The following is a 144,179-nucleotide window of genomic DNA, read 5'->3' on the forward strand; positions in this document are numbered from 1 at the left end:
GGAAGCTAGGATCTGTAAGTGTGGAAAAGTACTTATGATTCTCTTAGGGAAAATAATCACTCCAATCCTATTGAATCGTATCTTGAAGTCTTGTATTAATCTTGGATGCCGTGGTCTCTAGAAGATATATTGACTTACTGAAAGTGGGACGATTTTCTAATAGATACTTGACCTTGTGTGGATAATGTTTATGAGAGACATAATAGGCACACAATAAACTAGAGGATTTATAAATAAAAGTCAAAAGCTTGAAGAATTCTAGTCGCGCATTTATCGAGTTTCGTACTCATATTACACTCTTGAGTCGAGTATTTCTAAAGAAAAATCTCTTATTGGGGTAAATAAGACGTACTTTAAACCTAATAATACTGCTGTTCGTTTGTGCGTCCGTCTTCTGACTGTGCTGTTTCTATGTGTCAATTAATACGATGAAGTAGTGAAACTGCTTTAGGCGCATGAGAGTAAAATTTAAAAAAAACGTCACGAAGACGTGCAGCGTTTTTTCGAAGAAAAGGGAGAGAGCGATTGAGACCGACCTTTTTTTTTTTTATTATCGAAGAATAAATAAATATTTTTTTGTTATTAATATTTGTATTAATTTTTGACACTTTTAATATTTTAATGACAATTAAATTCATTAAATTCCTAACAAATCTTCCTTTTTCCCTCCCTTTAAGTCTCGTAAAAATAAAGATTTAGATTTGTATAAATATGAACAAGAGTTAGAAATTAGTTTGTCAAAGAAGTTTCATTTCTGACATGTGTACTTTGTACGCACGCACTCGTTTATTTAAGTCACACACAGGTTGACCACCTATTTGCTTCAGGAGGAGGAAAGATGGAGAACACTTAATCCAACCTAAAGCGCGGATCCTCCTAGTCTAACCAGTGGCCCCAAGGCAGTGTTTTTTTTAAATGGAATCTCGCTGTTGGGCTTAAGGGCCTTTACAGCTCAGCTCGGGCTGATTTAGTGCGCTTAGCTCGGCTGGAATGGGCGTTTTTCCCGCGATAAGCGCATGGGCGACAAAAGCCAAAAGCCAAAAATCTTTTCTTCATGTAGGTAACACAATGTACACTTATGAACGTAAAAAAAGAAATATATACATTGAATGCTTCTAATTTTACATTTACTGCCAGTTCTCAAGTCAAGGGCGTGAACGGACGAGAAGAACTGGCAATAAACTCTCCATTGCCCTCTTCAATCGTCAAGTTTTTTGTTTTACACATCGTTTGTAAGGAGCTGCAACCATTACAACCATGTTCCACATGACATCTTAAGTAATAAATAGTAATGAAATAAATTAAAAACAAAGATTCGTCCTCTATCAGCAGGAGGCATGGTGAAATAGGAGCACGCACTTACATTCTCGTGGTAACAACAGGCAAATATATAGTCGAAATAACTAACATCACCGCATACACGAATTCGTCCGACCAGTCACCACAAGTAGCACCCGTTCACGAGTAAGAGGCATGGCCGTCTCCTGCGAGACTCGAACCTCGGCTTGGGCCGTCACGGGATGTTCAATCCTGAAGGGCAGGACGGACCTGTCGGCGTACCTGTCCCAAATCAGTGGCTATGGAGGAGAACATAAAACCTTATCGGCCTATAGTAGCCGTAGAATATAGGTGTCGCTACAAGGTCACATGGAATTCAATATCATCGTTTTGAGGTCCACAAAAAGAGTTTCATAGAATAGAAAAGAAAATTATTGCGAGGCGTTAAAGAATGTAAGTAAAGAATATTTTCTTCGCTTTGAATTTAGAAATAGAAAATCCCATTATATCCCTCCGTTAGCTGATACAAGTTAATGATCATTTATCATACTTCATTTCTTTTTATAATAACGACTTAAGATAAAGCTTTGCAAGCGTTTCACGTTCAAAAGATGAACTTTGTTATAGATAAGTTATCGTTTCTAATGAAAAAAAACGAGTGTGTACTTATGTACAGGCGTTAGAAGTGATACTTCTTACGTATTAATTTTCTTCGAGCACTTTAGAGGGACGTTTCCCTCTTAGAATTGTATTTTTCTTGTCCATTTTAATGGTCACTTCCAATCAAAGCGATATAACATGTACTAATCATGATATTTTACAATAACCACTATATTTTTTGTCACATTGGATCGGGTTTTCTCGTATAGAAATCATTATTTTGGTTTAAATAAACACGACTCTGAAAAACACTAGGCCATGACAGACAATGCAACTTGTCGATAAAACAAAGCAAGCGCCAATTAGCGGCTCAGACTGTTTTACCGACGTTTGAACAGATATTCAGGGTGTCGGTTTTTTGTGACGGTGTACGCGCGCATTCTAAAAATTTACTCTCATCATTTTTCCCTAACGCGCCAAAAGAAGTATAACTACAAAAACGCTTTGTTATTAAGTAAATAGGTAGTCATGGAACATTTAGGAATTAAATCTATGATATATAAATTAATCTCCCAGTACTATTTATGTTGATGTTAAGAAGCTTTACTAAATGCCCTAAACTATGCTCTAAAAATTAAATAGATATGGGCAAGGCATGTACCAAGACTGTCAGATGAAAGGCTCTATTGGGAAACGATACAGAGGAAGACCGTTCACTTGGGCGGATGACATTATCAAAACGGCTGGCTTGAGCTGGATGCAGCTTGCTCATGACAGAGATACCTGGAGGATCCTTGGTTGAGGCCTTCATCTGCGGCCTTTTCTTCCAAACTAATTATCAAAAATTGGTGTAATATTTTCTCTTCTTATATTGGGATTAATTTTACTTTGATTTTGCAATAAATAAAATGCTTTTTTGAAATGTTTGACGATCCGTAGCCGCCTTATGTGGCACCGGCCGTATCAGATTAATTATTTTAAGACAATTCCTGCCTTTTATTTAACAGAAGTAATTATAAATTTGAAATGCATTTTCAAAATTGTATTAATGTGAAACATTTTACGGTCTTTATAAGGAAATGTTTGCCCGAATGTCTGATAACCTCAAAATAACAAAGAGCACAATTTAACTAACAGATTTCTATACCTCAAATATCTCTTTTAATTGCTATGAGTCGTTGATTTATCAAATTTACTTAATTTAAACAATTGACAACTGTTTTTTTAATTTCTTGCAAAAACTTGTTTACAATCACGAAGTTCGTTTTTTGTGGATGTTTTGTTACGATAATTAACATTTTTTACATTAATTATTTTCATAATAAACGCAACACTTGAATATAATTCCCAAGCGTAAAAGTTTCGCAATCCTGATACTAAAACGCCCACAGGAAATAATAGTTCAAATAAATTCCCACAGGTATAGAAATTTGTTTGAAATCCTTTTACCCTATATTGAGAAAGTTTTCATATTAAATAACTCTAAATTACATTTTAACCGCCTCAGTGAAATCGTCAGTTTAATGGGAAAAGTACATCACAACGATTATAAGCAAAAGAGGTAATAACATTGACAAAGAGACATGATAATACGTTAGCAATTGTATTTAATCGATTATTCTAAGTATGAATTGTTAAACAAAGCGAACAAAAGCAAAGGATAGACTCTGTGTAGAAGTCATTACCTTTTCTATCTATCTATATATATGAAAATGAATCCCTATTTCCCTTGATCACGGCATCACGCGTGAACGGCTTTACCGCAACATCACTATGTGGAATCATCTAATTCGACTTAAGGTCCTTCAAGAAAAGAGGGTACCAATTCTTAAAAGGCTGGCAACGCACTTGCGAGCCCTTTGCCAATCACTTAACATCAGAAAAGCCCGTTTGCCCCCAGTTCTATAGAAAATATCTGATGCTATCTGTATAGTTTGATAAAGTTAAAACCTGTATTTGGTATTCAAAAACATTATTTATTCAGGTGAATAAATTAACGTATATATTTTTCACATTATTCACATTCAGAGTCTAAAAACGAACAGCATAAAAATTTATATTATTTCAAGGTACTTTTAGAGCGAAATTTACAGATCAATTAGTTAATACAGACCTATAACACCAAGCGTATGCCAACCATGATTCGTGCGTTGCTGGTCTTTTAAGAATTGGTACGCTTTTTCTTTAAGAACCATGAGTCTAATTAGTTCGAAAATACAGTGGGCAGCTGGTTCCACATAGTGGTGGTGCGTGGAAAAAAAATGCAATAAGAAACGCTCAGTTCTGGAACGACGCACGTCGAGGTGATACGGGTGGAATTTCGTATTCTGCCTCGACGTCCGATGATGAAACTCAGCTGCACTGTGAAGTGACAGAACGTAACTAACTACTTTAAAGAGATTCCATCGGCATATGTTCTATTTACTGTTACGACTCGCTTATCTGCTTAGTTAGTTGAGCTTGTTACTTATTTTATGACTCCGAAAAAGTTACTTGTGAGGGTTTGGTGGAATAGTGCCGGGGTCATGCACTATAACTTTCTTAAATCTAGCCAGACGATTACGGCTGATGTATACAGTCAGCAACTGCAAACCATGATGGAAAAGCTAGCTGCTAAACAACCAAGGCTGGTCAATCGCTCTAGGCCACTGCTGCTTCACGACAACGCTAGAGCACACACTGCACAACAGACTGCTACCAAATTAGAGGAGCTTCAATTGGAAAGTCTTAGACAATCCACCGTGCTCGCCGGACCTTGCTGCTATAGATTACCATTTTTTCGAAATTTGGATAACTTCTTGCAAGGTAAAAAATTCATGTTGGGGCAGTCGAAACCGCCTTCAAAGAGTTTATTGGTTCCCGTCCGAATGGTTTTTGTAGTAAAAAGATCAATGAACTACTTTTAACATGGCAAAAGTGTATAGATAGCAATGGTACATACTTTGATTCATTAAATAATATAAAAATAAAAATGTCTTCATTAATTTTAAGTAGATATGCATTACAATGTGTAAGATTTGGGAACCCTTATAAGTAAGCAATACCTGTGTCAGGGTTCCCAGCTCTTCCATAACAAACTTAAGTATAAATTCCTTAAAATATATTTATATATATAATTACCTACATCGTTTATTTAATTTACTTTTCAACTGTTATCAACACGCCTGAGTGCATGAGTGAGTGTGTAGGTGCAAATGTGTGAGTGTGTGAGTCAGTCAGTGAATGAAAAAGGTAATTAAATAAAAAACAATTACTGAAAAACTATTTTAAAAAAATCTTCTTTTTGTTCCTCCCATACAAAACGCCAAATTCATATTTTACCTAATTGTTAACTATAGAACAATTTACTTTAATTGTTCTATATATAAAAAAAGTGCGTGCGTACAAAGTACACATGACAGAAGTGAAACTTCTTTGGCAAACTAATATTTAACTCTTGTTCATATTTATTACAAATCTAAAACTTTAGTTATCCGAGACTTATAGGGAGAGAAAAAGGAAGATATGTTAGTAATTTAATAAATTTTATTGTCATTAAAATATTAAGTGTCGGAAATTAATACAAATTATAAATTAATTTTTTTTAATTTATTTCTTCTTTGGATTTTAATTTACAATTCGTCATTTGAGATTTCAATAAATTATTTTCTCTCTCCCTTTTCTTCGACAAAAACGCTGCACATCTTCGTGACGCAAAAAGAAAATTTACGAAGTATTGTAGACCACATAAACCAGGGGGAACTCCAGTTTTATTATATCTATTTAAAAAAATAAAACCTTGAAGTTTATTGAAAACACAGATACACTATCATATTGACGCCGAGCACACGTCACGCACTTAATTACAAATATGTTTAGAACTCTAATAAAATTAATATTAATCAAATTCGCTGTAGGAGTTTTAGTGCAAGTTAAAAACGGAAAACTCAAAGGGATATTGGGAAAGAGTGTTAATGGAAGGGAATATGCGAGTTTCCAAGGAATACCTTACGCCGCGCCGCCAACTGGAAAATATAGATTTGTGGTAAGAAAATACTGTTTTTACGGATCATTTTAATATTATGATGTTTGCTAATTATTCCAACATACAAATATACAGTATTCAAAACATTCTAAACCTCAATAGTAATAATTAAAAAATACTAAATAGAAAATTAAAACAAATTTAAAAAGTTTGGTCGCTGCAAGTGTGTGGTGTGAATGACCTCTGGGACTGATGATCTCTCATGATGGTCTCTTTCCACAGTATGTAGGAATGAGTTGAGTGAGAACACTTCGTTGCATTACAATATAAAAATTTAACATAATTAAATGAAAAGGAGGGCAACTGGCGGCCTTATCCCTTTCGAGCGATCTCTTCCAGGCAACTTCTGTGAGAGAAAAATGTATTAACTAGAACTTTTTAACCTAATGTAGTATATTGTATTCATTTGTCATATGTTTTTGTGAATTGGCAGCAAATCTGAAACTCTTGTTACACGTGAAAATGAACCTAACGCCAGAAAGTTTGCAGTCAATAATTTATTATGACTTTCGTTGTGGGCTTACTCAACAACAAAGCTATGATAGGCTGCGATAAGCAATGAAGCCCCATCTTGTGCCACTATTTACTATTGGTTTAACGAGTTCAAGCGTGGACGTAGCAATCTCAATGATGATCCGCGTGAGGGACATCCTTTAACAGCGTCTACTGAAGATAACATCAGTGCTGTGCGACGAATGATTGAGGAAGATAAGAGAGTGACTTTTTACCAGGTGGATTTCCCATACTTTAACCGATGACCAGAAACACCTTCGCAAGGACTGTTTTTTCGTTTGTAATAAATGTTATGTCTATGTCTATGTCTATGTCTATGTCTATGTCTATGTCTATGTCTATGTCTATGTCTATGTCTATGTCTATGTCTATGTCTATGTCTATGTCTATGTCTATGTCTATGTCTATGTCTATGTCTATGTCTATGTCTATGTCTATGTCTATGTCTATGTCTATGTCTATGTCTATGTCTATGTCTATGTCTATGTCTATGTCTATGTCTATGTCTATGTCTATGTCTATGTCTATGTCTATGTCTATGTCTATGTCTATGTCTATGTCTATGTCTATGTCTATGTCTATGTCTATGTCTATGTCTATGTCTATGTCTATGTCTATGTCTATGTCTATGTCTATGTCTATGTCTATGTCTATGTCTATGTCTATGTCTATGTCTATGTCTATGTCTATGTCTATGTCTATGTCTATGTCTATGTCTATGTCTATGTCTATGTCTATGTCTATGTCTATGTCTATGTCTATGTCTATGTCTATGTCTATGTCTATGTCTATGTCTATGTCTATGTCTATGTCTATGTCTATGTCTATGTCTATGTCTATGTCTATGTCTATGTCTATGTCTATGTCTATGTCTATGTCTATGTCTATGTCTATGTCTATGTCTATGTCTATGTCTATGTCTATGTCTATGTCTATGTCTATGTCTATGTCTATGTCTATGTCTATGTCTATGTCTATGTCTATGTCTATGTCTATGTCTATGTCTATGTCTATGTCTATGTCTATGTCTATGTCTATGTCTATGTCTATGTCTATGTCTATGTCTATGTCTATGTCTATGTCTATGTCTATGTCTATGTCTATGTCTATGTCTATGTCTATGTCTATGTCTATGTCTATGTCTATGTCTATGTCTATGTCTATGTCTATGTCTATGTCTATGTCTATGTCTATGTCTATGTCTATGTCTATGTCTATGTCTATGTCTATGTCTATGTCTATGTCTATGTCTATGTCTATGTCTATGTCTATGTCTATGTCTATGTCTATGTCTATGTCTATGTCTATGTCTATGTCTATGTCTATGTCTATGTCTATGTCTATGTCTATGTCTATGTCTATGTCTATGTCTATGTCTATGTCTATGTCTATGTCTATGTCTATGTCTATGTCTATGTCTATGTCTATGTCTATGTCTATGTCTATGTCTATGTCTATGTCTATGTCTATGTCTATGTCTATGTCTATGTCTATGTCTATGTCTATGTCTATGTCTATGTCTAATGTCTATGTCTATGTCTATGTATATATACGACGTCACAGGTGATAAAAGCTGGATATATTGTGTTTATTTTTAATAGGAAGCGACCGAAATGCCACCATGGACTGGAGTTTGGAATGCAGACAAGCCCCTGTCTCCGTGTTTGCAGTATGATCCATACACGGGATCCGTAACAGGTACAATAATATTTCAATTTCAAAGTGTTTATCTCTACTAAATACAAGAGAAAGTTTACAAAAATATATATGTTTAAAAAAAAGTTCTTAAGAAGGTTTTGTTGCACAGCTGTCCTCTTGTACAGCTTGCCTTTGTGGCACAAAGGCCTCCTCCAGCTGTATCCAGTGCTTCCTATCCCTGGCAAGTCTTTGCCACAGAGGACCGGTGGCTTTTTTAAAGTTTTCTGCCCACCGCGCTCATGGTCTTCCTCTCCTCTGCTTGGTGTTGTAGCGAGGTGTCTATTGAGTGACTTTTTTCGACGATTTGCTCTCTGGCCTCTGAGCAGGTGTCCTGTCCATTTATGCCTTTTGGCTCTGGTCATTGCGTCTTCCCAGGTGGTGATAATTTGAAGATCTGCGGGTCTTTTCCTTTAATCCCGTGTATAATCCAGTATGCTGAATATACAATAATATTAAAAGGAAATATTTATGATAATGGATGAACTCTAAAATTACTAAATTCTTACACTAATACAAAATTAAATAATTAGCTAGTATCTGAATCCACGCTTTACTACCGTATCAGTTACTTGAGCAAGGAAATATTTTATGCTATATATATATAGAGCAGTGTTGGCAAAGTGGCTGCAAATTGTGCCACTCATCTGGAGTCGTAATTGTACCAATGGTTAAGCCAAAAACCATTGGTACAATTACGAATTACGAATTGGTACATTCAACTCACGATAACGAAACAGATACAGGAATCTGAGGCACAGACCTAAAAGGTTGTACTGCCACTGCTTTCTTTTCATAGCACTACCCTAATAGTATATAATTAAATAAAAGAGGATTGTGAATCCACCAACGAATTCTCTTTCGACTCCAAACCTTGAAAGCTACATTCGTCCATTAGTCTTGACTTCAGACTGCGCCTGACAAACGTAGATTTTATGATCTAGCCAAAACGGTACGGACTTAGAGTTGAGTACTCTCCGACGCCCAGGCTCTCCAAGACCAAACACTGAGAGATACGACCTCCAACTGTTCAAAATTCGAGTGTACTCCTTCCACAAAGGCCGGCAACTCACCCACTAAAAATGGGTGTCTATGGGCAACGATGACTGCCCTTTTTAGGCGACCCGTAGGCTCGTAACTAAGCTTGTAACTCATTAAAAAAATTCTTTCAGGAAGTGAGGATTGCCTATTTTTAAACGTTTACACACCATCTTTAAAAAGATCTGCGAAGTTACCAGTTTTAGTGTTCATTCATGGCGGTGCTTTCATGTTTGGCACCGGGAATATTTATGGTCCTCAAAGAATTATGGATTGGAATATCGTAGTTGTTACTATTAACTATAGATTAGGACCTTTAGGTAAGAATTGTTAAGTTGTTAAGTCTTACTTAACTGATACACTTACATAATTCAATGTCGTGAAGACATGTTTAGGAAATAAATAATTTTAATAGAAAATGTTTTTCAGGATTCTTAAGTACAGGTGACAATGTAGTACTTGGTAATGCTGGGTTAAAAGACCAGAACCTTGCTTTGATCTGGGTGAAAAACAATATACGCTACTTCGGAGGGAATCCTGATAACGTTGTTCTTTTTGGGAACTCCGCCGGTTCTTCGTCTGTCCATTATCACCTTTTATCCCGACGGTCACATGGTAACTATTATAATATCAGTGCTACAGGATTAAATAAACAAAATACGAATTCAAGACTATAAACTTCGTCTCTCAATGGAAGGCGTACCACATTCTAGTATTGGTTTCTAGTAAATACGCGTATGGAAAATATAGTTAGATGAAGTATTAGCTGTGACAAAATAGTGTCACAATAATCAAATACAACACTTAAATAGCGTAACGTACGAAGTAATAGTTATCTTTCTATTTAGGTTAACTGCATATAATGCATCTACGAGTATATTAGGTATTGCTAATAATTTATCATGTATTAATAAACTATGTCAATATTGTTATACTCTATAGCGGCTAGCATTGCTATGATAACTCTAAGGCAAACAATATGTTATTCTATTTGTCAATAACTTGAAAAATCGTTATACATTTAAAGACACTTTTTTATCTGAGGTGGAAATGCATCTGTGCATCCCCTTCCCCCGAAAGTAGGAGGGGTATATGGGACTCGATCCACACCTTATTGACTGCTATTCAGAGACTGGGTGAGCAATACCCACTAAAACCACCTCGGGTAGTTCTTAACAACGCCGCGTTAGAGAGGCTCTGGGGTCGCACTCGAATTCTACCAGGGAACATTTGTAGACCCAATAATGAGGCACGGGCACGAATATTCCAACTATTTTTAGCTGCGTATCGTAACTCTCACCATTTTAAATTTAGAACAGAGCACAATGTTCAACAACGTAAAAGAAAAATGCAATGTTTTAGACAAATTCCACCGTGGCATAATGTCGAGTGGATCAGCGCTGGCTCCATGGGCGCAGCAGACGAAGCCAGAAAAAAATGCCAGAACCTTAGCTGATCTTGTGGGATGTCCCAACGATAATAACCAGGAAATGGTCAAATGCTTCCGCACCAGACCTGCAGATGTCATCGTCAGCGCCCAAGGCGATATGTTGGTAAGCAATGTATTACGTATTTGTTCTTCAGTATTTAAAATAAAACGCTTAAAGTAAAAATAGACAAATTATCAAATATATATAAATTTAAATAATATACTGATTAATTAACTTATAACAAAAAAAAACAATAACTAAAATATATTATTAAAAGGATTAGGCATGGTACCGAAGATACTGGCAGCGTTCCCCCTTTAAATATCTAGGCTAAATTTTTGTTCGAGGTATCTGCCAGCTCTCGGTCTCCTGTGATGTCGACTAACCTTTAAACGATATTTGTTATAACTTAATAATTACATTACAATAATGAGGTAGTTTCATGATCGTTAATTAGTAAATGATACGTAACAAGACGCTCTATTAAAATTTAAAAAAAACATGATTTTGAAAGGTATGTGAACACAAACACATCATTCTTATAATGATTACAAATTATAGATTAAACATGCATCCGAAATGACCCGGTGAATGATGAATGAAAGTTAAAAGCAATCATTCTTTCAGGGTTGGCGAGCACAACTATTCACTCCGTTTACTCCAGTAGTGGAACCGGAGTGTCCTTCTGCATTTATTGACACACACCCGTACCTCGGTACACTTGAAGGATCGTTTAAAAAAGTACCACTTCTTATAACAACGACATCCGAGGAGGGACTATATCCGGCTGCATGTAAGAACATTTCAGTTTTTATATAACAAATAATTCATAAGATCAGATTCCTTCAGAAGGGGTTGAAAAAGTTTTTGGGTGAGAAAGTGTCGGAGGTGAGGGCGTTGACAGTACCTTACGACGTTGGAGACATATATGTCAAATTGTATTTATTTGTTACCAGCTATAAACATGTATTAACAGTTATTCCACCAATTGAATAAACAAAAGAAAAGTAATAGGCATATTATGCTACATAGTTAATTATACATCTTAATATATATAAATTACGTGTCACGTGGTTTGTCCGCTATGGATCCTAAACTACCGAACCGATATCAATCAAATTTGCACACCGTGTGTAGTTTGATCCAACTTAAAAGGATAGCTTACATCTCAATTTATACCCGCAATATTATTTTATTGCAAAATATTTGTTTATTATTTGATAGTCACAATTCTAACAGATGGCGCTGTGTTGAAAGTACCAACGTGTCACATAAGCTACAATTAAATGGCATAACCACAAAAAAAGGATGAATTTGAATAGTTTGCTGCTATGTAATATAACAAAAACCTTAGCCACAGCAACACTTGGCCGGTCTGCTAGTAATTTATATATCGTAACATTATAACATGTTCATGATTTTTGGTATTGGTTGATTTGATGTTCATGAAGGAAAATAATATATTTACCTTTCCCTCGCAATATATTTATGTAAATAGTATGTATGTATACAAAAATAGTGATAAGTTTACTAGAATAGAACATTCGCACAATGTTAAACAAACAAAAATCATTTATTCGTGTAGGTAACACAATGTACACTTATAAACGTCAAAAAAAAATACATTAAATGCTCTCAAACTCAAAACTCAAACTAACTTTCCGAGTTCTCAAATGAATACTCGGAAACTTAGTAATTCTTTTTTTGGGAAAAGGGATAATCTTCTTTAATAAAATCCCAGAGGCTCTTTTATCTCTGCCTTTTAATAAATTTAAGAAATGTATTAAAGAAAAGCTGTGTAAAAAGGCTTACTATAAAGTTAACGATTATCTAGTTGATAAAAGGGCCTGGGACTAGTGCTTGACAGGCTACTTCTAATTAATATGCGATATTTGTTTTAATATAAGTGTTGTTTGTTGATTTTGCTATTTTAAAAGAGTACCTAGAGTTTTTTACTCCGGCTTTTTCTTTCAGCCTACACCCTCTGTCTTCTTTGCCGATGAGTAGCGATTAATAATTTAATGATGTGGAATAAATGATACCTGTATTTTATGTTCCATAATAAACATTTTTTATTTATTTTATTGACTCAAGGTAAATTTCGGACAAACACGCGCAAACTACGACTCCCGAATGTCGAAATCTAATCCATTTTTGAGTCGCTAACCTTCGAATTAAATCTTACCCTTTCTGCTCCAATTCTATCTTGAAGACACAGAAGCATCTGGCTTATTGCTTTCGTGATATATGGTGATAAATAAATGGATTGTTGTTCACGGCACGTAAGCGGGAAATAGTCGTTAGATGCGCAGAAGTACTTTTTTCTTAATAAAAGTAAATGCGCAAACTCAGTTCCACAATAAAAATCTTGCGAAGGTATGGGGTGAAACGGATAAAATAATAAAGCCTTTTTATTACGATTTCCTTAATTTCCTTTCCAAATGTTGTTAGTAATTACTTATATGTAAGCCGCCTGAGGATATGGACTTGGTTGAAGGCCCCTCCAACCCCTTCCAGATCTCTATCTTTCTATCTTTGCCAATAGTCTGCCAAAGTATTTCCAAACCAATTCGACTGCGTACCAATTATTAAAAAACCGGCAACGCACTTGCAATCCTGCAAACCTTCCTCACATCAGGTGAGCCTCCTGCCCGTTTGCCTCCTAATAAAAAATCTATTCACAAATCCGCAGACAGCAGTTTTTGTCTGTTCATCTCATACAGGACTATAAAGAAACAGCAATCACTTGCGATAAGCGTTTCCGCTCAAGTAATAGATAAATATAATTGAAGGGTATTTGTCAGAATTTCTTACTAAAACCAATGTCGCTTTTAACTTTTACAATACACATATAGGCGACATCTATAAAGTACTAGCAAACCCGGCGAACTCCGTTTCGCCACCAGATGGCTTCGTTTTATGTAACATTTCGTTTGGTGACCCCGCTTTTCTGTTGAAATTTTTCCTGAATTTTCTTTGCTATAAACCTCACGGAGCCCTTTCCAACGAATGTAAAACCGTGGAAATCGGTTCGTGCGTTCTGGAGTTATAGCGTCAGGAAGGAAAACCCGACTTATTTTTATATAGTAGATGATTGTTTACGGCACTATCAACCCGAGATAAAATTGTATTTTACCAAGTAGGCCCGAAACCCAAACAGCATAACTTAATAAACAAACATTATATGAATGACATAAGCAAACTTTAACATTTGTTTCACCATCAAATAATTCAACAGCTAACGTATTTTTACAGTTTTCCAATCAAATGCAACTCTGCTACCAGAACTGGAAGCCAGGTGGACAGAACTATCGTCCATTATCTTCAACTACTATGATACATTACCTAAACGTCGCCGAGATGAGGTGGCTTCGAAAATCAAGGAATTCTATCTAAACAATCAAGCTGTTAATCAAAAAACATACCAACAATTAGTAAAGGTAAGCATCTTTATATAGTATCCATCCATATCACCTCGAAGTCCGTCACGTCGTTCCACAACTGAGCGTTTCTCAAGGCAGTTTTTGCCGTACACCACCACTATATTGAACCAGCTGCCCACTGAAGTATTTCCGAACCAATTCCACTTAGAGTCCTTCAAGAACGTACCAATTCTTAAAAGGCCAGCAACGCACTTGCGAGCCTTCTTGCAATGTAGTGTCTACGGGCGGTGGTATCACTTTACATCTGTACGCCTGCCCATATTTTGCCCCCTTAAAAATAGTATTAAAATTGGCTTTCCACCTATGCTTAGATCTCTGAAACAACTGATTTTAATACACTTATCAATAGACACAGTGATTCAAGAGAAAGGTTTATATCTAATAAGGGTTTTCTTTCTTTACCTTAGATCTCATATACGTTTTTATAACGCAACCCCTTCGTTGTAGACATCCCCAGTTGCCACACTGTAAGATTTTGTTCTTCGCTTCTTAAAAAACAGTCAAGGAATGGAACTCCTTCCCCTTCCACCCAAGACAGAATGATATGGGTTCATTTAAGCGGCGGTTGAGCAGGCGTACCTTCTAATAGGCCACGTCTCACCTTACATCAGTCGGGATTGTGGCGAAACGTCTGTCCAGTTCTGTATAAAAAAGAATAAAATTGCGCGGGCTATAGTTACATCTGTTTCACCAATTTTCACTTATCATTTATTTGCGTAACCTAAATAATAGTACTACTACAATAACAAAACACTGACTTACTTATTTCATTTATTAATCATCACACAACATAAAATCCATGGTACCATTGTATTTTTAATAAATTTGTGGCTATTTAGTTATAAATGAGACGCAACGTTTCGCGCCCTTTATGTGTAGCATGGGTCTTTTGACTGAATTTCTTGCACATTACAAAAACTATTATACACAAATATATAGTATTAACATTATTCTTAACCAACATAGTAATAATAATTATGAAAAATTTATACTAGAAAATTAAAACACCTACCTACAGCGAGGATATGTATTACGATACAGAGGAAAGGACCAGCTCTGGGGTCACCTGGGGTACTATCTATCAGACGCCAACTTAAATCTTCAGCGCCTGTTCACTTTAACCCCCACGGTCCAAGAGTCTTTCTCCAATAATTATAATTATTATACATATTTTTTTACAGGCGTTAACCGATCGTAACTTCTACGCAGATATAGGAGAATTTACGCGATTATTTGTCTTAAAAAGTACTCAGAAAGCTTATATGTACCGATACAGCTTTCGAGGTGAAAAAAGCCTTTCCGACCTGATTGGAAAAACTAATGTCAATTACGGTAAGTAACTATAACAGAATTGTTTATATCATATACGAGTACACAACTTTCTGAATTGACTAAATGAATCTTAATCAATTTTGTATGGACGTTCGATATTCGTTGTGGGTATATGTTAATGAATTAAAAACATAAATGATTTATAATATTCATAAGGTCCGAATAATATATTATTTTAGCTAAATTAGCTAGCTTTAATTACGTATAATAAATTTGGAACTAATTAGACAATTGTCATAAAATTATAAATAATAATTTATGTAAAGCACAGATACAATGATGCCAGTTATTTATGTAAATACCTTATTTCTTTGTTTTAAGGTACCAGCCACTCGGACGATCTCATTCGTATATTTTTTATGAAAAACTTTGTTCTCAATAGATCCGACGATATCGAAATAATACAGACTTTACTTAAAATTATTTATTCGTTTTCAACGACTGGGTAAGTCTTTTAATATACTATATTTGTTTAAATGGTCATAATATTTTTTTCCATAAAACAATAATTTAAGCACAATTGGAATTTTTTGTCCGATTCCGTGGCATTGTGGTTAATGGTCCTGTGAATGTATGAACAAAAAGTCCTGGCTTTGTTCCCACAAATCTAATGAGCTTCAAAAAAATTAAGATGTTTATAAATACATAAATGTTATTCCAAATGACCGATTTAGTAAAAATAATGTAAATATTTTTTCAAAACAATTATTTTTCAGAGTTCCTACTGTAGATAACTCTCAATGGAACCCAGTCACTCCAGGACCAAAAATTAATCTTTTAGATATCTTGGCACCTGACAACATGAAAATGTCACATTATGCTAATTTTGGGAACAAGACATTTTGGGACAGTCTCGGATTTAATGAAAACGAACGAATTTTACGATATTAGAATTATTAAATTTTCAACATCAAGCGATCGATTTCTATTAGATGCTGAAATTTAATTCGATAATGCTTTATTAAGGTACGATTGCACCAAAATAGCGTACGGCACATTTGTTTACAAAACAATAGAGGAATACGTTCTAAGCGCGTATCGCGTTTGGCTTCTGTCTCCACCGGCAACGCTGTGAGTAACTTTTGTGCGCGCACAGTGTTTTGTACACATGTTCACGAACATGTTCACTGAGAAGATTTTCTGCCGACTGCTAATTTGAACGGGCTGAAAAACGCACAAAAAATGTGTTCGCTTTGGTAGCGGAAGCAAGACTAAGTTCGCGAACAACGAGTGTGTGCTCGTCGACACGAGTCCTATACTTGTACCGTGTTCGCGCACAAAAGTTTGCTAAAGTATTCGCGCACAATTTCTTATCTAAGTTTGTTCGCTGGAGTGCGACGATCAAAACAAACATTTGTGCCGTACGCTGTGCTGCTGTGCCACACAGTTCAGCACACTGGTGAAACCGTACCTTTACGTAATTAAACACCAAAAAACGACCGAAAATCCTTCATTAACATATTTCATATTCTGTGTGATATTTTGTCTAGTATAAAGCCTCCTTCCTCCTAAATATGGCACTTAGGACATGTATTTATGTGTTTCGTTTTAAAAAATATATGATATATATATTCTATGTATAAAAAATAAATAAATAATAATAAAAATATTATATACATATCTTATTTTATTTAATAATTAAGTAATCTTATAGCTAAACATATACATATTATAAAAGAAAACACTTAGACAATATGCATAGCCAAAACAGATTACATTATCAATTATATATATATATATATTATAAACAAACTACAACTTAATATTTTAAAGGAAAAAGAAATTGTCACTACTGCTAAATAAAGTCAAAGACTTTTTGTGTCCCAAAATATTTCCTCACACTTTGAGGTGGAAAAAGTCTACATCTTCATAAATTGTATTGTAGTTAGCGAAAACCCGAAACATATGCAAATAACGGAGATAATTCGTGTTCGTACGAGATAAAAGGAACAATTGGCAAAAAAAACATATTTATTCGACACATTTCAAAATACCCAAAATAAATTCCCACAGGTATTGAAATTTGTTTGAAATCCTTTTATTCCATATTGGAAAAGTTTTCGTAAGTAAGCAAACGAAGTAATAAATTTGACAGAGACATGAAAATTCGTAAGAAATTTTATTTAATCGATTATTGTAAGTATACATTGTTAATTATACAATTCAGACCCGTATCACCTCGACGTCCGTCGTTCCACAACTGAACGTTTTAAAGGCAGATTTTTAAGTACACCACCACTATGTGGAATCAGCTAACCACTGAAGTATTCTCGAACCAATTCAACTAAGGATCCAAGAAAAGAGGGTACCAACTCTTAAAAGGCCGGCAACACACTTGCGAGCCCTCTGCCAATCACTTAACATCAGATGAGCCTCCTCCCCGTTTGCCCCTAGTTCTATAAAAAAAACAGCCAAAAATATCTGAGGTTATCGTTATAGTTCGATAAAGCAAAAACCTGTATTTGGTATTTAAACTCATTATTTATTCAGGTGAATAAATTAATGATTATATTTTTCAAATTATTCCCATTTAGATACTTAAAAATTATATCGAGGTAGTTTAATACTGATACTTACAGATTAGTTGGTTACTACAGACCTATGAAACCAAGCTCGGTTTATTCAATTTTATAAATCACTAGCTGGCCTGGCGAACATCGTACCGTCTAACAGTCGATTCTTTTTTTTTAAATACTTATTCTGCTATTCGGGACACCGGTCTAGCTAGTAAGATTGATAATACAACAAAGAATGTTGATAATACAACAAATACATTATGTCAAAAAATAAAAATTTACTTCCCGGAACCCCTCCACTAACACTTGAACTTTATTATATGGTATTAAAGTTCAAATTGCCTTTAAATATTATTACGAATATTTTCTATGGGAATATAGAAAAGTGTTGATTTTAGACTTTTTCGCTCAATTTTTTTTAATTTTTCTCTCCGTAAGAACCATCCTCGTACTTCAAGGAATATTATAAAAAAGAATCAGACAAATCGGTCTAGCCGTTTTCATGTTATCTCGTGACAACGGAAAACGGGTTTCATTTTTATATATATAGATTTTATACTAGAATTTATGTTTATCAAAATAATAAAAAAATATTCAGGAGAGCATTAATGACCAATTATTGTCATCTATTTTAATACAATACACTAAACCTAGTAAAAAACAAAAGACAATAATTAAGTATATAATGAGTGGGGTATTTCTGACTAATTAGTATATACATAGAATAATATTGTAACTCATATATGTACTGATAGTTATACACTTCGTATAAGTCGAATTGTATATTTTGACAATCTGTTTTAGACATACCTACGAAAGTAATACTACTAAGAAGAAAAGAATTTCGTTAAGTATTATATGAATTCCAGAGCAGTGGCCTGGTGGTTTCAGCGTGCGACTATCATCCCTGAGGTCGTAGGTTCGATACCCAACTATGGACTTTTTTTTATGAATGTCCTGTATCAGGCGCAGGACGCTGACCATTTACATAGGCAATATAAGATTTACAAACAGATAGAGAAATCTGAGGCCCAGATCTGAAAATTGACCTGATTTATTTATTTATATGTACTGACAATATTTAAATAAAACTTCTTTTATTTTAATTGTACAGTACTAGAGGTACAATATTTACTGTACTAAGAAGTATTTACATCGTAAAATACACACATAAAAAAGAAAATTCACAAAGTATTGTAGACATAGACCAATGAGACAAGCTTTTGATACCAATATAATCAGTGACCAGATAAACCAGGGTGGGACACCAGTTTTGTTATATCTATTTAAAAAAATAAAACCTTGAAGTTTATTGAAAACGCAGAAACGCTGGATCATATTGACGACGAGCACACGTCGCGCACTCAATTACAAATATGTTTAGAACTCTGATAAAATTAATATTAATAAATTTCGCTGTAGGAGTTATAGTGCAAGTGAAAAACGGAAAACTCAAAGGGAGATTCGGAAAGAGTGTTAATGGAAGGGAATATGCGAGTTTCCAAGGAATACCTTACGCCGCGCCGCCAACTGGAAAATATAGATTTGTGGTAAGAAAATACTGATATTTACGGACCATTTTAATATGATGTATGATATTTATTCCAACATACAGTATTTAACATATTCTTAACCGAAATCGTAATAATTAAAAAATAATAAAAAGAAAATTAAAACAAATTTAAAAAGTATGGTCGCAGTGTGTTTTATGATTGATATGCGGATTCCTCTAATGATGGTCTCATTTCACAGTATGTAGGAAATAGTAGAGACGAAAACGTCATATTATATTTCAACCAATAAGAAGAAGGCAATGATAAAAGTAGGTTAATTTTCAATTCAAGTAAGAGTTATATAAAAATAAGAACTATTCAATAAATAAATTACTATAGAGTCATACAGTATGTTACCTCAAGCCAAGTGCTACTGGGCGAATTAATGAAACTTATATTGGCGGCTGGTCCATGACGGACGGTGACGCGTCGGTCAGGACAGAACAGTGGACCAATCACACTTAAACGCAACGCACAATCGTTTTGTTTCTTTCTCACACACTAAGTAATTAAAAGGAACCTAATTTATCTTTCAAGCTTGTTATGTATATCATTAACACAGAAAGTGATTAAAATTGTAATTATCTAATACGTACAAAAAAATGTTTGTATCAGAAAAAGTATCGTAGATAGAAATTTTTGCCTTCTTTTTTGGTTTGTCTAGTGTATGAGAAAAAGCTCATACAGTTTGAAGTCGAACTAAAGCCGGGTAGAGACTTCACACACGTGGGGTAATTTACTGGCCAAAGGCCATGATAGCATAATCAGACCTATCAATACTTCATTATCGATATAATTTACGTACAAACTGAACTACATCTATGAACTCTAGCTCCTTTATACAAAATATCAGTTATATAGTTTTATATGTCTGTCCCTTTCTGTCGATATGGTCACACCGAAGAGACATATGATGAAATTAGACCAGTGCAATGCTTTGGACTGCTATAGTACCAACCCAGAAATATCCGCTTATATGCGTTACTAGTTTATTATCAAAAACTTCTGTTTAACCAATCAACGTGTTGTGTTATAATTATAAGTGTGGTGTCATAAGATTTAACTTCGCTGTAAAATGGTCCTATTGATCGGTTCCATCTACCTCAGAGAATGTTCAGAGGAGTTGTTCGGATAAATGCACTTGAGTCTGCATCATCGGACGTCGAGACAGAATAAGAAAATCCACAGTCACCTCGACGTCCCCCGTTCCACCAATGAGCGTTTTTTAAGGCAGTTCCTGCCGCGCACCACCACTATGTAAAACCAGCTGCCCACTGAAGTATTTCGGAACCAATTCGACTTAGAACCCTTCAAGAAAAGAACGTACAACCGTACATAATATACAACCTCATAGTATCCTATACCAATGATATATATAATCGGTTGAGCATTTGTCAGTTATATTATCTGAAGGAATACTGTCATAGACAAGTAGGTGATTAACTCTTCACCTCACCTCATTATGAATTAATATTTAATTTTAAAGGAAGCGACCGAAATGCCACCGTGGACTGGAGTTTGGAATGCCGACAAGCCCCTGTCTCAATGTTTGCAGTTTGAGCCCATCATGGGGTCCGTAACAGGTACAATTTTTACACGCTTTATATTAGCTTCACCTGTATGTGTATGTATGTATGTATGTAACCGACTCGATTTTGACCCACTTTTAACGGACAGATTTAATTCAAACTTTGCGCACCTGTCAAAGATCGATGACAATGCAATAATCCGAAAAAAAATGAAAAAATAAAAAAAAATTAACTAAAAAATTAAAAATTTATAATAGTTTAAAAAAACTAGAACACGCTTTTTAATGTTTAAAGAACTTTATTTCTCATTACAAAAATTATTTTTTATTTACATGAGAAATTTAATATTATAGCCCAATTTTAGTCTAATGGGCTCATTCTGATGTGTATCTTTAATGCTCTTTTGAACTGATCAATCACGCTAATGTTACGAACCTTAGACGGCAACCGATTAAACAATTGCACACCCTCATACCTAATAGATCTCTTTAAATAATTTGTGCGCGGCTTTGGCAAGATAAGCAAGATAAGCTTTTTAAGCACATCAAACTAAAAAGTGCCATATTTTTCGTCTATCGTCGTCGTTTGATGTGCTTTAAAAGCGTGTTCTAGTTTTTTTAAAGTATTATTTATTTATTTTCAAGTACTGACCGATGCCCAGGCTGTCAAACACCCAAAAACACAACCAAATATATTAAAATATATTGTATCTATCTAAGCTTGTAAATCATTCAAAAAATGTTCTTCCAGGAAGTGAGGATTGCCTATTTTTAAACGTTTACACACCATCTTTAAATAGATCTGCGAAGTTACCAGTTTTAGTGTTCATTCATGGCGGTGCTTTCATGTTTGGGACCGGGAATATTTATGGTCCCCAAAGAATTATGGATTGGAATATGGTGGTTGTTACTATTAATTATAGATTGGGACCTTTAGGTAAGAAATGTTAAGTTGTTAAGACTTACTTAACTGATACACTTACATAATTCAATAAAAAATGTTTTTCAGGATTCTTAAGTACAGGTGACAATGTAGTACCTGGTAATGCTGGGTTAAAAGACCAGAACCTTGCTTTGATCTGGGTGAAAAACAATATACGCTACTTCGGAGGGAATCCTGATAACGTTGTTCTTTTTGGGAACTCCGCCGGTTCTTCGTCTGTCCATTATCACCTTTTATCCCGACGTTCACATGGTAACTATACATTGCAGTACTATTAAATATTAGTGCTATAGGATTCAATAAATAAAATATGAATTGTTAAAAAAATCCAAAAATCCTCGTGTCTCAACAACGACCCATGGAAGGCGTACCACATTCTTGTATTGGTTTCAAGTGAATACGCGCATGGAAAATAAATGACAGTAAGATGTAGTATTGGCTGTGTCAAAATAGAATTACAATAGGTAACCAAATACAACACTTAAATAGCGTAACCTACGAAGTAACAGTTATCTTTATATATAGGTTAACTGCGATTAATGCATATAAGATATTGCTAATAATTTATCACGTATTAATAAACTATGTCAATATTGTTATACTCGATAGCGGCTAGCATTGCTATGATAATTCTAAGGCAAACAATATGATGTTCTGTTTGTTAATAACTTGAAAAATTGTGACACTTTTTTTATCCAAATTTATCCGAATTATCTAGCATTAATTATCTAGCAGCGCATTAGCGTTATAATAACTTTCAATGTATTAAATATCTTTTTTCTATTGTTAGTGTGGTTTCTTCTACAAACGTAGAAAAAGGCGAAAGATTTTTATCTTGTTACGCCAAAGAAGTATAGCTTCTAACGCGTGTACATGTTCACACATGTTCTTTTTTTTTGCTGCGAATCGCATCTGTCACCATCTTAAATTCAGACCAGAGCACAATGTTCAATAAAGTAAAAGAAAAATGCAACGTTTTAGACAAATTCCACCGTGGCATAATGTCGAGTGGATCAGCGCTGGCTCCATGGGCCCAGCAGACGAAGCCAGAAAAAAATGCCAGAACCTTAGCAGATCTTGTGGGATGTCCCAGCGATAATAACCAGGAAATGGTCGAATGCTTCCGCACCAGACCTGCAGATGTCATCGTAAGCGCCCAAGCCGATATGTTGGTAAGCAATGTATTATATTTTTCTTCAGTATTTAAAATTAATCGCAATTATTCTTAAATTAAACACAGACATATTGAAGAATATATAATTATATATATTTAAATAATATACTAATTAATTCATAAAAAAACAATAACTAACCTTAAACTATAATATTTATAAAAACTTATCACTTATTAAACAAAACTTTTGTTAATATTTCATCTGAAATTTTATTCTACCATCCATTATATGAATTGTGATCAATACCATGATTTTGAAATTTATTTAATAGAAATTATTATAACAGAAGGAACAACACAAAAAAAGAAAATAATAAAAACAATAATTAACCTTAAAATATAAAAAAATAACTAAAATATATAATTAATAGGAGTCCATTTCGGCAAGGCCCGAAGATACTGGCAGCGTTTCCCCTTTGAATTTCTAGACTAATTATTTGGCCAAGGTAGCTGCCAGCTCTTCGGTCTCCTGTGATGTCGACTAACATTTAAACGCTATTTGTAATAACTTAAGAATTACAATAATGAGGTAGTTTCATGATTGTTAATTGCGGAGTAGTTCCAACTCAAATATTTAACTCAAAAACTCGACTTGAGTTAAATATTTGTGATAATTTTTATGGATCGATTAATTTACTTAACCAAAGCGTTTGACATTACTACATTACATGTCTCACATTGGGTTTAGTGGTTGACGTCGCACACGTCACTGCGAGGTCTTGGATCTTGATCCCGAACGAACGAATTAAAACTCTATCGCGAATAACAATACAGATACGTAACAAAACTGACGCTCTTTTGAAATTTAAAAAATTAAATTGATTTCGAAAGTTACATGAACATCAACACATCATTCTTATAATGATTACAAATTATAGATTTAAACGAGTAATATTTTATTTTATTTTTTATATATTTCTTTATTTTACAAAATAATATAATATAATCACAATTTGTTACATTAAAAAAATCGCTGTGGTTTGTATTAATGTAACCATAGCAGTCTTGTTTAGGAGCGCGACAAATGCATATAAAAGTAGTTTTTTAATTTACTCTTTATGTTGGGTTTAACTTTGTAATTAATTTGTAACTTTGGGATTTACTATGTAATATCTAACTATGTAGACCTGATTTATTAGCCGCGGTAATACTAACGTTCTCTCGCCGCATAAGTTGCTTGCTCTCGATGTACAGAGCCGAGCTTGCGTTACCGCTCGAATCTGTTCGTCATGCTCCACTCGTTTTTTTATGTCACCTCGAAAAAAACTACAGACCTCCACATCATGCATCCGAAATGACCCGGTGAATGATGAATGAAAGTTAAAATCAATCATTCTTTCAGGGTTGGCGAGCACAACTATTCACTCCGTTTACTCCAGTAGTGGAACCGGAGTGTCCTCATGCATTTATTGATACACACCCCTACCTCAGTACTCTTGAAGGATCGTTTAAAAAAGTACCACTTCTTATAACCACGACATCCGAGGAGGGACTATATCCAGCTGCAAGTAAGAACATTTAAGTAATTATATAACAAATAATTCATAAAATCAGAAGGGGTTTAATGCCGGCGGAATCAAAATAAAAGGTTGTTGGGTGAAAAAGGGTCGGAGGTGAGGGGGAGTGACCTTACGACGTTGGAGACACCGACTACATGTGAAAATTTATTTATTTTTTTACAGCTATAAACATGTTTTAACAGTTATTACCACCAATTGAAAAAATAATAGGCATATGCTACATACTTATAATAATAATAATAAAAGCCTTTATTGCAGTAATTACTTTACTTTCTAATTTGTCATCACTTTAGTCTTTGAGATATACATTGATAGTCAAAATAGTGTTTTATTTAAATGAGTTATGTTAATCAAAGACAATACTATGTTAATTCCCTTTTTTCCCAGTATATGTTTCTGAATATCATTTCAAGAACGGTTGTAAAACTGGTGATATAGGATCTCCTTGCCTTACACTTCGAGCTATTGAAATGAAATGCTAATGCTATTGCTATGAAAAATGGGTCCAGATTTTTCTAGTCTTATTTCTGCTGTGCTGCCTGAGTATACTTTATTTATCAGTGTAATATATTTTTTGTGGACACCTTGCTTTTTTGGTGCTGACCAAATAAATCCGTGACCTAGATTATCAAATGCCTTACTATATGTCAATGAATGCCTGATAGTATATTTTGTTATGTTCATGATACTTCTGTATAATTTGCTTCACTACATGGATGTGGTCTACAGTTGTGAACTTGCTTCTGAAAGCTGCTTGTTCTTTTGCTTGGTTTTCTTGGCTACATACTTAATTATACATAATTTATATACCGTAACATAGAACATTAAAGGTACATGCTCATGATTGACTCAAGGTAAATTTCGGAAAAAATTACGCGCAAACTACGATTGCCGTATGTCAAAATCCAATTTGTTTTTGAGTCTAGCCACCTGGTTTAAACCTTCGAGTAAAATCTTCCCCTTCCGCTCCAATTCTATCTGGAAGAAACAGAAGCATCTGGCTTATTGCTTTCGTGATATATGGTGATAAATAAATTGATTGTTGTTCACGGCACGTAAGCGAGAAATAGTCGTTACATGCGCAGAAGTACGTTTTTTCCAAATAAAAGTAAATGCGCGAACTTTGTTCCACAATATCTTGTGAAGGTATGGGCTGAAACCTATAAAATAATAAAACCTTTTTACTACGATTACCTTAATTTCCTTTCCAAATGTTGTTAGTAATAACTTATAGCATATATGTATATATGTAAGTCGCCTGAGGATATGGGTAAAGGTCTCCTCCAACCATTTCCGGTTCTCTCTTAGTTTGGTAAACATATATATTAAAACATAGAGAGTAGTATTTTTGTATCAATTACATTTTTTCTAACGAATTGATTGAGAAGTCTCCTTAAAAGATTCACAAATTCGCAGACATTAGTGTTTCATCTGTTTTCATACTTGCCTGTAAAGAACTGTCAAAAGACGTAGAAATGTCTACGCTACATGGGTAACGAGAGTTTATACAAGATTTACATATATCAGCATTCATGTGCGATAAGTGTTTCCGCTCACGTAATAGATAAATATAATTGAAATTTGGAAGGTTTTTTGTTGGTTTTTTTTACAAAAACCAATGTCGCTTTGAACTTATACAATTATCAGGCAAAATCTATAAAGTATGATTGATTAACCATGCAGCACCGAGGTACTAGGTCCACAAACTAACAAAACCGAGATAAAATTGTTTACCAAGGACGCCCACAGACGAACCCAAACTACATTAAAATCACTACATAAACAAAATTTTTATAGATTAAACATAAAAGTCAAAAATCTTTTATTCATGTAGGTAACAATGAACACGTATGAACGTCAGAAAAGAAATATACATTAAATGATTCTAATTTTACATTTACTAATAAGTTTACTTTAATTTTTGTTTCACCGTCAAATAATTCAACAGCAAACGTATTTTCACAGTTTTCCAATCAAATGCAACTCTGCTACCAGAATTGGAAGCCAGGTGGACAGAACTATCGTCAATTATCTTCAACTACTATGATACATTACCTAAACGTCGCCGAGATGACGTGGCTTCGAAAATTAAGGATTTCTATTTAAACAATCGAGCTGTTAATCAAGAAACATACCAACAATTAGTAAAGGTAAGTGCATGTTTATATACTCATAGTATCCACTCGTACCACCTCGACGTCCGTCGTTCCACAACTGAGATTGCGATATATATTACGACACAGGGTGGTAAGGACCAGCTCTGGGGTCACCGGTACTATCTACCAGACGCCAACTTAAATCTTTAGTTAGCGCCTGTGCACTTTAACTCCACGGTACAAGAGTCTCTTACCCAATAATTATTATAGATGTATTTTTTTACAGGCGTTAACCGATCGTAACTTCTACGTAGATATAGGAGAATTCACGCGATTATTTGTCTTAAAAAGTACTCAGAAAGCTTACATGTACCGATACAGCTTTCGAGGTGAAAAAAGCCTTTCCGACATGATTGGAAAAACTAATGTCAATTACGGTAAGAAACTCAAACAGAATTGTATATATTTATTATAGTATACACAACTTTGTGGAATGAAAATTTTAATCTATGCATCTTAATCAATTTTGTATGGACTAGCAGGCCCTCTATTCAAATATACCCTATAACTTCGTTTTGGGGGGTCGTATGTAAATGATATTTTATAGAACAGGGGGCAAACGGGCAAGAGGCTCACCTGATGTTAAGTGATACTGCCGCCCATGGACACTCTCAATGCCAGAGGACTCGCGAGTGCGTTGCCGGCCTTTTAAGATTTGGTACGCTCATGAAGGACCCTCAGTTGAATTGGTTTGGAAATACTTCAGTGGGCAGATGGTTTTACATAGTGGTGGTGCGCGGCAAAAACTGCAAATTAAAAACATAAATTATAAACGATTTATATAATTGATACGGTCAGAATATTAGCTAATTACTTGATAACTTAAGACAAAATGTGCCTATAATAGGGAAGAAACTAATATTAAATTAAATAAATTTGTCACTAATTAGACATAGGTCGTAAACTGAAGTCTTTTTCCGTATAAAATAATAAATTACTCCATTAAAACACAGTAAAAACGATGCCAGTCATTTATGTAAATACTTTCTTTCTTTGTTTTAAGGTGCGAGCCACTCGGATGATCTATTTCGTATATTTGTTCTGCCAAACTTTGATCTTAATAGGTCCGACGATATCGAAATAATACAGACATTAATTAAAATTATTTATTCGTTTTCAACGACTGGGTAAGTCTTTTAATATTACTAGATTTGTTTAAATGGTCATAATATTAATTTCCATAAAACAAAAATTTAAGCACAATTTATGTTGTCTCATTATTTTCTTATTCTTTCGTGGCATTGTGGTTAATGGTCCTGTGAATGTATGAACAAAAAGTCCTGGGTTTGTTCCCGCGACTCTAATCTAAAGAGCTTCAAAAAAAAATTTAAGATGTTTCTAAATACATAAATACTATTGGAAATGACCGTAGTCAAAATAATGTAAATATTTCTTCAAAATAAGTTTTATTTTCAGAGTGCCTACTGTAGATAACTCCCAATGGAACCCAGTCACTCCAGGACCAGAAATTAATCTATTGGATATCTTGGCACCTGACAACATGAAAATGTCGCATTATGCTAATTTTGGGAACAAGACATTTTGGGACAGTCTCGGATTTAATGAAAACGAACGAATTTTACGATATTAGAATTATTAAATTTTCAACATCAAGCGATCTATTTCTATTTGATGCTGAAATTTAATTTTATAATGCTTCATTACGTAATTAAACACCGAAAATCCTTCATTAAAACATTTCATATTCTACTTTGTCTAGTATAAAGCCTGCTTACTGCTAAGTACAGGATTTAAAACATTTCTCGTTTTAAAAAATGTTATAGTAAGCTTTTTTTTTAATAATAAAAATAATTTATTTATAGCAAGAATGTGGTACAAAAATGTGTAAGGTGGTACAATCATAAGTTCGCATATTCTGCCACACACAATGGCGCGCAAATTTGTCTTTAAAGGAATTTTACATAATTAATGATATGAATTTGTCAACTCTTATATTCTTTGTATCGTACATATCATATCATACTTTATTAAATGTATATCAACTACTATAGTACATTTTTTCCAAAAGTAAAACACCAAGTCGCTATTTAAAGACTCTAGTCGGAAGATCTTTTATTTCTTTTGGCAATTTATTGTAAACTTTAATTGCCATACAAAAGGTGTTTTTCCTAAACAGTTCCAGATTGATTTTTGGCACAGCCAATTTCTCCCCATGTCTATTTATTACTTCGACTTCTATATTCGACTTAAAAATATGTATGTTTCTGTGCACGAATAAGGATATTTCTAAAATATAAATACAGGCAAGATATAAAATTTTGAGCTTCTTAAATAAAAGTACGCAACTATCAAGACAGTTTGCTCCACAAATTGCTCTAATACATTTCTTTTGAGCCTTAAATACCCTATTTACTTCGACTGAATTTCCCCAAACTATAATTCCATATCTAATTATACATGAAACATGCATGATAAGCAGCTAATACCGTTTCATGTTTAACAGTTTCCCTTAGTCGTTTTAACACAAAAACGAAGCTGTCTATTTTGTTCTGTAATTTTTCAATATGTGCTTTCCAACTACAAAATTTATCTAGCGTAAAACCTAAAAATACACACTCGTTTATTATGTCTAGTTTATTGCTTTTATATTGTACCTAAGTCTATTTATGTTTTAATATGTCTGAAAATGGATTATGTTAGTTTTATGGATTGAAATGGATTATGTCATGTTTATTTGTAGATTATTTGAATTCATCCAGTTGATGGCGTCGTTAGAGATTTAATTAAGTTGTTTTTTAAATCTTGTTAGTTTTTACTTTTTATTATAAGTGTAGTGTCATCAGCAAATAGTATACAGTTTTGGTATCTGGGAGGTCATTTATGTATGTTAGAAAATGTAGTGGGGCTAAAATACTGCCTTGAGGTGTTCCGTATTAATTTTTCTTAAAATTGGAGGTTTCTTGTTCTAGTTTACAAATCTTGGTAATTTCCACACATTGCATTCTATTTTCAAGGTAACTTTTCACCCTATAAGCATTACCTCTTATTCCGTAGAAATCTAATTTTTTTAAAGTCATTTCATGGCATACAAAGTCAAAAGCCTTTGTCATATCTAGAAAGATGCAACCTATAAGCATTTTATCATTTAAGCATTCAGTAATTTGTTTGACTAGGGAAAAGCACGCAAGGGTGGTAGATCAATTTTTCTGAAACCAAATTGTTCTTTTTTTTAAATATCGTATGATAAAAGGAAATTCTCTATTTTGTTATACAACTTTTTCGAAAATTTTAGATAATATAGGAATTAAAGCTTTTGGTCTATAATTAGTAATTTTTGTTTTTACTCCTTCTTTATGTAGTGGTTTGATAATTGATATTTATGATTTAATTGCTTTGTTATCAAAAAAAAAGAAATATATATGTATACCAGCTGACCCGGCAATCGTTTGTTTTGCCATGTATTTTATTTCTAGGAAACATTTGTTTCGTTCAATAAAAATAACTATCTACAATAATAAAAAATAGGGCTTGATCTTAGAGGGGTGAAAATTAAGGGTTATAAAAAAAAGACAAACAATTTTTTCTAAAAAAATTAAATTTTGGGGTGGCCGATTCTCAGACTTACTTAATATGCATAAAAAAAATTATAAGAATCGGTCGAGCCTTTCGAAGGAGTATGGGAACGAACATTACACGATATATTAGAAGATACACAATATGTCTATTGTGAACTCACCATGCGAACATATAGAAATGTCGATAGTGTCGGAGACAGCATTCAGAAAGTCTTTGTTAACTGGGATCTGGGGGCCTACCATGAACCCTTATTGCGAGCCTATTGACAACCTACAACTGAGATGCATCGCTAATTCGTACCATGACATCGAAAAAACGAGACAGTTTAGGTTCCCACGTGACCTTAGCGATTATCAGATTTCGTTCGTTCAATTTGTATGAAAATCCGTACCATGACCGCTCGGCTGAACCGAAATTTGACAGTTGCGCCTTCCAACTATGACAGAATAAGCGATTCTAAAAAAGTTACTTTTTGTTCAACTTTTTTGTATCGAAATGTCCAAATAATAGTTTAGAACCTATAAAATTCAATATTTGTATTAAAACTTGTTAATAAAGTTAAAATAATAAGATTTATCTACTATGGCTAATATATGAAAAAAAATTTTTTTTTTATATTTTGGGATATTTTGAGTTTAGAGAGTGATAATAAATAAATTATTAAAATATCGACGGAGATGAGAAACAAGACGGTAATGCCCTTCTACCGACTTCGTAGATATTGAGTTTATAATTTATTATAGATTAACTACTTTGACTCATTGAAGATTTCAGTGTACCTACAAATAATTGCAGATGGTTCAATAATATTCAATTAATTATTTAGGCATGTCTAACAAAAACATAATTTCCCAATATATCATATTTACAATAAATAATAATGCCATATCACTAGTAGATATTTATTATAATTAAATTTTTCCTCATTATGTTCATGAATTGTATTATTCTCCTCTGCTTTTTCTTCAAGAAAACAGAGGTGTTTCTCAAATTTATAATTTGTAAATAATAAGCCATTTGAAAGTATTATAATAACAGTATTTATTTCGTTAGGATGACTCCATCAAGATAGAAAAAGATGTCTTGTCTTGTCTTGTCTTGTCTTGAATCAGGCAATGTTCAATTGGATATAAACATATATTCATTTATATATTTCATTCTCTCAATTCAGCGAGTTTGTCAGGTTTAAGCTGTAAAGAAAATATAATTATTTATATTATATGAATTAGTTAACGTATAAACTGAATTTGTACAATTTTAAGGGATCAATTTTTATCATTATTTACTTATGATTTTCGAGTTGATTGTAATATCTTATGCAAAGAGTTTAATATCAGGAATTCATTTCGATATAGATATTTATTTTTAATAAACCAATTTTTTAACAATACTTACCCCATCATATTATTTTATAAGTTAAACAATTTGTAAAACTATATTTATTAAACCGAAATTTTGTAAATTCACCAAAATATTGAAAGCTCCTATCAAAATTTGAAGGAAACGTTTAAAAATAATAAGTGTCAACTGCACAGCACCAGAAAACTTTACATTTAAAATATATCAAAAGAATAGTTTTATATTAAATAAATATATATATTAAGACATAAAAGCTTATTGTAATTGATGAAATATTTAAAATAATTTTATATTTTATTTATTTTTATAGAAACATCTGTCGAAGTAAGTTTGACAGTTAAATTTCTAAACTTACATAGAAACCACAAACAAAATTATCGTTCTTTCATTCGGTCTTGCGATGCTAATACGTTTCAGCTTATAGGCGGTCATGGTACGAAAAAATGCTATTGACTTTAGGTACCTAAACTCAACTGCATCTCAACTGGATTGTTTTAAGAAAGTTCATGGTAGGCCCCCTGAGAAACAGACTGGTTCTTGCCCTTTTTATGTTTTCTATTAAATGTTTTTATTTTTCCGTAAAATACTTAAAATCATAATCATCAATTAATTCATCAAAAACAATCTTTGCAATCCGGAATTTGAATGTGCATATAATAAATTAATTATCCAAGTAGTTATTTCAGACGGTGGCACTTCTTTAACATTATTTATACTGATAGCGGTCAGTTGTGCGCGGAGTGAGTGTTGAGACGCACGCGCATGATGGCGGTTTTCAAGTTATCTATATTTTTGTCGCTCGTCGCGATAGTTTTAGGTCAGGGACCGAATCCGATAGTACGAGTCCATCATGGTTTGCTTCAGGGGGCATGGAAAAAGTCTACTAATGGTCGTACATATGCAAGTTTTCAGGGTATCCCATATGCAAGACCGCCAGTTGGAAAATACCGATTCCGGGTAAGAAACTTATCTATTAAATTCCAAAAAACTAAAGCTGATTTCATTTTAAAACCAAGACTTTGCAAGAATAAAAAATGAAGTAAATCAGCTAATAACCTCTTGAAGTCCAAAAAACGTATTATACCATGATTTTGTAGGTACAGAAGAATTAAACACCTGAGTGACCTCTAATATCTTAGTTGTAATCGACAAACGAATATTTTGGGATGTTATCACTTATATTTCTTTACACTTTGACATAATATAGATAATTGAGGCTTATAGTTTACAAAGTAATTCTCAGATGTGTACTAATTAATTTCTTGCAAATACATTGAATGATAATGATTGATTATATATTCTAGAGGTATGAAAATTGGGTAAGATTTATTAAAACAGAAAGTGCTACTAAGCGACAATTTTTAGGATAAGAACGCAGTTGAATAGGTGATTAAGAAATGTTTATTTCTATAAAAACATTGATTTTATCAATCTACATATCAATGTATACTAATATTATAAAGAGGAAAGATTTGATTTTTTGAAATGAATAGGCTCCGAAACTACTGGACCGATTTCAAAAATTCTTTCACCGTTGGCAAGCTACACTATTCCCGAGTGACATAGGCTATGTTTCATTTTAAAAAAAAATTGGGATGCTTACTAAAACTTGAATAATCTAACCCAAGGTGTAAAAAAATAAACAAAAAACTTCCTTCAATCGCGTGCGCTGCGAAAACTATTAATGATAGAACAAAATGATGTATTTCAATTTTTCAGGACACATCACTATCTATAAAAAATGTCACGGCAGCATGTCTCTATCTTTTATAGTTACGTCTCAAAAAGCGTCCTTTTATTAATTTTTTTCATTAAAATACCACCGCTAGAAAACACTCATTATTCGTACCTATATATCCTTATCCTTATCAAAATAAATACCAACGTTTCACATAAGCATACAATTTAATGGCAAAAAAGCATGGTGGATTGGTGTTCTCCTGCCATTTCTCTTGAATAGTTTACTACTATGTAATATAACAAAAATCTTAGCCACAACAACGCTTGGCTGAGTCTACTAGTATTAAAATAATTAATAAAATTAAAATTAAAACAAATTAAAAAAGTATGGTCCCTGTGGCAGTATACTTTTAACGCTGGTAGCATTTTCTCGCTGTATTGCGATATTATTCGTTGATCGAGGCCACCAGCTCTGGGTTCATCGGTACTATCTACCAGAGGCCAACTTAAATCTTTAAATAGCACCTGTGCACTTGAACCCCACGGCCTACGAGACTCTACTCCAAATGGAACAAAATCGAAGTTTTTGTTTTTGTTCGCCTATCTTGTATATCTCGCCTACGACCTACTTATCTTTTGAAAAAAAAAACAATTTTGTTTTGGCACCATTGTTTTTATAACATCTATTTATCAGTATTAATTTTTTATGCATGTATTTAATAGTAATGCCCATGGGCACGAGTTTTAGCTTTTACACTTCAACAGGTGCACCAATGTTTCTTTCTAAGCGTACTATTAACATTTGTCATTGTACCATTAAAGGAAACACAAGTGAAAACTCTTAGACGATAAATGATTCAAATTGTGAAATATCATATAAGTATGGATTTCACAATGTGACGAAATGGTATCCATAAAACTGACGCATCAATCCGCACCATCCCTCTTTGTGGTTATTCAAGTTATAAAGTCGACATTCTATTACGATGCACACCATACTAAACCGGAAAAAATAACGTAAAGGGTACAACGGAAATCTATATACAATATTTTTGTCTCGGAACATAACTAGATCTTGGATAGTAGGGAAAAGTACGCACGATACTTTTTTAAACACTTTGTCGAGAATTATTTTGTGTACTGCGTAGAAGAATCAAGTTATGTCCGAGTTTTTCTTACAAACTTATTAACCAACAAGTAATATACCCACTCCAAAACTTTCGCAAGTGAAAATATTAATATTAATGTGCAATTAATTAAATGGTTATTTAATTGGTAATTGGCTTCAGTAATGTATCGGTAAAGCTATTAAACCGTGATTAACAAATATTGTATTTTGATTGAACTGTGCAATTATCGCTAATAGTTATAATACCAGAATACAATTACTTTTTAAACAATATGTCCGCTTATGGGACAGGAGACAAACAGGGAGGAACTTAAACACCTGCAAGACCTAGAGGTTTGCGTAGAGGTCATGCAGCATAACAGGCACACCTCTTAATCATTTATCTATTTATTTATTGACACTTCGTTACCCTATACAAAAACATACATATAAAAAGCAGGTTAAAAAAGTTATTAGGCAACGGGCGGCCTTATCGCTAACATGAGATTTCTTCCAGGCAACCTTAATATTATGGAACAATAAAAAAAAGAAAGACCTACAGAGGGTAAAGTACAAGAAGTGCAGAAGTAATTAACAAAAAAAACTCATAACTAAAATAAAATAAAATCTAAAGAAAAAATAAAAATAATATGTATAAACAAAAATGTTAAAGCTAATCCATAGGTTAATTGAGTCACAATTAATATTTATAAGTAGTAGCTACTTACGTGGCAGAAGAGAAATGATCATAAATATCATTTATATTTCATAAAATGAGTCAACAATTCCAGAACATTCTTGTTATACTCATCGAATATTAAAAATTATCAATATAGTCATAGTTATCAAATCAATGTATGCAAAGTATTTTAAAAGAGTTGGCGTTTCTTGCCCATTCTTATGAAACTATCTTTTGGAAGGGGCGACTAGTAAATTTTTTTAACTTGTAATTTTGACATTCAAAAGTGCCTTTTTATTAGGCCTAATTGAAATAAATGACTTTGACTTTGAATTGTGTGGGTGAATTTTCGGTTGAAAAGTTTTATCAGAATCGGTTTTGGTTGTTTAAGGATTAACCATTGGTAATTGCTACGGGTTGTAGATTGAAGATTTATGCGATAGCGTTTCAAAATCATGGTAATGATAACAATTCATACATATAATGGATGGTAGACAAAAATTTCAGATGTAATATTAACAAAACTTTTATTTAATAAGTGATAAGTTTTGAGTTAAAACATAACGCATACCCAGTAGACATAAGCGTATAAAGAGAAGGGTAGATAATCCATGCACACCCCAAGATTTGCGAATTTGGGATCCTAGGCCCTGAAAAATACCATATACCAATACCATTAAACTCAAAATAACTTTATACATATAGTAAACCAGTACACTTATGAACGTGAGAAAAGAAGGTAAATTAATTGTAAATTTACATTTAGTACCAGTTCACAAGTCAAGGGCGTAGAGCGGGCAAGAAGAACTGGCAAGAAACTTGCCGCCACTCCTTTTAATCTGTCTGTTCTTTTTAGGAACCTCAGGCCATGAAGCCATGGACTGGCACCTGGGATGCCACTCGTCCTCTCTCAGACTGTTTACAATATGAACCTCTCCATGAGAAAATTATTGGTGAGTCGAGTCAATAAATAAATAAGATGAAAGGCTAAGAATTATTATACCATCTTTTAGTATTGATAATAATAATAATGAGCAGTGTTGGCCTAGTGGCTTTAGCGTGCGACTCTCATCCCTGAGGTCGTAGGTTTGATCCCCGGCTGTTCACCAATGGACTTTCTTTCTATGTGCGCATTTAACATTCGCTCGAACGGTGAAGGAAAACATCATGAGGAAACCGACATGTCTTAGATCCAAAAAGTCGACGGTGTGTGTCAGGCACTGGAGGCTGATCACCTACTTGCCTATTAGATTGAAAAATTATCATGCAACAGATTCAGAAATCTGAGGCCCAGACCTAAAAGAGGTTGTAATGCTACTGATTTATTTAATTTATATATTACTAATAAAAACTTTATTTGTGACAAAAGGATTTTGAAATTCATATATCGCTAGTCCCCACACTAGGGAGTCCCTCTGTTACAACTATGTGTTATAAGTATGAGTGAAAATGTGTTTGTGTGAATGGGTGTGTATGCGCATGTATTTGAGAGTGTAGCTGATTGTAATCGTGCGCTGTGTCTGTGTTAGTTTTTGGAACCTCAAAGTTATGCCAAGATAAGTATTAAGGGCTGTGTAGAATCTAAATACAATTCCAGGCGTAATTTTTATGTGATTTGCGAGTTTGTATCTGGATAGTTTTACTATCTCGGAATTCATAGGTTAGGAAATATTTATTATTTGTCTACTCTTAATGTATTAGTTTAGTTCATTTTTGTTCTCGGGACATTCGAAAAATAATAAATTCACGTTATTATTCGTTATTTTAATTTATTCTTTGCTTTTGTTTTCCTTTAAAGATTTCATTAAAACGGTCCATTAACCTAATATTTTTAAGTCAGATTGAAGAAATGAAGTTACATAAATAAATGCCATCACAAATATTAATTTGTCTTTATTCCACGTGATTAAATGCGAGTTCGTATAACTCTTTTGTGTGTTCTGAATTTTTGCAGTTCTACCTTTAGTAGTTTCGTTTCAACATTTAATGATATTATTCTCAAATGAAATCGATATTATCCTTTATTCAATACAGTTGAGGAAAGAATATAGTAAATATATTTATTATAACTAATTGCTGGTATTTATGGATCATTTACCTGTGGTTACGCATAATTAACATATGGTACTTGTATATTTACATAAACGATCAAAGGTCAATTCTTTATAAAATGATAATTATTGTTCAATACCATTTAATGTTCTGTTTAAGTATTCTTAGTATTATAATTAGTCCTAAGTGAGCAGTGCTTCAGCGTGCGACTCTCATACCTGAGGTCGTAGGTTTGATCCCCGTCTGTGCACCAATGTGCGCGTTTAACATTCGCTCGAACGGTGAAGGAAAACATCGTTTCCACCACGCAAAACCTGGCCAAAGTCGACAATGTCCTACTATATATATATCTTCCTAATAATATTAACCTATAATCTCCCTAATAATATTCCTAATAATATAAACGCGAAAGTTTGTACGTATAGATGGATGTTTGTTACTCTTTCACTTTTCTGAATGGACTTTAATTAAACTTTACTTATATAGATTATACATCAAAATAACACATAGGCTACACTTTATAAAGATGTTGTGTGTATTTTAATCCTGTACAGACGAAGTCGCGGGCAACAGCTAATATATAAAATTCTCGTGTCGCGGTGTTTGTAGTTAAACTCCTCCGAAACGGCTTGACCGATTCTCATGAAATTTTGTGTGCATATTGGGTATGTCTAAGAATCGGACAACATCTATTTTTCATCCCCCTAAATGTTAAGGGTAGTCCACCCCTAAATAATTTTTTTTTATTTTTAGATATTTTTTTCTGTTTTTATTTTTTTATGATACAACATTAAAAAATACATACAACCTCTAACTTTCACCCCTCTACGATCAACCCCTATATTTTATTATAAATGATATACACGGCAAAACGACGTTTGCCGGTTCAGCTAGTATAGTATGAGTTATTTATGTCACCGTAAAATTGTAAAAACCGTTAGATTGTAATCTATCTCGCGAGATTGTAAACTGTCGAAAGATTGTCAACTCAACATACTGCTTGCAATTTAACGTATTATTATTCGGTAGTTATATGAAATTGTTGGGAAGTAAAATTTATCTGTAATTGACCAAAGAAGTTTGAATGATAACTAAGTTAGTGTAGTACAATCTACCGAATACCGATAACCGATAACCGATAGATTACAATCTAACGGTTTTTACAATTTTACGTTAACATTTATATAATCTATTGTTACAGGCGATGAAAACTGTTTATTTTTGAACGTGTACACACCAAAAACAAATGCTGGCGCTAACTTACCTGTGGTAGTGTTCATACACGGCGGAGCCTTCATGTATGGTGGAGGTGTGCTTTATGGTCCTGAAAACTTCATGGATCGGGATGTCGTTGTTGTAACCATTAGTTATAGATTGGGACCACTTGGTAAGTACACCAACGTCAATTATACAGATGTTTTTAAGAACAGGGGGCAAACGTACAGGAGGCTAACCTAATGTTAAGTGACACCGCACACATAGAGGGATCGCAAATGCGTTGCCGGCCTTTAGAAACTTATTATTTAGTAGAGAAATACTAAATATTACTGTTCCAGTGTTTCTAGTTAAAAAGCCGACAATATAACCTGTCAGTATGTGGATAAAAAAAATCTCGCTCGTCATTGTTTGTCTAATTCTGTTTACTGTGATGAATACAGCTTAATTTAAATAGCGTTCTTAGATTAATAAATTATTCATATATGGCCATGTTTTCCGCACATGGTTTGAGGAATAATACTTGTAATTTGAATCCTTAAATATATTTATAATGCAGTTCAGAACATTAGAATATTTCCAGCATGGTCACGGGTTGTAAATTGTGATCGTTAAATGTGGTTTAATCCAGTGAAAAGCATTTTCTTTTAAAGAAATTACTTATAGGAACAGACAAATGCCGTAAAAACAGTCATATATTTTTTTTAATTTCACAGGATTCCTTAGTACAGGAGACGAGGTCGCACCTGGTAACAACGGGTTAAAGGACCAGTCATTCGCGCTAGAATGGGTAAAACATAATATTATGATGTTTGGTGGCAACCCTGACAGTGTGACGCTTACTGGATGTTCCGCGGGAGGCGCTAGTGTGCACTACCACTACCTGTCACCCATGTCTAGAGGTAAATATCCTTAAGGGGCCGTTCAAGTATTACGTAATCAATCTCCTTCGCGCCTTCTCCATCTACACGACACTGGCGAAGTACCTTGTGCCCAGTTGGCACAATTAAAACACAAAAAAAAAAATTAAAAAAAAGTATTACGTAAGCACCACCATAGGGAGTATTTGATTTTCTTATTTGGTGATTACGTCAACAGTAATTATTTACTTTACACATATTACCCACACATTGTCTATGCTTGTAAACGAAATGCATTTTCGAGGATTCCTACAAATGAATACGTTTGTGTACTATTATTTTTGAGAGCTTTGCTTACTTTTGCTGACAAGAGGGGGGGGAGGATAAATTGCAGTAAATTTGCTTACGTAATACTTGATGCCTAATGGTTACTTAAGTCAGTGGCTAACTTAGGGGTCTTTCCCCTAAATTTAGGAGGAATTAAGATGTACTGGTTGGTGGTTGGCGGACTCAGTTTCAAAACTAAAGTTTGTGTTTGTTTGAGTTTAGACTCTTACTCGGTCCGTTGTGCGTCGGGGTTTTTTTTTTTTTTTTTATAAAACAGGGGGCAAACGGGCAGGAGGCTCACCTGATGTTAAGTGATACCGCCGCCCATGGACACTCTCAATGCCAGAGGGCTCGCGAGTGCGTTGCCGGCCTTTCAGGAATCGGTACGCTCTTTTCTTGAAGGACCCTAAGTCGAATTGGTTCGGAAATACCTCACTGGGCAGCTGGTTCCACAAAGTGGTGGTGCGCGGCAAAAACTGCCTTGAAAAACGCTCAGTTGTGGAACGGCGGACGTCGAGGTGATACGGGTGGAATTTCGTACTCTGCCTCGACGTCCGATGACGAAACTCAGCTGCAGGTATTAATCCGAACAACTCCTCTGAACACTCTCCATGGTAAATGCGGTAGAAGATGCAGAGAGACCCCACATCTCTACGCAACGCCAAAGGATCAAGCCGCTCGGAAAGGGATTGGTCATCGACGATTCGAACCGCTCTGCGTTGAATACGGTCAAGTGGAAGGAGCTGGTACTGGGGAGCCCCCGCCCAGAGGTGAGAGCAGTACTCCATGTGGGGCCGAATTTGCGCTTTATATAGTTGCATGCGGTGGCCCGGAGTGAAGTACCGTCTCGCCTTGCTGAGCACACCAAGCTTTTTGGAGGCTAATTTAGCCTTTCCCTCCAAGTGACCGCGAAACTGAACGTCGTTCGATATGTCAACGCCAAGTATTCCAATGCTGGCTGTGGCTTTAAGAAGAGTGTTTTCGAAAAGAGGAGTAGCGACAAAGGGTGTTTTTTTAGCGGAAAACGCGCAAACTTGTGTCTTCTTGGGGTTAAATTGGACTAGGTTTAGTCTGCCCCAGTCTGAGACTCCACGTAGAAGAGTTTCGACTTCAGACACAAGTTTGTTCCGGTACTCATCGACAACTGCCCGAGAAATACCTGCCCGGCCAGTGTAAAAAGTATCCCCAGTGCTGTCATCCGCATAGCAATGAATGTTGCTAAGTTGCAACATATCGTTGATATGCAGAAGAAACAGGGTCGGGGATAGAACACAGCCTTGTGGGACCCCCGCGTTATCGGGTTTAAGGTCGGAGCATGCTCCGTCGATGACGACCTTGATGCTCCGATCGGCCAGAAAGCTGGAGATCCAATCGCATAATTTCTCGGGTAGCCCATAGGCTGGAAGCTTCGAGAGCAGTGCTCTGTGCCACACCCGATCGAAGGCTTTCGCTATGTCCAAACTAACCGCCAGCGCCTCCCCCTTGGACTCAATTGCCTCTGCCCATCTATGTGTAAGGTATACAAGAAGGTCACCAGCCGAACGACCACGACGAAAGCCGTACTGATAATCGCTAATCAGCTGGTGGCCCTCTAGATACCTCAAGAGCTGGCAGTTAACAATGGATTCCATTATTTTGGAGAACAAGGAGGTTATGGCTATTGGGCGATAGTTGGACGGATCAGAGCGATCGCCTTTTTTAGGGATCGGATGTATCGAAGCGGTTTTCCAGCACTTCGGGACAGTGCCAAGCGAGTACAGGTACCGGAAAAGGCGCGTTAAGACCGGAGCCAACTCAGGAGCACAAGTACGCAGCACAATTGGGGGGATACCATCCGGCCCGCTCGACTTATGAATGTCCAAGGAAGATAGTGCTCTGCGGACAGCACGTTGCCGGAATGTGATTTCCGGCATCGATGAATCACACCGCGAAATGGTCGGTGGTGATCTTCCTCGGTCATCCAAAGTCGAGTTGGACGCGAAGAGACAGCCTAAAAGGTCGGCCTTCTCCTTCGCAGTGTGGGCCAGCGAGTCATCCTCCCTGTGCAGTGGTGGAATAGCGGGCTGACAAAAATTCCCTTGGACAGCTTTGGCGAGAGACCAGAAGGCTCGAGTCCCTGAAGGGAGTTGGGCCAATCTCTCGCCAAATCTGGCAATGTGCTCTGACTTTGCCTTAGTGATTTCCCGTTTGAAGGACCTGGAGGCTGAGTTATATGCTTTTTTAAGTTCGCTGGTATTGGCATAACGAGATTTCGCCGCTTCCGCCCATGCCTTAAAGCATTCTCGCTTTCGACACGAGGCCGCCTTGCAAGAACGTTTAAACCAGGGCTGAGACTTGCCACCGATCGGCACCGCAGAAAATGGAATAAAGAGTTCCATGCCCTGCAGAACCACTTCGGCGACAGAGGCAGCGACGGAATCTGGAGCTTCCGACGAAAAGCACATAGGCCCCCAAGGGTAGGACGCAAAGAAAGACCGCATCCCGTCCCAATCTGCTGACTTGTAGTGCCAAATACGGCGACAACCCAAAAAGCGGGGCCGTGAAGGGCGCGTAGAAGGCACAATACTCCGGACCACACAATGATCTGATGAACCCAATGGCGGGTCAACAGAGACTTGATAGTTCTCCGGATGTGAAGTCAGCAGAAGATCCAACAAAGAGGGTTTATGACCATCCACATCTGGTATTCGCGTAATCGCAGGGACCATTTGTGTCAGGTCGTAGGCTAAAGCAAAGTCGTGAAAGGATCTTCCCGCGTGATCGGTGGTATCAGAGCCAAGCCAATCGGCATGGTGGGCGTTAAAATCGCCAAGTATCACGATTTCAGCGGTAGGAACCCTTTCGAGCAGGGAATCTGTAGCCATTTGAATGTGCTCGATGAGTCGGTTAGTTTCGTCATTTCCGCTATGGGACCTATACAGACACGCATAGAATCGCGGATGGTCATCGCAGTCTACGCGCAGCCAGAGATTAGATAGGTCCCTTCCTTCAAGCGTCCCGAGGCGACGAGAACAGATATCCTCCCTGACGTATACGCAAACTCCCGCCCGCGGCACAAATGAATGTTCCAATTTGTACCCCGGGTAGGAGAGGTAAGAAGTATCAGCCGGGGAGGATATCTGAATCTCAGTAAGGAAGAATAAGGCCGGCTTCGCAGTTTCTAAGTAAAAGTGAACCGCGTTTAGGTTAGTTTTTAGCCCCCTAACATTTGTAAAGTCCACCGTGAGCGTGGAAGGGGTTGCCTTAGGTAAATGCTTCCGTTTGCCCCGAGACCGAAACCTATTAATGCATAAGTTTTTAGAGCAGTTTTTGCCCCCCCCAGAATACGAAGGGCAGCCTGTGCATCCACCATCGAATACCAATTGTTCCGATGATGGACGCCCAGAAGGGGATTCTCCACAGCGTAAACGTGTGGTACCCCCCTGGGGTAATCTCTGTTTGAACTGCATCTTCATACTTATGGGGGGGGGGGGATTGATGGGCTCCGGGAGTCTCACTCACCGCACGAAACGCGAGTACAATAAGATGAACTTATTGCATCACTTCACGCCGGTTTTCTGTGAGACAGTGGTACTGCCCCGGTCGTGCCTGCCCATTTGGCTGAAGCCCTAAAGCAGCAGCATGGCACTCCCACTAGGAGTTACTTTTTTGTTTCTTTTTGTCTTTAATTAAAATGTGTTTAATTTTTTATAAGTAGATATGCATGTGTAAGATTTGGGAAACCCTTAAAGTAACCTTACCCAAGAATCGACGGTGTGGGTCAAGAATAAAAATTAAGCAAGTGAGTGAAAGAAAAATATATCAAAAAGACTCTAAATCAATCTCATCAGGCAAAGACCAAAATGCTTCTTTTAACTATTTAGTAATCATTTACATAAGTTGATTGGATTGGGAATCGGAAGCTAAAAAGGTTTCTTTACTTCCTGACATCAGTAAATCGGTTATTTTATAGTTGCCACAATATACCCCACAACGCAATCTTACCCTAAAACACCATAACGTTTTATTGGCAATCACGTAACCTAATATCCTAATTATTTAATATTATAAATGAGGTTTATTACGCTTTTATGCTGTAAACCAAATATAAATTTATATTCGAAGATGCACTAACAATTGATTATGTAATCACAATTCAAACAAGGCCTAATTCTCATCATCGTGATATTTCAACAAAAACTTTTTTAGCATAAATCCTTGAGAACAAAGTCTCATTATAATACTACGGCGAATCGTAAACTTTAATCAAACAAGAAATTTACATTCTCTAGACCGCGGCTTAGTAGATATGAACAAGGTAACAAAGCGAGCCACGTGATTTGATAGCCATTCTTCATAGGTGATTTAATTAATTTTGCTATTGCAAATACCAATACCCTCAAAATTATGAATCGATTCCGTCGTATGAACAATATTTATATCAAACACTTAATTATGACAGTTTCGCTGTGTTGTTTGTGAACATTCTACTACTAAAATAATTATAAAAGAACGGCAACGCACTTGCGAGTGTCTACGGCTACGGGCTGCGGTAGAACTTAACATCTAGTGACCCACGTTTGTGCCGTGATAGATATATATATATACGTTCATCGTTTTATGTAAACAGAGGAGAGACGTGAGTGTGTTTAGAATTACCGTAGTGTATTATAGTTTATTGAATCTAAGTTGTCGAAAATATTTTAAGTTTAATTAAATTTGAAAATGTTATGTAAACATAACAATCAAATATACAGTATTTACTATAACCTATATAAGTAGTTATAATAAAAATAATTAAAAATTTATAAAAAGAAGATTAAAACAAATTTCAAAAGTTTGGTCCCTATTATGCTGTAGGTACGATACTTATTCGTTGAGCGAGGTAAGCACCAGCTCTTGGGTCACCGGTACTACCGACCAGGCGCCAATTTAAAACCCCAAGAGTGTCTACTCCAACGGGAAATTATTATTATTACTTTAAATTTGTTTTTATTATGGAGATTATTAACAGTTTAAACATATTATAATGCCACATAAACGGAACGCGTGCAGATTATATAATATGTAGGAAAATAAGGCACGTACCAATTATCCCAAAAAAGAAATGTGAAGGATTATTATTATTAAAATCCTATTGTTAAAGAACAACATAAGAAAATATATAAAACAGTGAAGATATAACCTTGGTTTTGGCCTTAGATTTCTGAAGAACTTTTCTTTGAGGGCGAGTAGCTTTTTGTCAGATTTTTGAAGATGAAACGTGATGGATTTTGTTTGAACAACATTATCTCTAGCCTAACGCCATATAATGCGTCCGACTGATCACAATCAAACGCAGCGTCTTCCCTCTGACTCTTAATAATCTCCAACATGTTTACCGTATGAGTATAACTTTTTTAAGCCGGAACACACAATAACATTGTTTAGAATACCTCGCCTAAACAATTTCATGACAAATATAATGCGTGTTTTAAGAAACGTATAACTCACAGCTATAAGCGAAACGCGTCTTCTACTATTATACAAACAAACGATAAACTTAAGTCTGTAAACATCTCCTGTTTACTTGGTTTTGTTAATCTCCTGTTTCACAATATGCATACGGCCTAGGGGCAGTAAACTTTAGATAGAGGAATTATTGAAGTTTCCTGACTCACTTTAGAATCTGAAGTAGTTTATAATGAATATTCTAAACTTGCCACCTGTCCCGACTTTTATTTGTTCTCTGGACTAAAGTAGTTCCTCTCTTTCTGTCACAAAGCGTATACTCTGCTATGAAAAGAGACAAATGAGTAGATTTTTTAAGGGTCTTTAAGATATTTGTTAAATTTCTATCTAATAAATATTATGGCTGGCCCTTTGGTATCTATTTCGTGATCATTAATTTTTCTTAATAATCATCCTTCTGTTGCTGGCATACGCCATGGATTTATGGTTCTAGGCGTACCTATTTTCTTATGTTTTGCGTCATCATACACGCAAAAATAAAATGCCAATTACAGAAAAAAAAATGTGTGTGTACTTTTATGTACACGCGTTAGAAGTTATACTTCTTTGGCGTAACAAGATAATTTTTTTATCTTTCGCCTTATTCTACGTTTGAAGAAAAAACGACTCTCTCTCTTATCTAGTTAAATAAAGTTTATTTAAATATCACAAAAAAAAATATTTTTACATCATTAAAAAAATGGACATATTTTATTTTTAAATGTTGACCATGCTAACTTCAGGGTGTCGGTTTTTTGTGACGGTGTTCGCGCGCATCGTAAAAATTTACCCTAACGCGCCAAAAGAAGTAACTTCAAAAATCCTTCGGTTGAGAGGCTTACTTTCAATCGACTAGGCCTTCTCTCGTCCGTAGCATTCCTATAATTAAATTAAACCGTTTTAGCCATTACAAACAAAAAGGTCGTTATAATATTAGTACGTTATATATAGACAAGCTCTCTAAGTACACAACAAACAGTACATGACATTCGCCAGTTGCTATGATAATAAGATAATATCTGTTTGGTACATACAAACAAAATTGTTACACAATACTCTTAAAAGTAAATGTCCAATATTGTATTTTACATAAGTATTAATTTAGTAATCTGAGATTTGTTTTTTACATGTAATAATATACAGGTGTATCATTTGTGGTATTTCGTCATGATCGTAGAACAATGTCGGATTTGAAAAAAATCCAAAATCCACTTTTTATCATATTTGGATACTACATTGACATATTACGGCTACACTAAAAGAATCCATGTGTTTTAAATTTCAAATTAATCAGTCGGTAAAGTGACGGATTTGATAGAAACATGTGATTTTTCTAGAAAACTGCGTAATTTAATGTTATTATTTTTATTTTGTTTCAAACCAAACCCTTTTGTTTGCTTGTAGGCCAATTTTCATAATATGTAACAGAATATGAATTAATTTAGTTATGACAAAAACTAACATGATTATGTTATTTTGAAATGGCTGCCCTGTAAAGTTTACTATTTGTCAGATCCGTCACTATTCTACATCTATGACGATTTTATGTATGTACGTTATTAATAACTTTTATTTCCTTAATCTATTTGAAGAACGTTATTATTGCTTTGTATCCTGTGTAAGAAATAATTTATCTTAATCAAATTATGCAAAATTTAAATAAGTTAATTTACGCATAATATTGTCTATTCATCATCAGACAAGTTCAACCGCGGTATAGCCTTCAGCGGGTCAGCTTTCATGTCATGGGCCATCGCCAGGAATCCAGCAGAGAAGGCCAGGGCGTTATCATCCATCGTTGGGTGTCCCACTCAGAACCATAAGGAGATGGTAGACTGTCTCCGATACCGACCAGCAGAAGTCCTCGTCAATGCGCAGATTGAAATGTTTGTAAGTATCTCTTGTCTTGTTTTATTTATAAGTCACCAATATAGAGTATTTGCAATATTCTTACAGAATATTAATAATTAAAACTAGAAAACTAATATAATAAGGTCCCTATGGCAGTGTACCTTTAATGCTGACTTTAATTTCTTTGCTGTATTGCGATACTTATTCGTTGAGCGAGGAAAGCACCAGCTCTGGTGTCTCCGGTACTATCTACTACTACTCTTGTACTTTAAGTACCAAATAGCTATGAGTGGCTAAAATTGATCACAATTAAGAAGAGTAGATTTTTGTTTATGAGGGTAGAATATATTACCTTTACTTTTCGTATCAAAAGTGATGTAGTTAAAAAATGTGTAAATGTTTTTATAAATTGTATAATGACTGCAATTTCCTTGATTATGATGATTGTTCTTGGTGTTAGATAAATTACCATAAATTATTAGGTTTAGGTTTATATTTATTTTAGACCATATATTAAAAATAATTCTTCTGTAATTTATTTTATCGTAACGTTTGGGTGAAAATATATAACTTTAATTATCGTGTACTATCTTAAGAGTCTAAATAAACACATGAACATAATAAGATACAAGAATCAGGAAACATAATGGTCCTCAACGCAACCATAAATCAAAAATTGCATTAAAAAAAGAGGAACAGACATTTTAATACGTAGCTCCATTTCGGACTTTTTTAAATTATTCATGAATGTTGTTGTTGTGCGTGTTTTTGTTATTAAACTGACTGGATGACATATTTTGTGTGTTTAAGTGGATTCGAGAATGGTTTGAATATACAATTAGATTTTTTTGTTATTTAGTCCGCTAGTGACGTATACAGTTAGTTATGCATATGTGTTATTTAAAAGTACAACATTTTTAATACTATATAATCTATACGTGAGAGTAGCTTTAAACAATTGGTTAGTTATCTACGAGATTCTACGAGATTTTGTGTGTATAGCCGGACTATACAGGAAATATAAACGTCTGTGTGCGCGAGGTTTCTCAAGGACATATTCAAAACAACTTTTTACACAGTATAGTTCAATTGTCTTGAATCAAAAAATCAACTTAGACATAACGTCTAGTTCATAAAAAAATTACCACCGATGTAAACATGTAAGTCATGCAAACTATTTAAGACGATGGACTCATTACATTTGTTTTCATTATTTATTAATAACTAGCTGTACCTTGCCACACTTTGCTGTGGCACATTGTGATTGAATGGTTGAGAAATGAGAAACAAATCCAAGATTACATCTTAATATATATAAATAACGTGTCACGTTGTTTGTCCGCTATGGACTCCTAAACTACTTAACCGATTTCAATCAAATTTGCATACCGTGTGCAGTTTGAACTAACTTAAAAGATAGGATAGCTTACATCTTCATTTATACCCGTAATATTATTTTATTGCAAATTATTTTTTTATTATTTGAAAGTCACAATTATAACAGATGGCGCTGTGTTGAAAGTACCAACATTTCACATAAGCTACAATTTAATGGCATAACCACCAAAAAAGCATGGTCCCCATGGGTCCCCATGACTGGTGTTCTCCTACCGTTTCCCTTGAATAGTTTACTACTATGTAATATAACAAAAACTTTAGCCACAGCAAAGCTTGGCCGAGTCTGCTAGTTTCATATAAGTTTAATTTAGCAATACTTGTGGAAAAAAATAGATGAAAACAATGCTTGATGCGGATTATATATCATGCTAAAGTTTCAGCTCGATCGGTGCAGAAATTTTCGAGTTTTTGAAGCGTACAGAACCAACAAAACATATAAAAATATAGATATAACGACCTTGACTTGTTAAAGCTATCGAGGAATATGCTTAAAATAAATATTAACAATATCCATAACGCAAAATCACCTGCATCATGAGCACACCCGCCAAACACAACCTTCACGTACATACCCTCACTTTCACACCATCACACAACACAGCCGAAATAGGTATTACTTAGTTAGATATATTTTATAATGTGTATTGTTTTTTTCCTTTTTTAAATGCTTGAACCTTTTTGTAAATATGATGTTTACCATCATCGGCTATATCTTTAGTATAATTGTTTATTATATATAATTTTTGTTAGCTGTAGGATCTCTCTAGTAAATGTTTCATAATATTTCATAAGTTTTCTCTCGATTCCATATAGTTACAGCTGGGCCAAGAATTGCATCCTGTTTACAATTGACTTTATTAAAAAATATCATGTAATTATATACTCAACCATTACCCGTTATTACTATTTACATACACGCTTATTTTTCTTATAGAAGTAGAAATTATCCTCCATACGTTTTATATAATGTATTCAAAATGTAACGTGTTATTAGAAAAATAATTATGTCTTTAAGGAAATCTTTATATTACTACTCATAAAATTAAAATTATATTACATTTTCTTTGTATACGAGTCTTACAAATTATCCACTTTTATATTTCATTATACTAAATAAGTCTTATTGTAACGAATTCGACTTTCCTTTAAGAAATTTTCTGTTTTCTTGTTCAGACTTATAAGCCCGTACTCGCAAATGTTAGTGTGAGCCGCTGTTTATCACTTAAAATCAGACGAGTCTCCTGTCTATCACTTTCAATATGAACCGTCATTTTGGTTCGTCGAAATATTCCTTGCCCCATTTAATCATTAGGAAAGATAATTTGGGCTTGGGCCAAACAGCGGACGGCAGGTGCGGTCTCCAGTAGGCTACATCTCACTTAAAATTAGGTGGGATAAAGGCGGTTTTGAAACTTCGGTAAACATACATATATAAATTTCGATTGAGATTGGTCATTAACGTAGAAAATCAACTGAACAAATAACTAAAAACTGATCTAAGCTGATTAATTAAAGTCTAGAATCAAGGCTCATCTAAGCATATACTTAATACTTACATAAGTATGTCCTATCCCACTGATTTAAGTTTTTAATATGATTTTATAATTTATACGTTTTAGTCAGTTTCGATGCGCGCATTCCTCGTTTTGAATGCTAAATTTTTTGCTCATACCGTTCAATATTTGACAATGGTATTCTCATACAATTTTGTTATATAGCAAAAAATACTTAATTATTGCGCCTATATACTTCTTATTGGTTTATTTTTCTTACTTTATGCTTAATTGAAAGACGAATATTGTATTACTTACCAGTTGTTTGAATTTAAATCTAATAATTTCAAAATGACTTTTAAATAACGAAAATTTCTATACTGACACAGTAATACAGCGTTGATATTATTTAATTTCCTTAAACTTTTCTACATAAACATTTCCTAATCATATCCTATCCTACTCAATCGTGACTTTTGTAATTCTTGTATCTCTTATTCTTTTGTATTCAAAGTCAAAGTCAAAGTTGCATCGCAATTTATGAATCAGTGAGATTAGCTTTTTAGTTTTTAGTCCATTTTATTTTTAAAAAATTGTATTATTGTAGATTAAGGTTAATTGATTGATTTTGACTTTTTATTTATAAGATTTTTAGTATTTTTCCACACTAGGGTTGCCTGGAAGAGATCGCTTGTTAGCGATAAGGCTGCCCCTAGCATTCCTTATATTTTTTATGTATTATGTTATTTGTTTATCTAGACCTGTAGAAATATTTTTATTCCCGTAGTTGAACCACGTAGAACATAGGATTGTTGAGATTTTAATAAAAATATTTCTTATGTAAAATAGTATCAAGTATCAAGATAATAAACACATGTATGCTAGCTAAATTTATAACAATAAATGTGTACAGAAACAGAATGGCGTAGAGGTCATAGTAGCAATTAAAGGACGAATTAGATTTATAGGTCTACAAACAAGCCACAAGCACCTCACGTAATACGAGACGTGAGTTACAAAGTATTACTTGACGTCATTCATGGAATTGATATACAAATTATAAAAAACAGTTGCGCTAAAACCTTTTTATGTCTGGGCCTCATATTTCTTAACTGTTTCATGATCGTTTGTCAATCTAATAGGCAAGTAGGTGATTAGCGTCCTGCGAATGACACACGTCGTCGACTTTTTGGGTCTAAGGCAAGCCTAACGATGATTTCCTTCACAGTTCGAGCAAATGTTAAATGCGCATATAGAAAGAAAGTCCATTGGTGCACAGCTGGGGAACGAATCTACAACCTAAGGGATGATAGTCGCACGCTGATGCCACTAGCCCAACACTGCTCGAGAATTGATATAATATTTGATTAAATTTTTTTTCTTTGTAGTATTACTACTTAATTGTTAAAAATATACAATTCGACTTATACATTAAACTATTAAATTTTTTGGCGTCAGGCGCTGCAGAAGATTCTATATTAGGGTTAAAGAATTTTGTAATGAACAGAGTTGCTTGCCTTAAAAAACATATATGTATATTTTTAATTTGTAGGAATAAATTATATCTTAATATATATAAATTACGTGTCACGTTGTTTGTCCGCTATGGATTCCTAAACTACTTAACCGATTTCAATTAAATTTGCACAGTGTGCAGTTTGATCTAGCTTAAAAGATAGGTAAGCTAGTATATATATCTTATTCTACTGTACGTGTGTATGTCACTGAATTCCTCTTAAGCGGCTGGACGGATTTGAATGAATTTTTTTTGGGTGGAGCCCTGTATAGTTAAACAAATCAGCCCGGCAGATGGCACTTGAGTCGGTACTTTCATACTTTGTTTAATATCCTAATCGCTTGAAATATCATGCAGGACAACGTCTGGCGGGTCCGCTAGTTATATATAAAATAGCAGAATAATTTATTGACATTAAAAAGAGTTATTGTTTTGTTTTGTGCACTTTGCTGACAAGGCACTAATTTCGTTTTGTCACGCAATGCAAACTTGTTTGCCCTATATTTGTATTTCCCTTACTTTACTAACGTACTACTATTTTATTAAAATGCTCATAGTTTGTAATTTTACGTGTCTACACAAAATATATATAACTAATCACTATTTCAGGATTGGAAGGTGCATATGTTTACCCCATTCACCCCAACAGTCGAGCCTACAGGGACAAAATCTCCATTCTTGACTCAATACCCGTATCATGCTGCTTTATCAGGATCTATTAACAATGTCCCTCTCATTGGATCTGTCACATCAGAGGAAGGCTTATATCCGGCAGCAGGTAATCTTTAATTGTCTACAATACAACTGTTACCATAATAAGTTCCTGACTTTAAATACAAATTATTTTTAGTAAGTACGTTTGGTTAAAAGATGCAGAGCCACATTTGATTAATGCATACATTTTAGCCAATCAAAAACAAAAAAAAACATTCTACATATTATAATTTTATAAAAAAACATACGGTATCATATCATAGAGCCGTGTTGGCCTAGTTGACAGCGTTCGACTCTCATACCTAAGGTCGTAGGTTCGATCCCCGGCTGTGCACCAATGGACTTTCTTTCTATATGCACATTTAACATTTGCTCGAACTGTGACGGAAATCATCGTTAGAAAACCGGCTTGCCTTGGACCCAAAAAGTCGACGGCATGTGTCAGGCACTGTAGGCTGATCACCTACTTGCCTATTAGATTTAAAAATGATCATGAAACAGATTCAGAAATCTGAGGCCAAGACCTAAAAGAAGTTGTAGCGCCACTGATTTTTTTTGTATCATATCTCTTATTGTACCTCCAAATGTTCAGGAACAATTATTCGTGTTCTTAATCAAACTATAAAACCTATATATTCCTTCTAGTCTACCAGCAAGACCCCAGCACCTTGCAGGACCTGGAATCCAGATGGGAGTATCTTGCTAGCAATATCTTCGAGTACAACGACACTTTACCCCAGAATCTACGAGCAGAAGTAGCCGCGAAGATCAAACAGGAGTACCTGGGATCTAAATCTGTCAGCCAGGAAACCTTTGACCAACTAGTTCAGGTAAACATTATATTATTGAGAATACCACGTAACTTTAATAGCGACTTCAGTTTCAATTATGAGTTTACGAATACATTTTTTTTTATTATATGGCAATAGTTTTACAACATTAATTCCTTTGTTTGGATATGCCAAATGCGAGTTATATATCAACTTTTAAACACCAATGATTTAGGGGAGGGAAAATATATATATTTTAAATAGTAACGATTAGTAAACGCTAGTGGACAACTTTTGTGTTGATATATCTTTATGTGTTTGTTAAATACGAAAAGAATCTACTTGGTTTCACAAAAACATATTGATTCAAAAACTCGACTGAAAAAACTCGTTTTTTTTTGTAATATTATTTGGGGGCTCCACTCCTTTGTTGCCCCAAGGCCTCCAGATCTCTAAATCCAACCCTGCTTTTAAGGCAATTATTGACATACGGTGTACAGCTTGCCATCCAGTGGACTGTGAGATGTGTATTTTAATTATATTATATCTGAATAGTATATATAGTGATTGTATTAGCAAGATGCCTAGTGCATCGAGCTAACGAGCAGGTGAGAACTAAGAACCTAACAATTCTACGGATCCCTAAGCTCTACAATATAAATAAGTAGGGGATGTTGGCCCAATAGACTTAAGGACGGAGAGAGTACTCGTAGAGTAGGATCAGAGGAACCTATAGGAGAGGAGGTAAATAAAACAAAATAGAAAATTTTCAGATTAGCAGGGTAGAATATCAGGAAAACTTTGCTTGGTTCGAAACACACAATATATGTAATAATAATAAATCTGTAATTTGACACAATACATACTATTAAATATAGAATATATATGCACTACTAATATATATAAAAAACAAATAATGTAAAATCGAAATATGAAAGAAAATAAGCAAAGTATAACTAAGGACTATTGACGTAATTTAAATTTCACAATTTCCTTTTCCTTTATTTAATTTAAGGTCGGATTACATAATTTAATATTCTAATTCATTCTGATGTCTTAAATGACGCAATACCTTGGACTGAAAATGTATTTTTCATCTGCTCATGTTCTTAAACTTTCGAGTTTTAGTCTAACTTAACAGTAAATAACGTGAATTTATGTTCCATTGTGCTACCAAATAGCATTGGCTACGTGGCTATTCGCCAAACACATGCCTTCGCAGTAAACTTTTGCTACTGACTTTAGTAAACTACTGTTATTCGCTGATAAATATCTATGGGAGACTAGGATAAGGTTTAAGAATTGTTACTGTTGTTGTGACTGTTCAACATGATGATCTCAGAACAACATTTCTTGTACTTATTGGCAGGGTATCGTGAAATATACAAAACTATTTGTTTTGTATATTTATGTTTCACAATGTATGGATAAAGTACCAAAATGTAGCTATGCAACACATAAATTATTTGGACTTCATCGGACTCATAACTTTTGATGGACTTTATGTGACGAATACCGCTATCTGACAGTCGTGAAACGCAACAATAGTGTTTATCCTACCAATTAGTAATAAATAGCTAATTTGGAACTTATCCGTACATTGTGAAACAGACCCTTAGCATTTAGAAATTTTAATTTATTTTGATTAGTGATTGTTTTTTTTTAATGTTTGTTTTGTTTAATAATTGTTTTGATTAATATTTGTATGATCATGTCATGTTTGCCTTTAAGTGCTTGTCACATTAAAAATTGTATTTTGTGGTTGTTTTATCAATGTATCAGTGTGCCGAGCGTTAGCATGCTTTTTGTAATTAAAAAAAAATAAAATGTGTGCGTGTACTATGTGTACACATGTAAGAAGTGAAACTTCTTTATGACCTTATTTTTCGAAAAATGATCTACTATATGCAACTTTACAGAAATTGGTTAAATAAAGTTAAATTAGATAAAGTTTAACAAAAGGCTTTTATTATCATAGACATAAATACAAATACAATTATTTCATTTTAACTTATTACTGTACTACTATGTAGTACTAAGATTATTACAGAATTTCATTAATTGTTTTCAATTATTAGTATTACTATAATTTTTATCGTTATTTTATATTTTTGTTACTAATGGCTTCGAATCTCTTCGGATCAAGAATGGTAGGGACAAGAAAAAGATGCCGCGTAACCGAAAAATGTGACAAATGTGTGTAAATTTTTTCCAACGCCGATAAAGAAGTTTGACTTCAAAAAGCAACATGGCGCGTAACCTGCTACAAAATTTCTCCCATACGTCGATAAAGAAGTTTCACTTGAATAAAATATCTAATGTGATTGTGAACTTGTCTATGGCAATCCAACTTCTTACCAGGAACTAATTAGAATAGTTATCGTTACTCCTCTATTCTTCTTAAATTGTCCATATAATAATTTGTTAAAACACAGTAAATAGTAAATAAAATAAAAGATGTAATTAAATTATATATAAATATATTTTAAGGAATTTATACTTAAGTTATGGAAGAGTTGGGAACCCTGACACAGGTTTTCTTACTTAAAAGGGTTCTCAAATCTTACACATTGTAATGCATATCTACTTAAAATGAATAAACGTATTAAAACACATATAGAAATAATACGGAAAATAGTTAAGTTCTTGCTGGCAAAAGCTGAAATAATCGCACGAATATTTGACGGAGCAATCGTTTAGTTCATGCTAAGATTGCTAAACCTTTGCTATCTTTTGACAGTAATGGATTTGATTTTTACTAAACTTCAATATTATTACTTTATTGACAGGCTCTGAGTGATCGTCTGTTTGTTGTGGACGTCGGTAAAATGGTGGAGATGCACGCAACCCGCACGTCCCAACCTACTTACTTGTACAAGTACGCTTACCGTGGAGATTGGAGTCTGTCACACATGATGGCGCTAAACGAGAATAACTATGGTAAAACAACTTAGGCAATCTGTATATAGTAAGATAGTATATAGAGGAACTCGGCAATAACTACATTGCTTTATATTTTTATTACATTGAGTTATTTCGGTTATTACTATTTCATATAATATAGTGGCGGATTTACCAGCAGGCTGAGTAGGCTAGAGCCGGGGGCCTGGGGTGGAAGATTTTTTTGCTCATAGAAATAAAAAAGATTACTGCATGACGGTTTTCTGATGTTTGACAGATAGAAGCCTGCCACTAATTTTCCCAACCCCCCAACCAGTAATCGATCTTCAGCTCACATTTTGCATGAGTGAAAGGAACGAAATTGCAGAAAGTGTTTTTCCCTCTTCCCCCTATTAACCTATACATGTCAATCTTACTACTGGTGAGAGGCTGCGAACTGGATGGTTTGTGTATAATTTTGTGCCCAAAAATCAAACCCAAAAATTATTTTACGTGACAATTGTAGAGGCAAGGGCGGCAAAAACATCACGGCCTACAGCTTGAAAATCCGCCACTTCTCATATAAGACTTTATAAAATACTAGTAACCATTATTCCCAGATTATATAGCATTATAATGGTGAACTTTAAAGTCGATATACATCATTATGTTACACATACAAGATCATACATTTTCCGACTAATCTGTGAGATCAGAAAATAAAACACATTTTCTAGTTTTGTAAAATTCCATTTAAACGGACCTAGGATATCCTATCTTTGAAATCGCTGCTAAGTAAATATTATAATTGAATTTATTATATCAACTGTTTCTTTTCTGGCCGTCGCTAATATAGACATATTGATTCCCTTTTTGTGTACTCTTTAAAACGTCGTACGACGACGTACATATACACTAGTTTTATTGAAGGTTAAAAGGTTAATAAAAGCCTTAAATATTTTATTTTTCAAATCAGTGGTTAGCTAATCGGGCGTGACAGATGAGTACCCGTCCCTTAATACATTATCATTATTAATCTCCTGTTCATAACGGTTTAATGAATGACTCTGCTGTTAAGTTTTTTCATAAACAAAACCTTTAATAGTTTTTTGCGAAAGATTCACGCAAAAAATCGTCGATGAGACTGTGTGTGTTGTTTTCCGGCTAGCCATTTTCAAGGTCATAGAAACTTTGCCACAATGTTTTAAATTCCGGTTCATACTTGTCTCATGTATATTAATAAAAACAGTGTAATTTTAATGTATTCTTATTTATTAGGCAGGTATCAACGCAAAAGAGTAGTGAATATTATTAACAATTTGCGTGACTTACTTAAGATGTTATAAACTATACAGCACTTATTAAAATTTTCCAATGACTACAATAAATCCGGTCATATAGGTATTGTATAAAATTGAGGTCAAAGATAATTAAAGTATACGATAGTGGATACTATAATTAAACTTTAGCTAGATAAGGCATTGGCATATATGCTATGATGCATCGATTTTCATCGGCGTCATATTTTATATATATGTTAACGTAAAATTGTAAAAACCGTTAGATTGTAATCTATCGGTTATCGGTTATCGGTATTCGGTAGATTGTACTACACTAACTTAGTTATCATTCAAACTTCTTTGGTCAATTACAGATTAATTTTACTTCCCAACAATTTCATATAACTACCGAATAATAATACGTTAATTTGCAAGCAGTAGGTATGTTGAGTTGACAATCTTTCGACAGTTTACAATCTCGCGAGATAGATTACAATCTAACGGTTTTTACAATTTTACGGTGACATATATATTATATATATCATAAGCAATGTATATATAAAATAATGCATGGTATCACGTAACATCATCCCCTGCCCGTATACCCCCTGTATACAAAAAACGGTAATATAAAAGATTGTCCGTAACCTTTTCGAAGTAAAATTATGGCATTAATTATGGGAGAATTTATGTTTTCTAAACATAATATAATTATTATTGAATTTGAGAGAATATTTAAACCATATTAAATAAAAAAACAATAAATTAATTGGTAAATACAGTGTCATTCAATACTCACAACAAAAAATGTATCTTAAATTTTTACATAATTCAAACACTTCAGTCAAACAGACGTAATTGTATTTGTTTTTATCTCCTATATATAGAAACAACGGTTATATATACGTATGTGTAATATTTTTAACGCGAATTTTTCATTATTCAACAAAACTTGAGTTAAGTTTGTTTAAAATTAAAAATGTTCTTACATATATCACGAAGCGACATGTACCTACTAATTTACAATGTAACCAAACCCATAGGTGTCAGTCACGCGGACGACGTATTCCTATTATTCAATTTCGGAGACAACAAAATCTCAACGAAGCCAGAAGATGTAAAGATGAGGGATGCCCTACTGGATATGGTGTACACTTATGCTGCCACCGGGTAAATATGATTTTAAACATTCCCCGCAATAATGTACATTTATTACTTCACTATTCATAAAATCTTGGAAATTATTAAATTTTAACTAATTAGCTTTTGATTGGTACCTACATTGTTTAACACTACGTATGTAAATAACTAAGACTGTTTTGTTAAAGTATCGCTCTAAAAGGGTCTATACACGGCCCTAAAATCAGTGACGATATCGGGATCGGCAGTAGCATACTCTTCACAGTCCCTACTCCCTGCCAAAAAGTAGGGGAGACTGGGTACACTTGATCCCTAGGGGACACTTGGTAATCTTTATTAAAAAATCTACTAAATGCGCAATCTTTTTTTAAACTAGCAACACTTGTTTGTTTATGGCAAGGTTAACTTTCTGTCATAGTTTCGTTGGACAAATATCAGTAGTTTGCAAATGGCCGGCAATCGAAATTTTCTGTGGTGATTTATATAAAATTTGGTAAGTTTTAACACGACATATTTAATAAAGTGTGATGGATTCGCTTTTTTATAATGTGTATAGCTTTTAGAGCATTGTTTTTCCTGTGGTTTGACGCTTGTTGTTATGAAATAAGTAGTAAAGTGTTTAGAGTGATGCATGTTTCATAACCTCAATGTATTTGGGGAGATTTGATCCTCTTCCATAGGGGTGAATTGATCCCAGGGATCATGTGTCCCATAAGAGGATCAAGTCTACCATACATAAAATATTTACTTTTACACTTTTATGGCGCAATTATTTATTGGTATTTAATTTTTAGAATACGATGCCGCGAAAGTATAAAACTAAAGAAGGTTCAAGAAAAAGAAAGCCAATCGATAAAGAAAAACTAAAACTTGCGGTAGCTGCAGTTCTGGCCGGAAATACACTAAAAGGCACTGCAAAACAATATTCGGTACCTCTCATGACTTTGAAAAGATATGCTAGAAAGCAAAAAGAAAATGACGAGGAAATATCATACGAACCCAACTACAAAAAATCGCAGATATTTTCAGACCAAGAAGAAAATGATTTGGAAGAATATTTGGAAACCGCTAGTAAGTTGTATCATGGCCTCTACCCTAAGAAAGTACGTACGCTAGCTTACCAGTTCGCTAGCAAGAATAAAAAGAAGATTCCTATCAGTTGGGAAGTTAAAAAAGAGGCAAGCTACGATTGGTTTTGGGGTTTTATGGAACGCCATAAGAAATTGTCGTTGAGAAAACCCGAGGCTACAAGTCTATCAAGGGCCACTAGTTTCAATCGCCATAACGTGCAGGCATTCTTCGCAAATTTAAAAAGTTTGATGGAAAGATTCAATTTCGATCCTTCGCAAATATTCAACGTGGACGAAACAGGTATAACAACCGTTCATAAGCCCAAAAAAATTGTTGCTTGTCGAGGCCTAAAGCAAGTGTCGAAAGTGACATCTGCCGAAAGAGGAGAACTTGTCACGGTCTGTTCGGCAATTAATGCAATTGGACAAAGTTTGCCACCTTTCATGATATTTCCCAGAAAAAACTGGCAAAACAGAATGCTTAATAATGCTCCTCCTGGAAGCAATGGTTGCCCAAATCCCAGTGGCTGGATGACTGCTGCTACATTCATGCATTTTTAAGTAAAAATTTGAAAATTAAAACTGATTCAAAATTATGTGATTTATATTTTAGCTGCCCTTATAATTAGTTCCCTTTATAAAATTGGATTTCTAGCAAAAAAGAAAATAAAGTAAACTCACGTGATTCATGTGTCCCCTATGTATGGGAGATTTGATCCCCCGGGATCAAAGCTCCCTTATGGTTGGGAACAAGTGTCCCTGATATAAGGGACACATGATACACGTCCATGGTATGAAGTTTTATGAAATTATGACTAAAATTGTAAACAAATCATGCCCTCTTTCGGATTGTTGATAGATATTTATATTCGAAACATAGAAATATAAAAATTTTAGCAATAATGTAGAGAGTAATAAATTTAGAGACCAAAATACAAAGGTGGGATCAACCCTCCCCAGCCTCCCCTACGTAACCGACCGTGCAGCAGACTGCTCGTTGATTGTGATATTCCGCCTACACTCTCAAAGCAGCACACTACACACGAGGCGTTCTAGGGTGCTCCCCACCACATCCCCGATATTGCGTCTGATTTAAGGGCCTTGTCACGTGTGTAGACGCTTTATGATTGACCCTATGACTGCTGAACGTGACACATTTATGGGATTTTGACATAGCATATGGTGCACTGATAAACGAACCTTCACACTATATAATTAGAGTAAAATTCATTGATCAATGGGACCGCGTCTGAGTGCCAGCAACTTGTATAGTACAGTATGTCAAGGCTTAAACTCGGAGTATAAATTTCATAAAGCAAATGTTATTGGTTATAAACAATTTGTAGTTGCAATATTTAAACTCTTAATATCTTTACAGAACACCTAAAGTGCCTAATGCCCCACAATGGAAGCAGGTGAAGCCGAACTCTCCAGAACTCAATTACTTAGAAATACTTAGCCCAGACAAGATTCAGATGAAATCTAGCTTAGACTTTGGAAAGAGAGCTTTCTGGAACAGCCTTGGTTTAATTGAAAATGAAAATTATCAATTAAATCTTAAAGATGAACTGTAATTGAAGTTATTTATTGTTCATTTTTGCTACTATACTTTTCATTCAATAAAATATGATGTCTTAAGTTAAGAAATAAAACATGATCAATTTATAAAATTTTTATTTATAGAACACACCAATTGACCACTCTTAAACATTAACATTATTAAACTCTGACTTTTAAATGTTAATAAATAGACATGTTAAGATAGTAAAGGAATAAAGCAGGTGTAATAAATGCACAAAAACTTCTATTAAAAAAACAGTTTAGATAAATGTCTATTTAGTTGGAACTTGAAGTCCATACATTAGAATTTAATAGTAAATATTTAATAAGCCAGGACCCTTTCATATAAAAATAATACATACCTACCTACACTTTAAATACACACATAAAAAATGACCCAAAACAACATAATCAGACTTTTCAAAGCTATTAAACCTACACGACACCTCACAATTACAAAATAAAGGTAATTAAATATTTTTTAAAGTAATTCCATACTAAAGGCTTGTTCAAGGCTATGAATCACAGGATTACATCATACATTTACAATATTTGTTTTCATGAGAATGATATTTATTATAAAGAGAGAATAATGATTTGTACACTTATTCATCTTTCTTATCTCCACCTGCTACTGTTAGCTTCTTCTGTAATTTACTATATTCCTCAGATAACCTATCATATTCTTTATTCAATGTTTCGGCTTGCGATTTCATTGCTTCTTTATCCTTTTTTTCTTTTGATAGCTCCTTTTCTAGAAGTGTAATTTGACTTCTGATGTCTTCTACTTCTTTCTTGTTTTTCTCATCTCCTTCTCCCTGCTGTGAAAGAAGAGTCCTCGCGGTAGCGCTTGCACTTTTAGCTTGTCGTAAGTTCGCCTCGGACTGCGCGTACAAAGATGCCAGTTCAGAAATCATCTGAACCAATCTCCGAATAACTATAAGAAGGAACAGAGCAAATCCTGAGATGTAAAAGTTTCTTTGAGCACGGAAAAGCCTCATGCTACCTTGCATTTCTGCGTCAAGATGTTGGTGGTCAGTTGATTCGATGTTAGAATACTTTTGCATCTCACGTATAGCATCTAACAGGCATAGCACCAACACACCGATCAGCACCAAAAAGTAAATCGAGGCTTGTCTATAAATAAACGCCAGAAACTTCGATTTGAATAATTTATGCCATCTCGTAGGACTTGCGACAGGCAAAGATAGAAGAAGCACAACCGCTATTTCAACGTATAGGAAAGTAGCAATAATCGTCCACTGCAAACTCATGTTTAATTTGTTAAAGCACAACTAATAGGAAATCAAAAAAAGCTTTATTTTATACTGAAATATCAGGACACGAAATTCAGATGCAATCAAAAATATCAATGACTCATTTTCTGAGTAATGTAATTTTTTAGGATCAGTGACATTTCTTGTTTGACGTTTACCATGACGTGTACCTCAGTTCAGAAAATGTAATAGCCAATAGGTGAATTTTAAATTGTATTACTATTTACATGTATATAAAAAATAACATTGAATCTTCTGAATCTTTCTAGATTTTTACTCTTATAATATATGATTTTTAAGCATCAATATTAGTATCAATAAAAAAGTCAGTAAATATTTCTGGATTTCAAACGAAATATTAAAAGAAGTAACTCTTAAACGGTAGGAGAATTTTTAAATGTGTATTCTGTGTGCTGAGTGCTGACAGTGACACAAAATTCGAAATATAAATTACAAATGCAGTCATAAAATCTGACGTCACTTTTGTCTTTTAGCAAAATCTAAAGAACGGAATGTAAAGAAAATAAAAAACTCTCAGATCAATATTGTTTTAAATAATCTTGTATTTTGTGACTAATTCTTAAACGAGTAATAATGGCAGATCCAAAGTACGAGAACCTTCCTGGAATTGTAAGTAAAATGTTTAAAATGTTGAGAATTATTGATTTATCTAACCTACTTAATGACAAGACAATATTAAATCTTTGTAAATATTTTAGGCCTACGACCAGCCTGATGTGTATGAAACAGTTGATTTGCCGGAAGCTGATCAACAAGATCCGTTTGAGGAAGAAGACAATGAGTGCATTGAGCAATTACATCTCTCTGTTAAGGACTCTTTCAATAAGTTTAAAGGAAAGTTTCTTACTGGAAATGTTGACTTCTCAGATCGATTAAGCAGAAAAAGTAGAATAGGATACAGGTAATAGATTATTGGTAGGTTATAGAAACTGTCTAATGCAATGCAGTTCAAGGAATTCATAAATACAATAATCAGAGCAACATAATACTATATAAGTACAGTTTAGTTTTTATAAGTTGTTTACATATTTAAACACAACAAAACATTCCTATGACATTTTGACATAGTAATTGGGCATGTCTTTGATTTTATGTATAAGCCCAGTCTAAGTCAGAAATTATACCGTTTACATTTGATTGATATATTTTAACCTACTTTCGAATGCATAAAAATAAAACAAATAACTGAATGTCATTTGACATTTTTATTAAATTGTCATCAGACTGATTTGCTATCTATTAATTATTAACTACTATTAGTTAGACATAATTAATAGCCTATGCTAATTTATATTATGAATTTGTATGCATGAAAAATCATTAACATGACAGATCTGGTGACTGGGAGTTGGCTGCCATGGACGAAATAGAGACAGCAATAGAGAAGTATAACCGGCTCAAATGTGAGTTTTCTGATCTTCTTAAGCAAGTTTCTGAACAGCAGAAAAGCGTCTGTGAAAGTGAGAAGGTAATATTTTTTAAATGACATAATATTTACACTTAAAATTGTCAACCTTTGGTCAAAAATGTTTATCATTAATAATTTTGATTAGATGTAGACAACCTTACTTTGTCTCTGCTACTTTTATTTTGAATTCTAAAATATAGAATTGGAGTATATATGTATAAAACATTTTTTAGTTAAAAATATGGTATTTTTTTAGGATGAACATTCAAAGTTAGCTGCACAAATAACAACAACAAAGAAATTACTAGAAGAACTTAAACTAGAGGAAGGAGAACAAGTAGATCCTAAAGCTGAGAAACTTAAGTAAGATACACAAATCATTATAGGCAATATAAGTATTACAAACAATGTAAACTCTATAAAACGACACTCAAGGGAGTGCCTATTTTGATGTTACAATTTGTTCCCATCAAAAGGAAAGAAAAATCTGTATTAGAAAAAGAAAGTTTATTTCGGACCAGTGTTAGTAATTTCATAAAAACAATTCGTATTTTAATGAAATTTCTGTTATTTTTGTACTATACCAGTAGGTAGGTTGTATTTTTTTACTTATTTAATTCATATCTTGCGATATTGAGGCATCTTCGTGATAAAGCACATGCAAGCATGCGCAATTTAAAAAAAACAGATTTCTCGCGCATCTTGTTTGATTTAATTACCTCCAAATTAATGTTTCTAATTATTTCATATTAGTAGTTAGTACTAGTATAAATATTTTATAAGACCTTAGTAATAGTAAATTAGAGTTTGTTAATTTAAAAGATAGTTTTATTATTTAGTATATTGTATGATGTGACATTTTTAGAGAATATTTGTCAATGAGTGGAAAAAAGAAGAATGGTGAATCGGTGACTGCACATCTGAAACTGAAGCCTGAAGTCAATTTAGCACAGACAACAAGAATTGCTCAACTAGAACACAGGTAATATATCTTTTTTCATTTGTGTGGTAAGAATCATTTGATTAGTTACAATAATTACCAACTTGGTATTATATGTAAACTATTAACCTTTCATTTAGTAAGCTATATTAGCAGCAAGTAATAGACTATTTTATTTCAAAAATTAAGAGATACCAATTAATTTTACAAAATGCAATCTAAGGGCGAGATTACTGCCCTTAACAAGATTTTGTCAGTAAACAACATACAACCGGCAAGTTCTATTTATTTCCTGTTTAACTTTAAAAAATTGATTTTTTTAATGAAATATTTAACTGTTGATTTAGAATTGGGGTGAGTAGATTCCTTGTGGTATTTGCTTGTTTTAATTTTATCTTTCTCATTACAGGCTACATAAGTTGGAACAAGTAGCTGGTGTAAGAGATGAAGAAGCATTCCAAAGGCTTCAGACTGTAACTGGTGAGGTAAATGTCAATTTTTATTATGAAATTTACGATACGGAATATTTACTTAACATTCTTATGTATTGCATTGTACTATATTTTTTTTTAATGTTAGAAATATGAATAAAAATTGAGACGTTCTCCGTTAAGCTGTTGTTTTTCAGCAAATAGCATTTGTGATGTTTGTTACTCCCACTCTTATTAGAAGAGGTGCTCTATTGTTATGTGTGAAGGTATATAAATAAAGAAATTACCTTTCTAGGCGACTCTATGTGGCGCTGCAGCGGCGCTAGCAAATCAAGCGAACCTTTTGCGTCCCGCGGAAGTGGCTGCGGCTGAAGCAAGAGTTACCTCACTTTTGTCTAATGTGGAGGCTCTTAAAGCAGCCTGTAAGCCACCGGAGCCCGAACTTCAGTCAAAGGTATACTTTACATTATTTTTATTAAAGGTAGCACATTTTATGGATTAAGAAGCGATGGAAACACGGCCAAATATATAAGTATATTGAAAAAGTATTATGGCAATGCATTGTGGAGTAAATTTTTGATGTAGCCACCGTGTTTAGGGGCATGATCTGTCACAGTATGCCAAAATTAAAAAGACAATGAAATATGCAATCAGCAGTTCTTTAGGGCTTAGAATTTCCTAATAGATTTTAATTTTCAGGTTGATGAGTTACACAAACTATTGAAACAAATAGACGGCATCTCGCACTCCGAAATATTGGAACGAATGGAGGCTCTTGAAGCTTTACATAATCAAGGTATTTACTTAAATTTATAACAACTAGTTTTGCTATTTACTTTGCTTGTAATTTAAATATTAACTCATATATTGTGTTTGTTACTAAGCCTTCGAGTTTTTGATGCAAATCAAAAGATTTAGGCAAAACCTCCTGTGTATTTAAAACCAATCAATTTTTTACTTTTATTTTTAATGTGTGCAAATTTTTTTAAATGTATGTTTAACCAAAAAATTTACACATATTGAAGAGGTTTATTTCCCAACTAAGGGAACAGTCCAAGCTTCATCTTAATTATTTCAGTAGTTTTTGATCATGCTATTAGGCCATCACTGTTCTTACTTTACATGCTCGATTATTGATAAATAAAAATTTCAGCAAGCAACTTTGGCAAATCGCTCACAGAGCTGGAAACTCTACAGAGTACCATAGCGAATGGTGCCCAAAATAATAAACAGCTACTTCAAGGAGTACAAGAAGTTTTTGCACATAACATTGACAGTCTGCAAAAGGAAATCAAGAAACTGGATGAAAGGATTGGCAAACTCTCAGCGTGATGGACATAGACTATAAATTACGAGTTTGATTTTGTATTCTATGCTATCAAAATTGTATAATTCTATTTGACAGTTAATAATAACACACATAATTATGTTGCATCTACCTGTAGCTCTATCACACATTGTATTTGGTATAAAATAGTTGTTCTTATGCTTAAAACTAAACATTTTTAATTTATTTTACATAAAACTTTGTCAAATAAAAGATAGAGCTACTCTTAGTTAAGGCATATATAGTTTTGCGAGTTGCAAATAAAATATATGAATTTATGATTAACATTTTGCGTTTAGCAAAATATGATTACTTTATTATATTTTTAAAAGTTATTTAAAAAAATCATTCAATTTTATAATACTCTTCATAATTCCTGCTTTGTTGAAATGCAGTATTCACAAGCTTAACAATTGCATAGAAGTCTACTGTTTAAAATCATTAGAATTAAGTTTAGACTGCTTATTGGATTAAATAATTTATTTAAAACCATATTATAAAGAAATTATTACATGACCAGCAATGTTTTATTTAAGCATTTATTATTTTTATATTTTTTTAAATATATTAATATTGTAGGACTTAATTAAAAAACCAAACAGCACCCCAGTCCAAACCAAAAACAGATCAACATGTTATGACATACCATTATATTTTAGTGAAAGGTGGGTCAGACATACTTCAAAAGCAATGTAAGTTTCTCATAGCTTTTGTTCAACATGTAAATAGAATCGTTTATTGCTAAGGGTTTTGTTAACATTTGCAAATCAGATGCCCCACCCCACAAAAGAATACCATACAGCTATCCGTGGTAAATAACAAATCTATCTAATACTATTTTGTTCAGACTGACGAGTAATGGTAAATAAAAAAGAGATTGTGTTTTTGCAATTTTATTTAAAGTACACCTTAGAACCTAAGCTTCTGGAAGAACCACTTGTTCTTACCACTCTTGTATCTCTCTTCAAAGCGCACTCTTGTGTTGAAGCGTAGCTTCTTGCGTTTTGCTGGGTCTTTTAAGTCCTTAGCACTGAACTTTTCAAAACTGATGTCTAAGGAGTACCTAGTGGGCATCAGGTGGTTGTAGTTAACGACCTGAAAAAAGTTACATTTTATTATAAATTTGAATTTCTAAACAACATGTCTTATAAAAATATATACATGTTTCCACATAAGTTTTTATAAATTAAATTCAAATCAAGTTATTGTATTTAGAATATTTAACTCTTTCATATTTCAATACAATACAATTTCAATATAAATTGGTAATCTGTAAACTTCATTAAACTTTCCTAAATGCTTATAATATTTATTGAATATATATTTTACACCTGCTGGAAAACATGTGAGTGGCAATAACAGATAAAAATATTCTTTAGTGCAAAAATAATTTGTAATCATCTGTTTTGATTACTATACTATTAGATATAAGAGCCAAAGAGATTACACTTTGTTAGTAACAGTTAAATCTAAATCGTAAGTAATTTCACTAATGTTATAATGATCATTGTAAGCATACATACATTCACTCTTCTCACATGGCTTCAAATCTGATTTACATAAATATAACCTTATGAATAACATCTTCACCCACTGCAATGTATTGCAATGTACGTACCTTGACGAAAGGCTTGACTTTGGAACGCTTGTGGATTTTGTTTTTGCCCATCCTCTTGTGAACTTTCCTGGGGTATCTATCAATACCGGCGAGAAAGGCGTGAGCGTATGGCTTTTCAGCTGTTCCCTCGTCATAGGTCTTAACGACGATAGCTTTACGCCCCGCGTACCGGCCACTCAGGACCAGCACCACTTTACCAGGTTTCATAATCTTACCCATCTTGGATGGATCTGCAAATAAACATAACCTCCTCTATATTTCGAGTAACAAAAACAAACTATTCACTGACGCCCACTTATAGCACTTCTTCTTAGTATTCTTCATAATATTGTATTTTATTTTAATAACGTATTAGTTACAACTTTAGTACTGATACACTAACACCTTGTAAACTTTACAAGTTTTCGTATTATATTGATAAACAAAGATATGTGGAAAATATATTAACCGTGTTGCAGTGGTATTAATAATTGATAATACTAATTAATCGTTCTTTAATTCATCACTTATTTAGTTAGGATTTTCTTGGATTTATTTTAATGAATATACGAAACTCACATTCCTCTAACCCGTCGACAAGAAAAGACCATAGACTAGAAACTTTGATAGCGCAACGACATTGACTTTGACATTTTACTAGTTGTCAATTGTCATTAGTACAATTAATGATACTCAAAAACAATTTGAGTTCGATTGATAATGGCACAGAGTTAATATTAATAGCCTATTAATATTCATTTTACAGCGAAAAATTAATTTCAAATGATTAAATTTAATATTTTTAAATATATATGTGTATATTAAAAAATTGTGTATTTATATATTTATAAATACACAATTTTGTTTTAACAAGCAGCACAATGAGCACTGAAAATATTGACTGCTTACCCCATTCACTACCAAACGAAACTTACCAAAGTTATATTTCTTTCAATAATACTGAAAATATATTATTTCACCAGAAATTGTAAGTATTAAATTTTTTTATATACTTAATAGGAATCAAAGGGGCAGAAGGTTATCTGATGTAAAGTGATACCGCCGCCGATGGACACTCACATTGCCAGAAGGCTCGCAAGTGTGTTGCCACCCTTTTAAGATACCTGATAAGATAAGATATTGGTACGCTCTTTTCTTGAAGGACCCTGGAGTCGAATAGGTTCGGAAATACTTCAGTGGGCTGCTGGTCCCACACGGTAGTGATGCGCGACAAAATCTGCCTTAAGAAAGGCTCAGGGGCCTACCATGAGCTCTTATTGCGAGCCTATTGACAACCTATAACTGAGATGCATCGCTTATTCATACCATGACGTCGAAAAAATCAGCCCGTTTATGTTTCCATGTGACCTTAGCGACAATCAGTTTTCGTTCATTCAATTTATATGAAAATGCGTACCATGACCTCGCGTCTGAACCAAACTTTGGCTGAATAAACGATACTAAAATAGTTACTTTTTGTTTAACTTTTTAGTATGAAAATGTCCAAATTATAGGTTAGAACATATGAAATTCAATATTTTAATTAAAACTAGTTCATAAAGTGAAAATAATATTATTATATATAATACTATTGCACAGTGTGTAAATCTTATTAAGATTTACACACTGTGCAATAGTAGTACTAATGGAGTAAAAATATACATCAAGAAATCACTTCGATATATTATAGATATTTATTTATTTTTGGAAAACAAATTTGTGAACAATACTTAACTATAATTATAAGATGAAATTTTGTAAACGCCAAGATAGAGATGGTTGCTATCAACATTTGATGGAAACGTTTAAAAATGTCATTGTCAACAATGATAGCACCAGAAAACTTTACGTTTAAAATATATAAAAATAATAGTTTTTATTGAATAATTTTATATATATACTTATGTGTATGCTTATTGTGATTGATAAAAATAATTTATTTACTATCAGACAATACACTGTCGAAGCAAGATTGACAGTTACATTTCAAACCTTACATAAAATACCTCATACATCAAACAAAATTATTTCGAAGGTAGCTCATGGTAGGCCCGCAGTAATCTGTTGTGGAAGGACGGACGTCGAGGTGATACGGATGGTATTCTGCCTTGACGTCTGATGATGAAACTCAGCTGCAGGTATTAGTCCAAACTTCTCTAAACACTTTCCATGGTAAATGCTGTAGAAGATGCAGAGACGATCATCTCTACGCAACGCAATGGGATCAAGCCGCGGAAAGTGACTGGTCGTCGACGAATGTGGCTGAATAGAATTTGATAGTAATAATAAACTTTACAAACTAAATAGTTGTTTTATTTCGTTAAAAATTTAGTATCTGTAACATTATGCCCACAAAAACCAGCCTGGTTGGTTGAAAAAACATCGAATCGACTAAAGCGGCAGCTCAGATTATGTAAAAAAATATCGATTGAGATCCCACAAATAGATTAGGAGACAACTTATCTTATAAAACGGGTTCCGAAATAAGTATACACGTCATTGATTAATTGAGTTTAATATCAATAAAATAAGAAAATTATTTACACGAATTTTATCAAAATACAAAAATAAAACACTGTCACGTACACGTAGGTAATAACGATTTTTGAGGAGGTACTATACACATTAGTCTTAGTCAACTGCATGGTACATAGCAGTACTAACCGTTCAACCACACTTTGAGCTAAATAACACCTAACTTAAATTTTATGGACAAATTAACAACACGCATTACTTAAATCAACATTAAACAACATGCCATTTAAGGAAACGTTAAAACCCTTTATATGTAACGCCAAGTGAATAAGCTAAAAGTCATTATGAAAATTTTCGATACTTTAATTCTGATGTACAACTCACAACAATGTTTAATGGCATTTTCAACGTAAAGTTAGTGTAAGATTCAGACGACGAAACTTAGCGCGAAATAACACTCCCGTATGTCAAATTGAATACAGATTTGACGTACGGCAGACTCTGATTTTTAATTCCGTAGAATTCTGACAGCTATCATTTTTTGACATGTCAGAGATGGTAAACCTTTTTGGCCGGGCACATTTTTCAATTTCAATACGAGTCTGAACATCTGAGTCTATACATACATTTTATTGTTAGCTAATGTATCCATTTCATTAAGTGCGGTGCTCCACATTAAAAGTGGTTTAACGGCGAGTGATAATTACGTCCCTTTTTATCACAAACAGTAAAAACACACAAGTAAAGATAACATATTATTTTTTAAAAAGGATTACTAAACCTGGTAAAGTAGGCAGTGATGCCAGCTAAAGAATTAAATAAAGTAATTGAAGTTAATTCGCTATATTGAAATATTTGTTATTTTTGTAATTAGGTCACGTAAATATTTAGATTTACCTTTTTGTAGGTAAAACATATAAAATACATAGCATCTTTTTATTGCCCTCAAATAAGTCAAATTCGTCCCTTTTTCGGTGGAGAACTTTGTTAGTAGCAACACTAATGAAATGTCAGAATTCTACGGAATGAAAAATCAGAGTATAACGCAGTCACGTTTATGAATCTTGTTTGGGTTAGAACCGTGTTTGTTACCATGGTGACGATGTTCTATAAAAAATTATGGTAACCATGGTGATAAGTACCGGACTAACTTTAAACCACGTCGTTTAAATGGCCGTAAGGTTTTTCCATTTTAGAGGTAATATACCTTTTTCAATACAATTTCTTAGATGAAGTAGTCTTAATCGTTCTCTTATAAACACTTTTATTAAAATATTTAAAAAAGGTTAAAGATTTCCTCAATAGACATACATCATTACACAAAAAGTTTTGAGAGCTTTCTTTTTAAAACGTGTACATCAGAATTAAGACTTGTATCAAACCACAAAGAGTATCCCGGTCTCGCTCCTTATTGGTTTATTCGACGTCAATCAATTCACCAATCAGAAATGACACACGTCAAATAAATTTTGACAGGAAACATTTAATAGAGATAATTTATAGTATTTTATAGATTACAAAAAGCAAATTTCTTAGTTTAATACGTCATGTTAGCAGTGGAATTTTAATTTTATAGAATTCTAATCACACGTTTAGTCATATATTCTCAACCACATGTCTTTAATTATAATCCAATCCAATAAAATCTATAGGTCGTTCATAAATGTACTATACGCCTCAAATGGTGAAAAATGAAAGTTAGTTTGACAATACACATATATGACAGCTATTTGAGGCACTTTTAAGTGTTGATTTACTTTTTACTGGGTACTTCCAATTAAGAATAATAATTGTAAAAGTAATGACTAACTCAGTGATGCCAACTTGGGTGTTTTCCTCCCAAATTTAGGGAGAATCAAGATGTCCTGGGGGTCTTTAGGAGATACATTTATTTAGGGGAATTTGTAGGGCAAATTAATACAAGATTTTTTTCCTAAAAAAAAATTCGCTTAATTCTACACAATTTATATTATGCCTATATGCATATTATAACCCAATAAAAACTCCAATCGTGGCTATAACTGAAATATCAAAAAGCTCCAAGACCGAAATTTTATTCTACTCCGAGTGTGCAATAAAAATTTAGTCAATATTTAGGGATATTTGAAGTTGGTTACAGGGGGAATATTTTGTAGGAGTTGGCATCACTGGGCTGGCTATCATCCGCATCACACTGTGTGAGACTCCCATATAAAACGTATTGACATTACTTGAATAATAAAAGTAATAGTACTTTTATGAAGACCAGTGGTAACTTCACCGTTTAAAACTTTAGAATTTATATCCTATTACCCAATTATCAAATTATTACAGAACAACTTGCGATGCACTTTCCAAGTCTCCAAAAGAATTACAATGAGTGGTAGAATTACCTAATAATGGACTTAGGAATTCCACCTCGTAACTTCCAAACTTTCTATAGTCTCTGACAACGCTATTATTGAATACCTACATATTATATTTCATGAGGTGGTTCTTTGTCATATTATAACTTATTTTAATTATTGCTCAAAATGTATTATGGTCTCATCAGATTAAGACAATTTGTGAGAAAATGCATCTTAGATATTAAATTTACACACGGTTTAAGTACGTCTGCTAAATTCTAAATATTGTATAGCATTAAGTTTTAAAATAGTTTAAAAAACCTTAGTAATAAGAAAACTGCACTGCGGAATGTTAAGAAAGGTACTAAATAAAAATTTTATAGGCCGAAAACTATTTCTATGCAAACTAAAATCGTACCGGCGATTTATCAACACACCACAGTATTATTTAACTCTTCGTAATATTAATAAATAGTGCAATGTATTACAGAACATAAACAAATGGGCATTCAAATAGGTACTGTCATGTGTCACACAAGTAAAGTTGACACATGTCAGTTGTTGAAAAGGCGCTACTGATATGTCAAATAGGAAAATCGATACTGGCACCATAAACAAATTTTTACATAGCAATCAACGAAAAATCATTTACATCCTTAAATATATTTACAATCTTAAATAAATCGGTGACTGTACATTATCAAGGTATATAAATATATATGTAATACTTTCGATTTAAATTTCGCCATTTATTACGTATTATATACATTGAACAAATCGTATGGTACTGTCGTCATAAATATATTATTTACAATATATAATCTCATCTATCTACCACTAAAGCAAACAATATTCTTATTTTATTTAACTTTCATCTTATAAGATACGTCAAATAAACATGCGTCCATTCACAAAACATCTAAGTACTCTGTGTGGGCCGTAATAACTCGGAACGAGATCTGAAAAATCGTATCAGATGCAAGGAAAATTTGAATTAACACGCTCAAATGATTGAAGAAATATCGAGGCCCAACAATCCATCTACTTAATATTTGGCACATTTCTCATAATAGCTGTTTGGCGAACGCATTGTTCGCAATGTTCTCGAATCGTACCGATTTTTATAAATAACGTTACTCATATTTTATCAATCCACTATCGTTTGGTTGCTGTCTATTTATCGATACAATAGAAGTTTTTCGAACACTATCACCAGGTTTCTGTGGGTTATTCGCAAACTTTATTCGCAATCGTAGCGTCACCGATACAAAGTCAAAAATTTAGAATAAATAAATACACAATCTATACTAATATTATGTCGGAGTCACAACGCTATGTACAAATAAATCACACACATCGCCCGGCATATGGCATGATCGCATCCATTGTGCGCTGTCTTTGGGGTAACACTGTCCTACGCGAAGGTTTCAGACGGAGATCTCGTAGTTGCAGTCGTAGACCGAGGCGCGATCGGGGGGCTCGGGCTGCTGCGTGCGTTCGAGCTGCTCCTGCACCTCGAGGGCCCGGACGAAGGAGAGGGGGCGCGTAGGGCGCGGCACCGCCGAGTGAGGCGCGCGGCGGCGGGCCAGGGGCGAGGGCGCGGGGTGCGGGAGGGTGGGGTGCGAGGGGTGCGAAGGGTGCGGGGCGTGCGGTGGGGCGCGATCTGCCCACGTGTAGCCCCCGCGCTGCGGGGAAGCGGCCAGCTCGCGGATGTCCTCCGCGTCACGCAGCAGCTCGCCCTCGGAGAGGAACCTCCGCTGCGGCGAGCCCCGCACCCCGATGAAGTCAGGCCGGCGCGGCTGCGTGGGCGTGCCCGGGTTGGACCTGTGCGCGGCGCTCACGTCAGGGGTTTAATCGCGCGAGCTCGTCCGAGCGCTCGCTATTATCGTACGGCCTACGGACAGAAGGAGAAGGGAGCTGCGGGGAGAAGCGTCCGACGCCCCTCGACTCGCGTTCAGAATACCATTGAGATTTCATTCATTAGCGAACAGAAGGCCGATGTTCTTTTAATCGCAACGAAAGGGTCGAATTCGCTTTACGATCGTTATTATGGCGAGTGTTTAAGTGATTATGACGAGCAGTCAGCCCGGACGAAACGTAAAACGTACTCGCCCATAACATTTGAAAGGAGGTACTACCGCTACTGGATGAGCGTTAATAACAAGCGGACCAGTAAAACCTCGACTAATCTATGAAAGGAAAACCAGCACCTGTTGCCAACAGCTTGTTCTGAACGGGCCCGAGTCGAGACGGCGTTTACGGAGAGCATGCGACGCCATGCCAACTGTACACTACACTACTACTACCGAGCGAGTTCGTTCTAGATGGTTCTATTTAGTATTAGCACCAAGAAAAAAGAAATTGGTAGAAAGAACCGTCTAGAACCACTACTCAAAATATTTGTCTAAATTGCAGGCTACATATCCTTGTATTCTGATATTTATCAATATTTTTTGTACAGAATTGCGAGACAAATGCCATATCAGATTACACAGATCAAATTTCAAAGTATAAAATCAAATTTCTTCTGCAAAAAAACCATGCATATTAATATATTTACCAACGAGCTTTCTCTATCACGAGCATCCATACTTGATACCAAGACTATGAGTTTAAGTTCCATAATTCTTTCCCTCGAAAATAATACATACAGTTCCCAAAACAGAAAGTGGCAAATATTTTTAGTAAAAAATCGAATTTTAAGTCTGATTTAACTAAAAGCAGCTGTGCATATTCCCTCCACTTAAAAGTGGCCAATCGTGGAAAATACTAATACAAACATGAAATTTTGTATGAATGCTCTTGGGACACCTTACTTTATGCGCCTAGAATAGCTAGGATTTTGAAATTACAAGACCATCATAACACATACATTGTCTATATGATATGAACGTGAGTGATTTATGCGTTCTGTCTTACTCAAATGCCATATGTTGAAGCGAGACAAAAAGCGTTTTTCTTATGTAGTGAAGAGATATGAGAGATCGTAAAACATAATTGGTAGTGGTAGGGGCCGTTCAAGGAAGTACTATAGCGGGTCTTTGATTTTCTTATTTGATTACGTCAACAGTAATTATTTACCTTTTTACACATATTACCCACACAATGTCTATGCTTGAAAACGAAATGCATTTTCGAGGATTCCTACAAAAAATGAATACCTTTATGTACTATTATTTTTGAGAAATTTGATTACTTTTGACAAGAGGGGGGGGGGGAATAAATTGCAGCAAAGTATACACGGCCCCATTGAGGTAACTATTTTCTGCAATTTCTCAGAATGCCTGAAAGTTTTAAGTCTGTACTCAAAACCGACATTTAGTCTCGATCAATTCTCAATAAAGTTTGAAACAAGATTGTAATAAGCGATACGAACACGAAATGAAATGGTGGAGTGAAAATGTAATTTAAACTGTGTTCAATTGATTTTTGGTTCGTAAAATAAATTATTAAATGGTATTTATCGAGTGATCGTATTGATATGAAATGAGTGCATCTGAAATGGTAGATGACAACTATTCTAGCACATTCCACCATCCCACACACTACTAGTTACCGTCGACACGTCGGCTCTATGCGTTATGTCCATCTGCCGCGGTAAGCAACCTTCACTTTATATACACATTTCATACATAGATAACAGGCATAGTTCCTATGTATTATTATATAAAATTTGACCTACCCTCATCTTATTACAGTATATAGACATATTCTTGGATTAAATATGTTTGTGTTTTGTTCTCACTATAGTAAAAGTGCGTTTGTTTTGCTCGCTGCTGTCTGAGCAATTGTAACTTTATTATTGATATTTTTCAATATGTTAAGTGAAAAATATAAACGAATATAACTTTCACCAGTATAATACTCGACAAATCTAAACATTGGACCAACCAGACTCCTAAACATAAACCACTCCTTATATGGAAATTGTATTTGTTTTTACAACAACTCCCAAGCGAAATTAGAGAATTATCACTAAATAAATTCAAATTAACTCTCATTAAACGTAAATTAATCGATCATTTAAATGACCCTTGATTTAAATGATTTGCTTCAATTCAAACAATTTGTCATGACTCAAAACTTGGCGATTAAAAAGAGTGGCGGAGAGTTTCTTGCCAGCTCTTCTTGCCCGCTCTACGCCCTTGACTTGCGAACTGGTAGTAAATGTAAACTTAGAATCAATTTAACATCTTTTCTGTTGACGTTCATAAGAGTGTACTTGTTTAACTATATGAATAAATTTATTTTGTATTTGACTTTGAAGCATGACGTAATGGTAACAACCATTACGTCATGCTTCAAAGTCACCATTTCCTTGAACATACAAAAAATACTTGACGGAGAGTTTCTTGCCAGGAACTGATAGTAAGTGTAAATTATGAAAAAAAAATTGGTTTGAAGTCAACTCGACTGACCAAATTTTACTTTAAAATTATATTTAATATGCAAACAATAGCTGAGGTTCACATCTTTGTGCTTTTTAAGTGTCACGAATGATAAGAACAAAACACAATCAAATTTGATGCTTAGATACACAAATTTCTTAATGCATCAAAATGCAATAAATTTTCTGATCCAATGCCTATCTATGCCTGTTACTTGAAAATACACTACTTTCTCTACTTTTCTTAGTTTGGTAGAAAAGAAAATAGTGTATTTAATAATAATAATAATTACATTTTAGTGTCACATTATGAAAAATAAAAAAAGATGAATTTTAACCATTTGGATCAAGCATACAAAAGCAAGATTTAGCCATTTCAAGATATTTGATTATTTATTATATCACTCAAATTTCTCTTTAGAAACTCGTAAATATTTACCCTCTGTACATAGAAATCATTCGAATTGAATAGTTATCGTAAGTACTCATCTGTCCCTTTTCATCACAGCGTAAATACAATTTGAGAGAAAGGGACAAAAGACTACTTTAAAATAATTATTTGTACCCCCTGCCCGTTATATAAACCCCCAAGGAGTTATTAATTAAATATGATCAAGCAAATAATTGTTAGTCTACCCATGATGCAAACAATTATACATGCAAATAATAAAACTATCTAACATTTAAAGGAAGCAATGCTTGGATGGGAGTATTGACAACATTTTAGGACGGACCTTTTCACGAAGATTATATATATCCACAGATACCAACATATACATTTGTCAATTGCCAATTTTAAATCAACTAGTTTAAATTTAACAATTTAACACAATTTTTTTATAAATCTGTATTTCTAAACACACAAAACATTTACGTAGGAAATGCTAGTTTTTTTTATGTTTTATTTCTATGTATTCTCTTTTCGTATTTCTGTATACTTACTCTACTCTATTACGTACACACGTACACGTACGTGCTCGCTCAAGTTTTTTTATACAACATTTGTTTTACTATTACGTTAAGCATTCCAATGAACGTTAGTGTTAATTCCTATTTATTTTTTATTTCTTCAATCAAACAATCCCACACATTTATTTGTCTGTGGTCTGCGTGTTTCTATATAACTAAACATCATTATATATACTTATTTACACATGCTTTTTTTGCTTGCATGCATCTATGTATGATTTTATTTTACTTTTGAAAATTAGTTTCTTTGCTATTTATTGGTTTTTACTATCTCTGTAGAAAACATTTAAACAAATCTTTCCAAAGCATTTTATCAATATTATGTACATAATATTATCTTCGTGAAAAAGTAATAAATGGGTTTGGAAAAGGCCATGAAATGTAACTTAAAGTTAACTCTGAGCTAAAGCAGTGTCGACATGAAGACGTACACGCGATCGCTGATGAGATTTCAAAGCAATGAAACGCTTCGAAATTTCATTCAATAAATATTTTTAATTAAATTAAGCCGTACATAGTCGCTCATTATATTTAAGCGAAAATTAAAAAAGTCTTTGCCGTATGGTAAAAACCGATTACTTATTATACATTTTAGGCATTCTTTATATATTAATTACATTACATATTTTCATTTTCAATTACGGTACAGATTTTATTAAAATATAATCCTCCTTATAACACGGTACTCTTATAACGCTTTTATCATATTACGCGTTTTCAGTCCCTCATAAAACGAGGGGATTTCCCGCGTTATATTACTGAACTGTGACATTTATAACAATTGGTTCGTACTTATTTCTTTCAAAACAGGTTTCCCTTAATAGTCGCTTTATGTTAATCGTAAATCATTTGTGCATAACGCGTTATATGAATCTACAAGCGCGTTATGCGAGAACACTGCTACAACGCGTTCCTATAACGCGGAACCAATCTACCGTGTTATAATGACTGTAACTAAGTTGTTTTACTTTAGATTACAACACCCGATTCCCATTTTCAAACTACAAATAACGATACGTCACAGTAGGAACCAGATTTGAAAAATATTTAGTAATAATTTCAATAATTTTTCAAAAAATATTTTTCAAAAATTTCCCACACCTATTACCCCCAAATCCAACGCTTCGTTATCCGTTAAAAACAGAAACCGGACAGTTCTTACCTGCGCACAGGACTACTGAGCGCTAAAGGCGTGGGCACGCCGAGAGCTTTGATCCTCTGCTGCATTGTAGGGGAGGGCCTGGCCCCTCCATTGGAGCCCTGGTCGTAGCGGAGGGGCTCCATCACCACACGGTAACCTGATGTGGTTGTACCACCGTGACTGACATGAAAAAAAAAACTTAATAAATATCAAGTTTTCACAAGTGACAAGATTTTAAAACTATTTCAGATTACGTATTAGTGACTATAATTTAAGCGTTCATAATCGTTCAATGTCGAGAAACCGCCAAAACGCTATACTCTGATTTTTAATTCCGTAGAATTCTGACAGCTATCATATTTTGACATGTCAGAGATGGCAAACCTTTTTGACCGGGCACATTTTTCAATTTCAATACGAGTCTGAATATCTGAGACATACATTTTATTTGTTAGTGAATGTATGTATTAAGTGCTGTGCTCCACATTAAAAGTGTTGTTTCGGCGACTGATAATTACGTCCCTTTTCATCACAAACAGTAAAGAACGCACAAGTAAAGATAATTTTTTTTTAAAAAGGTTTACTAGACCTGGAATTTGTAGGCAGTGATGCCAGCTAAAGAATAAAATAAAGTAATTAAAGTTAGTTCGGGATATTGAAATATTTGTTACTTTTGTATTAGGTCACTTGAGTAAGTAAATATTTAGATTTAACTTTTTGTAGGTAAAACATAAACATACGTAGCATTTTTTATTGCCCTCAAATAAGTCAAATTTGTACCTACCTACCTACGGAATGAAAAATCAGAGTATAGATAACATCGACACCAGTCCTTACGTACCATGCGTACACGTTAACAAAATCATTTTTATCAAAAACAATCTCCGACGAAATTAATATCCAGAATAATATTTGACAGGAGGAGACATTACTCACAAGCACGCTACGTCATCGTCGATTCGACTGTGTCACGTGACTGACATAATAATTATAAATTAATGGTTTTTATTATAAAATATTTTACTTATAGCTCTTTAGAGTTTTTATAAAGATAATAAAAAAACTCTATAGCCCTTTTCGGGGCCACATTACGATCTATACAGTTTCTCTACGATTACGTCGAAACAAATATTCAATTAAAAAACTTTTACTTTCTGATAGCGAAAAATTATTCCTATTTACAGATACCGGCAAACATATTGAACAAATGTCCTTGCCTGCGCAGAAGCACTGTTTAATGCTCAAGATGTTTGCCGGTATCTGTAACACTAACATAATTTAGCATATCATTCGTACCTACCTATCCCGTTATCTATATGCACCTCTACAATTCTTACGCACATCAATACACTTCTCCATAAGACCTGTAAGTGCGAGCGAGACAGACAGATAAATATGATTTATGACCCGAAGTCTCAGTCGTGTCGTCTATAGTCTATTCCTGACCAGTCTATTACTACCAAAAATCTTAGAAATTCGTAATTCTGTCCATTAATTAGTTGGGGAATGTTATACGTACCTAGTATTCCTAGAGAGCGGACTCAACCGCGGATAGTGGTGTGGCCGCGGTGGTAAATGATGGTGGGGCTCCGGGAACAAGTTGGCCGAGGAGCCCCGTCGCTGCAGGGGCGGGGGCGTCGGCTCGCAATCCGCCGATTGCGAGGCCCCGGGCCCCTCCATCTCACCTTCGTGCTCGTCGCGCCCAGGGGACAGCTGGAATGTTTGGAGCTACGGGTTTAACTAATGAGGCTTTTTTACTGCCGGTACCAATTATTTATTAACATCCAAAGCTGACAAATTCTTTAACTAAAACAAATATAATCACAAACAAAAAAATTTAGTGCTTTATTTCATTAAAAGTTCACGAAAAAGATACACCTGGAAAATTAAATGTATCTTATATAGACTATAATCGATATTTATGCCAAATTTTATCCATATCTGCCTAACAATTTGGCGGCAAAGGAGTTTATTAATTAATTCCTTAAAATTCCTTTAAATACAAATTTGCGCGCCATTGTGTGTGGCAGAATATGCGAACTTATGATTGTACCACCTGACACATTTTTGTACCATATTCTTGCAATAAATTATTATTATTATTAACTACCCAACTTATAGGTGTAGAGATCGAGGTTACTCTTAATTTAATTGTATCATTCATATTCCAGTGCAAATTCCTTTCCACCCAAACCCAAGCTAATACAAACACATTAAAATTAGTTCAATAATCCCTCGATATTGAGAGCCAGACATACCCATGTCTTCAATTCACTATGTCAGTGCTCAAAGGAAAATAAACTTTATAGCAGTGAATTGAAGGTATGTAATTGCTCTACAAGCGTGACTTAATGATGCTATTGCAAATTAAATATCACTACTTAGCAATGTTTTATTTCTATTAAGTTTAAGTTGGATATATTAAAAAGTCAGAAAATATTCATAAAAAATCAGTCTATTAGCACTCTTCTATCTAAAGCGGGACCGTTCAAGTATTACGAAAACAGATTTACTGCAATTGCCCCCCCCCCCCCCACACAACTATTGTCAGCAAAAATAATAGGACATAAACGTATTAATTTTTTGTAGGAATCCTCGAAAATGCATTTCGTTTTCAAGCATAGACAATGTTTAGGTAATATGTGTAAAAAAGTAAATAATAACTGTTGACGTAGTCATCAAATAAGAAAATCAAAGACCCCCACCCCTATAGTGGTTACGTAATACTTGAACGGCCCCAGTAACTCTTTTGCCTCTCTCTCAAATTGAGTGTTTACGCTCTGATGAAAAGAGACAAATAGACTGATCTAGTTTTTATGGATATATACGAGTGCTCATGTGAAATCTAAAGATGGCTTTGATAGGTTTGTGTGGGAGAAAGACTCCTAAAACCCACAACGTAACAAATTTAAATTAATATATTGTATAATAAATAAATTATAATGTGCAAGAATATTTTTCTGTGACATGGGACAAATATATCTATATATAAATGTGGCAAAATTTTTGGAAAACCGTTAAAAGCTAAATAGTCTTTTAAAACAATAATAGTTTTGCTGATTTCACTCTCAAAACAATCAGATTTTCCATTATATGTGTGATGAATAATGATTGAGTCATATAAACATAACATAACAATTATTGTTAAAGATGTCTTCCCCACACAGCCCATCGACCCAAGCCAAGCGAAGCAAGCGTCTGGCCCTCACCTTATTGTAGTGCGCGTGCGCGCCGAGCGGGCGATGCGCGGCCCCGTTGTCCGCCGTATACGTCTTTACCTGCGCGCCCGACGCTATCGTCGCTATGCCCGCGTTCATCGCGGTCATTTCGCGTCGTTTCTTACTGCTCTTGTACATGTACTTTGATGGCCGGACTAGGCTGGAATCGATACACTATTTATTAACATACTTTTTGAACTATTATTACAATTTGATTGGCTAATATACACGTCGATGTTTACTAAAATTCAGTTATTTTGGTTAGAAACCGTATGTATATACGTGGCCAAAAGTGGTGATGCTTATAGTAGTAAAACCTCAAAATTTTAATTATGGGCAGGGCTAACTGAATAACTTTGCAATTATTTAAAAGGCCAGAACCAGTCTGTTGCCCATTAAGAAAGACGTTGCGCCTACTGAATGCAGTCGAAACTATCGACATCTTTATAATATGTTCGCAGAGTAATTTCACAGTAGCGATATTGATATATATTATTAATTTCGATATTATCGTATTGGCTTAGTACCTACTGTTAGGATAGTGTATGTATTTTTGTGAATAAATAAATGAATGTTGCATGTGAAAATAGATGGTTCATCATCATCATGGAAATTTATTGCGTGTATGGTTTTTAATAATGTACTTGAGTAATTCGGTTCAAAGATATTTCTCAAAGAATTCCCTTAGTGAAAAGGTTTAAATTTATGATACGTTAAGGTGTACATCGTGTGATGAAATTATTAGAAAATAAGCTATATAACAAAAATTATTAAGTAATATAAACTATGTAACTTCAATTCACTTTTTACAATGAAATGAGTGTACATTAGTAAATATACAAAAAATATTATTGCTGTTTGTCAATACGCTACGATTTCCAATCTACAAAGAATAGATTCACTAACTTTTCGAGCATTCTGTTGTCACAGCACTTCAATGGACATCGTAATTTATTCGACGATTACACAACCTAATAAAAGAGATATTTTAAATTCTTAAAAAGCTTTTTTTAGGAAAGATTTAATTCATTTATTTAATTTAATTATTTGACAACAATTAAGTGTAAGATTTGGGAACCCTTTTAAGTAAGAAAATACAGGTATTTCTTGGAACCCTGCTACCCTACAGGTTTTTGTGCTCCGTACTTTCAAGCGCCTTTTAAAATCGTTGTTGTAATTTTGTCTTTTGTGTACGTACAAATGGCTGTATACATTTTCGTGCCTATTGTTATTTTCTTTTAATTACTCAAACGTTTATATATATAAAAAAATCTTATCTTAGCTAACTTTTACACAAGAAAATTCTTTGAAATAGTTAACTGACACTTCAAAAATTATAACTTTTGTACGAGTCAAGGCTGTAGATTTTGCTCACTTAGGCTTTCTTAGTTTTATAAGCAAGAGTTACTCTCAGAGAGTATAGCCAGACGCCAGATTTCTTATATTCTATCGTTGTACGCGAATTCTTAATATAGAGTAAAAATAAAATCCTCTATTATTATAAGCACCCCGATGACCCAGGAACCAATTTGTATATTTTTTTTTTTTTTCATTTTTGTTGTGTCGTCAGTTCATTATCTATATATATATGTATATAATGAAAATGGTCTTCGTTTGAGGCTCAATCACGCCTAAACCACTGATCGTATCGACATGAAACTACCACCATTCGATGCGAAATTTTTCCTATTAAATTCTAACGTTCCTTCATTTTTTTATTGCTGTTTTACTTTTATGAAAATTTATCCATACGGACTTCACCGCGGAAACATTCGGGGAGGCTTCCTAGAAGCTCTAAACGTCAACATCTGTTAAAAACTCGATTTTCGAAATATTTCAATTTTCTTAGCGGGAAGTTAAAAAGAATAATAATAAAAATATGAAAAAATAAAATAATGAAACATAAAATTTATTTTAATTCGTCCAGCAAAGCGGGCGCGAAACGGCTAGTTATTAAATAAATAAACAACGGTACAAAATCAGTCTGTCAAAAACCGAAATGTAATGTTTACTTGTTTCGTAATTTATTATTTACTAAGTTTATTTAGTTAGTTTTGTTTTAGAGAAGTAATTCCCAACCTTTTTTTGCCATGGCCCACCTCGGCTTTTCTAAAACTCTTCTATGTAACATACATAATTATTTTTAATATAAAACGATAACTTAAGAAACTTAAATGATATGATTTTAGAAGAAATTACTAGGAAACACTCGGGTTATTTGAGGATCTATTTTGGCCGGATTTTGAGTGGGGATTTTAGTTGTGTAGTACCTAAAACTTTTTCTCATATTCCTAAATTTTTATACTTTTTGCTTAGTATACGTAAGGGCCGATTTACATTATCTTAGTGTTTAGGAGAGTGCTTTAGTACAACTTGAAAGGCAAGTTTTTATCAAGATCGGTTCAGTAAATGAAATTGGAAGATTTTTTTTTTAAATCTTTATGTACTAGGGGGCAAACGGCCATTAGGCTCACCTGATGTTAAGTGGTACCGCCCATAGACACATTGGCCGAGGGCTCGCAAGTGCGTTGCCGTCCATTTAAGAATTGGTACGCTCATATCTGGAAGGACCATTAGTCGAAATGGTTCGCAAAATACTTTAGCGGGCAGCTTGTTCCACAAGTGGTGCGCGGCAAAAACGCTCAGTTGTGGAACGACGGACGTGGCATTCTGCCTCGACACCCGATGAGTAGGTTTATCATCGAATATTTGTAATACTCACCTAGGATACTGCGGTCCAAACTGCGTATAACAACAATTGGACCAACATCCCTTTGAGAAAGGATTGTATCCGCCCGTAAACTTGCCCGTCACCTGTTCGTTGGTCGTCCTTCCCCTCGACACTAGCACCATATGAAAACCCGTTAAACCAAATATCGGGATCGCTAAAAGGGCTATTATACCCATTATTACCATTCTGATTTGTGTTTTAAGGAAAATGTCACAATTTTAAACTTCCTACCTAAATCAATTATGATCTGTGTTCTTTATATAGCGGAATATCAGCACACGTGATCATAACAGATGGGGCCGATCAAGTAATGTCAGGTTTACTACAAGTTTATACCCCCCCCCCTCCCAAAATCAAAGACCCCCCCCCCTCACCCTATGGTGCTTACTACTAATACTTAAACGACCCCAAAGCAAGGAAAGCTTACTCATTAGAGGTCAAAATCAAGCTGTTTAGTTAAAAGGCTAGGCTGTTAAGTGAACGGCTTATTAAGCTAGTTGGCTGCGACATATACTTAATAAAATATGAACACAGATTATATTGCAATATCTCTTTGTTCAACATAGAATTCTAAACTTTGTGTAAGCTGTGTTCTTTATTTAGTTTTGAAAATCGAACTCAAACGACATCGACTTTCTTAGTATTTTGTCTCTTTCCGTCAAATTGTTTTCGAGCTATAATGAAAAGAGACTACTAGTGTTTCGCCAAAACGGTATTTGAACAGATTTATATGAACGTACACGTGATAGTACTGTATCTGAATAGCGATATCAAAGAACTTAATAATTGGCAGAATTAAATATCAATATATAAAATTATATTAATAATGACATTATTATGAATTGCGCCATCTATGCTTCGAGCACTTGACACATCAGCGTCTCCCTTTAGTCGTACCTCCTGTCTGAGCGACATGGTCAGCAAGGAAACATCTAAAGCGGATGATCTGTTTCCGTCGGTTTCTCTCCAATAGTTAGTGTATAGTGCTTTTCATGAAAGAAGTCCCGCGGTGATTTTTGGAACTAAATTTGACAGATCGGCAATGTTGTCATTCGTCGATGTTATCAAGTGCGTTTGTTGTGGTAGATATTTGTGAGTTTTTAACTAGCTTAGTGTATTTTAAAGATTGATTACAGTGCCAAAAGTTGTAAAAAGTTCGGCTCGAGAAATGAAATTAAAGGTGAAAGAGTTCTGTGAAGCGGTAATGTTGCCATTTATGAGTAAAATAGGTAATTTTTTACTCATAAATGGCAACATTACGTCATGCGATTGCAGCGCCGCGTCTGGGGGACTTCTTTCATGAAAAGGACTATAGTTTTGATGCGTCTTTCACTTGATGGATCATCACGTGATTCATTCCTTCTGTGTGACCAACCAATATCAGTTTCTCCAAGTTCTATCGTCACCTCTCATCATAAAACCCCAGTTATTTGAATTCTGCCAATGTTGTTTCATTTCAATTGCTATTTAGAGTTACAAATCTCTTTTTTCTAAGAACCAAAGTCAAACAAATAGTTTTCTATACGTAAATTATAAAAGGATACGACACAATGGGCTCAACCAGTGTGAGCGTTTTGTTGTGGTTCATGATGTAGTACAGGCTGAGGCCAAAAATGCTCAGCATGTGTATGGAGAGTGAAATAAGAAAGAAAAAGAAGAATCTGTAGTTCCGCCGACCTATACAGTTGTTCACCCACGGGCAGTGGTGGTCGAATGTCTGCAATCAATTGTTTATACTTAGACATATTCTGTGGATCAAAATAGAGATATATAAAAAAATGTATAAAATAGTTATTGAGACTGCCTCGCAAACTTATTATGTTGAATTGTTTTATACGTAATTTACCTGTGTTGTTTTTTATATAATAGGAGGCAAAGAGGCAGGAGGCTCACCTGATGTTAAGTGATACCGCCGCCCATGGACACTCACATTGCCCGAAGGCTCGCAAGTGCGTTGCCAGCCTTTCAAGAATTGGTTGGTTTGTTGAAGGACCCTAAGCCGAATTGGTTCGGAAATACTTTAGTGGGCAGCTGGTTCCAGTGGTGGTGCGCGGCAAAAATAGAGGTGATACGGATGGTATTTGGTATTTTGCCTAGAGTATATTTTGTTTTTAATAGGTGGGCTTTAAACGTTTTTCAGCCAAAAATACACAAGATATTTACGGACATATACATAAGCCTAGTGATACGAGTGTAAAATTAAATGCTGATGCAGTGTATTTAGGATAAGAAGACACCATTTATTTATTCATTAAACAATTCAGTGACGAGGCCAGGAAAACATTGTCAGGGAATTCATTCCATTTGGGAAGAAGTTCAAAAAGGCAATTACTTTGAACTGTATTTAGTTTTAGTGCCAAAGTAAATATATTATCTTTGTGTTGCATAGTCAGAATGTTTTTGCATGTTTCTATTAAATGTAAAACTACTTATTAAAGAGTCCTTCAATGAATCGGGACACGAAGGCTAAAGCAGACTGTTAGCGCCCGAACCACATAATCTCAATCTCATAATCCACCAATCTGAGATAGTAATCTTAATCAAAATGTCACACGTGTACCAATAACCAATCGACGGATTGTAATAGCCATCTGTAGATGCAAGCTATCCATGGGAGGTCGTATCGGTGTCTGTGGATAGACCTTTGTATGAAAATGACAGTTGACGAAAGCTCGATTTCAACAGTTAATTATTTTAACATATTTTAACTTACACCAGTTTTTTAAATAATAAAAAAAACTGTTTGTTATGTTTTAAATATAAACATGTATTTTTTAATGTTATTTTTACGGTTTTATTTACTTTATTTGGTTATCAAATATGAGTGAAAACTCGGTAAAATGGAACGACAAAGAGCATTTTATCCGTTAATAGATTGGCTTCGTAGGGTTTGGTTATTGGGATGGAGATAGGAGATCGATCGACTGTCACGGTCTGATCTCAGATTGTTTTCAATCTGAGATTGTGGATTGATTGGGTTCGGGAGTAAAACACGGAAAGTCGCTTGTCGGACACGTTTTGTGTCATCATCGATACGTCTTGTTGCAGTAACGATGGGCAAAATTCAAGACAAGAAACGGGCTGGTAGAAAGAAGAATTGATTGTGGAGCGTACAGCAGTGGACCGTCATCATCTGCCGAGGAGCTTTTTAGACTAGCGCACGATACCCAGTAATTCAAGTTGTTAATAGCAATAAAGCGGCACTAAAAGAAAAAGAATATATAATAAACATTCTATGCTTCTTGAGTAATCCTGCTTACCTCTATACAATGATTGCAGACAGAACAGTGCGAGCAGCGCGGCGGTCGGTAAAACTTGCAGGTGACGCACCACTTCATCCGAACCGTTATACCATTTATCTCCACGCTGCGATACAGCGGCGCACGGAAGTCATCCTCGCGGTCTTCGTCAGGTGGGGCTGGAAGTATCGAAGCATCGTTTGTAGGAATACATCATTGTATTGGTTACATCAAAGGCGATTAAAGAGTGGAGATTTCTTACCACTTCTCGCTTACTTGTTTTAAAATAAGTGTTGTCTACCATAGTCATTTTAAATGATGATTTGCTATTTTAAAAGAGTACCGAGAGTTTTTTACACCGGCTTTTTCTCTCGGCCTACACCTTTTGTCTTCTTTGCCGATGAGTAAGGATGTCTACCGATTCAAATTTAATGACGTAGAATAAGTGATACCTGTATCTTACGTATATATTCCATGATAAACGATTTTTTTACTACTAGGTACTATTTGCGAACTGATTGTAAATGTGAATTTAGTATTTTGATTTGATTCATTTGATTCGGAATCTATTCCGAATTCATTTTCGTCTACGAAATGATGAAAGCGGCCGTAGTTAGGTTAGGAAAAAACCAGTGGCGCTACAACCTTTTTAAGTCTGGGCTTCAGATCTCTGTATCTGTTTCATGATCGTGTCAATCTAATAGTCAAGTAGGTGATCAACCTCCTGTGCCTGACAAACGTCAACTGTTTGGGTCCGGGTAATTTTAAATAAATAGACAGAAAGTCCATTGGTGCACAGCCGGTGATCGGACCTACGACCTCAGGTATGAGAGTCGCACGCTGAAGCCACTAGGCCACTTGTTAGGTAAACAAAGGTATATTATACCCAGCCATTCTCATATGCATCCAACATAATATCTTTTACTCTACTTCCTACACTACTCACTCGTACATACATTAAATTTTTTAAGTGTGTTACTCGTGACTATGTATGTCACGACACAATCGAATAAATGTTGAATTAGGTCATGATTGACAAAGAAATTATGACTGAAAACATTAATTATTATGTTTCCTAGTAACAAAAACCAATTAGGGATGTATTGACGTATGACCATTACAGTTTATCTTTTATAAGGTAAAATTGATATTTTTCCTTTAATTGCAATTATGGGACTAGTCTTTATAATAATAATAATTTATTTATTGCAAAAATATGGTACAAAAATGTGTAAGGTACAATCGTAAGTTCGCATATTCTGCCACACACAATGGCGCGCAAATTTGTCTTAAGGAGTTAACATTTTACATTATTAGTCAAATTCAATTCTTATATTATTTGTATCGTACATATCATATCATACTTTATTAAATTTCAACTACACTGTCTCACGCAAATAATCATTTATGAATAGTACATTTTTTTTCAAAAGACCAAGTCGCTTTTTAAAGACTCTAGTCGGAAGACCTTTAAATCTTTTGGTAATTTATTATCTGATACACGTTTCCTCGCGATGTTTAATTATTTTTTAGGAAACAAACGTTTGTATCACTATAGTAGAAACAGAAAAAGTCAAATTAATTATATATATAGTCAAAACCGTTTACGACGACCGTTTGGAACAACATACCGGTTATATTGACCAAAATCAAAGGTCCGGGCTGAATTCTATTGTATGAGGTACTTAATACGTCATCGGCTGTTACGACTATCGGTTTTTACGACCAAATATGAGTAGTCCTTTCGAACAGTCTTTATAACAGATTTGACTGTTATATATATTGCCCCTACATAGTAGCCTATCAGGTACGCGATCAGGCAGATCTGGGTCCGAGAAGCTAGGCAGCACGGAGTATCAAATCTCGCTTTTCCTACAAAGGGGCTTTATTTGCTTAAAATAAGGTCTGGTTTGCCAAGCCCAGCAACTACCGACGGGCCCGGGCAACTACTCCGGAAATATCCTCATGATAATAATGGGCGAATCGCCGGCCTTCGAGACCCGCATTACCTCTTGCGCTATTTATCTTACTGATATATTTGACAATTCTACGGCAGAAGTTTCCAGCTGCGATCTGTGCTCGAGTAACATCTCGAGCCCATCCCAAGGTACCCTCATACCAGTCTCGAGCTCCAGATCGCATCTGACTCTTTCGAAAGTCAGACAATCAACAAGTAAATTAACCACATGTTGGTCGTTTCTTACGTCACACTGTTAGTATATTGGATGTATCCCAAAGCAGTTTGACAGCAGCACGGTAATAACTACTCAAATAAAAAAAGCCAGCCCGAGGTTCTTGCCTTTCTCCTTTTGTGCTGGTCGCAATTACGAACAGGCGGTAGAGTTGACAATTCAAAGTGATCACATGATTCAACTGAATATTAATTTTTTAATTTTATAAGTAGACACTTAAGGGGATTACACTTTTTCAAATTTTAATATGAAAAACTCATTGGTGGACGACCTTAGTGTAGGCTTTACCACTGCTACTGCTCTATGCGAAAGCCATACTTGTATGGAGGTCATTTATAAGAGCATATAATTAACTAATGAAGGTCAGAATCGAAATTAGTCACGCCATTTATATCGTATGACATTTAAATCGATTTTAAAATACGTTCTCACTTATCACCCCTTACAACATCGCAAATAAAGTATAACCTAGAATTTGCAAATCGCAAGTTCTTTTCAAGATCATTCAAAAACAATTAATATGAGACAAAGAACAATATTATCAGTCCAAAGAAAATGTTTTTAAAGCGTTGTATAATATACCTTTAAAAGATCTCGGAAACAATGAGAAAAAACATCGCTGTTAATTAATATAAAGAAATCTTGGATTCCAAGGTTTGCGGTCTTATCGTAAAACCAAGATGCAAGTAACGAACGCAATTATTTTCGCATGAATAATATCTATATGAATTGGCTGACAGCCTGATTCTATATTAAAAATACGTGTCAATTTGTTCGAATTATTCACCGGTAGTAATTACGATTCGTATTTTGGGTACACATTAAAGTATGTTGTATAGTAAATTTAAAATCTTTATTTCGTTATTTCATTATTATCTATGATTTTTTTTTCTAGACCCAAGAATCTCCGAGGTACAAAATAAATACATTAAAATGATCACCTTTTTCTAAAGATATAGTGCAGGTTCAAACCCACAGACAAATAGGCAATTGTGCGTTTAATTGGCTAGTTAGTATAGTATGAAGGCCCGTAACTAAAATGGCATGGTACGGATTCAATTATGCATGTGATTCATATATTTTTAAAGGCAAGTAGTTCGTTAGCCTTTGGTGCATACAAATTTTCTGAATACAGTTCAACTCTATAGAGTATTTTTAGAGGATAAGAAAACGAAGGTAAAGAGGTTTTTGGTAAATTTGTCGAATACGGCTCGATATTAAAACAGTTCTAAAGTTTTTTTTACATATTTTTATCACTCGGCAATGGTGTACCAAGCAATATAGCTCTTTAACCCCATAGAAATTAATGAAAAGATGATTTGTGAAACGATTGAAAGAAGCTACAAATTTTTGGCTTTAACCTAACCTATCTAATGTAATTCCCTGGGAACTGAGACAATATCATTTACATCACACATGTATTATTATGAGTTGTTTAATTGTTTTTAAGGGTTCAAGGGCGCCTCCTTAATATTACTTGGGGTACTTACAAGTCGTAAAGAACGATAGAAAAAAAATCTGGAGCTGTTTTACAGTGAAGCCGTGATTCGACAAATTTACCAGGTTTTTTAATTCAACTTTTACCCAAATTAAGTAGGTTTAGTTAAAAGGCAAGAATTTGTAAGGTAGCAGTAGAATATATATATCACAGGAACCTTTCCAAATTTAATTAGATCCAAATCTATTAAATTCATTTTAATTCGATCAAACGGTTCGCCGATGATTACCGATATTGGATTATAACATGGACATCTAACCTCAAAGGGTGGCCTCGCTCTTTTACGACCATTTTTCTAGAAATAGACTAAAAATAATGTTTAAATATGCGTGAGGTAATCATTTTCCTGCTGCCTTTGTTTGTGAAAAGAATCTAGTGTACACTAGATTTTCCTGTTCGAAAATGTGAATGCTTTTGTCATAAACATAAAGGTTCTGACAAATTTTTCTGTTTATAACCAGGATACAAATGTAGAACGAGCGCTTAATTTCGAACCCCTGTCCATCTCTATAGCATAATCGCTTCAATAGTTTGGACAGAATACGCACAAAGTAATGTTTTAATAGACCAAAAAAAACAGAGGTTATCAATTCAACGCGTAATTTTTTAATGTGTTGCCATTTGGCAATGGGGAATAGAGTAGACGGATTTCTGCGTCAAGTTCATGTATTTATTCTAAACCGGACGCTGGTACGAATTTGGATCCTATAAACGCATTCAATAAAAAGCACCTAATCAAATGAACCACGGCAGCTACAAGAAACTTCCTCCTCATATTAAATTATTTTATGCTAACACCGATTTATCTCACGCGAAATCAATATTTAATGAAACGATTGCAAGTACTTTAGAAACCTTCTTCAAGGCCAAAGTGAGATGTGTCAATAACAATTCACCCAAGATTTCTTCCAATTCATACTGTTTCTAATATCTCTATGACTACGTTCAAATTATGTATAATGTTAGCTTGTATTTAAAATCTAGCATCTATGTACGTCTTTCTAAGTGCAAAATTTATTAGAAAACATTGAGGGTTCCGGCATCTCTTTGGCCTAAAACCCCAAGTGTGATGCAGAAATGTGAGGCTTAGAACTATTATATAATGAGGTTATAGTGCCACTGCGTAATAATTAATATTATTTAAGTTTTGTTAGACAAAGGAACATGGAATAAGGATGTAATAGAGTGGTATCCAAGGAACGGGAAAAGAAAATGAGGAGGTTAAATCAATATACGGGAGGACGATGTACGAGGAGGATAGAGAGACATTGAAACAACTGGGGAAGGCCTATGTCGACAGACAACCTGACCAAATTGGTTGGTAATAAATTTATTAATTTTGCTATGTAAATTAGATTTAAGAATACTGCTGTTTTATAATAAAAGCATGTAAGTTAAAAAAGGCAGCAAATAAAGGACTTTTATTTTTATATAGAATACATTTTTGAGGTGAGTCTATAGTTTATTAACATTTTATTTATGCCAACACAAAGAGCTGAATAGAGAGAAAATAAAAACAAAAGATTTGACAAAAGAAGCACATTAACCACATCCAGCCAACCCTTCATGTCAACAACAAAGTTTATATTTGCAAAGCAAAGTTAATTAAAACTTGAGCCAGTAACTGCTCGACCGTAACATTGAACACAAACAGCTCGCATCTCAATTCAATTACAATCTCGGATGCAAATAAACAATTGTACATTAAATTGAGTGAGAACAGTACAGGGTTAATTTAATTATACTTCGTCCGAATTATTTTTCCTTTTGCTTATTTTTTTAAATTACAGTATGAGTACACTACAAGTATTATGTTGGATAAGATGTGTATTCTAATATAATATGAATAAAGTAAAAGTAACTTTTATATTGATGTCATAGATGCATAAATTATTATAATTTGGGTAATAGCAAAATTAATTTGTTAAATGGATCAGGTTCTACAATTATAAAAATTTCCAACAAAGAAATAAATGTATATAGTTATTGTTACAGTTTTAAAAATATTAAACTTATATATTCAGTTTCAATATTATTGTGCTTTCAATAAGATCAATTTATCAAAAGAAAAAGATCCACTTTGGTTAATTATATAACAAGACAATGTTTTAAGAATTTTCATAACATTATTTGGCAAACAAGACCTTATTGCTTAACATTCCATAGTTTATTTTATTATTTTCACTGTTTATCACTCTTATCACATTATTATAACAATCTTATCTCTATGAAAAATGCCCATTAGTGCACCATTAGTAAACCTAGATTCATTAAAATAAACCACTACAATATTTTAATCTTTATTTAATAAGGCATGATTGACTATATAATTAATAAACTGAAACATACTAAGTTTAATAATTGTATGTAGTATTCATACTTCATTAGCCAGAACCAACTTAAGGTTAAGGTACTTTTTTACATGAGACTTATTCAAAAATTACATACCTTTTGGTATCACCCCCGGGTCCATGAAAGTGGCCAGTGTAAAATTGGCCAAAACAAAAAATGTTATGACACCTTGATATGCTGGTACCCATGGGTGCTTGTGCAGATAGTATTGGCAACTGAAAAAAAAAACTGGTATATTATTCTAAAGTTCTAATAAACACTTGAATATTGTTTACATACTCTTAAAAAAAATTATAAAACATAAACTATGCAAAATCAATCCAAGTTTATACAGCAACCTCAACCAAACTGTAAAAATATTTTTATAAACACATTTGAGAACACTTTTATAGTGGTGGTAATAGTCTTTTATCAGTCATAACTCATACAAACATATTAATTGAATTACCCCTAGCTTATTTGAAAAGTAAATTTGCATGTAACATTTATCACAAAGCTAGTCATTAACATACATTGGGACTTGTTTATACCATTTGCAATTGTAGAATAACTTAACATACCATGAAATTTTAGTAATCTTACAAGAGTAAATATTGAGTTAGCGAAAGCTTATAGGCAATTTCTGCTGCTAATACAAACACAAAGTGTATGGCATTATAAAGTCAAATAGGGCAAAGGTAGTCGGGAGATATTAATAGCAGCGATTCCACAATCTTTATGTGAAAGTTGTCAAATCAAAGAGATTCATACTTTGCAAACTGAATGTATACTTACGGAAAATAAAAAAACAGGGACGTTGTGCCCAATAGTAAAGTCCAGGCGAAAGTCGCGGGGATGTATCTCGTTTTGAGGTCGCATTTGGGCATATTGTGTCAATTTTAGTTTCGTAAAAGCAATAATTTGAAATGATTTTTATTCACTACAGACCAACATGGCCGCGCCTATTAATGTGACAGACAGATTGACAGATAGAGAATCTATGTGACCATTGACCAATGACTTTTAGATCAACGGACAGTTTGTCATTATAATATAGAATAAAATACTCCAATGAGGCCATAGTTTAGCTTGAAGCTTCTGACAAAACCAAATGTATTATTACTACAGAGTACATAATTCTCTGTCATCATCTTCATCAATGGCTAAACAGCCCCATGTGGGCCTTAGGCTCTTCAAGTATATATCGACATGGTAAACTATTTTGAACACTTATTGTTTCAAGGTCTTTGACATAATGTCTATCAACCGGGTTTTCTCTTGCCACCAGGTTCAGTAAAAATAGCGTCATACTCGTGAAAGGGTGCTAATTGTGGTGACTGGTTGGACTTGAATTCGTGTATGACGGTGATGGTGATGTTAGTTATTTCGACTATGTATTTACGGAGGACCCTGGAGTTCTTTCGTTCGCCATTTGGTGCACATGTCCCACTTGAGCCTGTGAAATTCTATGAATTTGGCGATGTTGGCGCCGTCAAGAATGTTATAAAGTTCTTCATTATAGGGAATACGCCAAACACCGTCGTCGCACATGGGGTCATAAATTCTTCTTAATTCTTCCGCTGGAAAATAAGGAGAGCTCGTACGTCTTACTTAGGGACCAATGTACAGAACAAACTTGGTTATTCTTTCTGCGAAATCGCAATCGGAAATATTTACTAAGGCTAAACTAGCAGCAGTTTAATTCTCTTTATCACTATACTGTTCTTTAAAACAGGCGAGAAAGGGTATTTGTTTATGTATGTATATAGAATGCCTTTAAATATATATATAACTACGAATCTCCTTCTATTTATTAATTATATTTAATTTGGATTCAAAAACTGTACCAAAATTAATAAATATACTCAGAGAAACTTAAAATTGTTGAAAACTCGACAGAAAAGGCAAAAGATCGTACGACCATTCCAATAATATGGAATGATCGAGTGAAAGATTGATCGTCCTCAAAACTTTACACCGCAATAAGAGAGATACTGGACAGAAACCGGTAAACACTCGGATATGAGTTACCGACCTAAGAGAAAGATCTGAGTCAAAAAAAAAATCCTGAGAAAAGAGTGTATTTATTAAGGCCGATTTACATTATCTTAGTGTTTAGGAGAGTGCTTTAGTACAACTTGAAAGGCAAGTTCTTTAGCGTAGCGTTTACTAAAGCAAGTAGCGTTTACATGTTTCAACTAAAGTACTATCCTAAAGCACTCTCCTAAACACTAAGATAATGTAAATCGGCCTTTATAGCAACTAGTATTTACAATTGGAATCGTTATCAGTTTTCCCACAATTTATTAAAATTTTAAATTCATACTTTGTTGTATGATAATTCATACGAAAGATTTTTAATTTATCAATAGTTGTTATTGGCTAGAACGGCACAAAATTACTACGAAAAATATTATTCATTGTTGGTTGGTTTAAAAAAGTAAATGTCAATTTTCATTCAATGAGATTGGCTAGTCTCGCTGTATAGAGTCATTCTCGCGGATAAAAATGGCCGCAGTGTTGTTTCCGCATTTGAATGGTGTGGTGTGAAACTTTTTTCCAAATTTATATCGCGTTATTTTTAATAAGATTTTTTTTATCACAGAAAATTATATCTATACAGGGACGTGCACATTTGGCACGATGTCGGAGAGTACTAGCCCTAGTGTGTTAAGTTATTTGCGACAATATAGATTTCAACGAAAACCTACACCTGGCTCTAGTGGAACAATCACAGTTATAAGACCGTCAGGTTCTCGTAAGTAAAAAAATAAAGGTCACAGTTATTAGAGCCGTAATTTTATACAACACGTGTAGACTTACACTTTTGTAGCACCATGTTCTTACATAGAAACATACCTACCACGGCAATCCACGTTATGTTTTTTAGATTTTAGAGTTTCTAAAATTATTCCAAACCAGCCTCTTTTTGGAAATTTTATGTGTTAGCTTGTTAATTTTTATGTGGCTTTATGTTTGTTTTACATCTATATGTCGTAAAGTGCTTAAATTGCTCTGCCTAAGTACATGACATAAAATGGCATAAAAAATACTTGAGCTTGAGATCTTGAAACAAACAATTTATTTTTCTCTTAAAATTCATTCAAGTTCTATCTTGGCATAACATGTGTTGCATAACTGCACATACTATGCATATAACTAAAGGTAACAGCTGATGAAGTGTTACATACTTTGAAGGTAAACATTAACTTTTGTAAATAAAAATAAAAAAGTAATACATATGTATGTGGTTTGCTATAAATTAGAAGTACATCCTTAAATTGATTTATATAAACAATTTGATATTATATATATTTAATATATCTTGCTGATAAATTATTTCAATATCAACTTAAGAGCATACATAATAATTTAGTACAAAAATATATATTCCTTTGTTAAATATCCTATTACCTATAATAAATGCTATTATTCTTTATTAAAGTTTTTGTAGGACCTTTGACCAGGTTCACCACATTTAGGGTAATAAAATATATTGTGCAGGTTACAACATAATAGTATCACAATCATTTATAACAGCAATAAAATTCTATGGATTAATTATTTATTTTAACAGAGTCTCAGATAAGAATGCCAGCTCCAACTACGTCAAATGGCCCAATTGTATATAAGAGAATAAGGATACCAGATTCAGATTCTGATGATGCAGGCTCCCCAGCAAAAAGACCGGCTATAGTGGAACTAACTACAGCAATAAAAGAACGAAGATTTAGAAATATGGTTGAAATGTTTCCAGATATATCACCATTGGTAAGATATAAAATGCTACCTTATTTTTTCATAGGTTATCTATATATAGTATAGGTTTTGTCATACAATAATTTTTTTATATAATATGAGTTTTATAAGGTTAATTATTTTTTAAATCATGATGTACAAAATACAGTCTTACTTGATAATTTATTTGAGAACATGTAGATTTGCTATGTTATACTTTAAATAATCATGTAATTTTTTTAGTTTGTTAAAAATACATTAGTTAAACATGGCTGGAATGAAGAGAAAACTCGTGATGAGCTACTAAAACATGATCCTGAGAGTGATGATAAACCTGCCACATCCAGTTTCTTTGGCTCAAGGCCAGGCTTTTCTGGTGTATCCAGGGTTAATGGGACCACAATAATAAGGGTAACAAACAGTCAGGGGCAAACTGCTATTGTGAGGAAAAAAGTCATGCCTAAAGTCGGTGGGGTCCGACGAGGTAGTAGTGGTAGTGAGGATGATGACTACGGTGTTAGGAAAGGCAAAGACGATAAAGTCTATGATAGGTGAGTAATTTGTTGATTCATAAGTGAAAGTAGCCACTTCCAAGGTTATTTTTAATTACATAAGTGATGTAGATTTAAAAAAACATTAAAATAAATATTTTGGTTTTGTCACACACTTGGTTGTTTCACATTAGTTTTATTGTTATGTAAGAAAAACCAATTGTAGTAATTGTAATTGTAGTAAATTTAAATAAAACTTCTTTAAGGTTTTTTAATTAATTATTAAAACAAGATACATTTGCTGATAAGAACTTGTATTTAAATAGTGTTATGAACATGAGCTTATACTCCAATAGAATCTAACCATCAGTTAGATTCCGTAACAAGACTTAACACTTAATACAGTATGACAGAAACATATTGGATTTTGACATGTCAGAAGTATTGTATATGAGTCTCACCCCAAATCTGTACCTCCAGATTAGACATTTTAGTGAGGTTGCTTCTAAGGCAGTTGTTCAAATTCTAAATTCTATTAGACCCATTAAAATTTTATATGTAATTCAAAAATAGTTGTATAACATTCTCATTCTTCATGTCCATTGAAATTAAAATCCACTAAATATTACAAATTATTTTTCAGTGACGATTCGGATAATGAAGTAACAGATGATCTGATTGGAGACAAACGGAAAGTTTTTGAATTCCTTAACACCAGCAGTTTCAATGAACTGTCACTGCTTAGCGGTTGCTCACAAAAGAAAGCTGAGGCCATTATTGCTCAGAGGCCCTTCAGGGGATGGTTAGATATGGTAAGATTGAATATTGGCCTAGTCTTTATTGAGTAGAAGTTTTGGCCTAGAGGCTTGAGTGTGTGCTTCTCAACACTAAGTTGTGCGTTTGAACAAGTCCGCACCGATTTAACACTTAAAAGTATTAGGCACAGAAAAACAAAAAAAATAAATGTCATCTTACAGATTCAGAAAACTGACGCCAAAACTTACATGTCTTTATTGATATAAAATAATGATATAATATGAACATGTTTTAGACAAATTTTAATGTGTTAAAATTGTATCCAAATTAACTAATTTTGATATAATATATGAATGAATAATAACACATGTTATATTAACTTAAGTGTAAGGTAGTTCAGACAATTATTATACTATTTAATTTTTAGATTTTGAAATGTTAAAATTAATTTGAATATACACATTTTAGGTCCAAAAATTTAATGACAATAAAATGCTGAGTACAGATCTATTAAATTCAACCCAAGAGTTGCTCTGCACTAGGAATAATATACAACGTTTGATGAAGAAATGTGTGGGTTTAGCCCAACAGTTGGAGGCTGCCGTTGCCGCTGGAGCGGGAAGACTAACACAACCTGGAATTTTAGATTCTAGGTAAATAAATTTCTGTTGACTTTTTTATGAGGCCAATTGTTCTGTAGCTTCTATTTTCAATACCATGGGAATCTAGTATTTCTTTAATGCTTTGAAATTTTGTGTATAAAAATCTTTATTCCTAGCCTAAAAAATCAAATTTCAAATTTCCTTTGAGGAAATAATTGTCCCATAAAATTCATAAAGAAAACATTTTCATTGTCTTATTCATTTTTTTTTTTTTATATTAATCATACAATCAGTCTTTGCGACTATAAGTAGATACGTTGAGAGCTTATTATGTCTTGTTCATTTAAAAAATTATTATCACTCAACAAGTACATAATCTTTGTGTAGTGTTTTGAATTATAATTAATTCAATTATTTAATTTGTGATGAAAATTATTTTTGTTTAATGTCACAAGGTCCGTTCAAGTATTAAGTAAGCAGATTTACTGCAATTTATCCCCCCCTCGCTTGTCATCAAAAGAAAGCAAAGCTTTCAAAAATAATAGTACATAATACTATTATTTATGTATTAATTTTTTGTAGGAATCTTTGAAAATGCATTTCTTTTTCAAGCCACATGCTTGAAAAAGAAAGGTAATATGTAAAAAAGTAAATAATTGTTAACGTAATCACCAAATAAGAAAATACGTATTACATACAAATTTATTTTATTTTTGCTCTCAAACATCACACATGTTAAAACTTAAAATGAGGACGATCAGATACTTATGAAAATATGTTATAGAAAGGATATACACTTGTGAAAATGAAATGAGAACTAAAGAAGGCGCAGCGCTAACCAGAACCACGCAACTTCCTCACAATCGATTTTAAATTTTCAGTTTAAAACTAGCCCCATATCAATTAGTGGGTTTGAATTGGCTCGCTGTGTTGCATAAGCAGGGTGTCTCTGGTATCTTAGCCGATGAGATGGGTCTAGGGAAGACAGTACAAGTGATATCCTTCCTCGCACATCTTAAAGAAACAGGACAAGCTAAGGGGACACATTTGATTGTAGTGCCTGCATCTACTTTAGGTGAGTTAGATTATTTATATATGTGTACTCGTTCACATATATAATGCCCGGCAAACTTCGTTTTGCCATGTATATTATTTCTAGGAAACATTTTTTAGTTAAATAAAAGTAACTATATACTAAAATTAAAAATAGGGGTTGATCGTAGAGGGGTGACAATTAAGAGTTAAAAAAAATAAAAATAAAATTGTCTAAAAAATAAAAATTTATCGGACCGCCCTTAACATTAAGGGGAATCAAAAGATGATGTTGTCCGATTCTCAGACTTACTGAATATGCATAAAAAATTTCATAAGAATCGGTCAAGCCGTTTCGGAGGAGTGGCACGAGAATTTTATATATTAGATATGTTGTCCATCTTTCTGCATTATGTTCGAAACTATGGCTGACCATGCATTGAGCTCGTGGACGGGTGCTACTTGGGGTGACTGGTTGAGCTCAAATTCCAGTATGTGGTGATATTATTAATCATTTCAATTAGCCACTATACTATACACAATTCAAGATAGCATAAGCATTTGTGTTATCTTCACTATATTGTAATTTCATGGTACCACATATTTTGACAGTTGAAGCGTTTGACATTTTTTAATAACATTTTTCAATATTTCAAGTGAGGTAGGGCGTAATGGTTGCAGTAACAGTCGTTGAATTTCTCTGAAAACTTATTAAACAGAGTTGTGTAGAGTTTCTTGCAAGTTCTACGATCTTGATCTGGCGACTGCTAGTACATATATAAGATCTTCAAATTTTTACAATACATATTTATCATTTCTCTTTATTGGTTTTGTGTTACCAAGAGAACGTGTTAGTTACGTGTACCTTAGTTTCAGGAGCGTTCAAGTATTACGTCACGCAATTTTTGGAGATTATTGACACCCCCCCCCATGTAACGCACCGTAACGTTTTTCTGTACCCAAGTATAGTAAAAGGTTTCGCGACCACCTAATGACTCTTTATACATAAAAGTTACCATTATGTGGTGTAAAGTACTGGAAAGTCGAAAGTAATATTAACAATAACGCGTAATTCAATTCCCGCTCGCATCGTAACGTTTTTAAAAAGGGACCCCCCCCAAATTCGTTACGTAATACTTGAACGCTCCCTTAGTCAACTAAAAATATTTATTTAATGGTTTCTAATATTCAGACAACTGGAGCACTGAGCTCGCCCGTTGGGTTCCATCGTTCCGTGTGAGCAGGTACTATGGCCCACCTGAAGAACGTCGCTTGCTTCGTATTGAGTACGCCAAACGACTCGACCAATACGATGTGGTTCTTACGACGTAAGTACAAAATTAATGAACGAAAAAAATCAATGGCGCTACAACTTTTTTAGGTCTGGGCCTCAGATTTCTGTCTGTTTCATGATCATTTAATCTAATTGGCAAGGCAATGCATAGAAAGAAAGTCCATTGGTGCACGGAGATCAAACCTACGACCTCAGGGATGAGAGTCGCACGCTAAAGTCACTAGGCCAACACTGTTTACTAAAAAAAAGGAAAGGAAAGGAAAAAAAATAAAGAAAATTAACTAAAAATGGGCCATTTGACAAGATTTTAAATTTAAAGTCCATATCAGATTATTTATTAGTGACAATAGGACTTACAGAAATTGTTTTTTTAATATTGATTATTGGTTTTAAAAATTCGTAATTTCAAGAAAAAATATTCATTTAAATCATACAGCAAAACGGCCATGTAGATCTATATTATATCAACAATGTATTTGAGGTATTTAATTGGATAAGGATTAATGCTGTATTTGTTAAAATCGCTTCGAAAATTAGCTATTGTTTGTCGTAAAAGGTAAATGACAAAACAATTGTATTGTGGGATATCCATAAGAGATAGACATATACCATCGCGGAGTTTTCTGTAGACCTTTTCAATGTGTACAACAATTATTTTGATAAATCTCGTAGGGTTCGCAATGTAAGAGGAAAAAATGTAATTATTTACGACATCACATTAGAAACCCCAAAAATAACAGTATTTCTCCACGATTTAATGGATGTTATTATACATATAAACCTTCCTCTTCAATCACTCTATTTAAAAAAACCGCATCAAAATCCGTTGCGTAGTTTTATAGATTTAAGCATACATAGGGACAGAGAAAGGGACTTTGTTTTATACTATGTAGTGATGTGAAATCATATGTTTCAGATACACAATGGTAAGCAGTTGTCCAGAGGAACGGAAGATGTTTCGCATAACACCCATGCACTATGTGATATATGACGAGGCGCATATGCTCAAGAATATGGCGACGCAACGGTATGACAACCTGCTGAAGATTAAGGTAATTTTTATAGATATATACAAAAAAAATTGTTTATAGATTATAAGTAAAAATATTATTTTGAAATTGCGTGAGATTTTAGTTTTAGTAATAGTCAGTTGCGCTATAACTTTTCAGGTCTGGGCCTCAGATTTTTCTGGGCATCTGTTTCATGATGATTTTGCAATCCAATAGATAACGAGGTGATCAGCCTCCTGTGCCTGACACACGCCGTTGACTTTTTGGGTCTAAGACATGTCGGTTTCCACACGATGTTTTCCTTCACCGTTCGAGCAAATGTTAAATGCGCACATAGAAAGAAAGTCCATTGATGCACAGCCGGGGATCGACCTTACGACCTGCGGGATGAGTCGCACGCTGAAAGTGTAGAATAACGCTACTTACAGTCTCTATTAAGTAGTAGACCACAGTTGTGTACTATTTTCTTCAGTCTCAACATATATTTCCTCTATAATATTAGTCTAGAAATATATAAAATTGGTTAAACAAAGCCGGATTAAACTTTCATACAATTTCCACGTGTGTAAAATGAAAAGAGGTAGCAGCAATGATGTTTCCATTAAACGACTCGACTAATCCAATATCTATTTTAAGGCAAGTATGGTTACAGTTTATTTTCTTTTTTCAGTCAAAACACAGACTGCTCCTAACCGGTACACCACTCCAGAATAATTTGATAGAATTAATGTCGCTGTTATGCTTTGTGATGCCTCATATGTTCTCCGGAAAGACTGATGACTTGAAGAATCTCTTTCAGAAGAATTCTGTAAGTACAACATAGAGTGATCTGTTATTGTTTTTAACTGATTCTAATAAAGTAAGGTTTGAATTAAACGTTCAAGTATTACGTTACGCAATTTTTAGAGATTATTGCCCCCCCCCCCCATGTAACGCGTCGTAAAGTTTTTCTGTACCCAAGTCTAGTAAAACGATTCGTGACCTAGTGACTCTTTATACCTAAATGTTACCATTATGTGGTGTAAAGTACTGGAAAGTCGAAAATAATATTAACAATAACGAGTAATTCAATCCCCCCCCTTATCGTAACGTTTTACAAAAGGACCCCCCCCCCAAATATGTTACGTAATACTTGAACGCTCCCTTTATATACAGGTATTAGGTATTTAACTACTTTTTTTCATATTACAGAAAGCAAAAGCAACTAAAAAAGCGACTGAAAAGAAGGAAGATGACGTACCACCGTTTGAACAAAGCCAGATAACTCAAGCTAAGCGTATTATGAAACCTTTTGTCCTTCGTCGGTTGAAGGCAGATGTCCTTCAAGATCTGCCGAAGAAAACTAATCACATGGTGCCCTGTGCCATGTCTGATAGGCAGCAAAGGCTATACAAGAACCTTATAGCTGCGTTTTCTTCTTCTAAAGATGGAATGGTAAGTATGACTAATAGTATTGTCTTTATCTATCCGCGAAAATAGAGGACACCGTGAACCATTTTTGCCGAAACCCTCCATCTTCTAGTCGATACCAATAAATACAGATAATGCAACTTTTTCTACAGCTGTGATACTTTTTGACATTCAACACCTTTTGTCTTCAGTCACCGTGACCACGCACGCTGTGAAGCACGCGAAACATCGGATAAATTTAAAATTGTGTTAAATAGTTGTAAATTTAACTTTAATCCGTTTAAAAAGTTTTTTCTTTAAAAGTGTGACTAATTAATTGAGAGAGAAATTGAGATTGAGAGAGAAAAATGTCTTTAGTCGGTGCTCCTAAACCCTTATTTGTCAATTTATTTATTTGCTTTATACTCCCGTATACATAAATAAAAAGTTATATTTAAATTTTTATTGTAAATATAAGCCGTTCTCGAATCTTCTTAAACACACAAAATTTCATGAAAATCTATGTCCAGCATGAGGATTTTGCTCCAAAATTGCCCCAGGTAAAAAGGCTGATTTTAAAAATTATAATGAAATAGACCCAGAAATTTTTCTACCCTATTTTGACTACGTGCCATATTACATCATAGATTCTATTTTTTTAAATTTGTTTAAGGTAAACGAAATTATATGATATGCCACTTTTCTATGCAATTCGTATTCAAGTGACATTTGATACGAACAATTACGTCATTTAAGTTAAAGTTGATTTTTGAAATTGAAAACAATATTTTCATGATTTGAATTAAAGAAATTTAGTACATACTTTATATCTAAACTCACCATCCAATTTAAATACAGTGTAATCCCTCGATGTCCCTTAACGACAAAGCATCTAACGCATTGAAATCACTCGGCTCTGGTTGGTTTAGCTTGTCTTCCATACAATAATACAGTTTATATAGCATTACACTCCTTAATAACGACAATTAAACTATTTCTTTTTCTAATACAGATTTTTCTTTTTCCCATTTAACGACAACAGTTCCTAGAGTGTTGTTATATAGAGTTTACACTGTAATAGCACATATTAAAGACAAGCTGAAAAATCTTCTTTTTCTGATACTGAGTCAGATTTTCTAATAAAACACCTGGTGACACGTTTTTTTTTAATTTCCAGGTTCACGCAACAACAGAACAGAGCGGCATGTCAATGATGATGGATATGCGGAAACTGGCGAACCACCCACTTCTCCTCAGATACCATTACCTTGACTCCCAAGTCCGGCAAATAGCAGCCCGACTGGCCAGGGATCCGGGGTATAAGGAGAAGAACGAGCAGTACGCTTATGAAGACTTGCTCTGCCTGTCTGACTTTCAGATACATCTGCTGACGTTGCAATTTCCTGTATGTATACCTTTCATACTATTTTTATTTTTAATCGCTTGGAATGTTATTTGTAGTATTTTGCTTGTTACCAAGGTTTAGGTTTCTTTTCTGAAATTGACGGTTAGGGGCCGTTCTAGTAAGCAGATTTACTGCAATTTATTCCCCCCTTCCTCTTGTCAGCAAAAGTAAGCAAAGCTCTCAAAAAATAATTTGTAGGAATCCTCGAAAATGCACTTCGTTTTCAAGCATAGATAATGTATGTGTGTAAAAAAGTAAATAATTATTGTCAACATAATCACTAAATAAGAAAATCAGCGCTCGGTGGTTGTATCTGAAACTAAGGGAAGGGCAAAATTAAAAAAAAAAACAGCATACCGACCGAGTAGGTGGTAATATTGTAAAGCTATTTAATAAATTTATTTGAATAAAGCTCGCTTGGATGGTCAGTTCTCGGAGGGCTTAATTGGAAATATGAAGTGTAGCTTACATTCTAGTTATTCGTCAAACTTGGGCTTAATTAAAAAATAATTCTAGTTATTCGTTAAACTTGGGCTTAATTAAAAAATAATTCTAGTTATTCGTCAAACTTGGGCTTAATTAAAAAATAATTCTAGTTATTCGTTAAACTTGGGCTTAATTAAAAAATAATTCTAGTTATTCGTTAAACTTGGGCTTAATTAAAAAATAATTCTAGTTATTCGTTAAACTTGGGCTTGATTAAAAAATAATTCTAGTTATTCGTTAAACTTGGGCTTAATTAAAAAATAATTCTAGTTATTCGTTAACTATGTCTAGACTGTGAAACGTCTGATCGCCGTATTGTAATTGGTTAATTATGTACATTGGCAATCGTTTCTAAATAAATTCAAAAGTCCCATTATATTTTTTTTTTTTTCAAAAAAAAAATATTTTTGTCTTTTATACCAATGGAGATGTTAGTGAATTTCAATGAGTTATTAAAAATTTTTTGTATACTTTTTCGTTTTAGATGATGAAAATAGCCTAATTTAGTTATTTGATTCTAAATTATTAATAATATTTTTTTTAATAAATTCAATTATTTCATAATATTTTGTTTCATTACAGTGTATCAAGTCTTTCTCAGTTCCCTCAAGTTTAATAGAAGACTCGGGAAAATTCAAGAAGTTGGACGAGATGCTTCCCAAAATGAAAGAGGAGGGTCACCGAGTGCTGATATTCAGCCAGTTTACCATGATGCTGGACATCTTGGAACCTTACTTGCAGCTGAGAAGATATCGGTATATCCGGCTAGATGGCAGCACTGCTGTCAGTGATAGGTGAGGGTCAACATTCATCGATACTTATATATTATCATGGATATTTGATACCAGTAGGTGAGAAAATACTGAAACAACTTTGATAAAACTTGATCTTGAAACTTATTTGATTTCTGAATCTGTTTCTTGATCATTTTTTAATAGGCAAGTAGGTGATCAGCTTCCAGTGCCTGACAGACGCCGTTGATTTTTGTGTCTAAGACATTTCGGTTTCCTCACGATGTTTTCCTTCTCCGTTCGAGCAAATTTTAAGCACATAGAAAGAATGTCAATTGGTGCAAAGCCGGGGATCGAACCTACGATCTCAGATAAAAGTCGGACGCTGAAGCCATTAGGCCAACACTGCTCAGACAAAAATAATTTATAAAATATAAAATGCACTATATGAGTGCAACGAGGTAATCGCTAAAACAAAGATCTGTGAGGAAGCGCAAGAGAAACTTTATACAAAAAAGTTGATTAATTAATCTTTATATATATATAATTTTACTGTACGTGTGTATGTGGCTGAACTCCTCTTAAACGGCTGAACCAAATTGAATTTTGTTGTATGTTTGGGTGGCGCCCTGGATGGTTTAGATTCACAAATCACCCCGGCAGATGGCGCTGCAGTCGGTACTTTCATACTTTGTTTAATATCCTAGTCGCTTTACAAATCATGCAGGAGTCTGTCGGGTCCGCTAGTACTAAAAATTTACATTATCTATGTTTCAGGCAAGAATTAATAGACCAATACAATAGCGAAGATATTTTCGTGTTCCTTCTATCGACTAAGGCTGGTGGATTGGGGATTAACCTCACGGCAGCTGACACAGTCATCATTCACGATATTGACTTCAATCCTTATAATGATAAACAGGCTGAAGATAGGTAATGTTTAATGCTTTCTACAGTAATTTTATAAATAGTGAAGAATTGTATTTTTGTATCTGTATGCAAAACTACTGAACAAATTTTAACAACTTTCATATTTTTTTTATCTAAAAATAAGGCTAACCGAAGTGATACCGTCACCCATAGACACTCATTGTTAGAGGACTAGGAAGTGCGTTGCCGGCCTTTTAATTCATCTTTAGAATGCTACAATTATACAGACCTATTTATGTCCAAAAAACTGTCCAGGTTGAATTTGACCGTGAAGTCCTAAGTTCGATTTCCGTTTAAAAAAATTGTACCGGGTTAGGGAGCGTTCAAGTATTACGTCACGCAATTTTTGGAGATTATTGACAAAAAACCCCCTCCCCCCCATGTAACGCGCCGTAACGATTTTCTTTAACAATAACACGTAATTAAATCCCCGCCCCGCATCGTAACGTTTTACAAAAGGACCCCCCCCCCTCCCACAAATTCGTTACGTCATACTTGAACGCTCCCTTAGTGATCAGCATTCAAAAATAATACAGAAGAAATCTCCGTACATATGTGTTATATACTTAAAACAATTTTTTGTAATCATCAGATGTCATAGAATGGGTCAAACTCGTCCCGTGAACATTTATAGACTGTTGAGTGCTGGCACCATCGAAGAAGGCATTTACCAAGTAGCACAAGAGAAGCTGACCCTAGAAAAACATGTCACTGGAGTTGACGGTGAGATTATTCAATTTAATTTAAAAAAGTGCCTTTTTTCCGCATTGACATATAATATATTATGTAAGATTTTTTAAACAGATAGTTGTTGAGATACTTACCATTCTGGCAATTACTAAGAATGTATAAATGGGCTAAAACTCTTTTTTCACAAGGTTTACAAAACTATATCAGATTACTTATTAGTGACTATAGAACCTAAACAAATTGTAATGTTGTTTTAAGTAAGTAAATATGTACACATACTTAAAATTTTTTTAGTTAATTACTAGCTGGCCTGGCGAACATCGTACCGCCTAACAGTCGATTCTTTATTTTTTTTAAATACTTATTCTACTATTCGGGACACCGGTCTAGCTAAGATATAAAAAAGAAAGTTGATAAGACAACAAATACATTATGTCAAAAAATAAAAATTTACCTTTCCGGAACACCCCTCCATTAACACTTGAACTTTATGATATTATGTATGGGAATATAGAAAAGTGTTGTTAGACTTTTTCACTCAATTTTTTTTAATTTTTCTCTCCGTAAGAACCATCCTCGTACTTCAAAGAATATTATAAAAAAAGAATTGGCCAAATCGGTCAAGCCGTTTTCATGTTATGTCATGACAACGGAAAACGGGTTTCATTTTTATATATATAGATTAATCTCAGTGCATATATTATGTTATATTAGAACTCAGTCTCTGACGAAATTAGGTTCGGTTTCCTAGAAAAGCGGTGCCGTTATCCAACGGCCGTAATGTAACGTTGGGTGACATCACCCATATCAGTGATAAACATTAGTTCAACGTTTTTCGCGTGTAGCGGTGATTAATACAATGAGTGGAAACGTGACTTGGGCGAGCGAATATGATTGTTTTCTTGCATTATGTTAAAAAGTAAAGACAGCTGTTATAAACAACCGTAAAATGACGGCCGTTAGTTAACGGCACCGCTTTTCTAGGAAACCTAAGCTTTATTATCTATTCCCTACTCCGGCCCGAACATCCCACTTCGGGCAGTTGTTTGAGTCAATTCGTAAACAACAGAACGAGTTAACTGAGTAACTATTGCACATGCGCACTTGTAGCAAGATTCTTAAGAATATGTTTAGAATTTAATTAAATAAATGTTAAAAGCTAACATAGGTTTGACTTAAATTACTTATTAGTCTTAAGTTAGGCTAGATTGTAATGTTCCATGATTTCTAAAAAGTAGCCCTTTTAGTAGCAAGTTGAAGTTGTGTCTTCAACTTGCCCAGGGTTTCCACGTTTAATTGACAAAATTAATAGAAAATGAATTTTATTTGAAATTAATGTATTTTTTTTTTCCAGAAAACGAACCTACGGAGCAAAAGAACGTCGTTCGTTTGTTGTCAGCTGCCTTAGGAATAACATCACCTACCAAATGATGTTTAATAAACGAAGCTAAAGTGACCTCAAAGTGATAAAAAATATACAATAGTGCAAAGTGATAAAGCGCTTATTCACTATGTAGTGAATAATTTATGAACTGGGACGGATTTGCGTTTAATTAAAATAAGATTATAGATAGAAATGTTGAATTTATTATTTAACTGCCCCAATGTATGTCTGTCACAGATTATATTACAAAATTAAAGTTTGACTATTTTGATTTATGATATTTAACTAAAATGAATATGAAATATAAATTGTACAACATTGTTTGGATAGTTTTTTTTGAATGGCACTCTATCTCTGGTTATAGTGAAGTTCCCACCAAGTGATAAATCAATGTATAGTGTAAAGTTATAATAAACAGCTTTTTAACAATTCTCTAGTTTTCTTGTAGTTAAGCTTACTGACTGGGGGCTGGACAGTTGTATGGAAAAGGATGTGGTGTCACCCATACAATTTTATATAGAGGGCCTTATGACAAGTTGTCTATGCCCCCGATCAAAGATTGAACTGATGTTGAACGGTTTTGTGATGTTGAGATTAATATAAGGTTACTTGCATTATAGTTATCATGTTAATAATGGCTATTTTTATAACAAACAAGGCTTTTATTCAGAAACATGTCTCAAGTCATAATCTGGTTTTCAGTAATAATACTTCATGTAGATAAATTCTGGCAAACACGATAAGATTTGTTAAGTTTTTGAATACTGGCCTTAATTATAAAGTTTGTGCGCATAAAAATGTTTAACAACTGTACTCAGAGTTGATCGTTAAATTATCTCTACTGGTATATTAATAATTTATGCCAAATAACGATGCAACTGATCTCCAAAAAATACCTAACTCCTAAGAAACCATTTTTCTTCCGATTGCATCTATAGTAAATGTAAATCTACTAAATTACTTAAGTAACAATATAAATCGACTTGGAGTACAGCTGATATTGAAGAAAACTTGTAAAAAGCTTGAAAAAACTATTACGCAGTTCACAAAATTAGGTAACACGAAAAACATTTGTTTCGAATAATGTGCCTTGCCCATTAATAGTCTACTAAGCAATTAAAAATAACATATATATCTCATACACATTAAATACAGGGAGTAGATTCATATTTAGTGATTTTTGCATATTTCATTTGCCTCGGTACTTTCAACTTCATTCATTTCACTTCTTGGCTCATCCTGCACAGTTTGATAACTTCACCATATATTAAATTTCTATCAGCGTGACTGTTTTATTTGATTATCTCTAAGTATATATGTAAAAACAGAAACTAAAATTTATTACTCGATTAAGATTACATTGGGTTAATTATATCAACTTTCAAAATATTGATTATTTCAAATTATGATTGATATAAATGTTAGTAATTATATCCTTTCAATGAATGTCTATTGTCATATTATGTCAAAATTTGTATTTGAAACACAGGAGTCTTAGCGGTGCCGTTAACTTACGGCCGTCATTTTACGGTTGATAATAAGACAATCATTTTCGCTTGTCCAAGTCACGTTTCCACTCATTGTATTAAATATGGGCACCGCTACATGCGAAAAACGTTGAACTAATGTTTATCACCGCTATGACGGCCGTCATGCCAATGACAGCATCGCTATTTAACGTTACGGTGACACTCAACGTTCTCTAGGAAACCTACTCCGATGTTATTTATAGACAACGTATGGGTGACGTCACCCAACGCTACATTACGGCCGTTAGGTAACGGCACCGCTTTTCTAGGAAACCTAAGCTTAAGCTGAACTAAAAACTTAGTTATCCTGCATTTTAATATGAATTGTCAATTCAATAATGATTTTGTCTAAGTAATTTTATCTTGCAATATTAGCAAAGCAAGCCAAAGCTTTCGGCTCATTTTCAGTTGTATTTAATTTTAGTTTATAAGTAGTTCAATTAATAAGGTTCCTTAGTTCTATAGATATAAGATTTATAATTGTATAGCAGTGTATTATGCAGTCTTTATTTGGGTCTTAACTCTCAACTACATATATTAGCGACCTGCCTTGTGATTCTGTAACTTACTTTTCGAACTCACACAGCGGTTTTCGCATCGGCGGTCGCTCTCAAATCAGTCGTGAAGCAGTCATTTTATGATTTGGCATTCTGATAAGGTGGGAGCATGTAGTTTATTGTTTATCAGAATGCCAAATCATAAAATGACTGCTTCACGACTGATTTGAGAGCGACCGCCGATGCGAAAACCGCTGTGTGAGTTCGAAAAGTGAGTTACAGAATCGCAAGGCTGACCCTGCTTCGCACTTCTGGACATTTTTATTTTTTTTGGAATAAATAAAGTCCTTGTTACTTACTCAGTGCGTTCAAATTGAGAAAGAATTTTGAAACAGTAATTTTTGTCATATATCGTTACGATCATACAAAAATACTAATCGTTCTTAAATATTAGTATAGATACTAGTTCTACACTAGCTGAAACTGTAATTTGATTTATTTATATTATAATTTATATAGGTACTATTCACTTGAGCCGATTGTTTCTTATTATCGTTTAATAACAATTATGTATTTGGTTAGGCGATGCTGCCTGTAACATTGGCTACGGAAAATGTATTGCAAACTGTATATGTGCACTAAATTCAAAAATAAAAATGAAACCTATTATGATATATTTTATATTTGATTTACAGTATTCCCACTGCTAATTTTAATATATGAGTGTTGGCCTAGTGGCTTCACCGTGCGATTCTCATCCCTAAAGTCGCAGGTTCGATCCCCGGCTGTGAAGTAGGCGTTCTATATATATTTTATTTTTAATTTCAACATCATCGTGTTGGTTTAGGTACTGTAAGGGTAGTGTAATTTTGTGTATAAATAAATAAAGATTTTAACATTCGCTCGAACGGTAAAGGAAAAAATCGTCAGGTAACCAAAAAGTCGACGGCGTGAGTCAGGCACAGGAGGCTCATCATCAACTTGCCTATTAGATTGACAAATGATCATGAAACAGATACAAAAGTCTGAGACCTAATAAATTTGTAGCGCCACTGATTTATTTAATTTATTTATATATATATGCAAACACACAATACATAAACGAAATACACATTTAAACAAAAATATAAAATAATATTACGTAAGTCATGTTATAACTAACCTTCTTAAACCTTTAAAATACGGCAAATACAAAACATCTACGTACAACTCTTGAAACCAAATTAACGGAAAAGTCTTCTAAAACACCGATTAGAACCTTTTACAGAACTATATGTCAACAATCCAAAAATCTAAGTTTTTTGAGAGAACTCTACAATTAATGTATCCCAACATAATTCATTGTCTAGACAAGAAGGCAATGCCAAGTATCCAATCTCGGCAGAAGGTTTTAAATAGTTTCATTTATTTTATAATCTAAATGAATTAACGTGTACATAGTTTTTTGGCGGCTCTTCATTATAACATTTTTAATACACAATTTATTAATAAATTGACAGTAGTTTGACAGTTGCAGTGGCGGATTTACCAGCAGGCTAAGTAGGCTGAAGCCTGCTGGTGGCAAATTCGGGAACTGATTTTTGAAGTTATACTTCTTTAGGCGCGTTATGAAAAATTGATGAGAGTGAAATTTTACGATGCGCGCGCACCGTTACACAAAATTATCAGTATGAACTTGTCCACTAACGAATTCTTTTTAAAGCAGTCGGGCGCCGAGCGTGCGCGAGCGAGATGGGAATAAGACAATCTACAAGTAAAAAGAAATAGAATATGCGTGAAGTTAGCAGCAATGCCAATAATTTTGATTGACCATAATGACCTTTGTAGTAGTACCTTTTAAACAAATAAAGGAGTTTTATTTATTTTTTCAAAGAAATTTAGCAATGCTTTTTCACAAAGACCTATTGTTAATTAGTTAAAAGGTTATGAAACATACCTAGTCATTAAATTGAATGAATAATATAATAAAATAATAAATAATTATTATTATTAATATAAATTAATAATTTAATAATATATTAAATATTATACATTTATTAACGTTAAATATTTATAATGAATGATTTAATATTTTAAAAAAATAAAGAAAGCCAAAGAAATAGAACTTCTTAGGCGCGTACATAAGTACACGCACCCTTTTGCTACTTCATAGAAATCAAAAAGATATCGGCATGTCGGTTTTCTGATGTTTTACAGATACCTGCAACAAAACCCCAACCAGTAATCGATCTCTGCGCCCGTAGCTTCACTTTGTATGAGTAAAAAAGGGTAATTGCAGAAAGTGTATTTCCCGCTTCCCTCTTCCCCCTATCAACCTATACATGTCAGTTCTACTACTGGTGGGAGGCTGCGAACTGGATGGGTATAATTTAGTGCTCAAAAATCAAGCCCAAAAATTATTTTACGTGCAACAAAATTGTTGAATTCTAAAATTAATAATCCAGGAGATGACAATTGTAGAGGCAAGGGCGGCAACAATTTCACAGCATACTAGAACATTTGTAAAATACTCTGAACAGTTGTTTTGAGTTTAGTAGCTTGACTGTACCACAACAGTGGTACTACTGCACTTACAAAATGTATATGTACCAGTAAACATTGGTACATATACATGCTGTCTGCGTCGATGGTAATAAGTTAAGCAAATGCCAATTTTATTGCAACTTCTTAGGAGAATGCTGCATAGCGTGATGTAGAGCAAATATTAGTCATTGCTTGAATAGTCGCTTTGCTTCTGCCTTCTATTCGTTTTTGTTAGGTAGAGACGGAGAATACTGATTTGTATGGGCGAACAATGAGTGTCTGTGTGACCAGCTTAAGCCTTTTCCTCAATTCCTACGGAGTGTGATTATTTTAATAATATTTATTCTAATTAAATTCATAGCATGTAAGTTATTTATCAATCATATCATTACTCTATATTAAATTACCTAAAGTATGTAAACATAAAATAACTTAAGTTGATTACGTGTCAATGTCATTAAAATTGATTCAGTGAGCAGCTTGATCTTACGAAGGTGAAACAAAGTTTATTATAAATTTCGAACATTTATTCGACAGTCATGAATGCATTTACGTCTTTTAATAAAATTCTTTTATCTCTAAAAATATTTTACTATGAAAATGTGTTAAGGAAGTTATAAATTATTAACTGGCAACACAGTGGTGCGCGCGCGACGCATCAGTCGGCAATCCGCCCGGGCGGGCGCCATACGACCGGAATCTGCGCGAGCGACATACAATTCGCGATTTATAAAAATTTCAGTGAAATAAAACGCGAAATCATAACGTTCATTGAAACGCAAGCGTAAGATTCTGGTAAGTATATATTTTTTTTAATTCTTTAGAAAATTAACAAAATCTATTTTTATTTAGTGTTATTTTCGGTCGCTGCAACCATGAGGCTAATTTTCAGACTAGTCAATTTCGAATTGTATGAAAGTTTCACGGATATGAAATGAAAGTGCACCAGTGCATTACCACGCCTAGAATCGGTTTCTACACTAATTGCTTTATACAAAATAGATTTTCTTTTGCTTCCGCCCGACGTTCGGCCTAAATACCGCTTCTTTTGACGCGCCTCACTACACAGTACACTAATGAATGTTAACCAATTAAATCTTCATAAAATAGGATAAAATAGGCAACCTAAAATTTAAAAAATGGCGCGTCTTAGACTAATCTTTAAGTGCTCTCTACATATTCGGATAAACTCTAAGTTCTGATGACTATATATCAGTCCTATTACTCCATGATGTTAGCTAGCTATTTTATAAAATTGTTGTATTATGTGATGACGACATAAATATTTAAAGCAAAATCGGTTGTTGCCTATTCGTCTAATTACGAAATTTAAAAATATATTTAAAGGTATCTTAAAACAGGCTTCGTTTTACATTCTTAGCTATACAAGAATAGTTGTAATATTAAATAAACACTTTATTATTTTATTCTAATCCTATTAAGGCAAGGCTCTGAATGGTCGCATAATACCTATTGTAGTACACATTAGTTATACTTTTACTGTGAGTGATATTAACCGTCGGGGTTCATATTTCAGTTTACATTGAATTATGTGTATTTGTCGATAGACTTATTTCGGAATTATTGTCGCAAGTTGCGTTGCGTTTGTTTATTACCGGGTAAGTGGAGGCTCTTTATTTATATTTATTAATATGAATAGCAATTATCTCGCTAAAACTCGAGAATGACTGGACCGATTTGGCTAATTTTGATCTTGAAATATTTGTGGAAGTTCAGGGAAGGTTTAAACGAATAATGGATACATGAGAAACATGTATAGTACAAAAAAAAAACAGTTGAAAAGCATATGATGTCTTTTGTTTTTTAATGTCATTTGTTTTTTAGATAAAGAAATCTTTTGTGTTTGTAATTCAACTCCTAAAAAACGGTTGAACCGATGAGTGTTCAATAGGATTCGAAAATGGTTCAGATCATTTACAATTAGATACTTTTTGTATGTTTTTTTAAGTTTGAAATTTTTGTATTTAAGACGTCTGTACAGGATCGCTAGACGGATCTTCTAGTAGTACTAAATAAATGAATTACCAACACTCACCTGTGATTACTTTATTAATAAAGTTACAGTGAATCAACTCAGTGCCTTAGGAATAGTAGGTACTTTGTCTTTATTTTACATAATATGATGTTGAACTCCACAGTCGTGAGTGCACTGACAGCCTTGTGACAATTTTTGTTTTCAATACGTTTTGTTTTTAAACAATTATGCGCGGCAAAAGTGCTTCAAAACGCTCAGTTCTCTGTTCACACTTGAAATTTTGTCATTTTAATACATTTGTTATAAACGTCCTTCAGATTTGTAAATTCCATGACCAAAAATGTTTTATTGGCTGTATTGAAAGCTAAGTTTCGAATTAAACTCGCGTGCGTTGTCACAGTTAACAGGTGAGAAGCGAAATTCTGAAATGTACTTTCATTAACGCTTCAAAATTCCCATCCACTAGGATTAGTTATATTATAAATATCAAAGTTTACGTAAGCCTGACTTTCACTAAAAAATGTTGATAGAAATTGACGGACTTCAAATAAAGGCGTGTGTATTACATGAAGAATCTGTGCAGCAAGATAGTTGTATTTGGGCCTTGTGCGTGTGATTAAGGCTGTATTTTTAAATCCAAAAACATTAGTGTCTAAGAAAAGAGCGTACCATTTCTAAAAGACCCGCATCTTACCAGTATGCCTCTTGGCGATGCAGGTGACCATGGGCGGCGTTAATCAGTTCATTCCTGCCTGCCCGTTCACCCCATGTCCCATAAAAAATCTGATGATGTTTCCTACCTCGTCTTAGTAAGCTTACAAAGTATATGCTACTGATTTTGTCAAAAATAATTTTTATAGAATGTATCCGTAGATAATTTTAGCGTCTTTATTTACTTGCTGTGAGCAATGACGAAGAAAGTTCGCTATCTTAGCACAGCCTCCATTGAACGAGGTCATTCACCCTCAGGCCGGCTGAATTATCGCAGGTTATATAAAATTACTGTAATTGATCCAACTGATTTCATAATATTTGTTTAACCAATTGTTTTTGGAGTAATATAATCGAATATTACGTATAGATGGCCTGAAAAGTTCGTAGGCTCACTTAGAAAAACGTATTTTTTTTTATTGAATTTGATTTGATTATTATTCAATATAGTTGACTTCGAGAGCGATACAACGATTATAGCGGTCATACAGTTACAGTTTTGTAGTACGATTTGTCTTTAGCCTCAAAATAGGCTTCAGTTTCGGTGATTACCTCTTCACCAGCGCAAAATTTCTGTCCAGCCTTGCGATTCTGTAACTCACTTTTAGAACTCACACAGCGGTTTTCACAGCGGCGGTCGCGCTTAAATCAGTCGTGAAGCAGACATTTTATGATTTGGCATTCTAGTAAGGAGCGAGCTTGTAGTTTATTGTTTATCAGAATGCCTCTGCGAAAACCGCTGTGTGAGTTCGAAAAGTGAGTTACAGAATCGCAAGGCAGGAGCTTGAGGTCTGAGAACAAGAAAGTCACTGGGGGAAGATCTGGAGAATACAGTGGATGCGGAAGCAATTCAAAGCCCAATTCATGGAGTATTATCTATGTCTTGATGATTTATGTTCTATATAGAGTTCGTTTTACAGTTTTTATTTTCTAAGTCAAAACGTTCCGTAGCAGTTACACCTAGTCCCTGGTACCGCTTAGTTTTTATAACAATTAAAAAACTTGTATCGTTACAATCAAATTAAGAACTTTCGTCCTTGTAAACTACAAAGATGCAAGGAACGAAGAAGTTATGAAATAACCACTTCTTTCTTGTGTCTTTATCCTTCCGTGTTTCATAATTGTTTAGCTTATAAGCTTATTCAAAACACAAACGCCACTTATAATAAAAAAGAAACAGTTATTTTATCTGTTAAGTGGTGCAAAATAGCTTATACCTAGCTATTACCTAGTAAAAAATATCTTTCATCGCATGCGCTGCGAAAACTATTCATGATAGAACAAAAAAATGTTCACTTATAATACCACAAGAGCTTCAAAATTATCGGGTATTTCCGACGACTTATAGTCGTCATGACGACTATATTAATTGTTTGCAGGGAACCTTGAGGGAAATGCCCGATAATTTTGAAGCTCGTGTGGTATTCGGGGGATTATTTTTCCGACCCAAATGTCGGCCAATAGAATTGCACCATGAGACGAAATGTACAGTTAACACATAAGAATTTCATAATGAATAAAACAACTACTTAATACTTTTCTTGAAGCAACGACCAGAGAAAATTTTCACAACAAATTATCAGTATAATACCATGTAGGTTGTACCACGTGACGTCGAATGGTGCAATTCTATTGGCCGATATTTGGGTCGGAAAAATAATCCACATTATTAGAGAACATATATAGAAAAAAAAAATTAAATAATAAATGTCCCGGGCCGCTAGTGCACAATAAAAGTGCAAGGAATATTTATTTGGAGCCGTACAAAATATGCTGGTAGACTTATGTGGAGGTGTATTGTGGGCAGCAAAAAAGGTCGACGCGTGCGCCACCCATACATAGATAGCTATGTCATAGTCATAATGTTAAAACGCCCTTGTATAATTGGTCTTATTAACATTATATTTATAAAGGAATGTACTGGTGATTAATTTTAATTCCATTGAGGTACAGGATTATAAAAAAGTATTTTATCGTCGTATGTGTAATAAAAATTTTTAAGAGAAGGTTTCAAAATCAAACTCAAAACTCTAAATAACTGTATCCATATAGGTAAACAAGTACACTTATAAACGTCGATAGAAAAGATTTTAAATTGATTCACGTCGATAGAAAAGATTTTAAATTGATTCTAAATTTACAATTATTACCAGTTCGCAAGTCAAGGGCGTAGAGCGGGAAAGAAGAACTGGCGTCTGGCAAGAAACTCTCCGCCACTCTTTTAATCGCCAAGTTTTGGCTCATACAAATTGTTTGAACTGGAGCAAATTCATCTCAAGGATTAGGATTATTTAGTTAATTATTTTTTGTTATATATAGATAATTTATGTTAGCTGGATTACAACATAAAGAAATAAGTACCTACTGCCGAAATTTCTCAATTGGAAGATTATTTCTGGCAAATAATATCAGTATTCAACATTAAACATTATTACAAAAAAACTCAAATAGGGAGTGGGTTGCCTGGTTAAATGGGGTCTGTCATATCGATAAGAGATTCGTGTATATTGAATGATGAATCGATGACTGCAATTTACCATATTCCGATGCTGAACATTATTTATATTATGTTTTAGCGACATTGAAGCAATCTTGGTCAAATAAATTTTAGCTCAACTTGTGCAAGTTAACTTGATATTTGCACAAACATAGGATTAATAAAACTTTCGATCTCCTTAGCGGTCAAAACAAGTTTGTGAGTCATTGTATTTTTTCTCACCAGCGTACTTTGCACTTTGCATAATTTAATACTGGAATAATAATATTTATATATTGTCAGTATTGTTAATATCATTAACAGCTACCGAAACCCTGAAATTGGAAAAACCTTCGAAAATACTTATTTTTTTATTTATAAGTAATCTTATAGCTATACAAATCCATGTTTAAAAAAAAAAAACACTTACACAATATACAAATTTAAAACAGATTACATTGGTTAACAAAATATATGAAACAGAAAACAAAAGTCAATTGAGTACATTAATAGATAAAAATAATAATACTGAGTTAATAATTAAAAAACAACTTTATAATTAAAAACAAAATTGTACTTCTTATGTATATGTGTCAGATACGACACTTAGCGTGAGCTATGAGTACTCCCATACGTCAAAATCCATCCAACCATCAGACTGTAGCTCTCGTAAACCCTCTGCTATTCTGTTGGGTGATTCTGTAAATGACCTGACTTCGACTCCAACTCGCATTACATATCTCTGCTATGGCCAATGTCTGCAGTGATTTTGTAAGGGTATTTTTTATTATTAATAATACTCTACTCTCCTGCTATTGTGTCCAGGCACTTTTTATATCTCTCAATTTTTTCCAAAAAACAAGATATATTATATTAATTCCAATACACTAGTTCTCGAATGGTGTGTTACGCATCTCGCGAAATACGCACCCGGCTACATCGGTAATATTTTTATTTATAATATTCATGGGCGAGCCGGGGCGCAATTCCTCGCGAGACCCGCTCTTTCAGTTTTGTTTGCCGCCTTTATATATTAAATATTTTTTTTGCAGAACCGTTCTAGGAACGGTCTGTGCTTTATTAACATGTTCTGTAGGCCTTTGTCTACAGTCATCAGCATTTGTTGCTCCAGGTCGTGCCTGGATGATGCGAATATAGGGCAATGTAATTTACATTTACAGAGGAGAGGACTCCATGATATAGTTCGCCCTAAGTTTTACAACGCTCGCCTTAAAATCTTATTCTAAGGAAGATATTTAGAAACATTTTTCTACAGTCCAGTTTGGTAGTTGCTATATGCACAAGAATGTTGAAAGCCTGGTTCTTCGGGCAAAGCTATCTATTTCTTATTTTAAATTGTGTAAAACTTGGGCATTGCTGGATTATCCAAACATTAAGACGGAATAAATTAATACTGCGATAAAGCCAACCTTGAAGGTGTCCCGTTTACTTAAGTAACCGCAAGAATTGAATTACAATTAGTTGATTTAGCGAATTAATCAAGGAAAGTTAATTTTATAATGTTTTTTTGTATTTGTAATGAAAATAATGATTTAAGATAGACATCCTTATGCAACATTTAATATTTTTAACAGGAGATGCAAGGCTTTGAAGATACTTTTGTGCAAGATAAGTAATTTAAATGAAGTTTAATAGTTCAGCCATAGACATTGCCTACATCATAACTAAAAAATGGTTATTTGTAAATTCGGTTTACTATCTATAGTTTAACGTGACAACTACATAAAACATTGATGAAATGATTGCATACTTAATTCTTCGAGTGTTAGAGAGTTGCGGCGCAAGCGTACAATAAGCGTAATTGGACAATGCGCGTAACGGGACAATAAGTCATTTTTTTTATGCGTGCAGCCGGCGTTAATAGATTTATTAGACGTTGTCACGTGATAAATTCTGAGGCACTTTGATAAATGAAAAAACAAATTGGTTAATAATGTATCCAAGCATAGGACTTCTGAAGTATACAATACATAAATACAGCACAACTAAATTCCTTTGACCTATATATAGAGGCTTTATAAGATTGTAGTCTAAAAATAACATATACCAGACGATAACAATTTAATGGAATTGCCAAATAATGATTTGCTTTAAATTGACTTTAGACTCAACAAAATGCATCACCGACCTAGAACTATGATATTTGTGTACTCAACTGTGGCACAGAGTATACCAATCTACGCTTTACATAGAGATTTCTGCATATATTTACCGATCTTTACCACGAACCTTCAAGCAATAATGGCTTTATTAACAAAAGTACGAAAGGTGATTATTCCTTATTGCAATTACAAATGAGTGAGACGTGCACGAACATGATGTCATACGGCAACGCCTACATTATTTTCTGGTTTGAAGTTTAAAATTTTTGTTAACGCTTCATTGATTGATTTTAATGTTTAAAATTATCATGTTATATGTTTTTACTTTCCTTTTTTATAAGGCATATACTTCTTCGAACAAAAGAGTTGTTTTTCTGTAAAAATAAATTTTAAATTATACATCACAAACTCCTTATTGGTTTACGACATAGGTCTCCTATAAATTGGATTCAATTTGGCCACAACGATCGTAAAATTGATCTAATATGGTTAACCATTTTAACCCAACGTTTGAAGAAATTTCACTCAATGATAGGCCATATCCTGAAGTGTCTGCATGAACAAGCAGACTAACCTTGGATTAAAATCTATTACTCAAACTCAAAATAACTTTATTCATATAGGTAAACAAGTACATTTATGAACGTCAACAGAAAAGATGTTAAATTGATTCTAAATTTTCATTTACTACTTTCGCAAGGGCGTAGAGCGGGCAAGAAACTCTCCGCCACTCTTTTTATTCGCCAAGTTTTGAGTCATACAAATTGTTTGTACTGGAGCAAATCAATCCCAAGGATTATCAATCTCAAATATATATATAAGGTTTATTGATTAGTTTTGTCAGTTCAGTGATAGTAATATCTAAGCAGTATTCATATAACAGATGAATGTTACTCAACAAATTGCGTGGTTCTGGTTGCGGTTCCTTATAAAATCCTTAAAAGCAATTTAAAAAAAATACCTAACTAAATAAACACGTGTATTAAATTTAGCGTCAATCCGACACGTAGCCGGCATAACACTAAGAATATAACCTATTTCGGATCAGTCTTGATCAACTTGTCTCCTGAGAAACGGGAAATAGTAGCATTAGACCAGTTGCGAAGTTTTTTGGTAGTCACGCAAAAACAGCGTACGAAGATGGCGTGATATATTTTACTTTTAAATCTCATTTATTTAGGGGCCTCATAGCCTAGCGGTCTTATTAAGTGGCAGCTAGGTGAGGGGTACGGGGTTCGATTCCCGGTTCGAGGGCAAGTTTTAATTTAAATTTGTTCTCGGCCTTTGGGAGGGTTGTGTGGTACCGGGCGAGTGCCTAAACCGTACATGGAGGACGCGGTCGAATTTCTAAAGACAAGCACGAATTATAAAAAAATCCTATACTTGACGCTGGCTAATGCACAAATCGTGCCAGAGCCATAAAAAAATCTCATTTAACTGAAAATATATACATAAAAAAAAACTTAAATTTTAAACAATATAAAATTATAACCATTTATGTACTTATATAATAAATTTAACTGATCCTTTTATAAATTCCGCTCCAATTTCTAATCCAATAAAATAAATCTCATAACGCACTTCCTAACTTTTTTGCATGGTTAACGCACAAACCGTGCAGGCCAATAAAGGGAGAAAAAACCTTATTTAAATGGGTGGCGGAGAGTTTCTTGCCATTATAACCTTCATATTTTTAAAATACTGACGTTCATAGGCAAACAGAGTTACGTGATATGATCCAGATATACCAAACATGAAAGTAGGTCATTATAATTAGCAAATTCCGTCTTTGCTAAAAATCTAAGATAAGATAAGACTGCATTGAAAACTCATATCAATATGCAAATTGAGATTAAGTATTTTGTAGATAGTGAAAAGGGTGCACAAAAGAAATTAAATCAATAATTTCAAAATTTATTATTGTTTATAACTGAAATGCAGTCAAGGGAAGGTGCTTACCTGGGCCACGTGTTGCGCCATGACCGCTACCACCTCTTCAATTAATTATAATGGGTAAAATCCTGGGTAAATGGCGTGTTGGTAGAAAGAGAAAATCATGCCTTTGCAACGTTAGGGAGTAGACGGGTATTGCGACTGCAGAAGGGTTGCTGCATCTGGCAAAGGACAAGACACGCTTCATGAGACTGACGGCCAACCTCGACTAATGGAGAGGCACTAAAAGAAGAAGATAACTGAAATGAATCTTATTTTATTATCTTTATATCATGAGTGACATGATTTAAAAATAAAAGCATTCCCCGTGGAGGCGTATTAGCTTTAGGTTCCGTCAAGAATATAGGCAATGAAAGTATAAAGTAGTCAATGCATTCTCTATGACACTATGGATCTTTCTATGCGGCGAATTAGTAAGTCTAGGTTACGTATGCGGAATTTTTTTAATGAAAAATGACTAAACTACTAAATGGTTTTACGCCTGAGTGACGAGCTTAGAGCAGTTGAGCCATCTGCCTGTTTGCCTGTTCTATTATCAGATCTAATGCGTTCATGTTCGGTTATACTGTATACAGTACTGTATACACGATAATAGAAAAAAACTTTACTTGATTATTTCCATCCATGATTGCAGCGAATTCAAGACCGCAAAGATTTCAGCGGCAATCTAAACTTTCTCCTCATGAATAGGTTTATTCAAGCAAAAAACATGAAAAACTAGAACATTTCAGGTGAGAGAGTATTAACCGTGGGTTTTGTTACAGTGAACAAATACGATTAAATGAACGAGTCTCGAGTGCAGTGAGCGACAGACCCGCAAAACGAGAGAGCGGTGAGCATTTTCTCTTATCAATTAGTTGTTAACCGTCAGAAATATCCATTAACCTACACTAGGAAGAAATTATAGTAATAGACTTAAGATAAATACAATCTATATACATCTCTTTATTTATCTTGTTTTAAAAAAATCGTCTATTTTAATTTTTATACACAAATCTTTCAAGTCTTCTTTACTTACACTGTTAATTTTTACTATTATTATTATTATTTCATTCTTTGAGCAGGTCTGCTCTACAGCATAATGCTGAGCCAGGGCCCACACACAAACACAGTTACAACCACAACACACATACTACACACGCAAAATGCATCTTGTTCCTTAAAAAAAATATTTTGTGTTTCAGTGTGTGTGTTTCGTTAGAAATAAATGTTATGTCTATGTCTTTCATCTGTTCACACGATAAGGAGTGAGATTAAAATTTATATTTTTTTTAATGAATCTTACCTACGATATTTGGCCAACCGCTATCCAGCACTTATTTTTTAGTATAATTTAATATAAAGTACCTGTTATTTATTAGTTCATTTCAAGGTAATTCTTTATTCGGATCTATGTATTTTTATCACAAAATATGTGTTTAGTAATATCGACACTACCAAAACTTTTGTCCCGAAGGAAAGATCATATAATCAATAATAGTTTAAATAAGAATATAGAAAGATTCTAATTGATATCACTTTCACTTCCAAATATCCAGATTTAAGAGCCAATTTTCCAAGCGTAGAGAACTTTATTTATCCCTTTTTTCCATCATCAAATATTTCCTTCATTTTATATTTATTGCATTGCGTAAGTCACGCAATATATCAAACCCGATTATAATCTATGGTTACCGGCCATCATGTAATGACAATGAGTTGAGTCATCGTCCATCGAGTGAGTAACTGTAAGTTTAGGTTATCGACTCTATGAAAACGTCGGTAGGCTGCAAAAGAAGTATCTACTTCTAGTTTTTTTTTAATTTTAATAGTTTAAGTATAGCAATGTTTCTATTATTATTATAGCCTCCTTAATAATGAATAATGTATTAAACGATATGTGCATGCATTAAATACAATATTACTATTTATAATCCTTAAATTTAAATTCCAATCATACTTAATAATTTCAATGTTTATAAATTTTAAATGATAAATTAAAAAGAATCAAAGTTAAAATTAATTTTTATAAATCATAAATCATTATGGACCCCTCTACGGGTAATAGCCTCCTCCATTTTGCTCCACATCTGTCTGTCTTTTGCTTTGGTGCTCCAGTTTCCACCTGCTTTTCTTTTTATTTCATCAATCCATTTTTCCTTGTCCATGCGAGCAATATGACCCGCCCAATTCCATTTTTGTCTAAAGCGTCTATTATTTTTTATTTTTGTTGTTTTCTTTATTCCGTCTTTGTATGTTTAGTCGACTCCTTTCCATCGCTCTCTGGCACACTATAGTAACATATTACGACGAAATTTAAACGTTTCCAACGAAGCGGAGACTGTTTAGCAACCGGAAAATGGTTGATGCTAATTTGGTTTTTGCAGATGATCCTAGGTTTTTTACTTTTATGTTTCAGATAAGGGGCACAGATACCCCTCATAACGAAACGATTCGAGAAGGAAGTTGACACATGCTTTAGTCTCGAAAATCGCTCTACGACTGTCAGGCACCAAGTTATCCTGCACCGCTCTACATATCGTCCAAACGAACTTTCTCGAACAACCCCCCTTTGTGGCCACAGGAGGGGTCTATATTTATAAGGAGAGATCTCTGACGTGACGTCACGTTCAAGGATAAAATTAAAGCGCATTTCTAACCTAATAGCTCTAACAAAGTGTTGTAAATATTTGTGGAAATTAATTTTATAATAACGACATTGTAACTATAATACTAGTCATTCATCTAGTGTATTTATTGTAAATTTTATAAAAATAAAAAAAAAATTGGGTGGATCGATTGTAAAAAGTTTCTTAGCCTACCAAAGAGTTTAAACCGTCCGTCATTTCCGCTATAAAAAGAAACGTTAACCAGAGACAATGCAGACCCAAATAGGCGTTGGGGAGTTGCAGAGGAGCTACAGGGTGCAGGACTTTGCCTCCCCTGGAGTTATCATGAGGGAGAGAAGTTTTATACGGCCTCAGTCTCATCATAATTTGCATCATAACCAGGTAATACAACACTTTCCTGTATTTTGATATTTTCTCTTTGGAATCGATAATAATTGTGGCTCTTATATATTCACAGTTACATACTACTTATAATAACTATTGCAAATGTGCATTGGATGCGGATGAATTGCTGCACGTTAGCAAATTAACGGCAAAAGTAAAAGTCTAGGCCAATCAAGGCTTACAATATGTAAATATTGACATTGTAATCTTAACGTGGGTGCACATATCGACTGCACAATTACACCCACACACTTGTATCGAGCTGTATTTGTTACGAAATGTTAGCCAAAATTTGTTTAACATATCAAAATAAAAGAAAATTAAATAATAATTTCATATTAATTTGACATCGACAAACAAATTTCTGAAACCTTGGCGAAATGACTGTCATTTTGAAATCACAGAATATAATCATTATATTCTGTGATTTCAAAATGACAGCGATGCATACAAATATTTTTGTTGGAACTGGTCACAGCTCTAAATTAGTGAATGATGCTAGTTATGCGTGCTATCTTTCAAATTTATGAGTACATAGTTTTAAAATAAATCATGACAGCATAGGTCACATTTATAGGATTTCTCCGTTTGATTTTCAAAATTATATTTTATCGTCCACAGTTTCCGAGTAATGGGAAACGACGGAGCATGATCTTAACAAATGCAAAAGGAAAGCCAACCCTTGAAATCTACAGACCACCAGGTAACTATCAAACCGAATAAAATACTATCGATTCAATAATTTATCTATGGAAAATGCTGGCTGAGTGCGTCGTCACGAGCGTTTGGCGCCAAAATTAAAAATAAACAAAACTTCATATTTGGAACGGGACGACAGTCTGATGTTTGTTGCGGTCGGTGATATTTATCGCGGTGAATTTTCAATGAGAAAATTGAAAAAGTGTGTGTGAAATGTCTAGAGTTATAGTGAAACAGGCTGTATCTGTGCCTAGCACGCCAGTGGGTCAAGTGTCCCCTGTGCCAATTGCGACCGTCTCCCCTCCAGCGACCACGGCCGTGGTTCCCGTAACGGAAGCAGTTGTTACAGAAACAACGGGTTTGTTTACATTGAATGCAACTAGTATATGATCAATATAAAATTGAACTATATGTATGTAGCGATTTATTATGTATGCTTTAGATTAACAGAAAAGTCTGAGCGCGAACTCTCCGCGGTTCGCTGTGACTTGACAGAGGAAGTCTTCATTCGTACATAGACTTTCCTCTGAAGCTCGCGTTTTACTAAATAATATCGATTTATTTCGTCTTTGAGGCCGATGAAAGTCTGATCATTTCACCGAAACGGTTTGAAACACGCAGCCTTGCTGTTATATTTTCGTTAAAATTTTCCATTTAGTAATTACAGGGTGCAGCTACTCGACAGTAATTTGTGTTAATATAAAAAATAATAATTACTTTAGTATTTCGTAACACACACTTTTGACATATCAAAATAGCAAAATTTGTAGAAGCCAAAAAATACCGCTGTATCCGATGACATGTGTCACGCTGTCAGTTGATTCATAGGATTTAAAATAGTATTTACTATGTACACAATGTATATTTATAGCGCTATTACAGTCAGCATTTTTCATATATTTTCTACGTACTTAGACTAATGATGATTTATAAACTGTTTGTGAAAGTACGTCGCGCTAAACAATGCACTCATAAACCGTAAAAAGTCACAAATTAACTAAGTGAAATTGTTCAATATAATTGAGCGATTAAAAATATTTAAATTATATTATTGTAATAAGATGTTTAGTATGTACATACACACATACATACAAATTATACTAAAAGTATGTTTAATTACATGAATTCATTTACGTTTAGTTCTTAGACTAGTATTTTTGACTTTAATTTTCTGTTAGCAATTCTATTATACCACACTTTATCACCTCTTTGCATTGACTCTAGTCTAAATAAACATCGATGTCAGATTATCATTATAACTTTATTAAACTAAATAATTAATATAAGTACAACCAGCTTTTGATAAAAATCGAATTTTGCATTATACCTTTTATAACATGAGTCTTAAAATAGAACCCATTATTTAATGTTCTATATAATAACCTAATCTATCTTAAAACGACACTTCATGTTTCCACCTGCATGTGCTCATTCAAACTAGATCATTTCGTCTTGGGCTTTCCTATCCATTTTGCATCTCACAGTATTTCACTACACAAGCACAAATGACTAATCTTTCCTATCGCCTCTTCTCTTGACCACCTCGTTGACCACCAGGCGTGCGCACAGACGTTGCTGTCACCAGCGGAGGCAATTCAGGCAACACACTGACGGCGCCTTCCAACAAGCTGAATGTCCACGCCAAAGAGTTCACCATGGCCAAAACTGCTGATCTACATAATAGGTAAGTGTCTTGTATTATAAGCAGCATTGCTCCTGTAGTTTGGGTCAGAGATTGAGAAGGAATGATATAGAAATTACAAGGAAAAGTATCCCTGTCACTTCCCGAACTCTATCTCAGATCGAAAAATTCGGGGCTACGTGAGAACACCAGATGTAACAGACAATATTAAAATCTGAACTAAAATATAATTCGATGTTTATTACTCGAATCTAATTCTGAAATGATCCTTTAGGCTACCCGTTTTATTTCGTCTATAAAAATGAGCAGTGTTGGCTTAGTGGCTTCAGCGTGCGCCTCACATCCTTGAGGTCGTAGGTTCGATCCCCGGCTGTGCACCAATGGACTATTTCAGTCTATGTGCGCGTTTAACATTCGCTCGAACCGTGAAGGAAACCGGCATGCCTTAAACCCAAAAGTTCGATGGCGTGTGTCAGGCACAGGATGTTGATCACCTACTTATGTTAGATTTACAAATGACCATGGAACAGATACATAAATCTGAGGCCCAGACTTAAAAAGGTTGTAGCGCCACTGATGTATATACTCGTTTATATAAATATTTGAATTAAACTAAAAACCCTACCAATAGTAGATTTCACGAGCTCTTTATGCTTCAATAACTTCCAAAATAGATTTTTGGCGTTGCTTCATTTGGATGAGCTTGGCAAATCTACTCTAAATTTCATGATATACTTACTAAAGAGAATGTTTACATTACGGGAAAGAGCTTTTGAACCGACCTTGTTACAAGTCACGTCAAAAACGGTAGTGAGATTCGGCGTCGTTGGCAGATGTCCAAGCGTTGGGAATCTGCAGAACTGTGTTTCCGGCGATGCTTTGCTGTCGGCCGCGACGTAGCGTAGTATCAATTCACAATAATTGTAGAGTTTTTGTTATCACTTTGTGCGCGGCTGCGATGACGTGAGCACGCCCGCGCCAATTTAAACCTAGTACCGTGACGCCGGATCGCGCAGACTGCGCACGCGCCTAGGACCACGGCAGCCCAACGAACGCAGACAAACAACGAACGCATTAACGAACGACCGATTTCAGTAACCGCGAATAATTGTGAAAATATTTACGCTTAGTCAACGAAATCCTTTACTAAACATTCCGTTCGACTCGTGTTTTGTTTGGCCGATTCGATTTCTATTTTTATAAGTTTTTTAACGTAACCAACTGAGACGGGCAAGTTTACTTTGGGATTTTCGTGCGATATTTTCTGCGTAAACACAAGTGTTATCTTTATGTTAATGTAGTGTAATGAGGTGAAGTTTGCAGTTGATTTCTATTTGCTTTATTCGGATAGAACAATGGTTCGTGGACGTTATTCTACTTCTGATATGTAAGTACATTAGAAACTTTGAGCTATGCATAAATTATTAATTAATGGTTCAAAGCGTAATGGAACTATTTATTTTTGCAACAAAGCAGATTTCGTAAGGTTGTCTCCACACTTCTGTCATTTATTGTATGAAGCGAAAAAAAACGCATGTTAAATACCTATCCATTCATTTTTAGCATGTTATTTCTAGACCGTTGTTTTTGTAACACCGACTTCTGGCTGTCAGTCCATTCATCGGACTATTGCGTCACGGATTGTTTAAAACAGTGTTGATAATCATTGCATTGTCCCCATGTCGTTTAAGCCAAGGTCATTATAGATGACTAGCATTTGCTGTTTTTCATAGTGACTCAGCGCGAAATTATTATTTTTTGTCAGCCATATTGGAGTAGCTTGTTGACTATTTTCATTAGTTTAGTCTGTTTATTACCTTTCCTTCCGTCTTTAGGTAACTAGTGAGATTGAGAGCAGATATTAACGTTATATTGTTTATTTTTCCTCACAGCGGACAGCGTTGTGCCGTCGCCATAGAGACAGTATGTCAAGATTTTAAAAATCATTTCAGTTTGTTAGTGAATAAATAATATATACAAATTGTAATTTTTGATACTGGTATTACCTGTACGGTTACTGGGTCATCGGGTGCTTTAAATATTCGAGGATTTTATTTTTACTCTATATTAACCACTCACGTACAACAGAAAATACGCGAACTAATGAAATGTTAATTGCTATGTAACGAATGAATGCAATGTAACAGTTGAAGAAAAAGCCAGCCAGCCTACGTGGCTATACCCTCGGGCAATAATATAACTACCATGATTTAGGAAATCGCCGCGGTTATAAAACAGAAAGCCTGAGTGAGCAAAATGTACAGCCTTGGCTCATACATTACCTTTTTCACAAAATTAAACTCCCAATTAGACAGACGAAGATGTATAATTTACTATTACGCTACTTCGAACTCTCTCAATCTGAGGCCGACTAGGAGTAGAGAATTTTTGATCAATTATCTAATGATTACTATTGTTTAGTCGATTAGGTATTTGTTCCATAATGTCTTTATCTGGTCTCGCGGATGTAAATTTTTGAAAGGATGTTCCTGAGATGCGGGGTCAATAATCAAACCTTAGATAACCGCTTAAATTGCCAAAGCGAAGTATCACGTAACTCTATTAGATATGTACGAGAATATCGTAATTCTTGAATTCAAGTCAAGCGTGGTAATCCTTCACGCTTAATGTCACCTTATACGAGTATATTGTGGGTCTTTACAATCTGAACATAATCTGACATTGGTATAAGCTATACCTACATTTTGTTACGTAGTACGGTCTATGTTGGTACAAGGACGTGTTCTGTAAATGGGCTGAAGTTCATCGGTTAAGGACCTACGAAGACGCAAGCGTTTTGGCTTATCGATAACATTTTTCTGTATTTAATATGACAATGGCTTTCATTCCTATAAATTGAATAATGATATGAGCCGATTAAAAAATTAAATTTTAAATTATTATTATTATTTTTTTTTTTTTATTTATAATGCTACAAATGTAATTATTATTATTTTTTTTTTGTATCTCACACACTGTTTTGTTGTGTTTTTTTTTTAAATTTTATTACTCTTTAATGTTAATATTCTATGGTTTCGATATTTGTAAATATGTGAGGAACATGTATACTAACTTTTTTAGTATAGTAGTTTATTCTAAGAGTACATTGTCTTCACATATAATTATTTAACAAATGTAACAAAATATTGTAAACCTATTTTAAAAGAGTAAGTGTGGAGTTTCTTGCCCATTCTTCTCCACACGAAACTACCTTTTGGAAGGGGCAACTAGAATCTTCTTTATATATTTTTTTTGACGTTCAAAAGTGCCATTTTAGATGGTTTAATTGAAATAAATGATCTTTGACTTTGAAAGAAGTCACCACATTGAGCCGTTTCATATCCCCTATTTTGGTACAAACTGCTCGAAATATTATATTTACATATAATGTAAATCTGTATTAAGGAGTACGTGAGCTTCGGTTATTGCCATATTATCATCTCCAAACGCGTATTTTCGAAGGAAGTAAGCAAGTCGAAAGGATTTTGAAGATCACATAAAAAACACAATTACACTCCCCATACATTGCACATTCCCATAAACACCTCACTTGTTAATACATAACGTTCGTCATATATATGTCGCAGCTAACTAGCTTAATTAGCCGTTAAATTACAGCCTAGCCTTTTAACTAAACAGCGCCGTTTAACTAGCGGCCTAAAAGATATTCAGCCGTAGTGTTTGCCGTTCAATTAACAGGCTAGCCGTTTGTAAATTAATAGACAAAAAGAAGAAAAATTTAAAAAAAATCAAACAAATTTTAAAATCTTTTTATATTTTAAGAACATGATTGGATGAATTAAGAACAAATATTTGTGTAATTAGCACAAAACTACCGGCCTGAAAGATATTGAACCAATCAGCTAGGCAAATGACATGGATCGATGACGTTTCATTACTTGCCTAGCCTGCTGCCAGCCAGCCAGTTTATTAAATGTTGTAACACACACAACGGCTGAATATCTTTCAGGCCGTTACTTAAACGGCGCCGTTTAGTTAAAAGGCTAGGCTGTTAATTGAACGGCTAATTAAGCTAGTCGGCTGCGACATATATATGATATAATCCGTTTTGGCTATATTTTTAATTTAATAATTATAAATATTATTTATAGTTTTAAAACTGGTGTTGGCATACGCATGCTCTTGTCTTAATTTTTTAATCCAATAGATTTCTTTTACTGTATTCATATATGAAAGAATCTGAAAGAAATGTATTTAAATATAAATGCCGATTTTATTTTTATATTCCGTATAGACAAAATAACTACTGCGTGATATTGTTTTCTATATCTAAGCAGAATATTATTCTGTCCTTATCCAGTGATGTCCCAAATATGTCTCAAGTGATTCCCACCCACATTATACTGCACATGATTCACAGTGACGAGCTCTCGTACAATAAAGCCGCCGGGAAAATTGATCTCATGAAATTGAGGAAATAATTAGCATTCCAGCACAAGTTGAATGCAACACAGAGACTCGTGTAACGATAGAGTATTAAGTTTTAAAAAGGGATTAAATAATATTTAAATTAATCTTTAAAATATACCAATTTTTGTAAATATAATTACAATATTGGTCAATAGTACAATGCTTTATAAATTACAGTTTCTAATTAATAAGATATTTTGGAAGCATATAATATATTTATTTTAATTTGTAGATGTCGCATCTTTGACGTAGGCTTCCTATTTGTGCAAAGTAATAGCTAATGTTTATCGGGAAATAGTACATATATAGCGATCGGAGATCTGTAGCTGGTCTTACGATCTTATATAAATTGTTATATGGTAAAATATGGAACAGCAACAGGACAGTAACATTGTCGTCCCTTATTTATTCCCAAAGTTTAATTTCAACAGAATATATCAAATTCCGTCTGCAAAAACTAACCTACGAGTTCAGGCACCTTTCATTCGAGTTCTTAGCGAATATAACGGAATAAACAGTACTTATCCGAAGCTTGATATATTCGGTAGTGGGCTGATCAATAATTGTTATATTATATACAATTCATGTGTCACAATGTTCGTTCCCATACTTCTCCGAAACGGCTTGACCGATTCTTATGAAATTGTTTATGCATATTCAGTAAGTCTGAGTATCGGCTACTATCTATTTTTCAAACGCTTAAGTGATGAGGGGTGTCCACCACAAAAAGTTTTTTTTAGTTTTTAGACAATTTTTTTTTATAATTTTTTTATAATTCATCATACAAAAATACATACAACCCCTAACATTCACCCCTCTACGATCAACACCTATTTTTCATTTGTTAATTAAAAACTTAAGACTTGAACTCTGAGGTTTATGTAGAGAAAAATTCACAGAAAAACCTAAAAAGTTTTCATTCCGGAAAACCGAACAGTCTCTAGCAAAATATTCCATGTTGGTATAGTACTAAAAAGGTAGGCTAAGTAAAATCACATTAAGGAGAAACGTTGTTCGCGCGGACAGCTAGTATTTCATAAAAGCTAGCTTGTAACATATACTCCAGGTACAGCATTATGTATTATGTGGTGAACTTAAATAAATATATCAAAACATAAGTGCATATATTCGAGCTATTTAAAACTACTTAGCGTGAGTAATCAATCCCAACTTTCTCTATTGAAATAGAAACTACGCTGCATTTAATATAAACAGAAACGTGATTAAGAGCATAATATTCTAGTAGTTGATGTACCTCGTTAATGCTAGCAATGAATCATACAAATTGCTTCTAATAGGATGGACTGGCATTCATCTAAACTCTAAAGGTTGCACAGTCAAAAACAGTCGTCGATTTAATACCTTTTTTCATTACGTGTGTTTGATGTAGGTTAATTGTCTAATTAATTAAATATAAATAGAAGATGGGCTTCGAGTAGAAGACGGAAATATTAATTTATTTTTTAAGTTAATATTAAATGAACGACTCGGATATTCTTCGATATACTTATACGACTTGTTGCTTTAAGCTATAAAAATGTTTTATTTTTCTCTCTGTTGTAAGGTTTTCGTTTTATATTTTTTTAACTCTTTACTTTATAAGGAATTTCCCAAGGCGATATGGTTAATAATCCCCTTAGTGGTTTTATGGTGTTTTCTGTACTTCATCATCGGCCTCTTTATTTGTTACATTTCTGGATTTAGTCCTCCATTTTTCTCCAGTACACTCTGTACTTTATTATGTTTGAGTAATAATACAAAAAGTAAGAATCCAAATGAGATTTGGTGATCTACGCGTTACCTACTCTAATATATGATCTATTACAATATTGTTAAAATACTATATAATATATTATATAGACCAATTTTGTTATTAAGTTTCGGACAAATTTTTTTTGTTCCATCAGCATCCACTTCTCGCTTCGCTTTAAATCTCTTCGACTCATTGCGCTGGCAGAGTTTATATAGTACATAATGGCAAAGTACATAATGGTGAAAAAAGACTGCATTTTTTTTTGTTAATTGTATCTTTCTTTGACTATAACTGTTAGGCCCACTATCACTACATATCTATACTTATTTATATTAGTTATTTTATAATCGAAGTTATCCAATTTTGTAATATAATATCAGCCCACGTCGACTTAGGTATTAACACACGCTGACTATTTCCTGTCCGATGCATTACGTGGCTATGCACACTTGCAAAGGTGTTAGTTTCTTTTGGCATAGCCTTGAACATTTGCAAGTATTGCGATTTTATATTATAATGTATAGAAGTTTTCAATTATTCGTAGCACCTAGATAAACACCTCGTTTGTTTCTCATATAACAAAATCAGCCTTTTTGAGTCGAGTCTTCCGACTACCTTGGTTGGTCATTCTAGAATCTAGTCTGTGTTCTAAGTTTCTCGTTAATTGATCCGGAATCAAATAAAATTTTGTTGCTATGTTACCGTTCTTTAGATATACCTTTTATATCACTTGTATGACTACACAGTAAGACTTAAATCAGACGATTTTTCTTTGTTGTCGTTTAACTGGATTATTTGTGAGATAATCTCTCGTAAATTACTGGCCCATCTCCAAGGAATCTTTTTTTAATGTGCAGAACGCCATCTCGCGGTTTCGTATTAGATTATTTTCGTAACCCTACTTCCGGATTTATTTCGGTTATCATTTGTATATGAAGCACGCAGGTTTGATGCCCAAAATCGGAGGTGTATTGACTATTGTGATGGGAATGCATATTACTGTTTAATTTATTCCTTTTGTATCTGTCATTGGGTTATATAGATATTGCGATTTATATTTCTCGACAATTTCTTTTTGCATTGTGTAACAAGATTCTTTATGATGCTTCTATTCAAATGTGTCAATTATATAAAAAATACTAACACTGAGACATATAGGGTCTTTATGTAAAAACATATTTGTGAAATTGCACGGTTTTAAACACTCACTATATAATTTGATAGAACTGGATAAAAGAATACTTTTGAGTTAAATTAGATTAATTTATGAATATGGAGTTTACTATTATGTGCTTAATACAAAATGCTTGGTTTTTATATATATGTATCCTATATTATTATTATAGACAATTCAAAGTGTTGGCTTGATGTTTTCAGCGAGCGATTCTCATCCTAGAGTTCGTGCTATGTGCGCATTTAACACTTGCTCGTACGGTGAAGAAAAGTATCGTGAGGAAACTGGCATGTCATAGACCTGAAAAAGGCGGCGGCATGTGTCACCAGGATTAAAATATCCTATTAGAAAAAAGCAAACGATCACTAAACAGACTGAAACAAACAGAAATCTGAGGCTCACATTTAGAAATATTGTAGCGCCACTGGGTTTTTTAATTATATTTTTACATATAAAAAACATTAAATTGTTCATTGGTAAAGTTAGAAGAAATAACAGGTAAAAATACACACGTCGTTCTTTGTAATCCTAATAGGATCGTTGTTAATGTAATGAAGCTTGGTCAGTACGTCATCAGTCCTGGCAACCATTGTTTGCCATATATAAATATAGCAGGAATTCATACATGAATTAAAATTCACTTTGGAGTCATATTGTAATAAGCGAAGTTATGACAGATTGCAAGTTATGGCATGTCTTGAGGAGTTCCAAATTAGTAATATGCGTAGAATTGGCTTCCTATACCTCTATGTGGGGTAGAGGGTGTCTCCATAGCGTTCAGTATTGAGTCACGTATAGTGTCCAAGTCTTCCCGGCCCTCTTAGCTCCATCTGCAACTGTTTGCTTGCAGCCAGGTTTGCTTCGAGATGGTTACGCTTCCACAAAAGTATTAAGAGTTTAAGTCTATACACATACATATTACTATAATCCTTAAAGCTCACCATACATGCACTTTGTTGTTAAAAAATATTATAAAGCAGGCTAATGTTAGCGGTATCTATAGGCTTACATTCTTATAGTGTGATGTACTCTTGCGATGTGTAGCCATGTTAGCCAAACTAGATCCTAGTGGTAACTTAGTATCAAATGTTTTTACCCTTATTTGTAATTTTCTAATTTAATATTGACGCAACGTGTTGCCATAACCATTATTTATTTTGTAGTTAAAAACCTATGCCTATTGACAACAAAAATAACTTTATTGTCGTAGACGAAATCAACGCGTAGTAAAGAATAATTTGTAATTTTTCAGGTCAACAGTCGGCATGGGCTTCACGAGTGTGGGTCTCCAGCACTCGCGTTCGGCGGTGCTGCATGCACAAGTTCCGCCGCACTACCGACCCGTGATGCCGTCTCATGCGCTACTGGGCAGTGCATCCAGTGGAAATGTTCCTCATACTACGGTATGTCTAGCTTTATAAACTAATCGTCTACAAACTTTTTTGAAGTTCCAGCTATCTCTTTAGCCTTAGGCCCGGCGCCCATTATCGGCATCGGCAAGGAAAAGGATCCTTCGGCAACCTACATGCACAATATCGGCAATTATGCTTTGGCATGCTGCAACGTTCTTAGGGATGACGAAGCGTCCTTAAGGATGCCGCACCGTCCTGTAGCTTGCCGAAGCGTCTAAATATCGTATTATACAAACTATCCCCCGAGTGTTGCCTCGGCGCCGGCGGCGTACCGAAGGTTGCCCAAGCATCCCGAAGCGGTATTTTTGTTATTACGATCACATATCACGGAAATTTCTACTTTATTGCCATTATGTTATAGTATATTGCTATTTGCCACCTAAAATCCTCAGTGGTACCGATGCCGATAATGGGCGCCGGGCAACGCAAAAGAGACAACTTTTATACTTAAATTTTTATTTGTCCCGAATTTTTTATTCTACGAAACAGGGGGCAAAAGGGATGGAGGCTCACCTGATGTTAAGTGATAAGTCGCCCATGGACACTCAATGCCAGAGGACTCGCGAATGCGTTGCCGGCCTTTAAATATTGTCTATGTTTAAAATTTACTTATAAATGAAATCGAATTCTGATAATGCCGAGAATGTATTACGTGTTTTTTGAATTGTAATTTAAATAACGCCTATTTGATTGACAGGTATTTGCATTGTATTTTTTATCAGGCGTTTTAAAATCAGCACATTAATGCATAGCTTATAAAACAAGATCATTATTTTTATATTGATCGTTCAATATCTTGAGATTATTTTTATTAATAATGACTAAGAAAGCGTATTCTTAAAATTTCAGGCTGGCCCTCGGGTCCACTTCAAACTGCAGCCCCAGCAGATTATCCAGGAGAAGAAGAAGTCTCCACCGTCCTCCCTCAGCAACGGGAACGGGAAGAGTATTCGTCCGCAATCGTATACGCCTGGGCTGAAGCGGTCCAAGTCTTTAACCTCAGCGGACACTTTGGCCAGTGGTATGGCTGCGTTGGGTCTGGCTGCTGATGCAGGGGACCTTGGCACCTTCCCGCCAGAGATACAAGAATGTATCGATAAGGCACTGGAAGGTGAGACAGATGGTTTGTAGACTTTCATTGTTCCTGCACAGAGGGTGGACGGAACACTTGTATATTATGCAACGGAGGTTTGGTGATGGTATTGTCTTTAATCGACTTCAAAGGGCTTTTGTTGTTTTTTTTTTGTTTCCCAATTCGAAAAAGGAAGATTTTTTTACATAATTTTAACGGAACTCAAAGGCCGGCAACGTAGCCACTAAAATGGGTGTTCATGGGCTAGGCTGTTTGCCGGTATACCTACTATAAAAAAAAAGAAACGAGGATTTCTTTACATTTTCTAAACACAGTTGCAGTGATTTGAGTTTTTTTTTATAGTAACATATGATGGCGACCGTTTTGAAGTCGGTTATTGGTTTTTTAAAAGGAATTGTGTTGTTTTAGTAAAGTCGTTTTCGGGGGTAAGAGGTGAATGGATTCTTATTGATTAAATTTTGTTGATTTGTAAGACATAGTACTAGTACACTGTTAGATATTATAAGTTTATTACGCTTTTACTGCTGAAGGAATTATTAGTTTTTTTATTAAAAAGTTAGTAGACTAAGTATGAATTGTAAATAAATTTTTAAAAAGTTTTAAAAGCCGGCAACGCACTCGCGAGCACTCTGACATTAAGTGTCCGTAGGCGGTGGTATCACTTAAAAGCAGGTGAGCTGCCCGTGACCTGTTCTATAAAAAAGGCAGTCTGTAAAGTCGGTTTACGGATGATAGTTTAATGTGAAAACGTCATAACAAAACATTGATGCGGCGCAAGCGTACAATGAGCGTAACGGGACAATGAGTCATGCTTTTTCGTGCGTACGGCCGGCTTTCATCGATTTATTAGACGTTGTCACGTCAAAAAAATCTTAAAAATATGATACTAATGTTCATATGTGTACATTACCTACATAAATAAATGAAAATTGATTGGCCTCTAAAGGTTCAAACCTAGGACCGGGAGCCAATAAAGCTTTCCATTTGCTATGGTGATGGAAAACATCCATGAGACCCAAAATTCGGCTGCCATAAAGGGTTGTTTATACCAGATTATTTTTTAATAGTTTTTAACCGTGCAAATCTCTATAGTTATTTTTATTTTGGAAGATCCAAACGCGGTATGTGCTCGAACTCTAATGGATGCCGTGGGTCATCTCGTGAGTCGCGCAGTGGAGTCTCCGCGATACGCCTTGCCGGCCGCAAGACGCTGCATTGCTGTCGTTGAACGGGAACAGACTGAGACCTTCTTGGAGTCTCTGCTCAACACGTGCCAGCAGTGGTACCATGACCGGGAGAAGGTGATCCTAGCTTGATTTAAAATGTTATCGGTTACTGATTTGAACGTTTACACATACACAATTTACAAAATAATTACTATAATGGATATTACTGTTAAGAAAATTGCCCTTAAACTTAGAAAAAGATTTTAGGTTATTTAATAAAGACTATCAAAATATGTATTATTAAACTTAACCACTCCAACTCTTTAAAATTGTGTCTATGTCGCAACCAACTACATAGTTTAAAAAGCCGTTCCATCAACTGCCTAGCCTCTTAACTGAACAGCGCTGTTTAACTAGCGGCCTGAAATATATTTAGCCAATTTATCAAACAGCTAGGCAAATGACATGGATTGATGACATTTTATTACTTGCCATTGACTGTTAATTTAAATTCAGTTCCACTTTCTGCCACTCTCAAACTCGAAACGAAACTTTTCACACTGTCAATATGGCGTCGCCAAACCACAATTTGATGGTGTTTTCCAAATTTTTATGAAAAACAACAAGTACAATGGAAGAGTGCAGTGACAATAATAATGTGAATTTAGCTTTGATTAACTCAAGCAATTTATTTTTTAAAGAAATATTTTTTTCCGTCAGATCTTTCATATCTTTTATTCACTCTATCGTACGAATGGCCTAAGCATTAGCCAGCCAATTTATTAAATGTTGTTACAATCGCTACGGCTGAAATTTCAGGCCGCTAGTTAAACGGCGCTGTTTAGTTAAAAGGCTGGGCTGTAAATTGAACACCTTATTAAGCTTGTTGGCTTCGACATTACTTTGAATACAGACAGTGCGTTAATAAAAATAAATGTGTTTATGAATAAGATATATTATAATGAATACATTCATGTTAAGCATGTTCGACTGTGAATCAATTGCGATTGTGATTTAAATTTAATTGAAATAAAAATATCTATGGTAAGCCCTGATTATTAAATTGAATTCCAGTTACTAGGAACGATAGTTGGCGGAGGGCGTCCACGTCTCATGGCGTTCCTGTCATTCCTTCTCGAGATGTACTGTCAGTTGCGTCGTCGCGCCATTCATCGGCGCGGGGCGAGTGCGCAGCCCGGACAAGTCCTTTTGACACTGATTTGCAAATGCTGCGAGGATTGTATTCGCCAGCCCGTGCCTTCACCCAGTGATGTGAGTAGTTGTCCCTTGAAATATATAATTATTCATTAAGAAATTCATCTAATTTTACAGTAATGAGTTGACAAAGTATCAACATGAAACGTAATACGTCTGCATGGAATATTTGTTTAAATTTAATTTTGCCATATAATTGTTATTCGCTAAAAAGTAGTGTCTCAATCTCGTGGTAAATTTTATTGGTCTGGCGTTTTTTTTTTACATATCATTTAGTGATCTGTGTATTACATACATCTTGTGTGTAATCATTCTTTTTACCGATTCCACGATCTGTCCATATATACATATAAAAAAAAATCCCTTTATTTTATCTAAGTTTAAAACGAATACTTTTTCCCATTACAGACTGAGAATCTCTTCTTCGTGCTTACGTATATCGGCCGTGATTTAGAAACCCAGCTTCCTGGTGACTTGGAGCGTCTCCTAACAGCTGTGCGCGATGCCTTCATCAACACAGCTGCAGCGCCCTCTATCAGACGCACATTACTCCAGCTTATTGAATTACACGCTTCTCGCTGGCAACTCCCGGGATGTGCCGTCCTCTATTATTATCCCTCCTCGAAATAACAGTGCCTAAGGTTATAAAATACATTTTCCAAATATGCTAGTATTGAAATTACAGTTTTTGGCACGATAAAGCCATTTTGAATAAATGTTGCCGTAATAAAAAAAAAATAAAAAAATTTGACATGGTAACACTAAATTATCAATTTGTGCCAAAATTTCGCACTTTACACTAATGTTTGAGGAGGGGTCAGGCAAAGGTGACAAGCATTTCTTTGGTTTGACTATTGTGATCTTAGTAGTGTTTCGTTAGTTTTTAGTCAATACAACTTAATCAGGCGAATGTTGCTTTAAGCTCAAGTGCCTTGTTAGTTTGTGCATTTTCACTACTTTCAAAATTTCTTGTAATTAGCTTTGAAAGTGTGAAAGTGTTGTAGATTTAATATTGACTAGTTTTAAGGTGAAATTTATTTGAGCGATATATGCCTACAAGTATTACAGTGTACGTAAAGTAGTTATTGACAAATTAACGGTGTACACTACTGTACGAACTTCGCATAGTACTTCGTGCATTGTAGCCTTTTGTCGTCTCTAACACTAGTACGGTAGGTGTTAACTTTGCTTCTGTATCTACCCTCGCTTCTTTGGTAGTTTATTTTTAAGGTATTACCTATTTTTGCTGTCAATACCTATTAAAGTCGACTCATTATGGGCTGAGACTTCGGGTCATAAATCACATTTATCTGTCCGTCGCGCTCGCACTTACAGGTCTTATGGAGCGGTGTAGTGATGTGCTTAGAATTGTAGAGATGCATATCGATAACGGTTATATATGATCGATATTTAAATTCTTTTTTTAAAACAGGAACACATTTACAGCCCGAGCTTGAGCGTTGAGGGGGCACCATTTAGTTTATTTAAAACCACGATGGAAAATAAATTCTCCATTGTGCGTATTGCTAGCGAAGCGTATGTCATGTAATGAGTGTATCAACCAATCAGAAGTCAAAGTGCATGCGGCAGGTAGCTAAGTATCGATAACGGGTTGCATTGCGTGCACATTTCTACTGTCAGTGACATTTATTACCTGACGACTCAGCTTAAAATGCGTCGACTATAGCATAATAAGCAAGATAACTTATCGAAATGACTGAGTCTCAGCAGAAAGCCTGTGCGATGTGAAGCTGTATCTGATGTCTTTTTTCTTCTCACCAAAGACTGCATCCACTTTTTCAAGTTTGATTGTGTAGCTGGACCAAATTTACGTTAAACAAAAAATAATGTAGAAATATAAAATATTTTGTAATTTTAAATGTTTGTCTAACTCAACACTTTATTCCCAGACGTAATGTAAGCCTGAACGTAATGTTTAGTTTTTGAATGTGTGATCAAATTACAACAATATAGTTATTTTTTAAGAATTAACAGAGACGATGTCTTGTTGCATATTAGCAATTTTATGTTGCGATAATTTTCTATAAAAATTATAAAAGAACAAAAAAAGGTGCTAACAGATTATTGGTGTATTTTAATTTAGTTATCGTATCGGATACGGGCAATACAAATATACTTTCGTTACAATAATTATTGTAATACTGTATTTACACAAAATAAAGCATAAAATTATATCCAATTTGTGTTTTTTTATTGTGAAAACCCTTTCATTTTTTCTATTATCGATTTTAACTCGACTATTTAGTCTTCTTATAATGGATCACTGTATATCACCATCGTTAGTTGTTTGTCCTACTATTTTTGTGACATTTTGGTCTTTTTCGAAATTATTTATTAGCTGAAACTAAAAATGGATTTAGACTCGTGGGATCACTACAATTACTCCTGAGTTTTTGATATGTTATCATTAGACTGTATATGCAAAAAAAGGAAAAGTTCTGTGATGCAAAGTGTAATTTATAATTCGTTTAACAACTGTAGGTACTTTTTTTTAATGCAGTGTCGCACGTGGTGTTGCGTGCCTCGAAAGTTGTGATTTTTTTAATTTTTTTAGGTATTCTGTGTATTTTGAAGCCACGGATTGTACTAAAACATTTTTTACATAGGTCACAGGTCAAGTTATC

At 34.2% G+C, this 144,179-nt stretch overlaps 9 protein-coding genes and 3 long non-coding RNA genes across 18 annotated transcripts; 7 read left to right on the forward strand and 5 right to left on the reverse strand.

The window, feature by feature from the left end:
* The first annotated feature begins 5,691 nt into the window (after window positions 1-5,691).
* LOC125048821 (venom carboxylesterase-6-like) lies at window positions 5,692-16,622 on the forward strand. Its single transcript, XM_047647735.1, has 10 exons — window positions 5,692-5,902; window positions 8,017-8,113; window positions 9,283-9,468; window positions 9,578-9,763; window positions 10,511-10,701; window positions 11,206-11,371; window positions 13,834-14,018; window positions 15,203-15,353; window positions 15,675-15,798; window positions 16,070-16,622. The coding sequence occupies exons 1-10, from the start codon at window positions 5,729-5,731 to the stop codon at window positions 16,242-16,244; spliced, it is 1,635 nt and encodes a 544-aa protein (XP_047503691.1). The 5' UTR covers window positions 5,692-5,728; the 3' UTR covers window positions 16,245-16,622.
* A 2,554-nt stretch (window positions 16,623-19,176) lies between these two features.
* Window positions 19,177-30,031, forward strand: LOC125048820 (venom carboxylesterase-6-like). The gene is made up of 10 exons (XM_047647734.1): window positions 19,177-19,419; window positions 20,909-21,005; window positions 21,702-21,887; window positions 21,960-22,145; window positions 22,875-23,065; window positions 24,410-24,575; window positions 26,553-26,737; window positions 26,970-27,120; window positions 27,747-27,870; window positions 28,160-30,031. The coding sequence occupies exons 1-10, from the start codon at window positions 19,246-19,248 to the stop codon at window positions 28,332-28,334; spliced, it is 1,635 nt and encodes a 544-aa protein (XP_047503690.1). The 5' UTR covers window positions 19,177-19,245; the 3' UTR covers window positions 28,335-30,031.
* Window positions 30,032-31,296: 1,265 nt separating this feature from the next.
* On the reverse strand, window positions 31,297-31,736 carry LOC125048826. Its single transcript, XR_007116886.1, has 2 exons — window positions 31,676-31,736; window positions 31,297-31,470 (listed from the first exon to the last, which is right to left on the reverse strand). It is a non-coding gene; the product is annotated as an uncharacterized LOC125048826 (long non-coding RNA).
* A 621-nt stretch (window positions 31,737-32,357) lies between these two features.
* Window positions 32,358-60,811, forward strand: LOC125048819 (venom carboxylesterase-6-like). The gene is made up of 10 exons (XM_047647733.1): window positions 32,358-32,596; window positions 35,963-36,059; window positions 38,360-38,545; window positions 39,090-39,275; window positions 46,729-46,919; window positions 51,897-52,065; window positions 52,647-52,831; window positions 55,561-55,711; window positions 57,975-58,101; window positions 60,520-60,811. Exons 1-10 carry the CDS (start codon window positions 32,402-32,404, stop codon window positions 60,713-60,715), a joined length of 1,683 nt encoding a protein of 560 aa, XP_047503689.1. The 5' UTR covers window positions 32,358-32,401; the 3' UTR covers window positions 60,716-60,811.
* Window positions 58,354-59,737, forward strand: LOC125048827. The gene is made up of 2 exons (XR_007116887.1): window positions 58,354-58,564; window positions 58,866-59,737. It is a non-coding gene; the product is annotated as an uncharacterized LOC125048827 (long non-coding RNA).
* LOC125048823 (B-cell receptor-associated protein 31) lies at window positions 60,801-62,102 on the reverse strand. Its single transcript, XM_047647737.1, has one exon. It carries the CDS (start codon window positions 61,973-61,975, stop codon window positions 61,307-61,309), a length of 669 nt encoding a protein of 222 aa, XP_047503693.1. The 5' UTR covers window positions 61,976-62,102; the 3' UTR covers window positions 60,801-61,306.
* A 323-nt stretch (window positions 62,103-62,425) lies between these two features.
* LOC125048822 (dynactin subunit 2) lies at window positions 62,426-66,621 on the forward strand. Its single transcript, XM_047647736.1, has 9 exons — window positions 62,426-62,608; window positions 62,698-62,900; window positions 63,332-63,467; window positions 63,664-63,770; window positions 64,273-64,389; window positions 64,757-64,832; window positions 65,074-65,232; window positions 65,478-65,574; window positions 65,932-66,621. The coding sequence occupies exons 1-9, from the start codon at window positions 62,573-62,575 to the stop codon at window positions 66,108-66,110; spliced, it is 1,110 nt and encodes a 369-aa protein (XP_047503692.1). The 5' UTR covers window positions 62,426-62,572; the 3' UTR covers window positions 66,111-66,621.
* Window positions 66,622-66,982: 361 nt separating this feature from the next.
* On the reverse strand, window positions 66,983-68,389 carry LOC125048825 (60S ribosomal protein L27). Of its 2 annotated transcripts, none has more exons than XM_047647739.1 (3): window positions 68,282-68,389; window positions 67,724-67,953; window positions 66,983-67,200 (listed from the first exon to the last, which is right to left on the reverse strand). In XM_047647739.1, the coding sequence occupies exons 2-3, from the start codon at window positions 67,940-67,942 to the stop codon at window positions 67,015-67,017; spliced, it is 405 nt and encodes a 134-aa protein (XP_047503695.1). In that variant the 5' UTR covers window positions 67,943-67,953; window positions 68,282-68,389; the 3' UTR covers window positions 66,983-67,014. The 2 variants fall into 2 exon arrangements, with proteins under 2 accessions (XP_047503695.1, XP_047503694.1); XM_047647738.1 differs by having other exon boundaries at window positions 68,172-68,303.
* A 1,812-nt stretch (window positions 68,390-70,201) lies between these two features.
* Window positions 70,202-70,957, reverse strand: LOC125048786. Its single transcript, XR_007116870.1, has 2 exons — window positions 70,742-70,957; window positions 70,202-70,708 (listed from the first exon to the last, which is right to left on the reverse strand). It is a non-coding gene; the product is annotated as an uncharacterized LOC125048786 (long non-coding RNA).
* A 1,981-nt stretch (window positions 70,958-72,938) lies between these two features.
* LOC125048835 (palmitoyltransferase ZDHHC8) lies at window positions 72,939-95,185 on the reverse strand. Of its 2 annotated transcripts, none has more exons than XM_047647752.1 (9): window positions 95,006-95,185; window positions 94,328-94,446; window positions 88,211-88,368; window positions 86,495-86,667; window positions 84,942-85,136; window positions 82,211-82,379; window positions 80,521-80,714; window positions 79,023-79,181; window positions 72,939-74,328 (listed from the first exon to the last, which is right to left on the reverse strand). In XM_047647752.1, exons 1-9 carry the CDS (start codon window positions 95,095-95,097, stop codon window positions 73,932-73,934), a joined length of 1,656 nt encoding a protein of 551 aa, XP_047503708.1. In that variant the 5' UTR covers window positions 95,098-95,185; the 3' UTR covers window positions 72,939-73,931. The 2 variants fall into 2 exon arrangements, with proteins under 2 accessions (XP_047503708.1, XP_047503709.1); XM_047647753.1 differs by having other exon boundaries at window positions 74,195-74,398.
* Window positions 95,186-96,607: 1,422 nt separating this feature from the next.
* Window positions 96,608-110,577, forward strand: LOC125048976 (SWI/SNF-related matrix-associated actin-dependent regulator of chromatin subfamily A containing DEAD/H box 1 homolog). Its single transcript, XM_047647963.1, has 15 exons — window positions 96,608-96,968; window positions 97,788-97,981; window positions 98,192-98,499; window positions 99,083-99,251; window positions 99,664-99,848; window positions 100,679-100,872; window positions 102,022-102,157; window positions 103,040-103,175; window positions 103,804-103,941; window positions 104,325-104,567; window positions 105,700-105,927; window positions 106,996-107,207; window positions 107,922-108,077; window positions 108,667-108,797; window positions 110,119-110,577. The coding sequence occupies exons 1-15, from the start codon at window positions 96,854-96,856 to the stop codon at window positions 110,193-110,195; spliced, it is 2,622 nt and encodes an 873-aa protein (XP_047503919.1). The 5' UTR covers window positions 96,608-96,853; the 3' UTR covers window positions 110,196-110,577.
* A 4,756-nt stretch (window positions 110,578-115,333) lies between these two features.
* Window positions 115,334-143,734, forward strand: LOC125048552. 5 transcript variants are annotated; one of them, XM_047647266.1, is made up of 10 exons: window positions 115,334-115,492; window positions 124,721-124,788; window positions 126,355-126,946; window positions 127,571-127,652; window positions 129,206-129,332; window positions 137,901-138,051; window positions 138,910-139,183; window positions 140,264-140,454; window positions 141,394-141,591; window positions 141,943-143,734. In XM_047647266.1, exons 3-10 carry the CDS (start codon window positions 126,815-126,817, stop codon window positions 142,162-142,164), a joined length of 1,377 nt encoding a protein of 458 aa, XP_047503222.1. In that variant the 5' UTR covers window positions 115,334-115,492; window positions 124,721-124,788; window positions 126,355-126,814; the 3' UTR covers window positions 142,165-143,734. The 5 variants fall into 5 exon arrangements, with proteins under 5 accessions (XP_047503222.1, XP_047503223.1, XP_047503224.1 ...); XM_047647267.1 differs by having other exon boundaries at window positions 138,910-139,171; XM_047647268.1 differs by having other exon boundaries at window positions 129,218-129,332.
* The last annotated feature ends 445 nt before the right edge of the window (window positions 143,735-144,179 follow it).

The sequence above is a fragment of the Pieris napi genome, chromosome 4 (genome assembly GCF_905475465.1).
Source record: "Pieris napi chromosome 4, ilPieNapi1.2, whole genome shotgun sequence".
NCBI classification, from domain to species: Eukaryota; Metazoa; Arthropoda; class Insecta; order Lepidoptera; family Pieridae; genus Pieris; species Pieris napi.

Excerpts from the sequence above, each read along its gene's own strand:
- LOC125048976 (XM_047647963.1), top strand. The coding sequence starts at position 96,854 with ATGTCGGAGAGTACTAGCCCTAGTGTGTTAAGTTATTTGCGACAATAT. Across the intron at positions 96,969-97,787 it reads TATAAGACCGTCAGGTTCTC|AGTCTCAGATAAGAATGCCA; the intron begins GTAAGTAAAAAA and ends TTATTTTAACAG. Across the intron at positions 104,568-105,699 it reads CTTCTTCTAAAGATGGAATG|GTTCACGCAACAACAGAACA; the intron begins GTAAGTATGACT and ends TTTAATTTCCAG.
- LOC125048552 (XM_047647266.1), top strand. The coding sequence starts at position 126,815 with ATGCAGACCCAAATAGGCGTTGGGGAGTTGCAGAGGAGCTACAGGGTG. Across the intron at positions 127,653-129,205 it reads TGAAATCTACAGACCACCAG|GCGTGCGCACAGACGTTGCT; the intron begins GTAACTATCAAA and ends GTTGACCACCAG. Across the intron at positions 138,052-138,909 it reads GAAATGTTCCTCATACTACG|GCTGGCCCTCGGGTCCACTT; the intron begins GTATGTCTAGCT and ends TTAAAATTTCAG.
- LOC125048821 (XM_047647735.1), top strand. The coding sequence starts at position 5,729 with ATGTTTAGAACTCTAATAAAATTAATATTAATCAAATTCGCTGTAGGA. Across the intron at positions 8,114-9,282 it reads ATACACGGGATCCGTAACAG|GAAGTGAGGATTGCCTATTT; the intron begins GTACAATAATAT and ends AAATTCTTTCAG. Across the intron at positions 9,469-9,577 it reads CTATAGATTAGGACCTTTAG|GATTCTTAAGTACAGGTGAC; the intron begins GTAAGAATTGTT and ends AATGTTTTTCAG.
- LOC125048825 (XM_047647739.1), bottom strand. The coding sequence starts at position 67,942 with ATGGGTAAGATTATGAAACCTGGTAAAGTGGTGCTGGTCCTGAGTGGC. Across the intron at positions 67,201-67,723 it reads AAGTCAAGCCTTTCGTCAAG|GTCGTTAACTACAACCACCT; the intron begins GTACGTACATTG and ends AACTTTTTTCAG.
- LOC125048819 (XM_047647733.1), top strand. The coding sequence starts at position 32,402 with ATGATGGCGGTTTTCAAGTTATCTATATTTTTGTCGCTCGTCGCGATA. Across the intron at positions 55,712-57,974 it reads GCTAAACGAGAATAACTATG|GTGTCAGTCACGCGGACGAC; the intron begins GTAAAACAACTT and ends CCAAACCCATAG. Across the intron at positions 58,102-60,519 it reads TACACTTATGCTGCCACCGG|AACACCTAAAGTGCCTAATG; the intron begins GTAAATATGATT and ends ATATCTTTACAG.
- LOC125048823 (XM_047647737.1), bottom strand. The coding sequence starts at position 61,975 with ATGAGTTTGCAGTGGACGATTATTGCTACTTTCCTATACGTTGAAATA.
- LOC125048835 (XM_047647752.1), bottom strand. The coding sequence starts at position 95,097 with ATGCCCAAATGCGACCTCAAAACGAGATACATCCCCGCGACTTTCGCC. Across the intron at positions 86,668-88,210 it reads TCTGCAATCATTGTATAGAG|ACATTCGACCACCACTGCCC; the intron begins GTAAGCAGGATT and ends AATTGATTGCAG. Across the intron at positions 82,380-84,941 it reads TTTGGACCGCAGTATCCTAG|CCTAGTCCGGCCATCAAAGT; the intron begins GTGAGTATTACA and ends TATCGATTCCAG.
- LOC125048820 (XM_047647734.1), top strand. The coding sequence starts at position 19,246 with ATGTTTAGAACTCTGATAAAATTAATATTAATAAATTTCGCTGTAGGA. Across the intron at positions 21,888-21,959 it reads TTATAGATTGGGACCTTTAG|GATTCTTAAGTACAGGTGAC; the intron begins GTAAGAAATGTT and ends AATGTTTTTCAG. Across the intron at positions 27,871-28,159 it reads TATTCGTTTTCAACGACTGG|AGTGCCTACTGTAGATAACT; the intron begins GTAAGTCTTTTA and ends TTTTATTTTCAG.
- LOC125048822 (XM_047647736.1), top strand. The coding sequence starts at position 62,573 with ATGGCAGATCCAAAGTACGAGAACCTTCCTGGAATT. Across the intron at positions 62,901-63,331 it reads AAAAGTAGAATAGGATACAG|ATCTGGTGACTGGGAGTTGG; the intron begins GTAATAGATTAT and ends TTAACATGACAG. Across the intron at positions 63,771-64,272 it reads CCTAAAGCTGAGAAACTTAA|AGAATATTTGTCAATGAGTG; the intron begins GTAAGATACACA and ends TGACATTTTTAG.